The 144,179-nt window shown below is 45.2% G+C and overlaps 1 protein-coding gene across 4 annotated transcripts; it reads left to right on the top strand.

Moving 5' to 3' along the window:
• Window positions 1-33,048: 33,048 nt before the first annotated feature.
• shf (Src homology 2 domain containing F) lies at window positions 33,049-138,798 on the top strand. 4 transcript variants are annotated; one of them, XM_030414359.1, is made up of 7 exons: window positions 33,049-34,045; window positions 50,632-50,794; window positions 105,552-105,770; window positions 106,607-106,705; window positions 125,721-125,895; window positions 126,070-126,189; window positions 135,179-138,798. In XM_030414359.1, the coding sequence occupies exons 1-7, from the start codon at window positions 33,614-33,616 to the stop codon at window positions 135,363-135,365; spliced, it is 1,395 nt and encodes a 464-aa protein (XP_030270219.1). In that variant the 5' UTR covers window positions 33,049-33,613; the 3' UTR covers window positions 135,366-138,798. The 4 variants fall into 4 exon arrangements, with proteins under 4 accessions (XP_030270219.1, XP_030270218.1, XP_030270220.1 ...); XM_030414358.1 differs by lacking the exon at window positions 106,607-106,705 and adding an exon at window positions 119,292-119,435 and having other exon boundaries at window positions 33,050-34,045; XM_030414357.1 differs by lacking the exon at window positions 106,607-106,705 and adding an exon at window positions 119,289-119,435 and having other exon boundaries at window positions 33,051-34,045.
• Window positions 138,799-144,179: the final 5,381 nt, after the last annotated feature.

Below are 144,179 nucleotides of genomic sequence, written 5' to 3'. Positions count from 1 at the left end.
CCACGAACCTCATGTTCAATCAAAGCAGCTGCACTCCTTTCCTTAAAGGTACCCTTTGGAGTTTTTGACCACTAGTCGTGCTGTGGAGCAGTGTTTTCATCAGCAGGTCTCTGTTTTTCTTTATTCTCATGTACCTGCACAACGAGCCACGTTCAGCAATGACGAGCCCATTAGTGACATTCAAAGAAATTTTACCTGCAAGGAAATGTGGAAGAAAATGGATTCAACATGTCAAATAGACCTCACGAAAACACACAATGAGTTTTGGGGAGTAAAAACACTAAATTCTACCAAAATGTGTTTGTTTACAAGAGGGCACCTCTGAGGTTGCCGCTCTCAACGTGCCTGGAGAAAATGGATCATCGTTTTCCTGGAGAGATTTACAGAATCCATTGAGTTTGCAATACAACAAAAACTGGAGCGATAAAAAGGCGGTAAAAACTTCCAGTATATCCACATTAAAATGGTTTATATTTACACCACATCCATAAAGACCTAATCATGACCATCAGTCACACATGTCAGGACCGGTGTGGTCCAAGGTCTCAAAAACACTGTAGGAAAAATACTCGTTCGTTCTCCTTTTTGAGGACGGAAGCTCATGCCTCATTTATAATCGATTCTTACAATACCTCCAGCAACAAGTTTGTTTCTGAGTTGATAGAATGCCGCATTGAAGGCAGAAATGGATTTTTTTGTCAGATGGGATTAAGTAGCGCCGGACCCTCCGATTAGCTATATTTCACATGTCAGTTTACATCAGCGCGGCTCTGTGGTAACACTGAAGGAGGGAGAAACAAGGAGTGAGAGGAGAGAAAGAGCCGAAGGGAAGAAGAGGCGGAGAAAATGAGAGGATGAGAAATGGGGGAGGAGGGGAGAGACTCGAGATAATGTGGGCAAGAGCAGGGAGAGAAAGGGCGAAAGCAGGAGAAGAAATTGATGCACGTATAAAAGCTGAACTGATTACAAATCTCCTCCAAGTATTTTGTTTCTTTGATTTGTCGTAGCCGTAGCTGCGCGCGCTGAACTGTCTATTCCCAGTGAAAAACTGCTTGACAGTTTGGTAAGATGATGCCTCTACTTTGCTTGAGGGGACACGGAAAATGGTAATGTAATCACAAAGTGAGGAAGAATAACCCACTCACTGAAATTCTACTTTAGGATGCACAGAGGCAGGGATGCGTAGTTTTGAGACCGCTTGGCAGCTGATTCAGAGATACCCAGGAATCAGTGAATGATTCACATGTTTAGCATCTGATGATTACATTACGGTTTTTAAAGCTAGGGTTAGTGAGATTGTAGAAAACCAGCCAGAGCAAGCTAAAGTTTGTTAAGTATCAAACCATAAAATCCCACGTCCGCCCTTCAGGCCTCCCTCAAGACAAACTCCCCCAAAACCCATGAACATGCTCTGTTTGACAACACCGTCAAGACTGACACAACCGAAAAGGCTACCGGCGCACTGTTACTTTCATACGGTTTTCAATGTGTGCTTTGCGCTAACGTTGCCTTCTGTAGGAGGCTGTTTCTGCTTTCCAAAAAAACATTAATGTCTTACTAATATGTAAGAAAACACCAACCATTATCATTCAGTGTAAGTTTAAATCAAAACGTTTCAAAAGAACAATCATAATGAACGTAAATGCGACTATTGTTAGCACTCAAGGCTGTCAAGTTTGACCATTAGTGTTTGGACATTTTGGCTGTGACGCTAGCTCACTAACAGCTGATGTCCAGGTAGCCAAGCTACAAAAAGAAGAAGAAACTTTTTCTGTATTACATGTTTTCTGATATTTTATGATTAAACATGCAATTAAGGCTACATAATCAAATGCGTGCTTATTTGTACAAATAACAGAAATCTAAACTAAAGCACATACATGTGGACTCTGGGACAATTTCTCGCTGACAGAAGAAACGCTACGGAAGTAAGTATCCTCAATAAAATCTCAATTTCATCAATAAAAAAGACACCTGTAGAGTCTCAGGTTCGTGTCGTCACAGGTTATATGAGCAATTCATCAAAGGACAGGCTTGAATTTGTTTCGACTTGGTTTCCATAAAAAACAGTATGTATAAGAGTTATTAGTTGTTTTAGCTTCATTCTTTGTCTCCTTTCTGGCCCTGAAGCGGTTCCTTCCCAATGAAATCCAAGGGACGAAAATCCACAGTTGTCACTCTATGCTACGTGCGTTCAGTGATAAAGCAGTGCACTCAGATCAAGTGAATATCCTGCGGTAAAGGCCGATGTTGCGTCTCAGCAGAAACCAAACTGCAGCTATCAGCCGTGACTCAGCAAGAAAACACATAGAGGGAAGTTCTCAGACGATCCCAGACCACTAAAATCACATATTAACTTTGGCTAACTTTAAAAGAATCTTGTTTTTGTCTGACTTTTGATTGCAATTTTGCCCAGAATGAGGACATGGTAATGGTCCCAAATTTCTTTGTCCTTCTTCATTTAGGAAATGGTCTCATCAATGATTCCAATCACTAACAATGACGACTATGATGGAGATGGATGGACAGGCATAAATATGATTAAATATGACTGATGGGAATGACTAACCCTCTGGGCCGGAGCTGCCTTCCGAGGCTTCGGTTTGTCTCTGACAGCACAGCGGTTCACAGGAGGCCAAAGACTGTGTGGAGCTGAAAAGTTTTGACACGGAGAAATGACTGAACTCGGCTCCATCAGCACCGAGGAAACAGATGGTGTAAAAGATGACTGTCGAGCCTCATTAATAACTGTGATTGGAGCAAGGGACCATTATTACACACACACACACGCGCGCACACACACACACCCTGTCATCATTTCCAGGTTGTGGAGCATAGCCAGATAATATTGCAGAATCAAGCAGCAAGCCAACAGTTTGTACATTAGCCATGCATCCGTTTGATATGAATCACAAATTAGATGACAGGAAGAGGAGCGCAGCACTTTGAACAGGTGTGCGTGGGCCCGAGTGGTGCGGTGAGGAGTGTGGAGGCTGCTGGGTGAAAGGAAAAAGTCAGACTTTTTCTCTGGGTGCTTTTCAAGAGGTGGATTGTGGGCCGACCAGTGGATTTCAACAGGTGTGCTCCGGCTAACAGGTTTTGGATTTACATGTTTAATAACAGCTCTGAAAATGTTGAGTAGCGGTTGTCTAGGAAGCAGATCCCTCTTTGTTTGCCAGAACACACACACACACATGCACACACACACACACACACACACACCATCATATGCTGCACGTTTGTTTCCACTTTCATTTTATCTTTCAATCATAGCCAGTGTATTATTTGTAGTTTTTCATGATGATACATCAGTTGATGACAGATATATGCTTGGGGTGATCTTTAATTATAACACTTACAGTAAAGTTAGCTGTTTAAGTCAGTTGTAGATGGTCAAGTTTGTGGGCAAACTGTAAAATATCCTGGCCCGGTTACATATATTTAATGGATCTTTGCAGAAAAAAAGAAATTCAGAATAAAATTGGTATCAGTATCAGCCCCTAAAATCGAGTATCAGTCGAGCTCTGTTGTTGTCGTTGGCGTGTATCAGTCCCACTTCTTTTCTCGATTTTGCATGTTGTCAATCACCTGTAAAGCGCATTGAATAGCATTCTGTTTGTTTGCGAGGTGCGGTATACAGTAAATAAAGTTGACTGATGCACTGCCTGGAAAGACATGTCGTCGTGTGCACTGGGTGGGTCAGTGATGGCTGGTATTTGTGTCATTTGGGATCATATGTGGGGTCTTTACAAGGAATCATCCTCGATCCTACAGGGGTCTCTAAAGGTATGATTGGACCGAGGACAGCTACAAGTTGGGCCCACGAGCCTGTAGACATATTTCATGTCCGCCTTCTTGAGTCCATGATTGAACCCACCGCGGTCCCTGCAGTGATCAACATTGGCAGACGGAAATGGAGCCATCGCATCACGGGGCTGATGGACGGTTTTCTCGAGCCAATTTGGTTTCCTTGTCGGTACTCGTGGGATCGCTAAAACCTGGAGAAGTTCTGCTGCAAGAAGTTAACAAATCCACAGTGGACGATATAAAAATGACATTCTGAGGTCACAATATCTCCGGGAGAACTTCAGCCAACAAAGGCGATATTTGTCCTCTGTATCTGCACAGATGAGATACAGCTCGCCGACCATTCCCGGAAAACTGTGTCCTCATTAATCTATATAAAACACGAGAGAAGTAATTACACAGTTCTTAAAGGGGGAAAGGCGACGATGTCCCTCCGCAGTTCCTTATCGTGCCAACTGATTCATGGATTTTAATGGGCTTTTAAGCCAGATTAAAAACCTGATGCCCCCACTGTTAAAGCAGCCTACAGTTTCAGAGAATCACATTTATGGGATTGCTAATAAAACCGGAGGGCCTGAAAGGAATACAAATGACTCTGATGAATCTACATCACATTGGCATATCCTGTAAGAGCACATTACTGTATTTGGAAAGGACGGATATTCCGGAATGTGGTGCTGCGTGAGAGACAAATGTCTTTTTGTTCCCTGAATGCACCTTTAATTTCCTAACATTGTGAGCTTACCTGCAAGCCTCGTCTCTAACAGAAAAGGAATCATTTGCTCTTTGTTAATCAGTTTTATGGGAATCTCTGTGTATGACAAGGTGCTGTGAATAAACGTTCCTTGCCTTGTATTTATTCGTTCAGGGGTGAGTCGAAAAACCTGAGATTCTTTTTTATTTATTCCAATTTTTAAATCCAACACGTCATGTGGGGACGCAATTAAAGGGGATTTTCATGACAACTGAGACATGGGTTTTATAAAAAATCATCTTAGATTAGAATTAGTGAGCTGTTCATATTCATATTTTACACCAACATGAATATTAATGGAAGAGGAGAGCATTATATTGCAGTCTGGACCGTCACATGATTTGATAGCTAGCATAGCAACGTGTCCTACGGCATCAAAAAGTCAAATGGGAATCTGCGTGGGGACGGGGAGAACGCTGTGCACTCGATCTGCGAGGGAACGTGAAGAAACAGTCATTCTCTGCCTGAACTCGAGTTTTTTTATTCCGAGCAGCCAGCTCTCCAGCGGTCAGACGGCAGGAATTGATTGCCCCGCTTGCACCATTTGAGCAACAGTCACTTTGGGATTTACTTTGCAGTAAAGGAACATCAACCCACTCCACCTCCGAGTCCAAATTGATTATAAAACTGCATTCTGCTGACACTGACACATCTGTGTGTTTGAATATGTGTGAGTGTGTCGTGCGTAAGAGAGAAGCTGATGGAAGCTTTAACTGAAATTGCCATCACACCAGACGAGCATCATCCTAAATTATGTCCACAATATCATTTCCTACTTTCCCACTTCATCAAATACAGTACTGTTATCACAAGTAATGCAAGATTACTGGTGGATAAGTGCAGGTCAATACGAAAGAAAAACACTATGTTGTAAAAAGAAAAGAAAAGAAAAATACAGCAGAAGAAAAACTTGTGTATTTGTTGACAAGGCAGCCAAAAAAGTCACATTGCCAACAAGAAAAAAACCTCCACCAGTGTCCTTTTTTGTCTCCCTTAGTCAAGCCTAATCCGATATATATATCAAATAAAAATCAATATAATCCACTAGATCCAGTTTTCTATTTGGATCTGCATCAAATTGTACTCTCGCGCAGACACCAGCAACATAAATGCACCATCATGTTAACATCAAGATTCATACATTATTCCCAGAGAATTGAATGTTGCATAACTCACAGAAACTAAGAACACAAAAACTCCATGTCTTTATCCGGATCTGAACCAAAACACAATGGTTTGTTATCTTGCATTCTACATCCATATTTTATTTTGGATTTCTTCCCACTATATACATTTATATTAATCTTAGACTTTGCAGTGACTAACCACCTACAAGTTTAGGTAGATAAATAATAACGTGATACATGAATTGGACTAAAAAGGCTTACATTGAGATTGGTTGGTTTATCTTCCAAATATAGAAGAAAAATCATTATTGTCTGCTTCCATTCTTCTCTAGAATGCAGATATATTGTATATACTGAAAACTGCATTCTGTTCTCTGTAATATACAGTCCACTACACTCAAAAACTTCAAGTTGGGGTAAGTAGCTACAAGCTAACTGGTTACTGGCAGGCAAACAGTCAGCATCTAACCAGCCCACCACGTGACCACTGTGGTTGAGTAAGCCTGGACTTGCGGTATATCGACCTCCCTTTACCAATAATCAGATGTTAAATGGAGGGTGTCACTAAGAGAATTACATCATATATCTTCTCCACATCGCAGACTGGGAGGACAAAGACTCGCGTGATGCCCGCAGACCTCCAGCTGAACCGAGTAAGTGACGAGAAGCACAGTAAGCACCCGAAGAATAAACACAGTGCCTTTTATTTGTGAATGCATATGGATACCCTCATTTGTTCTCCAAACAATGTTGGTGTGCCCTTTGCAAAGAATTGCTTCAGCTCAAAGCTTGAAGAAGGAAGTTCCTTGTTAACACGCATCAATAAAGCCAGAATCCCAGGACAAGGCTAACACGCACCGATGATGCGTTCCTCAGTTTTGAGTTTGGGCAAATCAAGCTGTTAAACATTTTTTTCAGTCATCGGATCTGTTGGTATTTCATCACAAAATGAAGAAAAATCATGTTTGGTTTATTGAAAATGATAGCTTAGACTCTAAACTATCTAATCTTATCATCCTATTGCTCTAAACTTTAGAGCAATAGGATGATAAGATTGTAGGATTCAAAGAAAAAGCAAATTTTTTTTTCTGTCTGAATTAACATGAAACTCTGGTCACATGATTAACCAGTAATTTCTTGTTAAAATATTACACAAAAATCTATCTGAAGTCACGTGTGTGTGTGTGTGTGTTTCACTGTGTGGGTGTGTGGCGTCCTTGACTGTGAGGAGCGTCTGTGATAAGAGGCCTTTAATGCAACTTCAATATGAAGCTGACATTTATCAAACATGTGAAAACACTGTAGCAGCGAAACGGAACACTACCGCTCCGTATCGCCGGCTGACATTCATATCTGCTGCCTGCGTGTGAGAATGTATCTGTACCTGGTGTTTACTTGCAGGAAAGAAAGAGAAAGCAAGTAACGAAAGGAAACACGCAAAGCCGTCTCCTGCACAACCGTTACATCCCGACAGCAAACGGATTATCAACAGGTGTTTCGTTTTTGGAATCTTTCCATCCACTATGTAGATTAGAGAGTTATGTCCCTCCGAAGCCTGTCAATAAGCTCTTTCCCTGGTGCCCATTTCAGAGTAAATTATTCTGTTTCTTATTTTTACCAGCCGGTTTCATCACCTTGCCCAAGGCTGATTCGCTGTCCGTGACTCTGATAGAGATTTAGTTTGACTCTACTCTAGCCTCCACTGCTCCTAAATCAAATTCTGACAATGGTGACAAAAAAAAGACAAAAAAAAAAAATGTTGACGTTCACAATTTGCACCCTGTGGTTAATATTCACCGACGAATAGAGCGTGATGACATAAGATGAGAGGAAATCTGTTTGTCTTATTTTCTCTCTCCCAGCTTTCAGTAGCCTCTTTACTAAAAACATGCCTTTTCGTAAATGAGATCCATTACCTGGTTTTTCCTCTCTTCTTTGCGTTTCTGTATCACCCAAGAGACCCTCTTCCTCTTCAGTTGGTGAAAGCAGGGGGGCTCAAATAAATCTCATGTAAACAAAACCACCCATCGAGCCGGGCGGAGGAAGTGTTACAAACAAGGACGTATCGGGGCTGCAGAAGGAAGGGAGAGCGACGGGAGGGGCTTCTGCTGAGAAGGTCACGCCATAAAAGATGTCTCTTTGCATTTAGACCTCGTGCGGCACAAATGCCACAGACCTGAATACTCTGGGCTCAAAGATTTGGCAGAGAGCTGTGCTATCACACAGCCTCGGGTGAGCTTTCACCTCTCGGTGATGATGTCTCAGGGAAAAAGAAAATTACACGAATAGAAAAGGCCAAAGCTCTATGAGCATCGTGGTGAGACAGTCGTGTCTGTGTGTCGGTACGCCTACGAACAATACAAAGACACCCGAGTGTGACGTTCAAAGGTTTTTCCGAAATAAACTGCGATCTGCATTCCAAATTCCTTTCGTGTGTACGCGCCACCGCCGGATGTTGATAACATGTCATCCCTTGATTTGCTGCTTTCTTTGGTCAGTTAGGACAGTTAACAAAGAGTCTTTGGGTTTTTGGACTGTGCCTTTCTTGACTAAAACCAATAATGAATTGACTGTAAAGATGATCAGCAAATTAATCGATGATGAAAATAACAGCTGCAGGTGTATACTGACATACATAGTGCACAGAAAAGGCCTCGATAAAGAACAGATCTGTTTTGCCCCTGCAGTCGAGACGAGTTCGACATCCTGTAACAACTTCAGCAGTACAAAGACAAACACTTTGTCGTTTGGAGTTGAGCTGTCCCTCTGCCTCTCCGGCTGCCACCTGGCACTTTTCTTGGTAAAACTGTGTTGCCTCAACTCATACTTCAACAATATCACAGATGGTGTCAGTGCCTGTTTGTTTGCCACTGAAGAGACGGGATGCTGGTGGTGCTTTCTTTTCTTGCCCAGAACAAGTGATGATCGTGGATCCTGTACCTTTATGGAGAGGATCGATGCGGGGAGTTGCCAGTTTGGCCGGTTTTCCACAATCGCTGGACCTCAACATGTTCAACGAAGGAACACGTACAACTGCCAGTAAATGTACCCTATAATGAATGTGAAGGGGTACGCACAGCGTAGATCCAGGGTTGATCAGGATCCAGACGCGTCCTTAACCTGGAACTGCTTCAGTGAAAAGCTCAGCAGCCAAATGTGGAGGAGAGTGGGAGGACTGGGCAGCTTCCAGGTTCTGCGCTCCATTGGCAGCCCGTCACCCAGACAATATTTGTAACATTGAATCACAGATCTGGTGCCCAGAGGCTGGAGGCAGAACAGGTGTGCTTGAAACTGTGTTTACTAGGTCAGAAGACAGACTCATAGAAGTTGGCAGCGGGGAAGCAGTCAAGGCAAAAGCAATGAAACCAATGTCAGCGCTTAAGGTAATGTTTGGGTTTACTATACAGGGTTACCATTACTTGAAACAGTTCAAGTAATAATCTTAAATACTTTCATTGTAATGAACGTCTGTTAAAACACCATCTGATACCAACTGAGGTAACACAATGGTGAATAATCCTGATGAAAATAGTGCAATTACATTCCTGTAAAACATGCTGTCAACTTCTCTCACAGCGACCAGCTGCTCACAGACAAGTTTATTTCTAAAGATAGTGTATTACATATTACTAGTTTCAACCATGTAAAGTAATGTTTCTTTGCAATATTACTGCCTGTGAAGTTTAATGCCATACACTCCTTTTGCGTTACTTTCAGGAAGCTAAAATTGCTTCGCTACCAAAGCCTCGATTTAACCAGATCTCTGTTGATTATAAAACCTTTCACTATTCTTAAAAATGTTTTATTTATCCCCATTTCTCTCGTGTTTTGCCTTCAGCTATGTGTCGAGAAACAACTGAAAAAGACGCCTCTCACTGCACGAACTGTGCTCTGTCTGACCAGGCAGAGACGATTAGCTTGCAATACTCCAGGGAGCCGTCCTGAGGAGAACACAGAACAGAGAAAGGTGGGAAAATGTTCACGTTGTAGGCAGCAACGTGAAAATAACAAACATATTCAACAACACTGGGCAGGACGAATGGAAAATATGTCTCCCGTCGGAAGAAGATACGTTTTCGTTCGATAAACAAAGGTAGCAGACATTGAGCCATGGACTTCATTTACACCTTGGATTTATTTAATGAAAAAGCCTTTTTGATTTTTTTGGTCATTGGACCCTTAATATGTCCATATCAACAAAAGTTTAAATATTTCTATTAGTGTGCGCCTCTTAAGAAGCTTAAATGAGTTGCAAGCCACTCAGTGGATCATGATTTTGAGTGGTTACGCGTTACTGGACTTAGTAGCTGTAATAATATTACCCCAAATCATCAAAATATTAGAAATGCATTAATAGTATTACCCTAATAGTTACCTTAAACATTGACCAGTATAATATTATTATGGCATGAGGGCTCTGTGGAACTTCTGTGTTGTGCTAGAAGCCGGTCCTTAGTTTATGTTCGCATTTCTAAACTAGCGTTAGCTCCGTTAGCAGAGCACAGACAGGCACTGAGACGAGGCGCTGCAGAAAGTACATCAAATATTTCCGTCCTTCACAAAAGAAATCCGCAGTCCAGCAGCATTAAACCACTTGGAACACATCGCCTCTGGGCTTGTATAGGCTCATTTTATCATGTCACGTTACACTTCGCTCACACACGGCCAATAAAAAGGTGATTAATAGATGTAAATTGCTGTAAATTGTTTAATCCATCCCCTTCTAAAGACTCTTCGAACCTCCAACATGTTTCTTTTTTTAATTGTATTGTATTTGAAAGTGAATTAATCAAACCAACTGGACAGGATTACAACATTTCAAGCTTTTACATGTTTGAGAGGACACGCCGGTGATTCCAGCAACAACTTTACTGAGTCGTATAAAGCCGAGGTGGCGTGCAGTAAACTGTACCTTTCATGGCTATAAATATTGTCCCCTTGGTGTTTGTTGGAGGAGGAGGAGGAGGAGGAAGGAGGAGAGGCCGTATATAAGAGCAGGGGGGACTCGAGGAGGCTCTGTCTACTCCACTTACCTCTCATTTTCTGTCTGGGTAATTACACCTGAAATTGGGGGAGCCGAGAACACCTCGAGTCACACACTCTCCAATTTCTCTCCAGGCCTTCATATGGACACACACACACACACACACACACACACACACACACACACACACACACATACTGATACGCTCTGTCACGTGCACACACAAACACACGAGCGCCGTTAGCTTAAATAGACCTTTTTCCTTTGCATTTCGTCTCCCCTTCCCTGTCCCTTCCTCCTCCTCCTCGCTCTCCTTTCCCATTTCCCCTGACCGGCTCTGTATCTATTAGGTGTGACATTCCATTCTGCTTTTTTAATCACCTCTCCCTGCTTTGTCCTTCTGCAGCACAATAACTCCATAGATGACGGTCATAAAACCCATACGTCCGCCTGTCGAGAACAGCGTGCCCGCGCAAATACGAATGAATGGGCTCCGCGTCGTCACCGGGTGCAGCTCTAACCACGTTTCTGCCCTCTCACAGTCACAGGTGTTTTAAGAGTCACCGCACAAAATGCGGCTCCATCGATTAGTTAGGAGAAGTCGACGGGTGATTGGTTAATTTAGCCAGCTGGATGGTGAAACGCTGCGATTTATTTCTGCTGCTGGGTCCCTGAACTGTTCTGACAGGCAGGCAAAAAAAGATATTTACCAATACCCTCCGCTGCATCGAATGCATGAGTTATTGCTTTTCAGTGCGATTAAAATGAAAAGCAAAGAGACCTCCTGTGCACAGCAATCACCAAGCGATTAAGACTTAATATCGATGTGTTATGGGGTAAAAAGCAAACAAAAGAGAGCACATGCACAATATGTATTGCACGGCAGGGTCGGACTCAAGATGTTTGAGGGGCAGGGGCAGTAAAGGTAAAAAAAAGGGCACCACATGTAAGCGTGGGGGGGGGGGGGACTTTATCATGTTTTCTCCACTAGAAGGGGGACCCTAAAGGACATTTTGGAACATTTTCTCCCTTGGGAGGGCCCTTAGATGGCACTGAATCATGTTTACTCCACTAGAAGGGCACTCTAAAGAGCACATTGTCATGTTTTCTCTACTAGAAGGGCACCTTAAAGCACACTTTTGTATATTTTCCCCACAAGAAAGGCATCCCAAAGGACATTTTGGCATATTTTCTCCCCTGGAAAGGCCCCTTAGATGGCACTTTATCACATTTTCTCTACTGTAAGGACATCTCCGTTGGCACATTGTCATGTTTTGTCCACTGGAAGAAGCCACCTAGAGGGTCTACGATTTTATCTAACATAGGGGCATCTAAGAGGGCACTTACGCTATGTTTTCTGAACATGGGTGAAGCATCCAACTGTATCTTCGCAGACATTTGAGATTAGGTCCCACTCATTCATCATTCACGCTGCAGGGCTTTGGCTTCTTAACCTGGGTCATATGTACCGTATCTGTCACCTGACAAGCTCCTCAGGCTTTGGGTCGCTGTGCTCTGCAGACATTGCTGCTTCCCCCCTCCCTGTCGCTGATGAAGAAAGACAAATATGGATGGCTCTCCAGCGCCACACATCACCGCAAGTCAAACATAATGCATTCAAAGGCTCAATCTCAGCGTGGCTTCAACCAGCAACGCCGATCGAGCGCTGCCGTGTTGCGTCGGCTAAAATCACTCTTATCTCGCTCGGGAGAATGTCTTTGGCTGTCCTTGGAGGAGAGCAGTCAGGGATGGAGGGAGGCAGGCAGAGGGTGGTGTAGATGTGGGAGAGGCAGTGGAAGGAGGAGGAGGAGGAGGAGGAGGAGGAGGGGGAGGAGGGGAGGGGGGGCAGGGCTTCAGGGAGCGCAGGCATTTGTATTCCTCTCTCATCTGTGACGGGGTGGGAAAGGTGGGGAGACGCGGGAGCAAAGCACTGCGGGGGCTTTGGCAGGACTGTGGCAGAGGTGCGGGAATCAAAGATGCAATGTTACAAGATCTAACCGTCCCTCCTCGCTGCTCGGCCTCTGCGGGCAGGCACCGAGAGTCTGAAATAAACAATGAGATGTCAGACTCGCACCAGAAGGAGTATTGAAAGAGAAGGAGCAGTAAACACACGCCGGAGAGCTCGATCCCTCTCAGATTGCTTTGCCGAGCGGATATTTTTAGACCGCTGGTGAACCAAATATCCACCAAGCATTGGATTTTTATATCTCTGTCAGTTTTGGCAACGTGTTCACATCATCCCCTCTGTTCTATTTGTAACCTGTGGAAACTGTAAACTTATAAGGAATCGATACGACGTAGCATTTCAGGATCGTGCACATCGTCTATATCTGATCGCTATTCCATGATAAATTCGGGTGTCTTTCGCAATGTGCGCGTCGTTGTTTCCTGTCTTTCAAGGAAATGCGATCAGTGTAAATAAATCCACGCTGACCTCAGCTAGCCATCGGAACCGCGCTCTAAATGTGAGCACGCACTTCTCGTTCCTCCCTCCGTGGTCAATAAATTCCCAGCAGATTCAGGTCTATGTCCAGTCCGGTGTGCCACCGCACTTAGCTGATGATCTCAACCAGAATGACTCAAAAATCAATACTCTAATAGACACCCACTATACCTAATCAGGTCCATCCAAATGGCTGTTTGACCCAAACAACTGCTCCGTTCGTCTCCCCGCGACAGAAACATGCATTTATCTGTGAGTGATGAACGCGACGCAGGCCCCTAAATTGAGATGCGGACAGTGTAAATAATCCCAAAGCTGCTCTATTGATCTGGTCGCAGAGCTAAGTGGCTCAAAAAGCCTCTCTGACATCATTTTACCATTAGTAAACATAATGGATTTTCCTGAGTGTGCACTTTTCTTCATACAAACACGTGCGCTCGTGCACAGACGCACGTACGCGACGCACACTAATGTAAATATACCTACACTCAGCGGGTAGACTCTAATGATGGCACGTCACTTTAGGAGTTATTAGCGGAGGAGGACCTGGTAACATGATGGAAGGCGATGTCTGTAAACGTGTGATTTATGGATGTGATGATTAGGAAAATGGACCAATTCGTCAGTCAACGAAAAATCAATTATTTTTATATTTACTTAGTTGTTTGATATATTTATTGTGTAAGAAAGTCTCGAACATTTGCTGGAAACACTTTTCTCAAATGTGATGACTTGCTCACATTAGCATTAGTCTCCCGTTATTGTTGTGGGAATTTGGCATTATTTATTTATTCTTTTTTACATTTAATAGAGTAAATGCTGTCTTAAAGCCAAGACAGAAAGGCTTGACTGTTGAGACGCTGCAAGTCACCCGAAAAAGCGCTTGAAGACACTGTAAAGACTGCAGTCAACATCAACCACCTACATTCTGCGCCTGCAGTAGAGGAAATACTGCTTGCTCAAGCTGTGTATGATAAAACAGCATTTTCTCTTTTTTTTTGTACCAATATAGACGCTTCTTATCGAGAATATGTCTGATGATGATAAGTTGCTTGTTCTACTGACGAAGAGGCGAAGAGGAAAAATAAGGAGAAACTGCGCTAAGTGGGTGAAATCATGGATACATGTGACTTTTTGCTCAGCTTAACAGCCAATTAGAGTGATTTCTGCCACTGGTGGGATACACCGCTGATTCGACATGCTTAACCAGCCGAAAGGTCACCCACACGGGCCAACCAGTGCCAGCGGTTCTGGAAACAACACTATAACTACAGTAATGCCACAAACACTCAGGGCCGATAGACACAGCCCAGAGGAAACGAAAATTGGAAAAGAGATCTCAGTAGTGTCCCATTAATTTCTCCTAGACAACTATGAGATCTATGTGAGACCAAAGTGAGGCTGTGGTTGATTTCTCCTGTTTCTCAATTGTTTCTCCTGAGAAACAGGTGCAGAATATCTCAACTTGGGCTCCCTGTAAGTTTCAAAGGAGATCTCAATGAAGTTTCAGAATATCTCCCCAGTGCTGGAAAGGAGCAAGGTTTAAGCGGTAAAGTCTCAAGTCTCACCTATTGCTCCTAAGGAATTTTAGGAGAAACAAATGAGAAATGTTTGAGACCAAAAAAGACTACAACGAGCAGTAAAATTTTCCTCTGTGAGTGGAGCTTTAATGCAAATACCAGCATCAGCATGCACATATTGATGTTTAGTCAGTATCATAGCCATCTTTTTTTGTTGTGTTATCGTGCTAACATTTGCAGATTAGTATGATTAGGATAAATACAGTTGTGACTGATGGGAACATCAACATTTCATAGCACATTTCATCCAAAAGTTTACCAAATAGTTAAAACAGTATGATTGTGCGAGTCTTGACAAAACGGTGTTTTTTTACATTTCAGTTTTCAGTTTGAATGCTGTGCTTAAGGTCTGGTGAGCGTCAGGCACAGAAACCATTCGGTCAGGGCTGGGAAAAGATGATGTCTCATGTCGTTGACAGGTAGATGGCTGCTGAATGTCTCGGCGCCACCTTAAAAAAATGCGGCCTCGATCAGCGGCCGAGGGCTTGCAAATGTTAAAATGCCATCCTGACCATATACCCGCCTTCCTCTCAGCCTCCTGGCATGAAGGTCAGCTTATATGAATGTAGCCTGAATGCATCGTAGAAATGTTGAAATGACACCTAGTTAGCTATAAAAGGGGATTCCTATTAGTTGCAGCGTCAGTAACATGTCTGTATTTAAAGACTGCAGGGAGGAGATCACTGGCTTGCATGAGCAGGTCATATTGTAGACTACTGCACCTTTCTAAGCGTGAAGGAAGCTCCGAACGCGGACGAGCTTTCCTGTCATCCAAAGGTCACGGGTGAAAGATTGGATCCACCTGTCAGAATGGCCTTTAACACACCGCTGGCCCTTTACCTGCTCACTCTTGTATGTCATCCAGCTGCATTCCACAGCAGAATGGAATCCGGCTGTGCATTTAAATGACTCAGGTAATATTCTCTTGATGAAGCCTTTGTGAACGATTGTTTCTTGTTCCTTTACTACTGAATCTCTGCCTGCTGTCAGTCTTCATTCATACATACCTCTGGTGTCCCCAACGCTCTGTTCCTCTCATTCACAAAGTCCCTATCAAATCCACCGATACGTTTTCTGTCCACGCTCTGCTCTATGAACCAGTGACTGCATATCTCAAAATGTGATTAACTTTTCATTCTCTTTCAGGTCCAGTAATGTGCCGCGCAGCACTTTCCTCATCCCCGATGTGATCATCGCATTATCCTAAAGTCTACTGTGGACTTCAGGGAAAGGAACCTGTCCCGGTGACTCCTGCTGTATCTTCATCGGCCTGCATTCTGTGAACATGGGAACATTTCATAGTCGAGGGAACGAGGAGTGCCGGAGGGCCGTCAATTCATAATAAAGGTGTGATGCAGACTCACAGCAGAGAGAGAGAGAGAGAGAGAGAGAGAGAGAGAGAGAGAGAGAGAATGTGAACAAAAATGTAACCCGGGGGTGAAAACATTGTTAGATCAGGAAGCCTGATGGTACTCTACAATTCTGTAGTTTATCGATGAACTGTATGAACGATGGCAGACTGACAGACCTCTATGAAATGTCTTCATCCTCACACTTGTACACAAAGACAGAAAGAACTTCTGTATCATAATGCTGAATTTACAAGAGGAGCCAAATCACCGTGAATTAGTCATAGACGGTATTCCACAAAGCTTAGAAAGTTTCTCCGACCTCAACAACCCACAAAATTGAGCGGTTTTATGAGGGAGTCTGGGGAATTTCTCCCTCTCTTCATCTCCTTGCTGTTCACTGTGGTAGATGTGGCTGTTTTGACCTTTAGTATGCTGATGTTCAAGTTTGCTGTCTGTAAAGGTGCAAAACACTCTCAAATTGTTGTAAATCGTAATAGAATGTCAGATATAAGTTATCCTGGACATCCAAATTCATCTACGGTGACGTCATTCTATAATCTGACCCCCTCAGCGCCCACCAACTCTGACCCCAACTTCCTGCAACCCTGAAACATTTACACAGATATGAAGTCCACCTGCTCGAATGTTTCTCTGCATCGAATCAAATTACATAGTCTTTCATGTAACGTTGCTTCTCCTGTTGTAATAAATGTTAAACGGGCTGCGTTGAGGAGTTGAAACAAAGGCCACGGAGAGCCTTTGTGTCATAAGTTCTCACACTGTCGTCATGATTGGTGACCAAAAAAAAAACACATTTAGCTGGCGTTAAAATGCGATCTGTCCCTGGATCTCGTACCCGGAGAAGGAAAATGATTGTTAGAGCTGCGACATGTGAGCGTGATGCACCTACACGACTCTGCATGCATCAGTTTGATGCACAGTCGACCAGTACCCGCTTCTTCTTTTGAGTGCGAGTTGAATCTGCATGCGTTCGTGTGTGCGCGCCGATGAAGTGAGTGGATCAGAGACGTGGCGGGCCCGTCTTGAAAAGGCTCTGACCTCTGTGGTGATCTGTCAGACCGGGGAGGGGGGCAGAGAAGGTGAGCGCTGATCCTCAGAAGCGACTTTTTAGCATGAAGAAATGTACACAGATACTATACAAGGACGGTGCGTATCGAGCGCGTATCCTCGCACTTCCACAGACACATTATTGTTAGGAAAAGAGTCAGCAGAGCGAGATGAGTGAGCGCCCGCCCCGCGTCTGGCTTTCGCCGCCTGGAACCATTTTTATTTAATGAATTCGCCGCAGAAAATGAGTGTGCCTTGTATAATAGTTTATGGTTGAACCCTTTGGTCAAGGCAGCTCGATATAACTCACAATTTATCCTTTTATATCATTTACTTCAATTAAATATATTGTGAGTGGACAGCTCCCCCGGGGCTCGCTTTTTATCACAGAGTGTTAATTATGCCCACTCAGATGGGACATGGCTTGAAGCCATCCGAGGGACTGATAAAGCGGAGCTCTGCGTGGGAAGAATAGGCCGTTTCATGTGACGCCAGATGAGCGCTTCGGTCGTTACATCCCTCCGGGTTCTGTAGGTTATTGTCTGGTCACGTGTCTTGCGTGCGCCGGCAATTGCGGTATCAGCGCTTCTATCTCTTTTGGGAAATGTGTCACGCTGATTTACAGCTTCACTATGAAAGAACAGAAGAGGAAAGATTCAGGGATGAACCATTTCTGCCACAGTTTTTTTAATCCAAGCCATTAAATATAGTGCGGAGGTCACGATCCTGTCGCATGAAGTGGATTATTGGTGCGTGGGGATATTCTCAGTGCAGTCAACCTAGTTTCCTCCCCGTCTCTTGTCTGTCTCCCTCGCTGCTCCCAGAACTTTCTCACTGTGTAGACGAGGACTGTTCTCTCAGGGGAGGAGCTGTCACCGGGGTTGTATCCCGAGGGGAACAGAAAAAAAGGTGCGCCGCTCCATTTAGAACTCAATTTCTGCCATGCTAAAGCGAGTCAGCACACATGCAAAATAAAAAAAAACTTTTTTTCTGCACTTAGAACCCACTGAGCTGAATGATTTCTTAAATCGGCCTTCGAAAGGCTCTTCAGTGTTGAGATCACTTAGTCTCTTACTTACTGTAGCAGTGCACAGTTAATGATGCAGCAACGGACAGAGAGGAGCGTAAATGTGCAAGACGCTTTTCATTTATATTCAAAAGTCGGCAGCTCGAAAGGGGGAGTTTGTAAGAATTGGCCACCTGTTGAATTCATACTCCACGCAGACAGGGGGGCAGCGAATCACTAGAGTAACCTTCTAACTGTAGATGACGTTAGCTTGCTAGCAGTCCAGACTGGGAGGTTGGACACCGGGCGGATGTTGGAAGGTAGGTAGGTAGTAGGGCTGGGTATCACCAGGTACCTCGCCATACAATACTATCACAATATTTTGCCCACGATAATGATAATATCACGATACAGCGATTCTGCGATAATCGATATATTGCAAGAAATTTCATCCACGATACATCACGATATCTGTGTCACTGAAGAAATTCCGAATTTATTGACTCCACTGAATCCATTTCACAGGAATTACAAAACATTGTCAATCAATTTCACATGAAAGACAGCCAAGTAAACAAAAGGGTATATTGCACAGTGACTCTTCTTAACACACACACTAACTACAACTCTCATTAAATATCGATATGTGTGGGTTTCAGAGCTGCTTAAACCATTTTTTTACATTTTATTTGGTTGTATACCTAAGCTTGAATAAAGATAAAGTTGTCCTCCGAAGAGGGGTGGTGGGCCAAAAAAATAAAATAAATAAATAAACATTTTTAAATATCGATGTCTGGTGCCAGTGTATCGATAATGTACCTCAAGCTGAAATATCACGATGTATCGTAGAATCGATATTTTGGCACACCCCTAGTAGATAGATAGATAGATAGATAGATAGATAGATAGATAGATAGATAGATAGATACTTTTGGGGGTTTGCCTTCCTTATCTATCTATCTATCTATCTATCTATCTATCTATCTAGAAAGTATGTAAACCTGTTCTACTAGGACCCCCAAAATAAAAGTATGAATCTAAAAATTTGCACAATATGACCTCTTTAAAGTCTTCAAGACACTTTGAAGGTTTTTAATCAAAAACATCCCCACACTAAAGTAACGGGAGCGCTGTTAACCTTGATGTGTTTTTCTCAGTAGGCATCACTCGTTCGCTTTACCAGTCAGCCTCGGTTTGGTGATCTTCTGGTCACAAACTCAATTGTCTTGCCATCAGCCTATTACCGCCCAGTCAAATCTGATTAAAGCCCTGATCTGAGGTAGCCGTGCTGGATGAGGACAGTTGGGGATTTAAGTTATTCCGTCACAGGAAACGGCTTTTCAAATGTCATTATCTGGACACTGTGGAGAGCAGACCGACTGTACCGCTATAATTCAGGTATTCAAGAAAGCCCTTTCCCTTTCAATATTTCCAAGTATTTTCCGAGCTACGAGGTTATTAAAATGTGGCAATTTTATCAAACTCTTGCAGAGGCTTGGTTGCATCAAAAATCATTACGAGCCGTCCAGCTGTGTATTGCTTAACCTTTCCGGTCCACCGCTCAAAGCCATGTTGCGTGGCCAAGTTCTGTTCAAATGTGCAGAAACTCGTTTTAAATTCTAGTCGAGGTTCCGAGGTTTCCAAAGATAGCACACGCGTCCCGCCGAATTCCACAGAAATGTGTGTGAAAGGATCGCCTGTGAATGGACGTATAGATGGACTCTCTGGTCTGGATTTTGTGCTGTGTGAAACAAAGGAGATACAAACATGATCATGTTTAAATAACGCGAGGAATTCACTGCACACCAGGATGTACTCAGACCTGCTCGTAACAAGAGCATAGTCAGCGGTGATGCTCTCTGCCGATGACACCTGTCAGATGTTACACTGGCGACATTGTGCTCCCCTTCCACATTGCTCAGACTTACTGCGGGGTTTTCAGACAGCTGCTATCAGCCTAACAGGGCCCAGAATTACAGCTGCTCTGGGACAACAGTCGGAGAGAAAAAGGAAGGGCAGAGACAACTACCTGGAGCTCTCCCAGGTTTCACAGCACATAAAGATACATCTAATAAACCACTGCTGGTTATTGCCAAGGTGGCTGTTTCGCAGAGGGAAAAAAAAAAAAACAAGTCCGGGTCTTTCAGTCGGAAAATATATGCTTGTCTGGTGTGTGCTTTGCCGTCAGGTTAACAGACTCGCTGATTTAATCAGTGGAGAGGTGGTCACTGGGGAGGCGAGTGCGCGTATTGGATGTCATATACATTTTTTCCCATGCAGATAACAGTATCCAGGAGTCCATGTTTTGGAATGAGGCCCCCCGAGAGAGACACAAACCAGCCCGACAGTGTCTGTGTAATGTTCTCTGCCCATGTGGCACAACAGATCACAGTGCTGCTGTTCTGAGACGTCTGGATGCCTCGTATGACTGCAAATTGTACAACTTTTGTGTGTTGATATTTGCGAGTGACACGACAGTTCAGTCGTTCAGTTGGTCCAGACCGACAGCTCAACAACCGGTAGATGGATTGCCTTGGAATTTTATTTAATCACTTATGCCCCTTTAACGGAATTGATTGAAGTAACTTTGGTAATACCCTTAATTTAAATCTATCGTCATCAAATTCAAATATTCTATGACCAAATTCTTGCCAAATCGGTAACATTGCGATACGAAGATAGAGAACATGGTCAAGGTTAACATCAGCGTGCTTGGATGCTTAATTCCAGTGTTGGGGTAACGTCCCCGCGAGGCCTGGGGATGATGGGGGGTAACATAACGAAACACGAAAGATTGGTCTCCAAAAGAGAATGTGCAGCCTGCAGCTCAGTCACTCTGGCTCCTGCACACCACAGCCGCCCAGCCCACCGGCACCAGCAGCACTTTATATCGCCCGGCCTAAGTGGCAAGTAGGATCGGGAGGGAGGGAGGGAGGGAGGGAGGGGGAAGAACGAGGGCGACACCTGAGTGGAAGCACAAAACACAAAAGCACAACACAAACACGGCCCACAACACCAGGGCTGCAACGGCGCAATATTACCGTAAGCTTTAACAGAGCAATGTAACACGTTTCTAATAGGATTTGGCGCCCATTAAGGCTCATTCAAAGAGGAGATGTTAGTGTGACGATGTACTAGTTTGGACTTTTGGATATGCTATACAGGTTAGGTCGTTCAGTTCATTCAACGGAAAAGAACTGAAGGCTTACTCAGATTTCTCAGCACGGTTTGCAAAAGAGATGGTCATAACTTTAGAGGCAGTCATAAAGTCCTAATTCGTGCCTTTTCTTCAACTATTTATGTCCCTGTAGTCCGTAAATGTACACTCATCAAAAGATTTCAAAAGGGTTTTCATGAAAATGTATCCGTATTCCTTTCCTCTCTGTTCGACAGTAACATTTTACACGTTCTGACATTTTTGTGTTTTTATAGGCTTCCTCTGACTCGGTACTCAAACTGTCTCCTTCATCCCGTCACTGAACCGTGGTAGCTGAGGAAATGTGCTCGGGATTGTTTGGGTCAACAGCTTGAAACAGGTCAGTGCGTCTGGATAACAGGGTTTGACGCCGCCTGCCTGCTCCGTTCCAAAATCGTATGCAAATAAGACCTTTCGTAAGCTCACACCGGGGATGAGCTGCCGTAAAATATCCTCCAAAGTAAGATGAGTCTCACTTTTCTAAGGTGTTGAATATCATTACGCCATTTTAACATCTCCCAAGTGGGAAATTCATCGATTTCTTTTTTTTTTTTTTTGCTCGTGCACCTCAGGGCGTGAGGTAAGCTGCAGCCTCGGCAATAGATTCTAGGCACTTCTTTTCATAGCATCCTCGTTTATAGTTGGGAAGCCTTTAACAGACTCCCACCTCAAAAGACATGGGTGTGAATCCTGCTGCTTAATTGAGCAAGATTATTGAGATCGCCTGTCTACTGTTCATGCCACGGGAGAAAGAGTTTAGCTCGCGCTTTGTGTGAAATGGGGCTGTGGTTATGGCTGCCGGTGGCAAATCATCAGCCATCGAGCAGCCTGGACATCCTCCTGTCTCCCACATTACCCAGCGCACATCCATCATCTTCAGGATGTAATCATCCCTCTGAAAACAGCACTTCTATGGAGTCTCGGGGAATCGGCTCCTGTGCATTGACAAACCCGCGAGGAAATTACTTATCATTCACAGCTGCGTGATTGTCGAATACTGCCAGTCTCTCCTGTTTTTTAAAAAGGGGGGGAAAAATCTCAAACTCTTTCTTTTCTCCCCCTATCCATTTTCCCCCTCAGAACATAAAACGAAGATGAGAAGCCCATTGTCTTGCGATAATTTCCCATGGGTGAAGCCCATTGAGTGCTACTGAGCTGTGTCTAATTTGTCTGGGAAGGTGTTAAAGAGGTACTCAGGAATTTCTGGATGTTCATGTTTAGTGGCATGTGAAAATCTCACGGTGGACTCTTCCAAACACACCTGCATTTCCCCACGACTCGGGCATTGTTTCTCGCATGTAAACTGTAAACTGTCCCCCCCCCCCCCCCCCGGCGCTCGACAAACTCCAGAGGTATGCTAATGAAAGTTATTATGCAGCTGGATGGCGAATAAATGTTTTTTGTAAACGTCTGAAAAAAGCAAATGAAGATGAGGTGTGTCAGGCTGCGGGGGTTTTGGGTTTGTTTTAAATGGAATTCTCCCCAAAAATAAAAAAATAAGGTTTCGCTAACAGCCGCATTGGGTTTGCTGAATCGATATGCAATTACGAGACAAACAAGATATTGATATGCTAAAGATTCAGGAGAGCAAGCCAACCACAACATTAAAAACTAAGCCAGGGATCAATATATAATTAATACACTCATAGTGGCGGCGCAGATGTTATACCGCAGACAGTCACAGATGAAGTTAAGTCATATCAAAACTATAAGTAAAACATACGACTGTCACCACAACATCCAAAGTTTCCAAACTTAAAATGGAAAAAGAGTACATTTCCATAAAATAGCATTAAAGGGTAACTCCACCAATTTTGCACATTAAAGTATGTTAGCATATGTGAAGGGAGTAGCATAAAACCTTTTGTGACTCCATAGGTAGCTTCATGTTATCTGATGATAAATTGCCTCCAGTGATGTCAACCGGTAGCTAAATTGCATTGTGGGTAATGTAGGCGCCAGGTTTTTGAAAAGGAAGAAGAATGCATGGAATTAAAAAGGGCGATATCTCTGGTTCTGCTGTATCGATTTTGATGATGATTACAATGCTAGACCAGAAACGTGTCGCCAGATATAATCTACGAAATAAGACAATATATAACTAAACCAAAAACCCAGATAATGATAAAATAATTATACAAAAAAATGAATGCTTTTCTTGTTGTGGCTCAAAATTGTTTGTAGTTTCAGTAGTTACATACACAAAAAGCGAGGGAAAGTCATTTAACTACTTTAATCACCGTGCAAATGTTGAATGTTGTCGAACTACCACGTATTACAAGTAATTCACTGCTCCCTAACATGTAGAAAACTACGATATTAGAATATAATCGAGCTCCAGAGGATGACAGCCAGCTTCGACCTTGGTGCCACTCCAAGCTTGTTTTTCATTATAGAATCTTTCCTGGTTCAGCTCTTAACCTCCAACCCTGAAACACAGCAAAGCAATCTGTGTATCAGTTTAACAATTAATTATCAAGAAAGCCTGTCAATGTTCTTTATCTTGACTTGATTCCTGGCAGCCTGCATCCATCTCCGGGTAGAACAAAGGGGGGGGGGCACGCGCTTTGCCTTTACTGTTGAACACTCACTTTGGAGCTATGCACTTTAGCACATTGGAAAAGAAATGGAATAAGCTGCCATTAGGGTGAAAAGATGTCAGTCAAGACAGAATTGAGGGCACACTCATCTTTCCATTTTGGCTCTGACATGGCACAGAACCCCAATCATCCCGTTATTGGTTTTGACACGTGCACAGCCAGTCGCTGCCGATGCATTAGCATGACAATGGCGGTAATGCAAGAAGCCGCCGGCTAGCATATCTCATCTTTTACGGCCCCCCCAAAATTGTAGCAGAGAGTATTTCAGTGAGAAACACCCCAGAGACTCTCAGTGGCACTTTACAGCTCTCTGCTGCGCCACCATTAAGCAAAAACTCCCCCCCCTCTACCGTATATATGCCCAGAGCCCCGGAGCCTGTTTCACCATCAGCCACAAGACTGGCACTAATAGGTTGCTATGAGACCGGCTTTTAAGATTGCCATATCCACCTTATCGTACACCAGCCACAGTTTACCTGCACAGTTGGAGACTTTTCTTTGACGGAGAAATACATTTGAGATTAAAATTAAAATTAAACTAAAAAAGAAAATGAGGATGGCTGCAATGGGGAGGGATCCAATCACCGCACCCGCCAGCAAGGCAATCAATATGAGTTTAACTGTTGGCAATTCTCACTTTGGTAATTGTGCTTTGGAATAATGAAATCGTATTCAAGGTGAAGCATGACTGCCATTATAATCATTTTGTTGATGCAAGGAACCGGAGGGAACGACCGAGAAACGTAGATGATTATTCCTGGTAATTCTTGCCTTTTAGAAATATTACACTTCACTTTAAAAAAATGAGAAATGCAACTTCACTTTCAAAGGACTTAATGACCCTATAAAGCCAACGACAAGAACTAAAATTGCAGTCATACGAGGCGTTTGGCCTAACCGTGGCATTATCCAAATCCTTTCACATCACTCTATTAGCAGCGAGCTTCCGAGGACCTCTTGCACGAGGTGTCTAAATATGGCGTTGCCCACCAGCGCCGCGTCACAAAGGGACCGCGACGAGAGACGAGCGCGAGCAGTAAATTCTCATTCGTCAGAGGCCAGCGAGTGTGTCGCGCTGAGTGAAGAGGCTCGTGAACCGTGCTGCTCTGATCCATCACAGTCGCACGCGGCACACTCACACCCCTAACTACGGCACTAAACAACTGTCGCTCTCACGCCCACCGCAAGAGTCATCCCGAGGAATGCAACTTCAGCTAACGCAGAAAGAAAAAAGGCTGGAAAAATATGCCTGTGTTCAGCACAAACATGACTTACACTTATCCATCTTTAGAAATTGCACATCGGCATTCCGTTTGGGCCCTATCCCCTCATGTTCTCCGTCACGGCCGTTAATCACTGAGGATATGCGCCAAAATGCTCTGCTTCAATTTCGACGAGGGTGCACACATTCCAGCCGCGCACTCGCGTCCCAGTTAATATGCAGTAAATCTTTATTTTTTGCACAGTTCACCAGTGAGGATTCTATCAAAACAGGTGACACACTTCTCCGGGTTGAAAAGGTAACGTGTCGACTGGAGTGCCTCTCCTGCCAAACGAATTTGAGGCTTTCACTGGAGAGTGACGGAAGATTCTTTAAGCTATGATCGGCTGTAAATATTCAGAAGGATTTAAAGAAGCAGCCCATAAATAATTGACGTGGGTTCAAGATTCACTGTCACATGCGAAAGCATACAAGCGGGAGAGTCCAGCGAGCTGTGATTGCATCAGAGGACTGCCCCGGCGCAGGGACTCCCAAAAGATAGAGAAGCTGTCACCGACGAAGGGCCACATTCGTCCGACATCAAACAGCCGAGATCAGATCTGTTTCCCTCTCTGAGCCGGTCTGCACATACTCTGTTTATCCTCCAATAACAGCACTCCAGGATTTGTGCAATAGTGTGAGGGATGTTTTTTTTTTTTTTTTTTAGGAGACCAGGGGAGATGCCTTGAATAATTTCCTGAAAAGTAGGCCATCTCAGCCGGAGCCTGTGCTATAGGTCTGACAAGTAAATCAAAAAAGTAAATATCGGAGAGATTTCAGGTTGCAGTGGCTCCACTCTCACTGAGTATGAAAACCAGGGGGAGGAAGATGACACGCAGTTGCTGATTTCATAACATAGAGGACAGAATCAGCTCTCCACATAAAAGCTCAGACAAGCCCCGGAATGTGATCAATTACCACAGAGTCTCAATATATACTGTAAACTTAAACAGCAGAGGTAGATACACTAATACTCGAGAGGGAAAGCAGGGAAGAGTGTGACTGGAAGTTCATGGCATCTTCTCTGGAATAATTAATGAACGACTCTCCCTCCACACATGCTGGTGTGAAAGCACACAATTCATGAGACATCTAACCAGTGAAAGCACGGAATGTTTGCTCCTCTGTCAGGATCCACCAGCGCCAGCGGGGCCGTCTCTGCTACAGGGGTGGGCGGATCAATACCTAAAGTATCACTATCGATGCAAGTTTGGTGCGAATAGTCGTCAATACGATTGATTTTCCGGCATCCATTTCATGGTAGATCACATTCTGAACATCCGTCCTCTAAGAAATACACCCGGAAAATGGATCTGATAATTGAACCTGCAGTGTGGGACATTATACATATGGATGAACGTCCGGTACGTTCAAGTCCTTCCCAAACGAGTTCACACACTGTTGATGAGGTTGTTATTATGAGTGTCTGACAACATAACGAAGATGATTCCTATGGAGATAGAGCTTTTTGTAAAATAATAAGAACCTTTCTTTTTTAACCAGAAACACAAGTATCATTTAAGGAGAAGTCTCGCTCTGAAATCTTGCTGGAGGTTGTTGCAGGAAGACAACGGTGGAAAGAGTCGGACAGGAGTTTACCTCGAGGAAATCCAAGCAGGGATTTGTTTCCAAAGTCATGGCCGACTGTAGATGAGCAACTGCAACTTCTCCTTGAACGAGATCGAGACTTGTGTTTCCGGTCACCAAAGGGTCTCAGCATTGAATAAAAAGATCTATCTCAGCCGGAATCGTTTCTGTAATGTGTTTGAAAGGGGGAGTGACCGCAGCGATAGAGTGGGCTAAAGCAAATATTTCGCAATATATAGCAAGTATAGTTTGTGTAATTACTTCACTGCAGATTCAAGTACATTTTCCAGCTAACACTTCTATACTATGCTTAGATAAACTTTCAGTATCCTAAGTCTTTTATTCGATGTTGTTGGTACTTTTTCTTGGGTTAAATATCTCAATACTTCCCCCACTGGCTGTCAGCAAGGCACCAATAGTACAAGCAGTGTTGTTTTAATGAATTCCTTGGCCAAACAGAACTACCCATCCAGGTAGAAGACACATGCAGAGCTCCACTAGACAGAGGTCAGGCTTCAGTACACTGCAATATACTGCACCTGTTTCCACTGTCCCCATCAAAGTCTGCAATAAAACAGTGCATGAACGTTTAGCTCATATCTATGCGCACCTGCATCCGGGCAGAAGAGGGGACCACACACATAAATCAGATTTGTAATCTGTCCTTGTCCTCCTTCACAGCAGAGCCGCCCATTAATACTTCATTTCATTTCTGCAGTGGCGAGCTTTCCTGGAACAACCAGAGGTGACAGCCACACAGTTACTGGATGAGCCGCTCAGGGAGCTGGCTTTTAAGGTCCCAGCCTGCGCCGTGATTGACAGTCATGGGAAAGCAAACAAAGCTGTGCAGCCGGAATGAAGAAACGGGGAGGATTGATCCGCACGCAGGCTCAAACACAGGGGACGGAACCCCACAGGGTGACACGGCTTTAACGGGGAACGGCAGGCAAAACATTACATAGAGCTCAATCCTCCACTGTATATCAAATTCATACTGACTTCCTCTGTGTGCTTTGGCGATGCGCGCGTGTTTGAAATGTCATGCACACACTTTCGATGAGATAGAGTGATTAGAGTAAACGCTTTCAGATCCATTAATCCTTTAGATGTCCACGTAAGTCACGATGTGGAGGTGTAGATAACATGTAGAAGACAGGTTAATTAGGGGTTTTTATGTCTTCAGATGTCTTAGACCAGGGGTGGACTTTGACTCTGATAACAGAGGTGAAAGAAAAAATTAAAAGGGCACCCCAGAGCGCAAGGCGTCGTGATTTCTTCCACCATAGATTCATCCAAGAGGGCACTTTTGCTGCGTTTTTTTTTTTTTACACATAGGTGTGACCCATGTTTTAGACATCTCAGCCTTTTACCTGAACTAGCAGACATCTTTGTAACAATCAATATGTGCCATAAAAGATAGATATACTTAAAGAGAATTTGGAACGGTTTTCTACACAAACCACACACTGATTAAATTAAGATTATTTGAAGGTGCAATATGTAAGAATCTAATTTGAAAAAATTCAAAAATCTAATAAATTGTCAAAAGAAAAATAACGGTTTTGACTTTATGATCCAGTGTGTTGCAGGAGAATCTACTGAAGTCAGCATGCTAACCAGCTAGCCCCTGCTCTGACCTGGTCCAAAACTCCCGTGCCAGCAACCAGCTCCCCGTCTGGACTGCTACCAGCACAGCTAACAGAGCTAACTAGCTAACCACAGCGACAGTATGAGGCAGTTAGCAGTTACTTTTGTGGTAAGTGGCCTATTTGTTTTGAGTAAGTATATGACAGGCGGCACATTCTCCCACATTGAGCCATTCAAACGACATGACACCAAATTCATGGTCATGTAACCTTCATTAATGCAGGAAGTGCTGTCAAGTGCGCTTCCTTGTTTATCTCACCTTATGTCCGCACTATACGTTCACAGCAGGAGCCTCACCATGAGTCTCCTGCTGTCTTCCTGAGCAATTAGATATTGATTTTCTTGCTTGAGGACCTTGGCGATATAGTTGTTGACAGACAGGAGATGGTTACACCTTCACAGATGTTCCACCCAGCCGGTCCGTGGAGAACCAAATCAAAAAAAGAAAAAAACACCTGCTTGACTGACAGGGAGAAAAAGCATCTGATGCAAAGCTCACATCTTGACTGACTTCTTAGTGTCCAGCTGCTTCCTAAATCATTTAACTATGTTTCCATGGAGACCACGGAGCGTAATGTATGTATGTTTACCACGTAAGTGTCTGGATAAATAATTGATGTGTACGAATGAGCCGTTATAAAACACATTTGGATGATTCATAAGACTCGAAGACTTAGAATTGCTCTAGAAATATAACGCATCAAAACAACTCGTGGTGGTGAAGGATGTGTGTGTGTTTAAATGTGTGTGGGAATGATGGAAAGAGAAGAAAGCGGAGGGAGAGAAGATGTACTGATTGCTGCTACAACAAAATGTTATATATAAGGATTTTGGTGAGTGGCTTTAAACATTTGGGCCAACCGACTTTATTGTAAGATGCTGGGGAAAAATGTTATGCGAAGAGATCTGTTTGAGGTTGCAATGAGTAAGAATTTTAGCAAAAAATAAGATTAAATTCTCAACAAAATGTGTAGAAATAACATTTTATGAAGTCTACGTATTGTGTAGCAGAGATATCTACAGAGGTTAGCATGCTAACCAGCTCCCAGTCCTCCCCTGCTTGCGATGTAAACCACAACACTCCCCCCGTTCACGGTCCAGACTGCTAGCTGCACGGCTAACGAAGCTAAACAGATTATCCAGCCTCTTTGTTTGAGAATGAGTTCAACACTTGGTCAATTCTTACATATTACAACTTTTAAAGAGGATGCTCTGGATTCGGCGTTTTAAAGCCGCGTGTCATTTGCAAACGAATGTATTTTCTAATTCCCGTTGCGAGTTGTTTTCTCGGCAGTCAATCACTGTGTTATAATACGGGAGCTTTGTGCGTACCCTCCAGGAAATGTATTAGACGGAGCCCATCATAAAAGTCCAAATTGGTACAAAGTGCTTCAGTAGATTGCACATCATGATTTCACAGACAGTTATTTCTCTTCTGCGCTGCGTCTTCCTCTGACTCAGTTATAGCCCGAGAAAACTCAAAAGTGTGAAAGTCCATCAGTTTGTTTTAAAACACGAGAAGAGAAACTGCGACGGAGGAAAGCTGTTAAAATTCCAGTTGGCACTTCTAGCCCGGACTGGCACAGACGCGACTGCAGTTATGCAACCCATGAATACTGTTTTGCCGAAGTATTTTGACATTTAGAGGCCTTCTGCACAGAATAGTGCGCAGTTACAGCTGAGCTGCTGAGGTAAGAGAACAAGACATGATAATAATGTAGGCGGTGCGAGCTTAGAGCGCGCAACAACTGTCCACATGGTGACGTGACTGGACTTACCAATACAGCGGTGATATAAGCGAGAGGAGCAGAGATTTAGACGAGGACTGCAGAGAGGAATACAGCTCATATTCTGGCTAGGAGGCATTCAGATCACTGAAGTTATCCTTAATTATGGAGCTGACATGTTCCTATAGACTGCTCCTCTGATTTTCCTGGGCCCAATCACTGCACAACCTGGTCCTGCTGTTGAATAATTTCCAGCAGCTTGAGAAACGCCAGAACCGAGAGATTAATATGGGAAAATAAACCTGTGACATGTCTTGCGCGGCATGTCAAACGTCTGAGCTGTGCAGCAACTGCTGAAGGCATTAACATTCATGTATGGCAAACCTAAGCTGTCATCCTTGACAGAAGAAGAAATTCCTCCTATATACTGTACACGCCAACATCCCCACGACTGAAACGTAAAGAGCATGGAAAGAAAGTTTGTTCAGACTCCGCAAGCTATTAGTGATTAGTTTTAGATTATTTAGTTTGGTCAGAGAGCAAGTAACAAGTTGCGTTTGGTAGATTCTCATGGAGATGCAGTGGCGCCCCCAAGGGTGGGCCAGGGGGGGCCATGAAGAAATGCATAGCCGGTCGCTTCACCCACCGCCCTGCCTTTTGGTGGCCAACCTGTGATTTTCACTAGCCCCTCCTGACTTTCGGGCTATAACTGATGACTTTCTATGTTAAACACCGGACAGAAAAAAAGTGCACATCTATGACTTTGAGTATTCATGAGACCCTGCTGATGTACCTGACAATCATGCATCGTACCAGCCCTCACCCACCTGCCTCCGCTGAATGTTTTCCCACTTTATTTTTATCTAAACTAAAAAGTTATTGATATCTCGTGCTTATATGCCACCGCCACCTCTCGTATCGTCTAACGCACGATAACTTAAATCCCGCGCGGTTCTACACGAATTCCTCCTGGCGAGCGATCCGCCTGCGTAGGCTCCTTGAGAGACTATTTGTGTCCCTATGAGGTGCTGGATTACAGGATTTGCATGTTTTAAAAGGGTGTCGGTGTGATGGCAGCTGGAGGAAAAACTGGCGAACGCGATTGTGGCGGCGCAATAAAAGATCTGCGATGTGAGTCAAGCTCGGCAACCTGAATGACACACGTACTCCCACCCGCCGCAGATCCTGTAATACCTGCACCGTGAGACAGACTGACGCCCTGCAGCTACGGCAATATTTATATCACATCCTGTATACATGAGAGCACACCTACGGTATGTGTACATGTCACAGCTCCGTATACAACGTTAACGCGTGAGCTGGAACATTTTTCTGCTTTGTTCTGAGAGATTGTTTTTTTTCCCAGAACTGGCAACAAAAACATCCAGTGCGGCTATAAACAAAAAGGCCCTTCTGAACCCATTTTGCTGGCTTTGTTGTCTTTTAAAGCTTTTATGTATAATGCACTAGTTAAACGGATTAATGTCCTGGCTGCGGGGTGAAATTATTCCTATAAAGTGCGGAGGGGAAATTGCACCGGTCAAATTTCTCTCCGCGCGCCCCAAAGTGCAGCGATGGCAGGATTTCTTTTCAGGATGGAAATAATAGATTTTGTTTTGATCTCTGGAGCATGGAGTTGTCTCTCCCCCGCGGGCCTGCCAGGGTTAAACTCTGATCTGTACACTGTGACTTCCTCAAGGCTAAGTGCGTGCCGTTATTAAAAAGAAATATTGCTTCATAAAAAAATTGAAAAAAACACCACCACCGCGCAGAAGCAATGACTCCTGTTAATGCGGACTGTTTGCTGGAGTACGTCTCTGGGAGGGGGAGATGGGATTCTTTTTTTCCATCCGTCCTCTGATCGCAAAAAGGCAATTAGTCTTCGGCATGTGGACCTGTGACCGCCTGCGTCAAAGAGATTGAACGACACCTTGGAGTAGAGATGTTTTGTTGGTATTGGTGCTTTGAACATATCCCCTTGTCTGCTCGTGGGTTAGTGTAATGAACTTAGCCAGAACAGTGCCCGGTGTTTGTACACACAGAGTCCAGCATCCCTCTCCACTGGTCATTTGCAATGCAATTTTGCAATTAAAACAGTCTGCAGTGGCCATCTGGACATGAGAGCACTGAGAGTGAGCAAAGGGCACGTCGCCCTTGAGTCCTACTGGTGGAGAGGATGTTAACCTGAAGGGCTTTTATGCAAGCAGTGTTGTTTCTTATCAAAAGTCAACATTTCTGGAAATATAAGGCAGGGTTTACAAGAGAAATGGAAAATAAAAGCCTACTGTGACTCAGGGGTAGAGCCAGCGTCATGTTATGGGAAGGTCGCTGGTTTGAATCCCATGTTGAAGTGTCCTTGGGCGAAATAATGAACCCCAAACTGCTCCTGATGTGTTGGTTGGCACCTTGCATGGCAGCCAGCGCCATCAGTGTATGAAGGATATAATGTATGCAAAGCGTCTGCTAAATGTAAATGCTTACATTTATGTAACTTAAAGGGGCACTATGCCATTTTCAAACTCTAAAACTAAACAATTTTTTTTATTTACAATATTAATGAGTTGATAATACTCAGACATATTTATGTTTCCATTACAAGCTGTTCACAGAGGAAACACTCCTCAGAACACTGTTTGAAGCTAGAAAGGTGGCAGGGTCCGCCACATATAAACAAAGTAAAAACTGTATGAAACTGTGTTGTCCTTGAAGGTCAGTTTGTTTATCCTGTTTATTCAGTCATGGACACAGAAAGAGAAAAAAAAACACAATGAAGATCTTTCTCTTCCGATTAGAAAACGTCTTCTCCAAAACTACATACTGCTCCTTTAAACAACACACAACGACCTGAGGATTTCAAACCATCTTGTGGCACTGCCGGGGTTCCAAAGTGGAGTCAGGGACCCGCGACAAACATGTCGTCATTTTGCTCTTCATCCTCTCACATCTCGCAGCCCACACACTGAGTCTCCATCCGGGGGATCCGTGAGACGAGCCGCCCGGCAGCTGGAGGCTCAGTCGGTGCATGCTGGGTCTGTAACACTGGAGATGCAGCGGTGACTGGTCTGTACTGAAGTCAGCAGCAGTCAGTGAGAGTTTCACAAGTCCGGTAGGTGGCAGTGAATGTTCTCAGGTAGGCAGGGCAGGTTGTATGTGTGTGTGCGCGCGTGTGTGTGTGGGGGGCGTGTGTTGCTCTTCCACAAGCGCTCCCATGTTGCGTAGCGTGGGAGACCTGAAGGTGGAGAGAGCTGAAGGTGGAGGAGCAGCCTGAGCAGAGAGTTGACGGGAGCCGCGGCGGATCAACTAAAGTGCCTCCGGCCGCGCAACGAGACTGGCGACGCGCTCCGACAGCGGTCTGCTGGCCGCGGCTGACCCGAGGATCCGCGCTCGGCACCGACACACACACACTCGGGCTCCGCTGGCAGGGAAGCTGGAACTAAACTACAGTCGGTGACTTGAGAGCGATGCACTGGCAGCATGGCCAAGTGGTTCAAGGAGCACCTAGGATTCAAAACTACCAAAGCACCCCCTCCGGCGCCTCCGAAACCGGACTACAGACACTGTCACACCGGTGTGCCCGGCACGCCTGGCTACCAGCAAGCGAGCTCCGGGGCCACCTTCCCGAGCCCGGCTCAGCCGGACATCCTCGCTGCCTACAAACTACAAAAGGAGCTGGACTTCGAGGACCCGTACACTCCAGGTGGAAATATATCGTTCGGCTCGAGCTTGAACACTGTGGGGTCGCCGGATATCAAGTATGTGTCCCCGAAACACCGACTCATCAAGGTGGAAACAATCGAAAAGAGCAGCCCGGCTCCGGGCGGCGGCGTCACGGTCACACAGGCTGTTGCTGTGGGGAGCGTTAAGTCTCCGACCTCCCCTCCGTCGGACCACGACAACAAGGAGAAGGTGGGTGAAGTTCATTTAAGTATACAAAACTTTAACTTTCTCAGTTAACCTGAAGAAGTAGGTCAAAACAGGGGTTGTTGTCGTGTCACGGTGTGTTTTGTGGAGAACCTGACCTGCTCCTGTGAAGAGTGAATCGTTACAACCGGCAGAACTTGTTAATCACAGCGGCACAACGGCCGTCCACATGTTGTTGCGACATCCACCTCCTGTCTAATCACTAACCTGCAGCACAGGGAGTGCTGCGGAGGGAGTAGCCTGTGTTCTGAGCTCACACATGGCTCCACGCACACACACACGCACACACACCAGGGATCACTCTGAAAACTGTGAATTTACCCTTTTTATTTCTTCACTTTGTCACAGTGAACTTGCAGTCCAACTCTGCTGTGCATCATCCCCGAGCAACAGTGTGATGTAGACTTATTCATTACCACCGGCTGAACTTTAATCCAGTCTTTTATTTTGTTAAACTAGACTGATACATTTCGCAAATGTTCTTTTTGCTGCTTGTGATGCACCCCCACGCTCGGGGCTCGAGCCAGCGTCTTGTTTAACTGAAGGTCGCTGGTTCGATTTCCCCAGTTGAAGTGTCCCTGGGCCAGATACTCAACCCCAAACAGCTTGAATTAAACTGCTTGTCGAGCCCAAACTACTCCTGATGTGTCGGTTGACGCCGCCATCAGTGTATGAATGTATGAATTACTGTAAATCTGCTAAATGCCCTGAAAATGTAAATGTGTTTACGGACATATGGGCTCTAATTTGAGCGTCTCCTGGCACGGTTCCCTGAATGCAACATAAAGTCTTGTGCTTACACGCTCCCATCAGCACCAAGTGAATGTGGAGACAGACAAACAGGGATCGGGAGGGAGGGGAGGGGGGGGGAATGTACGCATGTCATGTCAGGCTTCTCAGGAATCCAAACACACCGGGGTTCATTTGGAGAAACGTGAGACGCTCGATGTCGGCGAGGTTAAGGACGTGCCTAGCGATGATGAGTGCGATCCCGCCGTGGAATGTTTCAGTGTCGTGTACAGAGGAGAAGGCACGGCCCGGCGAAAACCCACACTGCGTTCTCTCCTCCTGCGTCCGGACATTTTTTCTTGTGGTCTTCTTGGTTTCACGTTCACATTACTTCCTCCTCCTCTTCCTCCTCCTCCTCCTCCTCGTGTGTCGTTTGCTTTCGCACCTGTCCTCGTGACGTGTGGTGCGTTCGCAGTTTGGTTTTTGGTTCAACACTCTTATTTTTATTCCACAGTGTCTGCAGCTTGTCACCGGAGTGTTGCGTGGAGGAGGAGGCCCAGTTTTGATCACACGAAAAAACACAACCGTGACTGTCATCTATATTTTCCCACACGGCCCCTCAAACGCCAAAGATCAGAAAAGCATGTGACGCTCATAAAAAAAACAAAAAAAACTATCCTCTGTGCCCTCTTTGTTTGTTTTCCCAGCCTCTGTTTTCAGCGGCCCGTCATGAACTCGGCGTACAGGTTTAATAATCATACGGCTATGCGTTATCGGGAAAACAAGCAGGGAACCTGAATTTACCATCCTCAACCAGCCAGCAGCTGCTCAAGCTGATTAAACAGATTATTGTTGTCTCATGTTAATTGAGGCTTATTTGGATCTCCCCGCAGTCAGGATACAGTCGCCCGTGCCACCTTCTCTTCTCCCACCCCCCCTCATCGTGTGCACATATGGCTTTAACAGACAGGCAGATGATCGTATAGGATGGTTGAAATAACTCGCAACTACCGGTACGAGTGATGTTCTGGACGCGCTAAATCAGTACTGACAGCTGGCGGGCTTTACCGGCGGCGTCGAGAGAAGGGTTTAAGGGTTTCTCGTCGAGTGCTGAAGGTTAAATGAAAACGATGTAGTGATGGAGATGGTGGATTCTGTCCTCTGTATTCACTCTGCACGCTGCGGAGATGTGCCCACCGTTGAAGAGTCTGCCGCCATCTGCCTTGCCAAGAAAAGATGCCGCAGACTTGGATATCATATGTGCCATGTAATCCATCATAGTGATCAGTTGGCCTCAAATTGGCTCCAACGTGTACCGCACTGTGCCGGGTGGAGAGTGCTTTCCCTGCAGGGCGCACCTGACAGGAGGACGGGGAAGTTTGCAAGGGAATACCTTCCAAAAAACGCGCCGAATTACCGTCTTTTCTGTTTTGATTAGGGCTGCTACTAACTGCACATTTTCATAATCAGTTAACCTGTTTTCATAATGATCTGCTAAGTCTATACAATTGTGACGTCTTCAGGTTACTTCTTTTGTCCAACCAACAGTCAAAAATACAACAAGTCTTCATTAACTATCAGGAAAAACGACCAGTAGTGTACTGGAGCAGATGGAATCAGGCAACAAACTCAACGGTCTTTGTATTGTTTGACTGTGATGGCTAAGACACATTAGTCAGTTCATAAAGTTTGTTTTCTTTAAAGGTCCAATTTGAAGAGTTGGGACTCAAAAATCTAATTTTTTTTTACAAACACTGACGCTCTGACATTGTAGTTCTGGTCAGCCGCCATCCCAAAGCGTTAGTACTTCACCAGTTGGGAATGAGACTCAAAAATCAACATTCTTACAAGTGGACCTTTTTTATTTGATATGTGTGCACCAGTTTACACCGGCCTATGATTCTGATGTGTTTGTTATAGAACACTGTAATCTGAAAGCAGCGGACAGGCTGTCAACTCTCTGTGAGGCGGTCGAGGGGCGTTGAACCTCTTCCAATCGATTAATTGACTCGTCATTGCAGTCGTAGTTTTGATGTTAAGTTTCTCTCAGCTGTCAAAAAAATAAGAGCTCGGTCACGAGTAAAATACCCTTCTAATAATGTACTGAGCTCGTCACAAACTACACTGTCGCCTGTACACCGTGAGGCTTTGTGTTCGAACTTCACTGAGAATTACAGCGTGTCTGGATGCTCGGGATTTTCTCTCCAATCGTCTGTAAGTCCTTGTTAGACGGATTTTCCAGGTGTTTTAAAAAAAAAAAAAAAAACGGATGTTAATGCGAGCATTTTCCCACCGTATTGACACTTGTTTTTCGTCTGTTTCTGGGAGGGACGCTCTGTTCGCAGTGTGCGTCTCACACACTCTGTCTTCAGGCTGGTGTTGAAAGGTTGAGGGTGTATGACGTGCACAGTGTGTTTCTTGTTTGGTGAAGCTTCATGTTCAAACTGTTCTACAGCCCCCAAAAAACTGCGAGACACATTTGGACAACGTTTAAAAAAAAAAAAAAAAAGAAGTGTAAAGTGTATTTTCTTGCCTTGTAGCTCGCGCATAGACACACACACACACACACACAGACATCAGAGTGAGGGTAAATTGAGTCTTTCTAAGTGCAGAGACTAAACGCTGAGTGCTGGAGACCGAGCGAAGAGCACAAGTGTCTTAACGGCAGTGCTTGGTTACATTGATGTTTTAATTACTTGACTCATGAATGCTAATTATATCACCGCTTACCTAATGCCTGAAATGCCAATAGCGGCGTCCAGTCTGCTTCTGTTCTCCGGGCTCCCGTTTGGGGGAAAAACAAACGAGACAGAGATGTTTCGGTACGCGGCGAACAGTTCACAAACTGTGATGTATCTCCTGCGTTCACATAGGCGTCCCATTTCATCTCACGGCGTTCCAATTCCCGTTTTATTTTTAGTGCCAATCATCGTCAGAGAAGTGTGGGGTTATTGAGAGGATTTTTTCGTCTCCGGTTGACAGTCGCACTGATCCTATGGAGCTGTATGGATGCCGGCTGTTACTTGTAGTTGGGAGCTTTTCCGAGGCATTGTGATGTATTGTGTTTTTAATGACGCCAGGCCCTTCATGGTAGAGCGAGTTGAGGGAGATGATCAATTATCATCCTGCCTTGGAGCTAATTAAAGGCCTCATCTCCCGGCTCATCGCTCCACTCAGCACTAACCCAACTTCTCTCAAGGACACGCACCAAAAAAAAAAAAAAAGTGATGACGGGCAAACCTGTAAACAAAAGCAGTGGCGCGGAGCTGACAGGCTGCGGCAGTCCTTACGGAGTGCGCCTCGTCATCATCAGTATCTGTCAGTGCGCTGGGGAAACTGCTGTTCCAATCTAGCTTCGGCTCCCTGCAGGGCCTGGGGTCCCTTTGACTCGGTGATCCCACGAGCCAGATTATCCGTCTGTAGAAAGCTGCAGTTGGATCAGAAGCGCAGACACTTGTTGTGCCGCCAAAAGAGGCATCTGGGTTTTTTTTTTCCCCCCCTACATCTTCTCCCTGCACCGTTTTACAAGACCATGCTCAGCATTTCGACTGATTTATTCTGGAGGTGGAAAATCCATGTCAGATAACTGTGTTTGATCCTATATGGAGGTCTGTTTGCTTGTTTGGTCGTTAGCAGGATATCACAAAAATTAGTCTGCAGCCCTGTGGAACGTTAGACCTCGGGTCAAGCGTGAACTAATTAGTTTGCAGATCTCAACTTCTCCATGGGGCCAATTTTAGAGCAAAGTGCCTTTTTAAATATGGCATCCTTATGTGAGTCCTACAAACAAAATACCCTCTTACCCTTTACGAAACCCTGCAGGTAAAATATAGTAAAGACTGCATTTTTTAAGTTGTTTCATCTTTTTTACATGCTGTAAAAAAAAATCTAACCTACTGACGAGTTAAAGGTCCAGTGAGTAGGATTTTGTGGCATCTAGCCGATAGGTTGCAGTTCACGACCAACTGATCACCCCTCGTCTCACTGTGCCCTATTGTGGCAGCTAAAAAAGCCAGAGCCCCTCTCTCAGGCAAGTGTTTGTTTGTTACCGTAGAAACACGGCGGTGAAACTCGGCAGACTTTGTGGAAAACGACCTGCTTCATTTTGTAAAAATACAAAAATCCCATTGTAATGTTGTGAAAACACAGCTATTCTTAGTTTCAGGTCATTATGCCCAAACTAAAACATAATTATGAATATTATATTCCACTTCTACACGCTCAACCTTTTTTAAAAATATGAATATGAAGTAAAGAGGACAGTACAGGTGTGACCCATTTTAATCAGATCAACATTTCTCAGTAATTGTGGAGAGCGCGTCCAAGTTAAGCAAATGTGCCGTCATTAACTCCCAACATACGAGTTAAACTAATAATCAAGTTAACGACCTGAGCTCTAGCCATCTAGATAAATCAGGAACATGTTGCCGCCCGTCTTGGCGCCAAAGTTCAGACATGGACGCGATGCTTGAATGGAGGCTTTCGCTGAATGGATGTCAGTTTCCCTCCTTTTGTCTTGTGCATACTTCTGAGTCCGTTCACATGTGTAATGATCGGATTCGAGTCATGCATGTGAAAGGACTGAATTACGTCCTCGGCAGCCGCACCTTCCTCGCCACAGTCTGCAGCAGCGTGGGTAGATCAGGGCTTGTTCGGCTGGCCCGCGGATTTACAGCCCTCCGTAGAGCGTGGCTGAACTCGACTCGGCTTCATTCCCCAAACAACCTGAATATCTTCTTCGCTTGGCCTTTCACCCCGGCACTCCAGGCATCAACGGAGTTTTACAAAATGCATCCCGACCGGCCTTTTCACGCTCTCATCTCTGCCAGCGATAGGAGAAATGTCAAGCGCGGACGTCAATATCACCCGGGTCCGCGAGAGTGGTTTTCTTCGGGGAGCCAGAAAATTGGTGAAAAAAAACCCATCAGAGCCCATCATGTTTTGTTACAGCCGCCCCCTTTTAAGTGCAGTTCTCTACCTTTCTGAATCAGACGGAGGCTGGCGAGGTGGATAGCGGGCCCGACTGGATGTGAGAGTGGCGCAGGATGTGCCCTCCCTTGTTGCTCTGTGGCTACACAAACCTGTCAATTTGTGCTCTCCTGGCTGAGTAAATGTCACTGTGTTGGACATTTTCTTACTCATACTATTTAAGACTACTTTACACCTCCGGCATGTGTGAACAATAGCCTTAACGGTAATGAATTCAAGTAATTTTCCACTGCTGCGGCGGTGGTTAAAATAATCAACAGATTGGTTTGTGCATCACTCGGATGATGCAGCTGTTGTTTTTGTTAATCACGCTCTCGGTATAGTGACATATTTCTTACCGTCAGCGGTGGGCAGATTGTGACTCGCATCTTTTTTTTTTTTTAAGTGAGATGATTTATTTTGACAATGGTGATCAATTGTGTAAAATAAACCCAAGACAAGCGTGTTGCTATGGCTACCCCTGAGTCATGAAAGTACAGTCTAGACTGTGATGTTGTTGTCATGAAGTGCCAGGGCACGGTTTGCCAGATCTCTGACCCGCTCTTCTCTGAGGTGTCAAAGAATGCTGCGCATTTCCTGAACTATTCAAAGCATCCAAAGTGTTTTTCTCAATGTCGCCCCAAGGCTGGTTCGAGACTACAACATATTCAGTTTTAATCACCCGCTGCTCAGAACACAACACATTGCTCTTTTCATGCCAAACATCCCCCCCCCCTTTTTTTTCTTTTTCATTTTTAAGGATTTTTTTTAATGTTTCTGACAATAGAGCTCCTCGCAGACTCCTGTGACCTGAATAAGAATCCTGGAAGGGCACTTTGAAAAAGGAAGGAAGGAGCACAGAGACGAACAGCGCACATGTTTAAGCCCCGCCTCTGCAGGGCATGGATGAAGTCATCCTGTAGTGGAGGATACGCTGTAATGCTCATTCACTCACAAGCACTGTGAAAGGTTGACTTCTCTTCCAGATATTATTTTGATAAATTCACAAATCCTGTTACATTTACGTGACAGTACTTAAATCTGAAACTTAAATACAAAGTCCTCGTTAGGTTTTATATAAACCATCCGACCACATGTGCTTGAAGGATATAGGTCTTGGAAATGATGGCCTTTAGCCATTGTTTGCTTATTTTCTCCTTCCCCTCCATCTGGGAGCCTTCGTTCCAGCTTAAAGAGTCCCAACGGGGTCCGTTGTGTTTGTTGCTCAATTTGCTTTTTCTAGCTTCGCACCGGAACATCAGTCACATGATTCCACCAGGTCACAATTAGCCTGCAGACTATCGCTGCAGCGCCGGCCGCCGGGGAGTTGTAGACACATGGCTCTGTTTTGTTTAATGACAGTGTGTGTACGTGTGTGTGCGTGTGTATGCGCGCGCGCGAGTCTATAGAAATGGGAGTCCTGGTGGGCAGACGATCGTCACACTCCGATTAAAAGGAAACAAATTGAGCCCCTCGTCTGCATGCAGTCCACGACGCAGACTGGGAATCTGCATCATACATCGACTTTTCTTTTGCAAAATCAGTAGCTCTGCCCTCCCGTAGTAAAAAAACGATGCCGATTTCGGCGGTAATGAAAGGGTTGTTTCTGAATCAAAATACGGTATAGTGTAGACAACACACAACTGATTTGCCCATTTATCTCCTGCTTGTGAATGCAGGCTGCTGTTTTTGTGCCGCGCTGCAGGAGGCAGCCAGACTTCCGTCTTGAAAACAGAGCTGGCCTGTGATCTGAGTGCCCACCAGGAAGCCGAACACTTCCATTTCTTCTTTGGAGGAATCCAGTTTTTTTTTTCCCCCCCTTCCATTTCATTCTGTGAATGAGACCCGAGTCGACCAAATCTCTGTCAGATCATTGCCGCTTAGATCTCTGATTCAGCTCACATTTCACTGTCTTTTAAATGTCCACAGTTATAATTAGCCGTTCTTGTGATAGGGGACAGAAACAAAGCCGCTATCTGCAGTTGTTTGGTGGAAAAAATAAGGAATGGCTTGGTTGCTCCAGGATTAAGGAAGTGCTCCCTTCCTGACAGGAAGTGTTTACAACTTGGTGACATTCCCTTTTTAACTTGACAAGTCTGTGCTCGCCCCTCTGTGCAGGCTGGATATTGTGGCTGCCGCTCGCATGCTAAAATGTAACCAGGGTTAAGGTTTCGACATGAGCAGTCTGGATGTCGGAAATAGTTGACAAATGTTGACGGGCACATAGCTGTTGCATGCTCCACCGAGGGCGGACCGGTGATTGCCCCCCACCCCCCTCCTCCTGAGCCTCTGCAGCCTGCTTCTATCCAGCCCGGAGAGGTGGGAAGCCACGTAGCGATGGCAGCGCTGCGAGACTCCACCCCGCGCTCGCCCTTTTTGTCAGCGTAGGCGACGTGCAGGGACCTCAGTGCATCCTCGCCACAGGGAGGTTATCTGAGGCCACGGAGCTTCCAGCCTCAATCAAGACGTCCTCGCATCAAAATCTGTAGCTTTGTTTACAGCCTGACTGCGGCTTGTTTTTCTCTCCCCCCCCCCCCAACTCCGCTCCATAAATCAAAAGCCTCCGTCCCAGCGGATCTCCCCATGTTGTTTCATGAAGCCCTACTTTCATAATTGTGTCAGTTTTTTTTCTTTTTTTTCATCTTATAGGAGCTACGATAAACAATAGCATGTTTTTCAGCCTGTGCGCTCTGGTAGCAGCGTCACATGGGAGTGGACTGCGTGTCTGACAGTATGTGTCAGCACTTCTTCCCTTGTCGCACCCGAACCCCTCGCTCTCTCAAATTAAAAAAAAAACAAAAAACAAAAACAAATCAGTGTTTCCATAATAACTGTAACTCTGGTGACGAGGGGGATTGGCGTGCTCGTTCACACGGGCACGGGATTACCATATTTTTATAAAGAAATTCCTACATTCCGTTGTAGCACCTGAATTACCATCAGCGCTGCACCGCTAACTGTACGTAGCAGAAACACTGCCAATAAATCTATCGCAGGGGGACGGGGGACGGGGGGGGTGCAGAGGAAGGAAATTGGATTTTGTCGAGCGTGTCGTCAAGTACTCTATCTTGAATATCTGTCGCATATTAACAGCACCTTCACAGGGGTGAGACCCACGGCCTCCTCCCCCTTTTTACTCCACCGGCGGCCTTAAGTGGCTGTGTGGAGTGCGTTTCAGCGGGAGAGGTCCTCGGGGACAAGTTGGGGTGCGTTTTTGTGCTCCAGCGCCTTGGGTGCTGAAAGTAGCACGCAGCCATTCATCAGGAGGCGAGGGGATTTATTGAAAAGTAAGGTTACACGTTTAGCGACTGAGAACTGTGGAAGACACCAGGTCGATTTGTTCAAGTACAGATGAGCAGGGTGTCTAGTTTTCTCCAGTTGAGCCTCTTCATATCTGCTCAGACAGTGTATTGATTGCTGAAGAGATCATTAAGCAGCTCGTGTGGATTGAAGGTACGGTAGTTGTGACCTTTGACCTTTTTAGGATACAGGAAATGTTTGTCTTTCAGGTAAAATTTCAGCATTAAAAGTTCTGTGCAGTTGTTTGTTTCAGAAACCAAGAGTGATCGCTACTTATTGGAATTGAACTGTTATACAAAGTAAGCTTCGGTTTAATGCGCGCATAAGCAACGTACAGCGCATCATTTCATTTTGGTTGTCGTGTGGTATAACTACACTTCAGTATGATATTAGCGTTCTGTGTCTGAGGGATAAACGGGCATTCTTGGATGCTACAATGTACTCTTAACGGCTATTAAAGGAGGACAAATAACATCTGCCGATAGTATGTGATACCGTTCTGTTCAACCACATATTGGTGTTTAAAAGTTGTGGGAGAAGGAGGAACAAATAACTCCTCCGGGGCTTGGAGGCAAAAGATTCTCCGGAGGATGTCAACGAAAATATGATGTAAATTCTACTTACAGCCGCACGCGGTCTCCTTTCTCGCCGTGATGCTGTCATGGCGATATAAGACATCTTTAATGAATTGTAGGCGTTTATTTGCACTTATATGAAGATTGTTGATTATTGTTAGACATGGTATGTTTCCAGCTGTATGGCAAGAACGACAACTGTTATAACAGCAAATAGAAAAGGCACTCTAAGGAACTCTCAGGAAAATGTGTTGGAGTCCTTTGGGACCTTCATTTGTACAGACGGGGTACTGATAATGAACACTAGACGTGCTGCTTCAGCGTTGACTGAGACCGAGCCCCCTCCCTCATATGTGGACATATAGATACATACCTCATTTGCGAGTGCATATGTGCATGAATAACTGTATTCGTACAGTATACTGAGCTATAGGTGCCATAAAAGCCTCAAAATGCATTGATGCACATCCTCTCAGTGGTGATGCGGGGACTATCCAGGTGCGCATTATGCGTTTTTTTAAAAAATTTTTTATGCCCCTTCCCAATCAAAGGTGTTTCTGAATCCCCCATTTCATGCATTGCCGATGTTTATCCCGCTGAAGTGTGGCGCATGCTGTCACGGTGCTGCTGCTGCATCTGGAAGCATTCCCGCTGCAAACCATGATCAACAACAGGGCTAAATCAGTTGTTGCCAAAAGAACCGGCTTCACCCCGGCTGACGTGCAAAAAAAGCCGCCCCACATGGGTAAGAGTGCAGAGATCTGAAGAACCAACATTTAATGTGGTATAAATCCTAAATGGGTGTGTGTGTGTGTGTGTTGTGTGTGTGTGTGTGTGTGTGTGTGTGTGTGTGTGTGTGTGTGTGTGCGTATAATAAATAAGTCTGCAGCCAGAAGTGAGGCGTTCTTTGAACAGCGCAGATGTCGCTGAAGGAGACACATGTTTAACTGATGGCTGAGCACATTGATGTGTAAAGGGGGGGAATGGTAAATCTAATCCTCAAAACATATAGGAAAGTATACGTAACGTATGAACATATGAACCTGGCAGTGGTTTGAGGCAGAGCGGTTGGAGAGGAGGACGGACGGGATGTGTTTTCACAAGCCGTGCGTCTGTTTCCACTGATCATCAGAACACGCGTGTTTCTGAGGGGGTGTGTGCTCGTGTGTGAAGTCTCTATTTGTTGTATTAATTCACAAGAATGAGCGCGCTTACTAAAACTGAATCACGGCGCTCGACTGATTCTCCAATTAGATTAAAAGCAAAGCAAAATGAACATACCTGGGAAGAAACAGAACCTCTGTCGTTCAAAGTGGAGCGCTCCCCCGTCGGTGCGCGGACCGCATCAGCTTGTGACTGATTGTGTGAAGGCGTCTTTACGGCAAATGTAGTAATTTGATTTAGCTACCTTTGCAGACTCCTAAGTAGGCCTTTAGCGGAGGCGCATTACTCTCCCGAGCTCACAGAGAGGCAGCATTAGGAAGCATTTCAATAAAGATTCTTTAATGTCGGGCCTGTATGGTGGGAAATGTGCACCCCCCCCAACACACACACACCATCTCTTCTTTAGAGGTGAAGCCAGTTTTTCTCCGTCAGGCTAATCTGTTTGGGAGATACAGAAACCCAGCAGGGCTCAGTCCTCACAAGCATCCTTCCATGAATTGTAACCAGATTTGCGCTCGCTTCTTAGAAAACACAAAAGTATCTTATTGATAGTAACTGCATTATGTCCACCGAGGAGCTGTGATCAGTTTTGCTTAAATAAATTGCCTTGAGTTGAGTGTTTGCTCGCCTCTATGTTCTTTTCTAGAAATCTGCGGCCAAGTTATCTCAGGACGACTGCGCAGTGCACACACCGCATGTGTTTACAGGCAAAGATAAGGTGGAGGAGCTGTCGGCAGAGGCACTTCAGTGGCGCACGGTTTGCTGAGGTCGGCTTTTACATGAACATTTGAACATTTTTCCATCCATCAGGAGTAAACATACTTTATGCACGGCGGCTCTCTTCCGTCGAAAAGACATAAAAGAAAAGCGTCCCCTCGTTTGTCACTCCCCCTCCTCTTTAAATGGCCTTCAGTCCTCACAATGGCGCCGTTTTCTTTCTTTTGTTTCACCGAAGAACAAAAGAGCCGTGGCAGCAAAAACCAAAAGAAACAAAAAGCCTTTTGAAAATGCCTTAATGCAATCGAGCCGCTAAGCACTGAGTTGTATTAGGTTATCAGTGGCTGAAATCCCTCGTGGCGTGAGACATAAATCACATCCGTCAGTCCTCCCTCTTTCTCCAGCCTGCTGACTTTTCTGGCGGTCTCGGGGGGGCTTCAACCTTGACGCATTCAATCCTTACCAGATCGGCCGTGACATTAATATCATATTCCTGTCGTCACTCGTTCAGCAGGATCTCTTTTTCCTTTGTGAGTGTCTAAAGGTGTTTATCTGGTCATCACCTGGCGCAATCATTAGTCTGCTCTGACATGGCATTTGCCTCTGGTTGTTGATGGCTCTAAAATGCCAACACTTATCTCGCTCCAAATCTGAAAAAAAAAAAAAAAAAAAAAAGAGTTGCAGCAGCCTATTTTCTCACTATTATAACCAAATTTCCAGCCATGCTCAGATTTCAACTAATGCAATCTCTCTGAAATTTTGATTCCGTCGCTCCTGATTATTTGATGATCCAGCCGAACGCAATCACTCTCCATTTAGAGTGCAGGAGGAGAACGGCAGCCCATATTTTCTCACCTCTAATGGAACATCGGGACCCGATCGAAATGTAATCCCGCAACCTCCAGCATCGTCGAACATTGAGCCAAAGTGGCAGGTGCCTGTTATAGTCTCCCTCCCTCGCTAATGTTCCCCCTCTGTTCCCGCTGATTTGAAGTCAGCTTCATCGCCCGAGAGCCGCAGTGCATTTCAAGAAGTCTGCTGCGAGCTGCCAGCGCTCTGGCAGGTGTACAACACGGCCAACCTGGGATCTGAGCTGAAAAATGAAAGTAATTGAGTGAGTTCTCTCTCTATGCGGTAGACCCGTAAAGGGCCCAGCCGCCGCGGGGACATGGCCTAAGCCTGATGTGAGATTCATACAGGGCTTACGGCGCGCAGCTTAGCAAGGACCTGATATATCGAGGCAGTGCAGTCTTGTGCTGAGGGGGAATTTTGCTTTCATGACAAGTGTGGCTTGGCTGCGGTCCTGACACACCCTGGCACGCCACAAGGCAGATGGTGAGTCCCCAGGCGACGCCGCTGCTCTCTCGCACCCCTCTCCTCACAACCCCAGGCTCCTCCTGCTGTCGAGTAGTCATTAGTGCAGTGGGACAGGAAGGACACATTGGAACAATTTGTAAATATTAACCACCTCCTCCTCCTCCTCCTCCTCCCACCCCGAACATGAGCTCGGCTGCAATGGCTGCGCGATGGCGCCTTATGGACGTTGTTGATCTAAATAGTCGATGGTTCAAATCCCCAGATGCCCCAGGGAAGGATCTGCGTAGGCTGCAAATGAACAACATTGTTGTGTGCTGATGGACGACACTAGAATACTGCAGACGTACACATCACTGCTTTGCAAAGGTATGAATCTGGCTCACTGGGTGCAGCTCAAAGTGACGAATGCAGCTCAGAAATTCCCCCCCTCGACAAAAATGAAACTTCCTAAACAAACAACTGCCATTAGTCATCTGCATTACAGCAATAATGTCGAGCTGTGTCGTAATACATTTCGCCACTTCATCATGCCGTGACTAACGTCTTTTCATTTCGTTTTCACTCGAAGGTATTGTCAGGCTGGGTTTCAGCTTAGAATGAGCTTCTGATGAGAAAAGAAACGTCGACTGTCCCGGCTGACAGGAAGGAGAACACGAGCCAGGTGCTGAAAAAAGCTTTTACTGCCCGACTCGAAGCTAAATATACACATGCCTGTAAAATGTAAATGTTTTTTTTTTTTGTTTGGTAGTGTAAGCTGTTTGATGACAAGCCTTTGCAACCTTCTTTAAGTGTATCTGGGCACGGGGCTGTAATTAAGATGTTCACAGTGTTCAACAGCCCCAAACTGTGTTGCTTAAATCAAACAAACAGCATTTAAAGTGAGTCAACTCGACTGTAGACGCTCTCTAATGTGTTCAAATTGCATCTTGTATTGGCTTGTTTTTTCGAAAGTGAACATCTGTATTTAAAGTCATTAAAAAAGGGGTATTACAAAATACTGGCCCCGGCCTCTGCAGAATGTTAAAACAGCAGAACAACCGAGAGCCACTTGTGACTGATTGCTGATCCCTGTTTTGCTTTCTGAGTACCAGCAGGCTCATTAAACTTTGATTTACCCTGAATTTGATTGTTTGGGACAGCAAAAAGACAAATACATTAGAGCTCAAGTGAAGTGTTTTACCTCCTCTGCCCTGTAGTACCATGTTGCTTTGGATATTACCAAACCAAAATGTCAAAGCCATAAATATAAACAACATGTGGACAGCAAGGCTGTTGCATATCAGGCCCACACTAAAGGCCAAGCAGAGTATTTGTGTCTGAGTCTCGAATCCAAGCTATTTATTTTTAATTTTTTTGCGTCCGTGATTGAATTAATCCCCCGAGATCACTCCGTCTGACGCTATCAGAAGTTTTCATCGCGCGACCCCGCCCTTTTATTTGTCCCCGATTATGTCAACAGGAAAGGCGAAAGATGATGTCATGCATTTGGAGCGGCTCCACTCACATAACTCAATAACTGATTGCCTTTATTTCCTGAAACATGCCCAAACATCCGTTGGCTTACGAAGGTGCACGAATGCGAGTGGTGCGGTGGGTAGAACTTTAAGGTGTGAGCTCTGGTGGGGGGGGAACGTATAAGCTCCTGCTGTCATGTTAAGCTGTTGGAGGGAACGTAAGATGCAGCATTTTTGGATTGTTCCATCACAGTTGCGGTGCTTCGGCTCTCAAACCTCGAGCCACTCTGCTACAGCGCACCGCAGTCCAACGGGCACTGGCCTCCGTCCCTCCCATTTAGGTGATTCACATGTTTTTTTAGCGAGGGTGATTTATTCTTAGGTTTGGGCTGTGTTTGCAGTGACTGTATCTGAGGTGGCTTTGGCGCACGCTGTGATTACTGATGGGCTGAGTTTCCATGCAACAAGGTGCGAGATGGTAATGACACCGTGGCTGTATAATGCATCATTTGCAGAGAGTTTTTTTTTTAGGGGGGGGGGGGGGTCCTCTGGGGGCCACGAAGATGTAGCTCATCTGAATCGCTGAATTTTGATTACATTTGCGAGTGAAATATGTATATTTGTTCGGCACAGGAAAACAAACCGGGACGATGTTTGTATTGGATTTTTCCCCCGGCTTGAATTCACAGAAGCAAAACATTCGAGGAACCCGTAATTATGCCGTGGCAGAAAAAAAAAGAGAAAGCTATTTTTCCCAAAACAGATGGAGAGGGAATATTGAAGAAGTCGGATTTAACACACAGTAGCTGCCATGAAACACATCCGTGGTTCTTACTTCCCCTGCTTTCATTGCTAATCCGCGTATAGTGAAGATGATCAGGCGGAATATACCTGCAGCGTTTCTTTGTCGCTAAGCAGCTTACGAGTGATCCCTCGTAAACTTTCTCCCCTTTGACACGCAAACTTTTCTTTATTCTCGTCTTTTCGAGCGTCTCTGACGGACTTAAACGACACTTGACCTCGATCGCTACCGTAAAAATGTCGGTGCTTTCCCAGCCGAAGAGAAATCCCAGAGCTGGAAGGGTATATCTGTACATTTTACTTGCTTCCCTGAGGCTTGGCAGGTGTGTGTGTGTGTGTGTGTGTGTGTGTGTGTGTGTGTGTGTGTGTGTGTCTGTGGCACTCTCACGGGTGGCCTGCCTGTGCACTTAGCTTCTGGGAAGCGTGCTCCCTCTGTGGCAAAGAACGGACAGTGGTTGTTTCTCAAGGAAAAAAAAGCTGGCTAGGTGGAGGCGCTGCATGGCGGGCATGAGGCTCGGCCCACCTCCAGCCTGCCGCGCCCGGCCCCGTCCAGCAGATGAGTGATGAGCTTGTTTATAATGAGAACCAAATCCCTTCCTGCTACACATGACTCACAGGGGTGTAGTGCCGCTCGTGGACGTGTTTACATGCTCCCTTAGGTGTATGCCCGAGCGTCGGCTTACTTGTTTGAAACCCTTCGCCTAAAAACATTACAGAACATGCGGCGCCCACTGATTGGCAGGACTATACTCGACTGAGAGAAAAGTCAATTTTTCTAACAGCTGGCTCAAAACCCCTGCAGTCACACCCCCCCTCATTAGATCCAGTGTCCAAGAGGAGCGACGGCTCACATGGGAGTTTATTCCCTTTCAAATGGAAGATATTTACTTTTGAAGCGGCGTTCCCTGGCAGGCGAATCAGACGTTTCGAGAAAACAAATATCCCCCCAAGGCACCGTAGACGCGGACTGCTCCTCCGCTCCCTAAAGGTTTCAGCTGTATTTCTGGGTCTCGGGACGTCCACCTAATTGCCATCTACTGCGCAAAATACTCAGCAAAAGAGCAAGACTGCAATTAGCCGTGGCTCACTGCCAGCTCGGCATAAATCTGCCAAATTGTTTCTCTTAAGAAAGTTGAGCAGTTGTGGTCTTCCTTTCCTCTACTTTTTGAAATGTAGGCCTGTCACCGGGCTATCGTATAATTAGGCAGACCAGGCAGTAGCAGGGAGCGTGCTGCAAGGCTGAAAGCTGAGGCATTGTGGTGGTGTGCCCAGGCATACAGAGGTGTGTGGGGGGGTTATTTATGTGTTTCTCCCCTTTATCTCTCCGGCCGGCCTCGGCGGATATCGTCCCCGGCCCTGTCCTGGGCCGCCGCAGTATCTGTCACACAACTCTCCCGACACCTAACCCGTGTCGCAGTGTTCAGCAGAGCAGCAAAATGAATTCTCCCCTCTTTTGCTATTTCACTTCTTTCCCTCTCTTCCTCCATCTCACCTTTTTCCTTGTTTTTTTTTTTCTTGTCCCCCCCCCCCCCCCCCCCCCCCGCAGCTCATTATCCTTGAAGACTACGCGGACCCCTTTGATGCAGAGAAGGCTGGTGGCGGCAGCGGCGGCAGCAGCGGCGGCGGCGGCACTCAGACCAACACGGAGAAAGTGACGACCGAGAACGACGGCTACATGGAGCCGTACGAGGCCCAGAAGATGATGGCAGGTAAATCAAGACTTTCTCACTCGGCTACCTCTGCCCACCTTCACACTGTGATTAATTGACGGGTTAAGTGACAAATAATTGATTTGTGTCTCTGCTATGACTGCGCTCTGGCAGATTATTAATCAGTATGCAGTGTGATTTGGCCATATGTTACCAAGCTGGGGAATTAATGAAAGGAGCCTCGCGTGGCCCCCGACGCCGCTCCGCATGACAGGTGCAGCGGAGCAAAAAAAACACGACCTGCGTGTCACGAAAGATGTCAAAACATTTCTCAAAAAAGCGCTGACTTTGACCCCCCCCTCAGAAGTCGCACGAGCCCATACGTGATTAAACAAACACACACACAGCTCAGAGGTATAGGAGCGATAAACTTTTGTGCATGTGGAAACGTCCACTCGCTGGGATTTCCAGGAAGGCTGTTTTTCCTTTCCGTTTTTTTTTTTTTTTAATGTGACAACAATAGCCGTGTGCTCGCATAAGAATTCGGCCGAACCACATTCTCCGCACGGCTTTGTCACAGCGCACATTCATTCTGTGGCTAAGGGCGCACAGCGATGACAAAGAACAAAGAATGTGCGGAGAGAGAGAGAGAGAGAGAGAGAGAGAGAAGAGACATGATGAAAAATGTGGAGAAAAACAAAACATGTGGCAGCTGTTTTCCTCTCCGAACAGACCTTAGTACCTAAGGAAGGAATGTCACAGAAAAATGTTTGTGTGAGTGTCAGACCTCAAACGGATGTTTTTGAGACTCAGCGGAGATATCAGCGCCGAGGCCCTGATATGACTCTGACAGTCATATCATCTACAATACACCGACACCTCTCACCCTCCTGCACACACTGTACTCCTGCAAACACACTCTCACTCACTCCCCATTTGCTCCCACAAAGGCAGGACGTGAACGTCTCAGTCCCTCCTCAGCAATTTTCTTTTTAATGGGCCCCCAGACAATCTCTTGTTTTCATCTGTCTTACTGGTTTGACCTCTGGCCCAGTCGTTGCCTCAGCCGAGTACAAAAACTCAAGATTTATCGGCTCTCTCAGGTGGAGGAAGCTCTAAAGAAAAAAAAAAGAAGAAATACAACAACAGCAACCCGAGCACGGCTTTTTGCGGCATCACTCGAGTCTTGAACTAATTCCAAGTTTTTTTCTGCGCTCTTTAAACTCGACCCGACACAGTTCCCCGTTCGGCTGTATCGACAAACCATGTTTGTCTGATGAAGTCTTTGCCGTTTTTGGTTGCTCTCGTCTTTACAAACCTGGAGTGGTGTTGTTTTCAGGCTCCGCGCTTTTTACCCATCATATCTATTGATTGCCGGTTCTTTGTTTTCCCCTCTGCTGTTTTGACTGAGCTGGCAGGGCGTTTGTTTTTGAACAGAGCTGTTAGTGGATCTCTCTGGCTCTGCTGTCATCCTTTTAATATTCAGAGTGATCCCGTGGATTCATTCCATTGGGCGGCTGATTTCGCGCGCATTAAATAATGCACATTGCTCAAACATGCAGCACAAAAAGACATCAATTAAGGAGGAGGAATTCAACAAATATTAGATTTTCTTAAAAAATCATGCAGAATAATTCCATCTAGTCAGGAAAAAGTAACTCGGACTGGCCATGTTGGATAAGTAATCATACTTAAAGCTCCCAAAATACATAATAATGATTGTGGAAACTCTAACTGCAACAAAAACAAAAGTTTGCCTTTCACTAGTTCATTATTGGAACCACATTTCCATATAAAATGCTCCTATTCAGCAACACTTTGCTCCAAACCTGCACCGCTGCACACCTGCACCAGCTGGATGCTGCCCAGTTCAGCCCCACCGGTGCAGATGTGGGTTAAGTGTCTTGCCCGAGGGGTACCTCAGCGATGTAACGATTGGTCAGGCGGTTGCACTCTCGTTTTCTCTCGCTCTCTGCGCAAGGCCAGATGCCTGCATCACCGCATCAGCACACTGACGGTGGATATAGAGTAATTGCGGTGTCTCTCATTCCGACAGCATATCGGCCTGGCAGAACTGTGCACTCAGATTTTAGCTGGCTTCAAAAAAAGGAGAGAGAGGATCTGTTGAATGGGCCGCTGCACCGAAGCAAAGAAAGGACCATGTGAAGCTGGAGGCTTGCATCTCCCTCTCTCTCCTTCTGTCACTAGTGCTCGCTCTCATCTTCTTTGCCTTTCACTCTCCAGGCGAGGCACCGATTTCTTTTTTTCTTAGTCGACCCGCACTGTTAACAACACTTGAGTTTTTTTCTTCAGCCCCGCAGACTGTTTGTTGTAGAGGAGCTGCAGCTCGAACAGCCTCCTCCTCTTCTCAGCACTCGCGTCGTTCACAGATGGGTGCAGATGGACACAAAAGCCCCGAACATGACAACACGACAGAAAACTTTGCTATTTATGGCTGTCGGAGCGAGCTTTCTAATTTACCACCAGCCAAATGTTTGTCATCTATAAAAAAAACGGCTCTTCCTCCATAAAACGGGGCTCAACTGCCTCGACTTGTAAAAATGCAAAGGTGTGGAACGGTTTCTTATAAAAAGTGTTTCCAATTAATCTTAAGAAGCAGAGTGTTATAGATAAATCAGTCCTTTTTCTTCACAGGCGATCTTTAGGTTTCAGGTTTCGGCGCAAGATTTACTTTGAGCTGCTGTTGGCTTGAATCTCAAAGACAAACACACACACACACACACACACACACACACACACACACACACACACACTGTTACTGTGCCGATTTTTAATTCCCCGATCAATCACAGTAATTTAATACTCGGTATCTGCTGATACTGATATTCATAATTTCCTACATGCGAGGCCTTGATATCATTCTTGGCCATCATCTTGGGACGCTCCCATCTGTGACTCATATTTCCATGTTTTTCCGACACATGCAGAAACACTCGCATGTTGTAACCTCTTTCACACCGGCCACCTCAGATTAGTATCTTTTGTGTTGAGTAATCGCTTGTGGTTTTGTGCTGCACTTAACAGAGATTATGAGGGTGATCAGACAGTAGGTGCTCTGTAAGGCAATCGTGTGACTAAGCTGTTCCATGTAGGATCCCATGGATTGAAAAAGAGTCTCCGTAACAATCTCATTTGCATGAGGTGCCCATGGCGAGTACCCGGAGGAAATTGTAGGAGTGGAGCTTGTAAAAAAAAAAAATCATTTAGCAAGTTGTGTATATGTGTGTATATTCCGAGCATCTTTTAAAGCCCAGCTTACAGTGCTTTACGGTAAATCCTGGTTTTTCTGACATCATGAGACAAATCACTTCCTGTGTGATGAAGCTGAACATGTTGTGTGTAAATGTAAAGATTTTATTTCCAACCCTAAATGTTAACTTGCAGATTTTTTACAATGACTCTGTCAAACTGTATGCGTGCGCTCACATGCTGATTAGAAGAGGGTTTCCACACTTCTCCCCTCTCTCATTAGCATTTTTTGAGCCATTGCAACCTCATGAGATGAACAACCTGATTGATTTATATGCTTTACTTACTGCTGTACTCATCTGCTAGGGATCGAGTGTTTTTTCAGGGCCGATACAGATACCAGCTGTAATAAATCAAGTAGACCGATACCCGAAATTGGAACCAATAAACATCTTGGCATCCAATGAAGAGATTTAACCAAATTCAAGGTTTCATTTTCTGCTTCTCTCTACTACGTTTATTTAATAACTCTAGTTACTAGTTACTTTGCAGATTTGTGTTATTCAGTGTTGACTGGCTGCTGGCTTGTGATGTGATGTGTCAGAGAGAGCTGTAGGCGAGTCATTGATCGAGCCCACAGAGCCATCACTACAGACAGAAGACGGATGCTCCATCAGAGCAGAAATGGCTAGTTTTCAAATCAGCGTATGTTCTCAGCAATCGCACTCAGAAATCCCGATACTAATAATCAGAAAGATGCCAAATATTCTCCAGGCTGATCATCAGTCCTATCCCTATCGTCTTCAAGTCACAGGAATACTTTTTTCTATAAAGATCCAACAAAAAAAAAACAGAGCGTCTAGTCACCAACCAGCGCCTGTCCACAAGAGAGGAAATGAATTTCAATGCACACCGCTTCGCTGAAGTGCACCTGCTTTGTGTTCCAAGTAGCACTTCCTCCATTGTTTTTTCACTCCCACAACTTGAATTTAATTAGCTCGAAAAATACTCGAAGAACCAAAATGAGATTGCTGCACGAACGCATCGGACCTGAGGCCCCCTACTCCAATTAACCACGCTGCATCAGAAAGCGTCATTAAAACTGAATAATAAGTTCATTCAACTGGTTTTATATTTTTTTATTTTTTTGAGTGTAAAGTTAAACTCTGTGAAAACCGGATGTGCTGTTTAAAGACACAATTATAATCCCTTAATTACACAACATTCACACCTTGAACACAAACACGCACACTCGACCACACAGTGGGAGGTGTGGCGCGCAGCGACCCGAGGGCCAAAAGTGCCACAGCCGTTTACATAACACAGCGTGCGCTCCTGCTGTCTGCGAGCGCGTGTTTGTTGGCACGCGCGCCGTCGCGTACGTGTACGCGACTTTGTGTGTGCGCGTGAGCTGGTCTGGCTGGTGTGTGTGTGTGTGTGTGTGTGTGTGTGTGTGTGTGTGTGTGTGTGTGCTCCGTGCCTTCCTCTCCCGAGAGCCATCCTTAGCAACGTTGAGCCGGTTGATTTATGGGCCTGCTGGAGGGGCATGTCACGACTTCCTTAACCTGAAAAGCCGGCCCCACCCCCCCAGAAGCTCCTCCGAAGTGGCTGCCGGGGGCCGAGGCTCGCCGCACCGCCTGCAGTTATGTGAAGACATGTGCGCAGCCACTCCGTCTTTCCCGCGTCTCCTGCGCCTCCAGAGTGCCTCGAATGTTTGTCATGTCCGCACGCGTCAGCTATTACATGTGCTATCTTTGTATCCGTGTAAGCAAGTGGAACGCATGCGTGTGAGCCCGGGAGAGGGGAGTTTATTACCCTCCTTCGTTGTCAGCTGGTGTTCCGGCATGTAGAGCTGCTGTATCGAAAGGTGTGTATCTCGTACGTGGGTGTGCGTATTTTTTTGAATGCGTGCGAGCTCGGGACAGATTTCGCACTCAAACACAACCTTCTTTCTCTACCTTGTCGTCTCTTTCGCACATGTAAATACACACAGATATGTTCGCAGCAACCCTTACAAATACACACACACACACACACACACACCTCCTCAGCTGTCAGCGGGGGCCATTCCCTGCATACCTCAACGCAAGCAGCAGCACCTAATCACCAGAGGAGCTGTCGGAAGAGCGGCTCGTATCAACTTCTGCGACGTTACTAGATCTCCTCCACTCGTCTGTGCGCCCTCGTACATTGTTGTAGCTGTTGAGACTTGTTACACTCGGAGGTACAAAAGGCTGGGCTGATACTGCGGGGCAACCTGCGTCAAGCTATTTCTCAATGAACACACACACACACACACACTGATCGTCACACTCCCCCGTCAGACGGCCATGTGAGTTTTCCCACAGTGCAGAGGAGGCCTGTTGTGCAAACAGCCTGCATGATTGAGCTCTCCCGAACAAACACAGTCCAGTCCGATCCACTCGGCCTTCTCCTCAAGCCATAGCTGGGCCAACGGTGTGCGTGTCTGTGTGTGTGTGTGTGTGTGTGTGTGTGTTTGTTGGAAGCGTGTGTGAATGTGTCAACGGGGGAATCAGACAGAAATAACCCCTCCGGTGTGAAATATTTTAAACCAGAGGTGAATTTATTACACGGCGTGTCAAAGTTGTAACCTCAATTTGTCTCCTCATCCCATCTCTCAGGTCATGCTCAGTCATTTAGCGGCAGGAGAGTTGTGCAACAGGGCCAGAACGCCTGCGGGGGAAAAAAAACCCCTGATGTTTTCCATAATGGTTGACTCACGGTAGATGGGTGTACGCTGTTTCCCCCCCCCCCCTCTCTCTCCCCCTCCCCCTCTCTGAGAAATGTGCTGGGAAATGTCTCCCGGCACTGGCACCTCCTGCACTGCGCTCCCAATGATGTGGAGACTAGCATCCAGTGCCAAGGAGATGAGTCATTAGCAACAGAGTTGATTATTTCAATTACTCATGATAGTGTGCTGCTAAGCCCCCTGTTGGCTCTGCAGTATAAATGCCAGAGACATTACCAGTTTGGCATAGGCAGGAGTGGGTGAGAGAAACGTGTTCGGCGGTGGGGTGGGGGGGAAGGAGAAAAAGGGAAAGTGGTAACGCGAGTCCAAAAGAGAGAGTGGGAAGACGAAACACGAGAGAGAGCAACCCAGACGCAAAACGGAGAGGTAAAGAGATTGACTGGAAGGCAGAGACGGTGGGGACAAATTCATATCACAGCACCCCTGGGTCACTTTACGGAGACAATTTAAGGGAAAAAGAATGGAGACATGGTGTGCGGAACGGTTTCCATCTCCTCCCCCACTCGGCCGCAGGAGTGAACATTCACCCGAGGCGATGGCAGGTACATGTGGCGGCACATTTCTTGGCCTGTAACTCTGCTTTTATTGCCCCGAGCTGCAACACGAGGAGCATCCGGAGCGTGCACTGATGGTGGCACCTCTCAAACTGGAATTCTGGTTTTGAGCGAGTTTGGAAATCTGTGCCTCTTTTTTTTTTTTTTTTTTGTGAGAATTGTCGAATTGCGGTTCAGTGTTTTGTCGGTTTAGCACACGAGGATTCTGCAGCTATCCTCTATTTGCTGGTTCTGTTTACCGTCTCGTCTGCCTCGCTGCGTTTGAAGGATGGCTTAAGAATTACCTCAGCAAACACATTCATGCATTACCCCAGCTGATTATAGGCAGCTATAAATAAGCACGCACTGCAAGGCCACTAGCTGAGAACTGGACAGGGAAGTGAATAATTAACACCCTCCTCCTCCTCCTCCTCCTCCTTCCTCTCACACCACACAACAACTACTGTTTAAGAGGTTTTTGGGCCATACAATCAGCTCGCCGCTGCTGTTTTTTACCAGTAATTAAAAACTGTGGAAATGACTCCACCTTTGACAAGATGTTTTTTTCTTTATTGTTATGAACCGCCTACAGACGGCAACCTCGTGACATTTACGCAGCTTATTTAAGATGCTTAAATTAGAATAAATATCTTGTGAAAACGAGTAAATAAATACGATCAAAGTCACAGAGTTAGAATGAAATGGAAAAGGTAGAAGTGTTATTCTGCCGTTACAGCAAGGCGCCAACAAGTCATGACAGACTCGGTGAGGATAAAGACCTGGGAGCAGTTTCCATGTAAGAGTCACTGCGTTGAACAGGAAGTTTTCTTAGTGAGGTCATCGAGGGCACCGACACACACACAGCGTTTGAATGACTTGAGTTCCCAGCATCCACAAAACCAACAGACACGACCAAGGATTGACTGTAAAACTTGAAATCGCATCGAAAATGGATTTAAAAAACCCCCATAAACCTAAAGAAATATCATTTATCAGCTCGAGGACAAACAGTGGAGATGTTGAGCTGCAAAACGATCAGGCTATAGTCTAACTGTAAGATCCATATTTATTTCACGAGCTCGGGCTGTGTTCAAGATTCTTCGATATTTTGAGAGCGCTGATTTTTTTTAAGTTTACTGAGGAGAGTGATGATCCATGTCAAGACCCCCCCAAAAAAAGTGGTGGAAACACATTCGGGCTCTGCTGCGGCGGCTTTATGACCACATGACCCCGCAGCACAGCGGGTTGATAATGATGATGTTGAGCTAGTGGAGGTTTTGTTTTCTGAACCCAAGCCTCCTCTCAGGTCCAAAAAAACATGGCCTAGTTCTACTTAGTTTCTAAAAAGAAATGTCCTCTTCACTACAGGGTGTCCACTTATTTAACAGAAACCAGTCCACTGTTCCAGCCCGCTCCCTGACTAGTCATTACGCCCGTGCCCTGCTCAGCGGTTGCCAGATTTTGTCAGAAGCGAGCTACCCACTTGTCACATCTACATGATCCCATGAGGAATGACTGACAGTTATTACGCGCCGATCTGACAGGGCGGTACTGAGTGATGCAGAACCAGAGCTCCTCGGCGCCAGAGCCGGAGTCAGGTGGCCCTTTTTTTTTCTTTTTTTTCTTTCCTCAAAATCTTTTTTTAAGCTCGGCGCTGTTGCCGGAGCCGTGTTATTGTAACGCTTAAAATGGTGTCGTCGACAAAACGCACAGTGTAATGAGAGCAGAGCAAAAAGACGCAGTTTCGACCCTAATTTATTATTATATATGTTGAGATGTTGGGGTTCAGGTGTAGCCTGATATCTTGTTCACTGTTCGTCCTTTTCAAAATAAGAGACAGAAACAGTACGAGCTAGTAAATTAAACAATCAGGCTAAATTTCATGATACAATTAAACGTTTTTCCTTGGAGTTCCTTTCGTGGAGCTCTCAGATTCTCTCTGCTCTCCACCAAATTCAGTGTGAGAGCAAAATCTAGCACGGAGGACGTTTAACGCTGAAGTTGTGAAGCAACAGCGGTGCTAAATAATTAGCTTGAAAAAAAAAAAGAGAGAAAGAAGCTCATTCTGTAAACGAGCGCAGTTTTCCTGTTTCCCCCTGGTTATAACAAGCGACACGGCAACAAATCTCACCTCATTAACCGTTTTGTGGGACGAACTGAAAACCAGTGAAGCGGTTTCAAAGAACTGTGTGAAGGCTTTGTGCGATTGTTGTACCGTGCCGCACCAATATCCACTTCACAGAAAATAGCTGTGCGTCGAGTGTGATGCTCAGTGGCCAGAACGAGAAGATTGAGGTTGTGCTGAGCTGTGTGATTCATCTATTGTGCCGACAAACTGAACATATGCTCATTTTCCTGGACGCACAGGCGGTTCGAAAAATAGTTTGGTGCAATTCCTTGACTTTGACACCGACGCGCTGTCCAAAGGGTCGTGGCTGTGTGTGTGCTGATGTGTGTTTGGCCTGCCGGATAATGGCCAGCAGAGGGTTATTGGGCGACGCTGAGGGTTGGAAGGTGTGGGAGAGCAGGAAGACAGACGATTTATTGTTAAATGAGAAGTCTCCAGCTCCGGCGTGATGACCTCTTCCCCCCTCATTTGATGAATCCCACCCCGCGCCGAAGCGCCGGCAACTCGGTTGTCGATAAATCTGACATTTCCACTGGAGGTTGACACGTTGTGGTTAGAGCTGCTGCGCTACTTGTCATGTTATTCAGCTATTTATATTTTGCCCAATGTATTCATCTTGAATGTGCACAATCATGCAGAGCTGTTTTCGATATATTCCTGCCATAGTTCTTATGATTTCCTCTGTGAGTTCTGCGTGAAGCTCCCTACACCGAGGCTCTGCAAAGGATGACTAACATCACAGCAACAGATCTAGACAGGTCGTTTCTCTTTTCGACACAACTTGATCAAGCTGTAATTCACCAGAAATCACACAAAGTCTAAAGTTTGGAACAGCTAGTTCCCGGGGCCGAGCAGGTTGGTGTGATAGAAACTAAGTAGGCCGTGTGACGTCCGTAGATTTGATATAAGTTCCTATCATTAAACAGAGACCTTGAGTCAGTGAAATATACGCATTTGCTCATAAAAACATATCTGTCAGCAGTCTGAAACTTGACAGTCTCTATGACGCGGATACTTTCCACCAGCTGAATGCACATAGTCCCCACACACATCGACACAGAACGAGCAGCGAGAGGATGGGAAGCGGCGTCCACTGGCGAGAGCCTTCTGCCGGCCTCTGATATCCCGCTGTGGCAACACCGCGCCAAGCCGAGGATGGATAGGATGGCAGGCCCGCTATCCATCCGTTACAGCCGAGCGCGTAGGGAGGGGTGGGACCGCAGGGGGGGGGGTGGGGGGGGGGATGCTGGGCACCAGGCAGCCACTCTGGCGCAGGTTGGAGGTGCTGAAGTCATTCATTTTAAAGGTAAGATTAATGACACCATTAATCCGTGTCTGGGCCACTGCAGAGGAGGACGGGGCAGAACTCATACCCGCTGCTGGGCTACTTAGGACCTGCAGCAGCACACACACACACACACATACACACGCATGACGTGTGTTAACATGCACACACATGCACAGACGGAGGCGTACACAGCTGCCGTGCACACAGACACACTTTCCTCTGGGTCATTTGATATGTCAAGTATCCATTTGGCCTCAAGTGGAGATGAAACTCGAGGCTGTGGCTTGTATCTTGGTTGCAGGCAGACACTTGATGGAGGTTATTGGTCTGATTTTACTGGCTGCTGCGCGAGAGAGAGAGAAAGAGGATGACAGACTTAGTGAATCAGTGATATACGGAGACGTGGCTGGCAGCAATCTCATAGCAGCCCCGTGTTTTTTTGCGGCGGCTACAGTCGAGCTGGAGAGGAAATCTGGCCTGTTGACACTCTGGTGCGACAGAGAGCTTTTAGGTGCGAGTGTGTGTGTGTGTGTGTGTGTGTGTGTGTGTGTGTGTGTGTGTGTGTGTGTGTGTGTGTGTGTGTGCAAGTGGGCGGCAAGCACTCGGCAGCTGTTGAAGGACACGACAGGAACAGATGGGCAACCAAAAAGGAAAAAAAAAAAAAAAGACAGACACAGGAACACTAGACAAACACAAATGTACAATCCATCGAAACCAGTAGGAAGTATACCGGAGTGCACTGGGCTGTGTGGATGTGGGTGTGAGAAAAGGAAACGTGCTTCATTTAAAGGTGCACTACGTAGTTTTTAGAAATTTGAAGAGAAAAATGTTCACTGACTGATTTTTTTAATGCCTAAATGAACCAAATATAATTAAAGAAACTGACAACGCAATTTCACAATTGTTTTACTAGTAGCTATTTGGCGGACCCTGCCACCTTTCTAGCTTCAAACAGTGCTCTAGGGACCTTATTTCCCTCTGTGAACAGCTTGTTTATTCAGTTTTTTGAGTTTTTATTACGCCCTTATTAAAACCGCAGAGTGCTCTAAAAATAAATAGTTGAGCCCCTTCAATTAAGTTGTCAAGACGGCCTTATATGCAGAACCAGCGGCAGAATTTTTGAGGCTGTATTGTCATGAAATCAATAGAAAAGACACCAGTAACTCTGCTGTTCTCCAAAATATCCATGAAAAAAACTATTGTATCCTGCTGGGTAAATGCTGTATAAACTTAAAATAGGTTATCATAGGTCTGATAGGTTGGAGTGCAGGCTCAGAGCCGGTGTTGGAGCAGATCTCGCCAGTAACCTTAAATTTTTGGGACGTGCTCATCAGCAGTCAGAGCACGTCACAATCAATAACTCCGGATTCACCTTGTCCTTGCGGTGTTTGACAAGGCTTTTCAATCATAACTCAGGAACTGATCCTCTCTCACTGAGGGAGGCTTGTTTTAGACTCTTATTGTGTTGGGCACGTGTGAGAGAGAGATGAAGGACGGAGAGAGCTCCGGCGGGTCACACGGACTGTTTACATGTACACAAGAATCCGGGTTACCGAGTGAAACCGGGTTATTGATGTAATCGGCCCCATGTGAACTGGGAATCTTGTGTATACGTGCAGCGGCAGGTTAGTGACAAGATTTTATTTTGGAGGCGCAGCTTATTTACTGTAACTCTCAGTGACAAAAGCTGCTGCTTCCTGTCGGTGAAAAAGAAACAGAAAATCAAAAATGAACTTCTGGAAGCTATTTAGATGGTTTCAGTTGCAGTCTGACTTCTCTGTTATCTGCTGTTGGATCTCTCCTTCTATTGTAACACTGTTAGCTTTTGTCCTGTACGTGGGTACGTGACATTTAGAAATACATGACCAATAAATTTGTGTTTTTTAGAGACACCTCAGAAATCTAGCGGGGAAATCCGATTTGCTAAATGTCACTTGAGAGATCAGATTTTTTGGCAAAACCCGATTACTTAAGTGCGTGTGAACTGTGAAACAGAAAGAGAAACTAGTGTTTAGTTCTTTTGTTGGCTTGTGACTTTGTAAGAGGGACTTTTCGGAGCATATTGTTGTTGCTAAATCACGGTACGTCAGATCAGAAACTGTGAAACGATGCCGCAAATGACACCTGATTCATAATTCATATGCAGCTACAACTTTAGCTGGTGGGTAAGTGGGAACAGGTGATGTCTGTGTCAGTCTGTGTTTGTCTGTGTGAACTGGCACAGAGCAATCAGAGGAGAGTAACCGGTATCTGCCGCTGCAGTCTGAGTAATGTAGCACGGCGAGCCCGTTGACAACCGGGTTGGACGAGGAGGGTTTTGAAGAGGCAGCGCGCCGTGATGAAGCCGTCATCTCGAAAAACCGGCGCCGCGTCTCTCTCCGCAGAGCTTGTCAGGGTTTTTCTGACTCCATCTCTTGTATGTAGCCTCTTCACATCCTCTCTGTTCGAAACCCATTTCTGTTTGGTCTCCTTTATTCCTTTCTTCTATCTTAATCATATCTCCATTTTGTGTCTCCCTCTATCTGTACACTTCCCCCTGTCTCCATTTATTTGATAAACATTGAATCATTTGTTCCCTCTCCGCCTCCATCTGTCTTCCCATCACTGGGTTTCTGGTCTATCGCTCTAGCCAGGAGGCAGTAGTCTGGGACATCCCTGTTTTCACTGTGATAGACTCCGGACTAAGCTCTTTTATAGGAGCCTTGTTGTCTTGTAAAACAGCCCAGGGGTCTTTTTTTTTTCTCTCTCTGGGAACCAATTTATTGGTGGCATTTATTCAGGAGTGACCTTCTCTGGGTTTGTCTTCCCAGAGACACACAGCGTTATCTCCCCTCGCAGGGTAATCCAACCATTATTGTAGCCTGATTTAAACATTTACCCTTTTCTTTTTTTTTAAGTCTATATACATCCCCGCGCTACAATGAACGCATGTGTACTAGTCCGTCAATTAAAGCCGTATCATCCAACTGTGATTTTGACTCCGGTGCCTCCGCTCGCTCGCGAACACCCGCCGTCTGGCTTCCCTCCCTCTTCGCAGTCATAAAGTGGATGTCATGCTTAAACTTGAGGTGACTAATTAATTAAAATAGTGATCTAGCACCAGAAAGGCACATGGGAGATTATAACCTTATCAGAGCATGTCAAGTGCGCCTTCCAAGATTCAAGATCCAATTAGCCAGATGGATGGTTACGGCATTACACACTCTCCTGTGCATACATTCTCCCTACAAGCGGTGTATTTTAAGCCTGATGGTGAACCGACACAGACGAAGAATTTGCTGCCAAAAACCAAGAATTTAGAATCACAGAAATCGATAACTTTGAAGGAGGCATCTGAAGACACCAGTTGGCAGATGACCTGCGTGTCGTTAGTCGAAACACTCGAGAAAGGGCCTTGAGAGTCTTTGGCAAAAAAAAGAAAATAAATCACTCTTGCTTCGACAAATATAAATATATTCTATTATATTCCTCACTGAGGCAATCTGTGACCTTTTCCCCCCTCATTACTTATTCCATCAAGAGGATAATTACTCATCGCAAAAGGCCGATGTTTTGCCTCGCAGGGAAAATACAGATGTGTATACCTTTTTAACTGTCTCTCCTCTGTATCTATACCTCTCCTCTGTCTCCAGTCCCACTGTCCTCGCTTACATCACATCCCATCAATCACAAACGACGATCGCCGGTGCGATGAGGTGGAGCTCTGGGTCTGCATTGGGGGTGCCCATGGGCTGGTGGGTTTGGGTTGTAATAGGTCGGTGCAGCCTGTTAATTTGATACGCCGTGTGGCTGAGGAGCCTCATTAGGGACAGCAGCTCACAGAGGGAGGCCGGGGCTTTCCATCACCGCGAGGACACCACTGGCAAGAGCGAAATGGGATGGCGGCAAAGCGGAGAGGAAGGAGATGGAGGACGGGAGGAGATCATTTGGAGAGAGGATGAAAGTGAAGGAGAGGAGAATACGTGTCTGTCAGCATGGGTCAGTGGAGAAGGGAATGAGGACAGTAGGAAGGGAGCCCCAGGAAACCATTTACAATAGACATGAAACAGGCTTATAACTTTTTTTTTTTCATTATACAGACTTTAAGAAGATTTCTTCCCAGAATAGTTTACCTACCGTTTTAGATTGGCATATATCTTCTTGACGTGAAAGTCAGAAAGTATCGTCAAGGCCGTCTGTTTTTTATTTTCAGCTCTGAGAGAGTGAGTGTGGGGAGACTGAGGATGTGTGACAGCGAAGAGAAACGGCACAGGAACAGCCAGAATGGGAAAGAAGAGGTGGAGAGGAGAACAATAGAATGGAGAAACAAATAAGAGAATGAGATGGTTCAGCGAGAGAGAGGCTCATTTCCATTCCGGCATTGCATTTTTCTCACCCGCCGTACGCATCAGCGTGGCCTCCCTCCCGGTGGCACCGAGCGAGATGAGATGCAGCCGCGGACGGAGTGAATTATTAATGTTAAGATCTCCTTCCCCACCGAATCCAATAAGTTGCCTATGATTTGGCTGTCAGAGAGATTGGTGGGCCGGATAAGGGAAACCCCAGGATCACGTGGCGGCATGAGTTCTCCTCCCCGGGTAATTGACTCGTGCGCAGTATCGACTTTCTTGGTGGTGGTGATTAAGGGAGCACGGGCCAGACATGGAGACCGGAGTCTGGCTCCTTCGGGGCGGGTCACTGGACCTCACAAAAAGCCTATCCTGGGTGATCTTTGTCCGGAGCACAGAGCAGTGGTTAACCCCCCCAGCTCAGTGATCTGGAAAATACTGATCGCTTTATTGATGCGGAACAGTGGATGCTGAGAGCTACCGAAGAGCCGGCTGGACCGGTGTTTTTTTTTTTCTGTTGCTTACTTTTGCCTCTAATGCCTTCTTGCCTTGTCTTCTCACACTTCCTGTCTGTATGCAGCTTTTTACAGGGAGCTCAGGCTTCAAAGATAATTGGCTGATTTGGAAAAAAGACATCTCTTGAGTTTGGGTACAATAGATTGCTGTCCACAAACAGTTTTATTTTTTTTGCTACAGATGGATTGATTTCCTTCTGGCAAGTCATAAGACCAGCTTTTATTGGCCATTTTGCACTTTTATTCCCGTTTATTGTGTCAGCTCATTCAGCCGTCGAGGGATGATTTCATTCAATTTCCCAGTGAATCTACAACAAGCAATGGGAAGCAAACTGTGAACTTTCAATTTGAACTCATTTTCACTGCTTGGTGTTTGAGCTTACTTGCTCAAATGTTGGTATAATAATAAAGATAAGATGTGGATAATATTGACAGTAACAACCTTTTTTCAGAATGGAATTCTTTGGGCAGTAGTTGATAAAATAAATGCACTGACCCGCATTTTGTTTTGTCAACGTTTTAAAGAATACCACCTGATTTGAAGGACACACACCCTCCATCTTTGTCTTTCGCTCTCTATCCACTTCCCTACTGTCAGACCCCGTGTATGAGACATGAGGCATGACTCGAAGGACACGGTGGATGTCCGAAACTTACAGCGCAGAGGGAGATGGTGAATTGGGTGAAAAATAGATAAATAAAAGTTAGAGAAGAATCAGGAAAGGAAAGTCAGTGAGACTTGGGGGTTTTTCAGCGGAGTGTGAAGGTGGCGAAGTGAAATCTGGCAGTAAGGTGACCTCTACTCATGTGGGACTTCAGGGGATCACCGCAGGGGATGAGGCGCAGACTGCCTGACCCGGGCCTGGAGCCTCATGGTGGCTGTTTGATTGCGCCGATTCATGCTGTCTGAATACAGAACCGGTATTGATTTTTTTTCAGGGGACAGACGAGTTTGAAGGACAGTGGCCTGTTTGAGTTTTGGAGGCGTAGGCGAGTGTTTTTACCAACGAGGACTGTTTGTGTGACACGACACAACAGGGGTTGGCTGGGTCAGAGGAAATGAGAGTTGTTCTGTTGTGCTCTGATTTTCCAGACTTAAACACTTTTGCTTACATGTTTGAAATGAACAATTCTGCGACAACATTTCAGAACTTCAAGAAAGATATATTTTTTTCTATTTGAAGTGTATTAACAGTGACTACTGCCTGCAGTGCCAAGTGTATATACTAGTGAAGCGTGGAAGTTCAGCTCTCGACCTTAGAAATAGTAGACTGACAAAACAATTACATGTCACAGTCAACTAACTAGGTTTTTTTTGAGAGCTTTCACCCACAGCACTCCGCCTCAATCGGCAAATGGAGTTTTCTCAGCTGGTTTTGATTTGTTGACCTATGAGCTGAGTAGCTGCACTTTCTGGACGTCAAATAACTGGAGTTCACTCAAGGTCCACTCTGAGCTTTTAAATGACTGTCATGAAATTTAAAAGCCGTGGAAAACCTTGAGTAGGGCTAGCCAGTTAGTTGGACTTTTTGGTGAAACCAATACTGCAGAACTATTTTGAAAAGCTCAGCTGCTACATGAAAATCATCTGCCTTGCAAAAGAAGAGTATCACTAAGTGCATAACTAAGGCTACACTTGGCAACTTGGGTGACTTTAACTGGCAGAGGAACTGACAGAAGTGCCATTATCCTTCTACATACTGAAGCTCTGATCAACAGCTTCAGCAAAATTCACAAATTGTGCTCATGTCTGAGAAATCCGTGACATTCACCACTGATGGATATCAAAAAGACATGAAACCTGACTTGACATTTATACATTTACTCAAGCCCACATCGTAGGAGTTCACTACAACCACATAATCCACAGAGCCAAGCTCCGCTGGGCAGTCCGCAGTTATAAACCCAGCGGGTATTCCAGCCGCCCGCTTTTAAAGTGGGTTGCGGTTAAATTATTTTCCTAATCCAGAATTATTAATGCTAGTTCAGGTGTTTGAACTAGTGCCACGCTAATCACAAGCTTGCGTCCCACACACATGCGACTCCACAGCCAAACTGCCTTCCACTGTGAGCTTATGTAATTGGTGGTTTGGATGTAAATGACACGAGTATGACATTCAACCAGTGTGTGTCCTTGTGTAACCAGCCAGACATGTCATCTGTGGTCTGACTCATCCTCGGAAGAAACATGGCACCCCTGTCACTTTACTGTAGGCTCGGCGCTGAGCAAGCACGGCCGAGCACACACACACACACACACACACACACACACACACACACACGCGCATTCACAGTACATTCTCACGTAATTCCTAAAATGTCTTGTCACCTCCTTGGCGTCACTCGCTGTGAGTTGACACTGACTGCTCAGCTATCAGATCTAGACACGCGGCGTCACAGATGATCTCAGTCACATAATCACTGCGCTTGTTTACATTCTCAGAAACACTAGTACCCGCCTTAATCCGCCTGATTAGATTAGTTCTGGGGAGTTGCGAAGGTAAACTGTCACCGTGTGAAGACGCATCTATCCGAGGCATTGAGATCCGTGTCGTCCACCTGACAGCGTGAGAGCTCAGTGTTTATACCTGATCCAGCCCTGTAGCATCTGATCATCAGAGAGTAGCTCATGACGTTATAAGGAAGTGACAGTTATTTGAGCATTAATGTGCTGTCCACCTACGCAGATGTCAGTGTGAGCTTCCTGCTTTGTAATAAGAGCCAGACTCACGAAAGCACATACAAAAAGCTGGAAAGTTTTGAAGCTAAACGTAGCATCTGCCTGCTAATGTGGATGTTTTCATGCCCCGCAACCTACAATGTGTCTACAATTTAAGTCAAAATGAAGAGAAAAGTTTGACGCAGTACGATCTTGCGCATCACACCCGCAGACATACACAACATATCAAACATGGACCACTACATCATGTCCTGCCTCAGCATCAAAGCATATTTGTGTCGAGCGCTGTCACTTTGCATTACATTTGGACTAGTGCGTGACTCAGACCCGGGTTTGCCCTGACAAGCATCTAAAGCTTTGGGGTGAAGGAGTGCAAGTGATGAGAATGGCAGTGCATATCGTGGAATCTCGACTAGTGACATTTCCGCTCTTCAGGCCTCACTGACAGCCACAGGAGATCCTCCGTCCTGTTAAGAGCGCCTCTACGGCGGAACGGTCACTGTCACGGACCTCACCGGTCGGCTGGGACCCCAAGAGACGGCTCCAGTGTAGCAACATGTGTGGTAGAAACGACATCCTGGGCACAAGCATCTATTTGCATGTACACACATCAGAGTATTTTGGGTAATTACTGCGGACAAGATGGCTGACAACATGTCTACACGTCCACATACATATTGTCTTTTTTTCCCACATATGCGGGCACATCAGCGTCGCAGTCACGGTAATGACTACTGACAGCGCATGAACGTCTGTTTTTGGTTTGTCCCCTACGCACACGGAGGAAGTAAAGCTCTTCTCAGTGCTGTTCTCTGCAGGCAGTAATATCATTATCAGGCCTCAGAGCTCATTAAGCCCAAGCAGATGTGGCAGACAAAGAGATGTGTTGCTTACACAAGGCAGCAGGTGAATTAGAGAGGCGAGTGCTTTGTGTTATGGTGGTGGAGATGATACTACCGGTCTGTGAATGACTCTCTCTCTCTGAAGCCTTGTGCTGGTAGCGTTGCTGGTTATGAGATCGGTGGTGTTGCTTGTCTCTCTGGCTTTATGCCCCGTCTCTCTGGCTGTGTGTCTGTACATGTCTTTGTTTGCCTTTGTGGGTGCAACAGAGCTAACTCACACCCACACCAGTGTTCTCCGTGACTGACCAGGGAAATATCTCCTTAATATGAGAAATATGTTACTGCAATTGCACTCGGCGGACTGCCTACCTCTGCTAAGGCAGAGGTAGGCAGCTTGACTCAACTAAAACAGTACGTTTTAGTTGAGTCAAGCTTCATTTTCGATGTGCTGTATCTGGATTTTTATTCGGATTAGCATCAATTTACACTCACTCATAGATACCAACCACCTTAATATGCATGTTTTTTTTTTCCCCATCTGAATCAATGTATTTGCTTCTGAGAAAAGGTCGAAAAAATTCCCCATTTTTAAGAAAGTGAGAACATTTCCCGGATGTCCGTTTTTCTGGATCCACACCGGTTGTTAACGGGGTCTGTTCTGGGCTGAGACCCATCCTCCATCCAAGAGTCGTGGAAATCTGTTTTGTTGTTTTAGATAAATGCTGCTGACAAGCCAGACGAAGACGTAAGTCCTTTGCAGAGTTAATAATTGTTCCAGTCAATTTCATGTAGCAAAAGTAAAATTCTTGCAAATTAGATATAGAAGGATGAAAGTACATTTTCAGGAAAGTTGAAAATAGTTTTTTGAAAGCAAAGAATATCCACTTGACCATGCATCACACCGCTTTCAGATATTAGGCTCAGGGATTCAAATGTACCCTTTTTTGATTTGCATGCTGGGATTTCTGGCACTGATTCAACAGGGGAACCTGCGTTTGAGCCGGAGCTAATGTCCAATCCAATAAGTGTGACATTTGACTACTTTTGCATAGTCTATAGTCTTGTTTAGACACTGTGTGTATTTAAATGTACTCTGCTCGTCTTAAAGATAGATCAGAACCTAAAAAATTATAATACATCAAAAAAATCAGGGTGCTTGATCATGCTGCTAAAAATCAAATGCTAAAATCACAAGACTGTTAATGAATACAGGACACTATCTCACATGGAGTCTGGACATTGTTGGAGTATTTCTGCCTATGAAAATGTTTTGTTCAAGGGTTCAAGTGCAGTCTTTATAAAATGGCATAAGCAGCGTGCGATTTCTCTCTGATGAAAAATGGATTCTGCCATGAGATCATTTGGAAGTGAGATTAAAGAGTAATTACATCCAGTGATTATTGCCTTATGAACGTAATCAATCACTTTGTTTTCTCAGGACAATTCCCGTGCCTATTTTTTTTCTTCTCGCGCTGATTGTGTGGGGTGATTGGGACCATGTTATTATTCATGACGATAGCGGAGCATCTCAGTCATCAATATATGCTCTTTATCAAGCTATAATTTCAGCGAGAAAGGCAACCGAGGTTAATTTAAGAAACCATCGCGCTTTTCCGTCAGAGCTTCCAAAGGTGATGCTTCAGTTCGAACCTCCTGACTTTTTTGCATTCTGCCAGAGTGAATTCACTCCCGGCAGAGTGAAAACATTCAGGGTCTGCCACTCTCAGAAATTGAAGAGCCAGTTGCGGGAGTGAATGATTAACTGACTGCACTCAATTGCTCCATTATGTCCTCATGCTCTGTCCGCATGCACCTGTCTTTGCACTAGCTGACAGACCAAGTAGAGGCATCCATAACCCTCCACCCCTCCGCCTTGGGGTTGACCCTCTGCTGCCCCACAGATGTCTGGCTACATTGCTTCACCGTGCTTCCCAGCTCCCCCTCGGTGCTCCGTCAGCAAGCCCACATGTCACTGTCAGCAGGCCGCTCGCAGGGCATCCAGGCTGGGACACCAAGCCCATCAACACCTCCCCAGGGGCTTCCGAGGTTGCCTACAAGCTAGCCGTGCCGGGTCAGGACGGTCCAGTCGTGGGGTTGAATGAAGGTGGACTGTGTCCCGAGGAAAAACCCTGACGAAGGAGCAGAAGCTCGGCCCTGATTACAGCATATGGTCTCCCCAGTTATCCTGGAGCCTGTTGGTCACCTCTGAATGGGACCCCCTCGTAAAAGCAGGCTTTGTCGCTGTGTGCAAATGTAGTGAGGCTGTGTCTGTCCTTCTTTTTGGCAGAGCCTGACTGCTCAGCGGGTTCTGGGACACCAGAATGAGCAGAGAACAGCTGGCCCATTCAGAGCAGACTGCTACCCCGCGGGAAACCCTCTCTATATCCTTCAAGCCTAGCTCATCGGCACCCACAAACACACGGAGGAGACTTGGCTCGCTGTCCTCCCCTTCGCTCTTCCCTCTTTTTTCGCTGGCTTTGTGTCCCCTGGCTGGCTTCTCAGTTTGGATTTAGTAAACAGAATAAACGGGACAGATAAAGCGGCCCAAAGCGGATAACTTCAGTCAAAACGATTCTCCATAGTTCTCAACACCAAAACTGTGTAATGTATAATACTTTCCATTCATGTGCAAAAATGTGTGTGATTTTGGCCTATAGAAGTGGTCTCGGTGTAAATCAGAGAGCTTCTGATGATCACTGAAGGAGAGGGTGAGGTTGCGGACAATGCATCTTGTATGTGTTGTTGTTAATTAGTCAGGCAGTGTGTTAGCTCAGATTCTCCTCTCAACGTGTGAAGAAATGAAGCAGGCTAATGCGATTACGCTCATCAAACGAGAAGAGAGACTGACAGCAAACTCCTTCTCATGTGGTTCTTGGAAACATAATTAAAGCGTTTGGCCAAGGAAGTCTCACTTCTAGCCAACACTGCCTTCCCTCAGGTTGTGTGTGTGCTCATGCAAGTGTTCATGATACGCACACATGTACTGTGTGTGGTGTACGTGGCACTACTGCTCTTCTTTTCTTTGTCATCTTCCACCATACCTGAGTCATATGCTCTCACAGCTGTGCCGGTGCATTGATGTATAAGGCTCTGATGAATTCCTCAGAGAGGAAACATACCAAGGCTCCTCAGGAGTTATTTGAAGGGACCCTTACCCTCTTCAGCCTCTGCTTAGTGGCCATTGCTCCCTCCGTGTTAAGAGGTGGTATTCAGCACAACAAAACACTTGAGCTGTAAAGCCCCTATGGTTTGATTGCACCAGGTGGGTCATTTCCTGACCAGAGAAAGGCAGAGTGAGGAATCTGCGGGGCTATCAGAATAACAATGGGCCCTTCTCATCCTGTATTAGTGTTTCACTCAGAGCACACTGTGAGTGGTTACAATAGCAAAGCCATCTTCGAATGGCATCAAGGAAATGTGATTAAGGGCAGTAAGCAACAAGAGAGATTTGATCTCTCGAGATTTTGACTGCCTTTAAGAAAATGGTGAGAAGATAATGTTGAGACTAAGTGAAATGGATGGATCGTAGTTTATTCTAACGCAAAGGACTGAGCTGAGTTATATAAACTCAAAGATATAAACGTCTCATTTTAGTATTCCAAAATTGTCTCTATCGACCTGTGGCCTCTGGCACACTCTGGGGGCAATTTGTAGCCATCAGTGTGAAGCAGTCAGGATAAGACTCAGTATTAGCTTAGAGTATTTGTATGGAGGAGTTTTTTTTTTTTCTGGCAGGGAAGAAGTTACAAACCCAAGAGGAGTCCAGGCATCTCTGGGACTTGTTTCACGGGTGACGGTATCATAGACCGTGAGATTAAAAAGAAAATTGGTGAAGCGTCAGCAGTCATACAAGCATTGCAACTGACTGATGTGGTGAAAAAGGAGCCTTGGGGGAATCTGTTGGTTTCCCAGTGAGCCTAACCCTCACCTGGTTATTAGTCTTACAAAGTGGCTGAAGGAATAAAATTGCAGATGCAAGCCACGTTTTTCCTACACATTGATGGTAGGAAATATTTACCTCAGAAATATGGTGAGCAACACAGACTTCTAGAAGGAACCAGGGCTTCTGAAATGATGCGGCTCGGACATCTGATTGGAAAGTCCCCTGGATACTTCACTTTCTAGTTTCCCCGTGCAACTGGAAGGAGACCCCGGTGCTGATCCAGAATATGGCGAAGAGATAACGTATCCCATTTGGGGATTGAATACCATGGGATCCCTAAGAAGGAGGTGGGGAGAGAATGGAAAGGAGGATCAGTGGTTCCTTTGCTAAGCCTGCTACTGGCTAAGCCTAAAACGGTATGAGAGGCAGAAAATGGATTGATGAATAGATAAATGGATGCAAAATATTTGCAATTTAGTTTATTTTTTCCACGGAAGTTACTCAAGTACTCTGGAGACATTTGTTATGTCTTTGGTTTCACATTTCTGTGCAGCAGAGCTGCTCCGCCCCACGCGCTTGCATCCCAGGGAAACATCTAGCAGGCATTTTCCTCATTGCTTGAAAGATGCATTGAATTTTAAGAGGCCATTTCTTCTTTGAGCCTCTCCTCGTCTATAAGTGGAAGTCCGTGGGGATTGTTTGCTGTGCATATTACATTTATGCATGCAGGTAGCGATTATGCAAGCTACTGCAGGCATTGTAAAGTGAGACAGTGGATACACTTTGGTGTGTGTAAACAGAGTGATCAGCCTGCCAGAGTGCCTCATAAAAAGTGGCATGTTTATGGATGTAAAGGTTCAGCAAAGGTTAGTCATGCCTCCTTCCATCAGGCACAAGCTCCAGGATGTCAGCGTTTTCATGGTCACACCAACACTTGTGTTGTGTTCACGCAAGTCTAATCTGTGATGTCACTGTAATGCTGATCAGCATACTGGAGCCTGTTTGCAGTTTCATCTTGAGTTATTGGACTCGTTGGACTTTCAGTTCCCAGCGTGAGCAGCCCTGCAGCCTTACCCAGGCGAGTCCGGACTAGTATTTCCAGCAGCGGCTGTGCACTCTAAGGTTGCACACGGGGGCTGCTGGGGGGTTCGGAAGAAGGGGAGGGGGTTTTGTGCACAGCCACCATAGCAGTTTTACTTTTCGGAAAACTTGCGGCTTGCCTTTGTTCTCCATTTCTCATCCTAGCCTCTCGCCTGCTCCCTGTGGAGTTTTATTATCACCCCCTATATTTATCAAAGTTTCTCTGCAGCTCCAGCCACGCCGTCTTTTTTACCATCTCCGTCTGCTCCGCAGCCCCCTTTCGGTTGAAACTGCTACTTCTGTAATTGATCTGCTGGGGACCCGGTCAGAGGCAGGGGCCCGTGACGTCAGGTGGGCCGATGGTGTGTTTACCTGCTGCCTGGCACGATTAAGGGAGCTGTGTGGAGGCGTGTGGCGACAGAGTGGCCATGTCTGTGAAGTAAGCGTGTGATTGGAGACGGAAGCGCCCTGCTTCCCTCCCACCCACACTCTCCATATCCTGACAAAGGAAAGCCACTCACTGGGTCAGATGGTGCCAGACACTCGTAAGGATCGCCCCTCCTGCACTCCTTTCATTCCTCCCTGTCTCTCTTCCCTCCTTTCACTCCGTCTGACTCTCTCTTCCCTCTGCCACTTAGCCTCAGTGTTTGGAGGAGGATTGCATAAGAGCTGGGCTGCTTTTCCTCCTGGCAAGCGAGGGACTTTAATTGAAAAGGAGATCCGGAATGAAAACTCCCATTCCTTTTCAGACCTCTGTTCTGTGAAAGCACGGAAATGTACCAGGGGAAAGAAGACGAAATGTACAGGGAGTCGGCGAAAAGAAATGGGTCATGTTCTTAAAACAAAATGAAATAGAGCTAGTCTGACATCCCGCCTGTCTCTGCTCTACCCATAATGATCCTGGATTATTCTTTTTTCTTCTTTTCTTAATTGAGTCCAACAAACTGATCGGATTCAGCATACTGTTCTGTCCAGAGAAAAGTCTGACATTTTCTGCAATAAAGTGCAACAGTCTCTTGTGTAAAGACTAATATAAAGGATGCACTGAACCATTCTTTTTCTGCAATAAAACAATATTGCAGGAAACCCTCTGGGAAGCGGGCCGTGAATTATTTGGTCTATTGTTACTTTTAGGAAGTCTCACAGTGATAAACGGGTATCTGCTGGTGAATTTGACTTGAGTTTTAAAGTACAGTAAAGCCTGTTACCTAATAGCTTTTAGAGAAATCTCTTTTTGATGGTTTTGATTAGAAATAAGACCGATTTGACCCAATATTGATATCAGTTTCCTCTCCTTGACATGATTCACTCATCAGATATCGGACCGGTTTCACCTTTCCAGATTCATGTGCAGTGTTTCCCCACACAAAGACTTTACTTGGGCGGGCCGCACAGGTACATTGATGGCCGACTAAGGATATTTTTGCAACCCATTGTGTATTCACTGATTGTGATGTGACCTGCCCTGTTACATGTTGGCATACTTGTGCTGTTGTTTTCATAGAAGCCTTTAAGTGCACCTGGCTGCTGCAATGTCCTTTGTTACCATGTTGGTTGCCATAGGCTACAAAATCAACAATAAGCTGTTTTTAACAACTGAATTAGGTGAGAAAAATACCCTTTATTCTAAAGTTACTCTAAATTCACAGGTCGCTAGCTACTGACGCCCCCTCCCCCGCCGACACAGGTACGCGGCCATTCTGTGGGAAACCCTAATGCAGCAAAACGTTTCTGACTACCGTTCGTGGCCCGCGGTCCTACATGTTGAACCTCGACTTGCCTCAGCGGAGCTGCTCTTTATTCAGTGTTAAATACTGGCTGTTCCGGGGCCGGTCGCATGTGTATGTGAATGTGAAGCAAGGTCGTGCTGACAAAGGCCATGTGTGCTTTCTTGCACAAATAAACAAAGCATCTGCTTCTCCTGCTGTCTCTCCTCTGAGAATACCGACCTGTTTGTCAGGGCTTCTCGTGCCTAAATCTCCCTCCCTATTGTTGAGCCCTGATGCCCTGATCAGCGCACCTCTGTCGGCATACTGATGGTGTTTACCAGCGGGATTGGTCGTCCACTGATGGAGGTGGGACTGGATCAGCTGATGGTTATCAGTGTTTTCTTACAAGCTGAGGTATTGCCGAGGCTGCAGATCTACTAAGTCTTGCAGATGTACCCGGGAGAGCTGAATAAGTCTAAAAAAAGATAAGTGTGCACTACTATCCACACAGCAGACCCTTCAATCTACAAACGACGCCATGCAAACACAGGATCCCTTTGGATGATAATTTATTCAACAGAACTGAAGGCCGCGCAAGGTTAAGAGCCACGGAGTCAAAAGGCTGCTCTGCCTATTAATTGCCTTTGATCAGTAGTTGATGCATAATTAAAATAGCCTAAGTGAGCTAAGGCGGGACCCAGAAAGTGTTGAATCAGAGAGATACGGTGGCAGGGAGCAACATCTGAATGCTTGCCTTGCTGAAATCCTGCCAGCGCATGAAGAGAGTAGAGATGTGAGACAGGCAGGTGGCTGCAGGCGTTTATTCTTTATTTATAAAATGACCTTTGTCTTTACTTAAGAATAGTGTTCCCTCTTTGACAGACAATAGATGTTCCGTCTCGGGGCCACAATCTCACATATACTGTATTATAACACAGACTCTATTGCTGCCGGTGTGAGCATTATATATTCACTTCAATGAATATATGGGCCTTAAGACTGATTCATCCTAACTTCTGAACAGGCTTCGAGCGTGTATTGAAGTTCAGACCGGCCCCTTCAGATGCGGGGAGAGGAGTCCGTTTGGCAAAGTCACTCTGCGAACAAGAACCGTGCAAATATGCTCCCACTTCTACCGCAGTGGGCCTGATGAGATGTGTTCACAGGGAGCTGGGAATTAAAGAGTTCTTTACATCGTTTCCCTTACTCTTCATTTTTGATGTACAGTAGAGCATGGATCACAGAGTGTATGTGAGAAAAGCTTGTGTGCCGCAGAAGGTTTCTGGATTTAAAACCTTAGATTAAAAGCCATTAATTCAGTGGATGACATGAAGAAAATGGTGTCATGTCTCAGGTAGTCGGGTCTGAATCTTATGCAAGGGTTGAATTACTTGAATGATGTGAATGAGATTCACGTTTGTTTTGCAGAAAAAGGTCAATCAACAATCATTTGCAAAACTATGATGTAAACAATGTCTCTATGCAGGCTACACATTAATCATTTAACAACGTCGTCTTGTCTGATACGTCGGATGGATTTCTTTTTACTTTAGAAACATTGTCCTCGGGTTGGTTGTTGCTGTGTAGAAACTCCTTAACTCGAGTGGATTCACCTGCATCACACACATCTACATGGCGGAAAGTGAGCTGTCAAGTGTCCTCATACTGAGAGTCGCTGTCTTGCTGAGCTATTGTTTCCGCTCTTATTGTAGGTGCCAGAATTTGGAACTGAAACTGAACTGCAATAAAAACTGTTTATTGCTGAAACAATGCACCTATGACAGCAAAGAAAATGGATCAGTGTTTTTTTTTTATTTTTTATACATTTTCTTTTTGACAGTCATTTTCTACTGGGCTTCTTTTGGGCTATATAAATAAAGTTGATTTGATTTGATTTTCTGTCATTTTCTTGCACGTACTTTTCTTATTACTTACTAAGCAACACTGCGATATACATTCCACTGTCAGTTCGCTGATCCTTTGTCTTAAGTTTGTCTTAAGTTGTCAAAACCGCTTTATTGTCACTGCCCTCAGGTTCACGCTCATAAATCAGTCACCATCTGTAAGAAAAACATTTTTTTCATCAAGGTCCTTGAACCCAGAGACACTGCATATTCTGTTGATACAAGTGGATTTGCTGCAAAATATGAGGCAACTAAAGTACACACAAAAAACAGCAACATTATGAAAACAACTTTTGCATCAATTAACATACAAATGTTCATGTTGACATATGGGGGGGAAAGAAGGGTAATTTAACTTCTTCTCCGATTAACTCATCCACACATGGGTTTTTATTTTAATTTTAATGAGGATGTCTCTGTGTCCTCCTGAAGCGTCATACTCACATCATTCCAAACATCACAGGTGTATTTTTGTATTCACCGCCTGAACAATGGCCTGCAGTTGAGGCTTACGGTAATTTGTACCTGAGGTAATGGATGCACTGGTACTAGGCTGACGTGATGGAGCACTCACTCATACACTGACAAAAACACACACTTCCTGTAATTTACCCTCACGCACTGCCAAAGACATTACCGCACATCGGCGGTAATGCTGCCCTTTTGCTCTTTCCTCCTGTTTGGTGTACGTACTTGAGTGGATTACATAAGGACAGTTTTAATTAGCAATTTTAATGAGCAATATTGTCAGCAACAGGGGACGTGGAGGGGCAAATGGTGAAAACATATTGTTGATAACACTGGCCAGAACACAGCATTCTGTGAAGGATCGAGCCCAACGGGGATTAGCTATTTTCCAGTAAAACGTGGCCGTATCTTCTTTAAGAGAACGTTTGAGTGATCGTGGTTATTCTGTGTTGGTTTCTGTTCTCCTCTGATGACTTTTAACCAGAGGTCAGAAGTGCAACATTATGCTATTATTAGACACATCAGAGTTTGTGTGTCCCTCTCCCATCTGGCTTAGTGTGTAGCGGCCAAATCTCCGCTTCTGGATTGGCAGCTCTCCTTCACAGCTGATTTGTATTCATAGAGTTTGTTCTGCACGGCCCTGACCTGACCTTACATTTCAACATCCGATTGTCCCTGTTGTAGGGAGGCAGCCCGCCGATCCCTGTGCTTGATAAACGCGGTTAGGGCAGTGCTCCCTCATGGACGTTGATGTAGCAGTCATATTAATAAGGCATACGCTCTGTGTGTTTCCTCATGGTAATTAGTCCCCTAACTCTGCATGCCCCGATCTGATGTGAATTTCCATCCAGTTGAAAGTAAACTTGTCAGAATCTAATTTTCTAATTCATTTTAAAAACACAATGTAACGCGACCGCCCCAGGAAAAGGCGAATTGAGATAATGTAATTGCTGTGTTTATGCATCCACTCTCAACACTGTTATCAGGTACAGCCGAGGGTTTTGCAGACAAGACGTGATGTGAAAAAAACATCGGTTGTACGGATGACGTCCGAGGTGACGGCGAACAACAGTCGTGCTGGTTCTTAGTCACCCTTCGAAGCACTAGTAATGAAGAGAAACCTGTCATTTCCTGCGAAAAATATCCTGCGAGTCAGACCTTGCAGCTAGGAGCCTGCGTAAGCTTTTAGGATTTGACATCTCACTGCACTCTGTCAGAGGTTATGGATCTGAGAACTTGTGAAAGACTGTGTCTCAACTGACACCACAGGAGAAATCTTTATCGGCCTTCAGTGGAAAGGCAGGAACCAGAACGCCTCCCTTTGCTCACAGCGACTTTCACACTCACAGAAACTGTTCGTGGAGCAGCGCAGCCCTTCCTCGCAGAGTTTGGCAATGCTGGTTCTGGATTGCTCAAGTGCTTGTTAAAACAAACAAATAGACCACAGGATGGTACCATTCTGGCTGGCTGGGTGATACGATGAGGAAACAATCCTGAGGTCAAGTGTGGTGAAGATCAGCTTGACTTATTTCATCTGTTTACCCTGGACTGTACAAACACAAGCCAGAGTTGAAACATTCAAATGAGCAGAGAGCCGCACTGTTGAACACCAACTAAAAATATCTGTTGGCTAATTCCTGTCGCCTTTTCTTACTGTTGCTCTCCTTGTTGAGCTCTTAGCTCCTGCATAAGAAACAAGTCATTTTACATCAACGACTGGCACATTTACCAACCCGATTTATAGAATTTCTTTAAACTGACAGTTGTCGATTACAAACAACGGTTGACAAAATCATGCTTGTATTTTCTAGCTAATGACTTACAGTGATTAATGCTGTCTGGATGGACAACTGTCAATGTGAGAACTATGTCAAAGGGTCTTACTGTGCAGTTGATGACTCCATACATGATACGATGCTTATAGAATGAGGCTGAGGCCAAGTGTCCAAGGAAACAAAGTCAGCATCCTCACCACTTTGTGATTATTATTGTACAAGAAAAACATAGTTGGAGATGCTACACAAGTTAGATTCATGCTTCATTGTTTAGTTTTCACCTTCACGAAAGAAAAAGCCTCCAGTATGAGGTCTGATCAATGTGTTTGGTAAATGAAACACTATTGGGGTTAATATGGAGTTACTTCACTGTCAACTTAAATTCAACCGACACAAAGGATGAAGAGCCTGCCATGCCAGGTTATGGTACTTTACTACACTGCGATTGTGATGATGGGTGACAGTGTTCGGGGGAGGGGTTTATCAAGTGGTCAGTTGGTCGTCCCGCATGCAGCATCTCCTAATTACTGGTCCTCCACCCCAGGTGCAGCTTGAGGTTAAGTGGCACCCTCCACTCACCAGCTCACAGTGGGAACACACCCTCTTATTGCTGCTAAGAGTCCACCCAGCCACCTTTCAATTACCAGTCGTTCTCTCCGCCTCTTTTGTCCACCACCTGCCGGCACAATCTCTACCAAAGTCATACTGCAATTATGCCGACTGACAGAGCCTGGAGCTTTTGCTGTCACTCTGGATTCTAACAGCGCTCACCTTTTCAGTCAAGACACACATTAAAATGTCCTCGATTGTACAGCCGTGCAAAGATATTAAAATGTGCTGCTGTTACCACGGGCAATAGAATACTAAACAAATGGAAGAGGCTGTAATGAGATTGTTCTGCTCTCTTGAACTTGAATTCATGTGTGATGGGATGATTGGCTGTGACATCGAGTGGCATTATGAAGAATTAAGGGCATTAACATCATCTGGGCGAGGGCAGGTAGAATTGAGACGCGGCCCACAGTCAGCAGTCCGATGGTAAACTGTGTTTAAATGGCAGGAAAATGAGAGATTCGACAAGCTCGGTTACTCCTGATTGTGTTTCTTCAGTAGCTGTTCAGACCTCAGACGGATGCCGTGTGGGTTAACCCCATCTGGTTCCTTCCATTAAGAGGAATATTTAATGTTTGTTTTATTTCGCTTGCCGTGGCGAGAGAAACAGCACGTCGCAGCTGCAAAGTGGACGAATAAACTCTCGCGGAAACGGCTTACCCTGCAGGTGCTGTGCTCTCCTCTGCACCCCGAGGATATTTGCAACCATTAGTTCTGAAGCACATCGTACATTGTTCGAAAAACACAATGCTAATGAAGCGACTGCGCTTACGTGATGAGACTCATTCTCATATCGAGCGGTATGAAATGAGATGCACTCCTACTAATTACTGGAGCGTTACGTGCAGCTGCATCGAAGGTTTTAAACATTTTTTAATGCATTTTCCTTTTCCTGAGCAATTTGGGATTGTCTGAGGAACCTCCCATGATGCACCGCTCATTTAGCGACTGGTGTTCATTAATACTGCAACAGGAGAATGAGACGCGGGGCTGAGTGGCAAGCGACACGCTGCTGTTTGGCCGACTATCAAGTCGCCATCACTGTGACAAGGATGACAGCAAATCTGAGACCAGCTGCCCCGGCCCATTACTGCAATCAACGGTGCTGTGAATATGCGCTCACACACACGCGCACACACACACACACACAGTTTCAATTTCTGACACATTTCGCTGTCTGGCCTTTGTTCTAATGGAAGAACTGGCTCGGCTTTTAAAAGCGGTCAATTAAGCCCAATTGAGGGAAGGAGGGAAATCAGCATGTTGCCTAATGAATGTCAGGAGACAAGTAATTATGACATGTCTGGAGAATGTGACTGCCGCATGAAAATGAGCCGATCCGGACCGCCACATTAGCGAGAATTTTATGCGACGGGGAGGGATATGGTCGTCTTTAACATGTTACCCATCTGTGGAGCATGACCGGCGGATGGAAATTGGCTGATTTATACAGTGTCTGTTACAGCCGAGTGTGATGGTAATTAGAGAGGGGAACCTTTTAAGCAGAAGGTCGCAGGTTTGACCGCCGCAAACAGGAACCTCGTTTTGCTACGGAACAGTAAGAAGCGCCTTACTGGAATATCATACATAATTTTTATATGCATGTGGCAAAAAAAATGATGGTACGTGTTATTCAAAATCAGATGCAGTTACGTGGATTCAGCATAGTCGAACTGCATTTGCTGTGTTTTGCATTTCAAAAACCATAATCTACTTTTGTCTTCATAAGAGCGGTTCACATTTATTTCTGTTGTTCCCACACTGTGAATTATTTTGTCTAAAGTTGTAGATGTAAACTGGCCTGCTCTTGGCATGCTTTTGTATTTGTCTTTTTGTGTTGTAAGGCTTTGTGTCCTTCCCTTCAAGCACTTAGTGTGACAGCAAAAAACATTCTTACTGTGGTTGTCCAAGAGCACATGAAGTGTTCTGAATTCAAAGAATGTTCTCTCACACTGCCGTAACCGTTAATACAAATGCAATGCACATTTGTAGAATCGGTGTGAACATAACAGCATTCATAGCCAATGGATTAGAACTCTAATACTTTCCATTTTTCCTCTCTCTCTCTCTCTCTCTCTCTCTCTCTCTCATTCTGTTATTCAGTGTCTCATTCTGTTTTGTCCTGGCTGTCTGTAAAACATGCTGAAATTGCCCCTGGCCTATTTTCAGCTTCCTGTATACTCCCTGAAGTCAGCAGAAGTGGGCTCTTTTCACTGCGTTTCTTCAGCTGTACCTCGTGTCTTGTCATCTCAGACCTCTCAGTGTGAGGGGAGTGAGGAAAATATGTATATTTTTTATGTTTATTATCAAAGCAACTCGGCTTGAAAGAAGCTCCTGCCTCTGTTCTCTCTCTTTTTCTCTTTCATCTGTTATATCTGCACTTTCTCTGCACGTGTGTTGATTTAAGTCACATGGACATTGTGATGGTGGAAGGCTCATTTTGTAAATCACAAACTTTATTTCCTTAGTAAATATGATGCATTGATGTCTATACCAAAATCAATGTTGAACTTGTACTAAGGATGACACCAACAGCTCTGTAGCTGAGACTTAACAACCTATGGTATGGAGTCCCTCCCTCCAGCTTTCATCAGACTCCCCTGCTGTTCATTAGTTTTGTTTGTGGATCACTGGAAGTCGGAGATGACTGTTGTTCCACTTAGCTAAAAGTCATCTGTGTCCTCCTGCCAGCCATCAGAGTTGTAAACACAGCAGCACTCTTTGCCAAAGTACTTCCACAGATGGCTCAATGAAGCACTCTGCCTTGTTGTTCCTGTTTATTCAGCACTGCTCATCCCCATAATGAAATAGCTTCATTACAGCAATTTGCACTCATTCAGCATTCCGGGAGAGGATGCAGATGCTCAAGTTGCACCGGTAAGCATCGAGAAAATGAGCCAGCCCCACTACTCAAAAAAAAACACAACAGTCATTCAGATGACACTGAGAAATTAACCTTAATGTGTTTGTCAAATTACATATTAAAGCAACCGGCGTGGATCATCCTCTCCGAGACAAAAGCGCCGAGACAAGCAGGGTAGATTGTGGTTTGGAAAGATGACGTCCAAAAGGAGGTCGAAAATACCTGGTAGATGAATCTTTCACAGATTCTTGTCAGTCATCAGTTGTCTGTTGCGATGTAACAAGTAATTTAACCGCATCTGCTCAAAAAATTTACAGTTTTCATATTCGGACATGTTCTCACTCACTACTTGTTCAAAAGCGTCAATCTGTGACGCTTGACCCACTCCTCTAGTGTCAGTTTTGCACGTGAAGGTCTCCAAGGTCAGTTTAGCAATAATACGTAGACTTTCAAAATAAAGCTTGCTGACATACAGTTCACATATTGCGACAAGATGACCTTAAAACTGTTATTAACGTTATGGCACAGCTTGGTTAGGTTGAGGCACAAAAAATAGTTAGCCAGGTTTTGGTGCCAGAACTACTTGGTAAGGTTAAGGAAAAGATTGTACTTAGATTTAAAGTAACTACATTCAGTCTCGTAACTTACATAAGTTGGGGATGTACATCACATAGATTACATCTATATACGTTAACTCACTTATGTTACATGCTTTAACTTAAAAACAGATCACTCCTGACTCTTGGAAGGTGTTTGACCCATCCAACCAGCCTGAGCATCCCCTACTACTGCATCAGAAGGGCAGTAGAAGTGGCACCAGAGGCCGTACATACAGTGTCAAATTTAGAAGTGTACAGCCACCGAAGAGGCTGCTGTATTTGATGTGCTGGGAGTGACAATCGGCTGAATTTTCTCACAGCCACGTCGCATTGCCTCGGTGCTCAAAGCACCAATCCTTCCTTTGCAGTGGATCTCTATAAGCTATTGGGAGTCTGCCTTCAGGCAAGATTTGGTCCCTATCCTCTCACCTATAAACCCATAACCTTTGCCCCAACGTTACAGAAATACTTCAGATAGAAGGAAAAAGATTGAGAGGCAGATCTTCGAAGGCTTTTGTGCTAAACCTCTTCAGACATTTCAGACTTTTTATTCAGACATTACGTGTTAGTTTGGCTGCATTTAGCTGATGAGCAACATCCGTATGAGCACCAACACTACATCTTCACCAGCTCCATCAGACACAGTCCAGGGACTGACTATGTAATGACTGTAATGAGCTGCCTTCTGTCTTTGAAAAGTAGATGCTGAAACACATATTTCAGTTAAAAACTGCAGCACACATTTACAGAACACCATTTTCTTAGTCAGTCTTGCCCTGTGTGTTAACTCGGCCCTGTGGTCTGGGCTGCTATACAGAAAACTGTGCACTTACCTGCCTTCCTAGAAAAAGACAAATCCCTAAAGCAGTAGCCATTTCTGGCCTGATGATGAAGATCAATTATAAGCAACAGCAAGACCATGTGCAGAAAAGGTACCCTCACAGCATAATCCAAGTGTCCACTTGTTTGGTCAGTGTAACACTGTGGTTGTTGCTCATAGTATTTCTCTCAGCTTAGTCTGATGCGAAACTAAAATGGCTGCTGAATTCCCTCAACTACACTGTTCCTACGCTGGTCCTTGAACCACAGCACAGTTGTTAAGTCAGCGGGGAATAAAAGCGGTATATAAATGCTGTACATTTGCTTTTTGTTGGTTTCAGATTCAGTAAAAATACACACAATGCTTCGTTTAAAAAGTGCATTTGACCTTCTTTTACATAAATGTTGCAGAAAATCTCCAGAGAATTCCCCTCCGTTGTTTCTCTGAGACAGTTACTTTATGGCCATGTTCTCAGTGCACTTTGCAGTATTGGTTTGATTTTCTAACTAGTGGTTAGTGAGTCATCATAAATTACCAAATCGTTAAATACAAACGCAGTGATGTGTCCTCCGGGGAATAATGTTGGTGTAAGGCCAGCAGGTGCTGATGACTCGAGGGAAAACCCCATCTTTGATTATCATGATGGGCCATAAATCTCAGTCGGCGAGATTAAAATATTGGCACACCTTTGTAGCGCTCAGCCATGCAGCAAGTTCAAGACCCAAACAGCCGGACCCCTGCGTCCAAACTATTCCCCTCACGGCCTCCGAAATCATCTCCGGACCTAGTCACACTACTGGCCCGGTGGCTCAATACATCCTCTTATGAAAGTGCTCATTGTGTCATTTCACGGCACTTCAAAGCAGCGACTGTGCAGCAGCACACTGTTGTCCAAAGGGAATACAGCAGAAGAATAGTTTGAAGTGCAATCTCAGGCATACAACAAAGTGAGTCATTCTGTAAATCTCTCTGTCAAGTCTCGCCCACTGCTCCACTCCTCTCCTGTCATTTCATCTGTTCATTTCTGAGCTACACTAACTCAGCTGCGTCAGGATGAAGACGGTTGAAGCATTAAATTAGAAATCCCTTTCAACAGGTGATGTCCAGTTTCTCCTCTTTTTATTTGACACAAAGATTCTTTTAGTATGTTTTTTTCATGATATGCCTGAGAGCTTGTGGCTCAAATTAAACACCACCGAAGAAGCCCCTATAGTATTCATAGGACATATAGACTCAACGACTTAGAAAGATGGAAATCCGTATATTATTTATTTATGATATCATGTTTCATGTTTGTCACGAGTGCCGGCATCCAGCAATTGCTTGGAATATCTCCTTCCCGACTGTGCGGCGTTTGCCCTGATCCTGCTCTCACCCTGAAAGGATCTGGAAAGTAATTTTCCCATTGCTGAAAGGTCATTTGAGAACCCAGTCATGTAAAAGATAGAGTTTATCATGTGCCCGGGTTTCCTGTCCCTATAAACAACCAGGAAATGGAAAGTAATAATTCTTGACAGGATGGCGAACCTGTCTGAGATGGGTTTTCCGTGACATTTGAGCATCATTTGCTGTCCTCACGCTTCTTTTCACTCCTGCAAATATCATTTCTGCCGTGCTCATGTGGGTGGCGCAGACTTGTTTTACAATCTGAATTTTGAATATGATTCATTCACCGAGTGCGCTGCATTTCTCATCAGAGAAGGCAAAGCACCGAGCTGTTTTATTTCACAACATCAGAGAATCTGGATTAGTCTTTGATCCGGGGGGAGTGCGCTGAAGAGGCAGCCTGTTTGTTGATTGTCCACTGTTGGAGAAACTGCAATTTGGTTTGAAAATTGCACACAGGACCACACCATCGGATCTCGCAGTTAATTCTTCTGTATACGACGCTGAGAATTGATATTTTTTCGCAGAGAGCTGAATTATTCACAGTCACAGTTATCTGTCTGTTTCTGCACCGGTGGAGATTACCTATTACCCTTCGACTGAGATGTTTGGCGCAGATGGAGATGTCCAATAAACTCTGCTTAGTGGTTGGGTTATTGCACTTTACTGCACAGCTTTATTACTTTAAGTCAAGAGTAGAAAACAAGAGCACTTGTCAGGGTATAATGCTTTTTTTTATTCAGCAGGTGGATCCTTGAAGAAAAAGTTTGTTGTAGATATAAAAAGAAAGAAATCACAATCCTTAACTCGGCATCGATAACATCTCAAGTGTTACAGGAATGACAAAAATGCAAGCTCCTTTGGATAGTAAGTGCAATTTTTTGATATTCATACTCCTTCATAGCTTCCTGAGCGAGCCTTGTTTTGCAATTATTGTGCCCTCAGAGGAACTTGGACGCCATTTTTCGCTTGCCCCCATATGTTCAGCGTTTTGGGTCCAACATGAAGGCTCGTGGATGGGCCCGGGGCCTTTCGCGGTGTGGCAGATGGTGGATTATCCAAACAAGCGGACAAATTACCTCGGATTCCCCTCTGCGCCTGGCCACTGTTGAGAGCAGCGAGAGGGCCCAGCGACCAGACCTGCCAACAGTGGGTCAGCTGGCACCGAGGGCCGCTCCCACAGTAGCTCCGTCTCACTTCCTGGCGTCTTCATCTTTCCCCCGCTTTCCCTTTCGCTCCCATTTTTCACTGTCTACTCTCGCTCGATCCTCTCTCCCACTTGGCAGAGTCAGCACAAACACATTTTGGAGGGCTTTTGTTTCAACACAGTTCTCCTTCTTTGTTAAGGTGGGGATTGTTTCATGGCCTTGATTTCGAGGATGATTTTAAAGTGAAGTCTGCAGATGGCTCTTATTTCGATTGATATCATCTCCCTTTGTTGCTACCTGCGGGAAGCAGTGCAATTATGATGAGAAGGCCGACAAATGGCCCGTGTTCAACCAGAACCTATTGTAGGAAAAACAATACAAACAACCTAGTGTGTGCGATTAGTTCTGCTGTGGCCCCATTTTAAGCAGAGACGCGTACAAGGCTAATCTCGTTTACCGCGCTCGTTCCTAGGAAGCAATGTGTCACCTTCTAGAAAATGTTCGGGACAACTAATCTGCCATTGTCATACAATAGACCTTGATGGTGATAAATTATGCTTTTAGGACGCGAGTCTTAAGTCTTAATAGTGATAAAATGCCTCTTTCCTAATTGAATTGTCCTGTGGGCATTACACGGCCCATGTAAGTGTATGAGGACTGGAGCCAGGGAGGCTGAAGAATCTCGGTGGTCTGTTCAAACAGACCTCGAATGGCTAATGAATGTTATTAATGAAGCCTGCTAATGCAAGCAGACAGCCATTCAGATTTAACAGTTTCAGGGGAACCAAACCGTTATGATGGAATAATCCCCCCCCCCCGTCCGCAAAAAACTGCATTATCTATTTCACCCGTTCATGTTTTTATTCATGAGCTCTTGGAGTCGTCGATATTTTTCAGCCGCATCTGCCGCTCCACTCCTCGCGTCCTCGTGGGCCCGGGCTCCCCCGTTTCCGCAGACTGCCAGTGGAAAGGTCAGCCATCATTTAGCCAGCGGAGAATGAGTTTGCCGGTGCCACATCCTCCGCAGCGTGTCCACAAGAATTTACACAACAGCAGTAGAAAATGTCAGTACATAGAGAGCATGGCGATAAGGCGCCTCCAACATTGTTCCTGTCTACCGCGCTGCGATTCAGACGAATTAGCAGAGAGAGACCTCTCAGGAAACGTAGCGCAGCGCGTTGATGAATCGTGTTGTGCTCTTCTGGATACACAGGGACAGGATATAATGTCACTTGTGCACTTTCTTTTGCTGTTGTGAAGGAAAGACTGGCAAGTTCTGGAGAATCCGAGCCAGAAGAAATCAGCCCCTCCTGTTCCTGACAGGATTCTTGTAGCTTCCTATGTCTCAGCAGGAAGCGCGAGAAGTCAGACTTCTTAGTCTTTCATCTCCACGCCCAAAGGACTGGAAACCGCTGCCTCCATATGTTTGGTAGCTCGTGTCGTACACTGCTGGGATACGCCGCCTTCATGTTTGTCAGTTTGTCTGTCTGCTTGTGTCGGTCTCACATTTCACACACACACAGACACATGTAGCTAAACAGACACAGTATAGGATCCAAACTCCCACACAGCATAAATCAAAGGTCTCTTACACTCTACTGGAGTTGGCAGAGTTTGCTCTCACCACCACCCCCCAGCTAACGTTTCTTCATCTGCCTAATTTCCTGTCAGTCCCTTTGAGACTCTTTCTCAGCTGAAATATGTTTTATTCATTGGAGAAAACAGAGAAGCCAAGTTAGAATTACACTTGTCAGAGGTTAACAGCACAACTGCGCCCGACAGAAAGATTATGACTGCTCGACATTCAGCCACCTCACCAGTGTGGAATCCGGTGTGTGTGTGTGTGTGTGTGTGTGTGTGTGTGTGTGCTCCCTGTAGAGAGCGGATGAGCAGCAGTCGGGTGGGAGGCAGCAGGTGCAAGAATGTGTTAGCCGCTCTGGGCTCCATGGGTCTCATCAGCCCACCCTTGGAGGAGGGGAAGGGGGCGTATGATCTTGACGTCATGACGTGCGTCCACGGGCGTGCGCTCGTTTGGCACCTGTTGGTACGCGCCTTGTGTGTGCCGTGCGTGCATTCGTGCCGGTAATCTGCTCCTCTTAGGTGCGTTCATGTTACTGTATTTGTGTGCGAGCGAGCTGACCTTTTCTTCAACATAGATGTGTATGAGTGTAGTCGCCCACACAGCTGGAGGAGGAGAGAAATCCAGAAGTCTTCCGTTTGCCGAATACCAGGCTACCGGCAGATATGCAGCCTCGCGAGGCCCTGACGTGGTATTTTAGGCCTCGTAATAGATGGTTTTAGCCTACGAGGTGGAGGTTTTAGCGTGTTTTGTGTGTGCGCGTACATTCGAGCGTGCGAGTAATTATGGTAGGAAAATGGGCGGTGTGGTATTCCTTCCGGATAGCATGACGTATGGAGGGAGATGGCTTAAATCAACATTGGCATTCCTTTACGAAACATGCGCGGCAGCTGCTCATAACCCTGTGATAACACGCTCCCTGCCCTAGTGACAGAATGAGCTTCACCCTGCTCAACAGTCGGGCTCTCTGTGTTTTGCTTGCATCCACATTTTGTGAAAGGGATTTTGGCAGCGAAGAAAGGCATTCCTGCTGGGGTTGAAGGAGGCGGCCAAACCACACGCAGGATGATTACACTCCTGAGGGAAACAGCGGATGCAGTGGGAGAATGAAACCTAGTCGGGCACATCAGCACTGCATGTTTACTGCCTGCGCTCACCACCCTTACCTACTTTTAACCATAATTAAAAAAGGTTAATTGTGGTGCCTGTTTGAATACCCTGCGTTTCGATCACCGGGCTCGGTTTTTTTCCAAGTCGTCAAAGAACAGCTTTCCTAACACGTACACACATTTTGTTTCTTAACTCTGCAGCTGCGTGTCCACAAAACTTGCATTGTCACATCAACTTGGGCCTCCGCATCGGCGGTGTGATCCATAGCTCGGCACTCTTGTCAGCCTCCCGCTGTGATTTTTTTTTCCACGATGGCAGTAGCACATTATTGGATCCGGGAAAGTGGATGAGGCAAAGATTACTCACTCGGCATCATCCATTTTTTATTGCCGTGAGTGTTTTTGTGGGATTGCCATTGACTTTTAACTGCCGGGTACAAAGATACTCCGTGGGACATTGCCATGCAGCTCCCGAGCTCGATCCCTGTCAGATGTTAATAACTATTCTGCAGTAGTGACATTGCTTTTCCCAAAACACCGCTCTGGCAGAGATCCCTCTCAAAGCCGTAGTTTCATTAGTAGGGGTTTTTTTTTGGGAACTCGGGCTATAAAAGTCAGTGGCATGCTGACTGATGTTTGGCAGAGGTTCCCGAGCGACGAGTGGTGCTGCTGTTGCTGCTGGCGAGGTTGGCGGAGAGGCCCACGTGGCACGCTGCAGCCACATGTCTGGGGCCCAGCCAACAGAGAGGCATCATAAAACTCAGGTATGTGGCCTTACACAGCAGCCACTGACATAGTCCTGTTATTACTGTGTAGTCGTTGTTCAGCAGAGAGCACTAATGAAGGCAGCTGTGTTTATCTTTACGTCATCTTACGCGATAAACATCTTAATTTTGCTTTTACTGCCGTTCTTAAGTGTTTACCACATTTTTTCGGATAATTATTTGCATACTGTCTTGTGATATTATCAGTTTCTGTTATGATTAACCCACTCGGATCAGGATCTATCTGACAGACGTGATGCTGATACCATACAAGAACCTTTTTTCCTTGAATACTGTTTGTTGCAGTGGTGGTATTATTTGTAAAGTTAAATAAAGCGGTGGCAAACCACTCAGCACTAGAAAAATGCTTTTTTTCTTTTTACAGCACACAGTAGTAGGGTTTTCATAATTGCTTCATTTTAGTAGTAAACAAAAAACGACTAGATTACAATTTTCCACCAGTAAAAACAATCGATTCTCATCAAAATTGCCTCAAATACAACCAGTTAGTGGCTAAATAATAGGAGCAGGAGCAACCTGAGTGTAGGTAACAAAGCAGAGTCCTAGATTGGCTCTGAAAGGCTGCAGCAACTAAAGGTATGTCCATCTTTCATCTTTAGAAGGCCATCTCAAAACCTCCTAATAGTCCACAATGATTGGCTTTGGTAATAGTCTACAGCTATGCACAACGCTGACTAGTCAGGTAGATGAATGTTCCATTATTCTGTGAAACCCCTGGAAAGTAGCTTTCTGCACATCAGTTCAAAAGTAACAAGATGTGCAAATGGAAAACTGACAATCAGTCAGACTATGGAATCTGGATCAATGACCTCAATCTGATATCCGATAAGTAAATTACACCAGCATTGGCAGCTGATACGGATTTTGGATTGGATCGGTCCCAACTGTAATGAGTGTTGCTGGTGTTAACGTTTTCACGTGGGGACAAAGCTGAGCAACAAAAAAAAAACATCCTTATCACATCACATGAAAATCTTATCTTAAGGGAACGTCTGTGTAAATTAGCAGCTCTGACGAGAAGAGAAGAAAGAAATCCGACTTGTGCTGCAGACGTATCGTATATCCAGAGGCAATCGCAGCCATCCAGCCTTCAGATATTAAATATGCGAATGCCAATGACTCTTCCATTATGAGCTTATATTGGCATCGCTAGTGCTTTAACCTGAGGTCGCTGCGGAATAAGCCAAAAATCTTTAACACTAATTCCCAGACACCATCAATCAGCAGCATCTAAACCAGTCCCGCTCCTGCAGTGTATGAACTACAGCACGTGAAATGTTAGAATGGCAGTACAGCCGGAAGTGTTACGGGCTCTGCTCATTAGCCAGTAATGGAACTAGCTTAGTCAAGGTTTACATTGCAGCTTGTTATTTTTTTTTTTTTTTTTCATGGGTAATCAGTTTTGTTTACAAGAGCTCATTCTCCACAGTGCACCCACGGGGTTGATTTGCATCCGTTGTTCAGCCTTGTGTAGTTTTTTTGTTGCGTGTTTGACTCGTTAAGGAAAATGAGCTCGCCTTTATGGGACGGCTCTTTGCAGAGTACGAACAAAGCAAATTTGAAGAAGATTTGAATTGGGGAGTTAATTCGGGGGCGAGGCTGAACTGATGTTTGAGTTTTATTTACATGCGGTCACAGTGCACACAGAGCACCTGCTGGCATGATTTGTGTTGCGTTTCATCGTCTTTGTTTCGCGTCGCTCAAAGTACACATCCCTGTTAAATTAGTTTCAGCCTCACTCGGCCAAACAACATGAATTTGCATCAGTGTGTGTAAGTTTCCCGTCTTTTTCTTTCTGCTTGCTGTTGTGTTATGTCTCGCTGACTCCTCGGAGGAAGGTGTATTGATATGTAAGCTCCAGCCATGAATATTAAAGCCTGTTGATTAACAGTGAGCCAAGTGAAAAAGCTAATGAAATCTCGGAAGTGCATCCTCCGTAATAATTATGCATCATCCCGCGCGGCGTTGTCAAATATTGACTTAAATGTCAACAAGGGAGCTAGAATTTTGATTCTGATTGAGAGCCACGAAATGTCAGGGGTGAGACAATGTAATAAAAGAACATGAACGACAACTGAAAGGGGTTTAATAAAAACAGAAGTCAATACATGCCTGTCACATGCCTGCTGCAATATTCACGACAGGTTTATAGCCAATAAATAAAGGAGAGGTAATAACCAGAGCAAGTAGGATTTTTCTAGAGAAACAAAATGCTGAAATGTCTTTTGTGTTCACATATTTGCAACAATTTGTGTCTAATGTGAATTTTCTGACAGGAAATAATATGAGATACGCTTCTCAGAGAGGCTAAAATCATTCCCATCCAGAATTTGAAGGTTTTCCACAGCTGCCATGTCTGACAACTCCTGTTTTCTGTAGCAGAAAAAACAACTTGATTATGTACAAATACTTTTTTTTTAAGTAGATTTTTCAGATATCTCTTCTTTACCTGAGTACTTTATTTTTTTCTACTTTTTCTCCCAACATTTTGACACACATCTTATTAATTTCTATCCTTTCATTTCCAAAACAAGCTTGTTACTTTATTTTGCTTGTTACTGTATTTTGCGTCATTGCACACCGCCCAAAATCAGTGCATTCCACGCAGACATAGCAGGCATACTTAAGTGAATTGTTCATGTAAAATGCTAAAAGCCTGCAACTCCCCTCCAGTTAGAAGTAGAAATGTTCAGTTTCCTTCAGTACAGCACTTAGAATTACCAAGATCTGGATGACTGAAAACCTTCATCAACAATAACTGTTTGGAGTTTTTGCCTCAAAAACATTTCAGAGCCTGTACTTTCTACATTTTTACTTGAGTAAAGAAGTTGAATCAGTATTTCTACTTTTACCAGAGTCACACAAGTACCTTTGCTCCTACTTTAGTAAAGACTGAGTGTACTTTTAAGTTGTGCCAGAAATCCCTCCTCTGCATTATCCCCCACATCCTCAGACTCACAACGGTGCAGAAGAAAATAATGCAAATGACCATCTGCTGCTCTGTTGGTTCTTCCAGTCTGTGCCGTACGTGGACAGAACTGCACTCATCTGCACCGGCGTGGAGCTCGGTTAGCATATTTATGCCAACTGGTTGGCATATGTGTGAAGTCAATGAACAATGGGGGTTTTTTGTGTGTGTGCGTGTGTTTGTTTTGGTTGCAAGGAAAAAATTAGATGCATACATGCATGTTGGCTCGCACCTATCAGAGTGTGAAGTGGCCTTGATGTTGCGTCTGCTTACCTCAGCTGTGTTTGTAAAGTCGTGGCGTTACAACTAGATCATATTTCACGTACCTCCTCCTGCGCCGGTCCGTCCGCCCTGTCAGAGGGAATCGGGCTGGACGGAGCTGACTGGACTCCAGAAGCTTCTCTCCAGGTTCACTGATGTCTGATCTAATGAAAGCTGAAGAGGACAGACAGTAGAGGCACTAACGCACCTACAGCAGCACTGCACACTTCCTGGGTACAGTACTGAAACACAGAGACGAGGACCGGAGAGGGAGGACATTGCGAAGTGTATCATATTCATCATTCTGTACAGAGAGAGGCTTTCATGTTTTGGTTTGTTTTTTTATTGCAATGTGCACAGAAAGCTAAGCCGGAGTAAACAACAATACAGCCTCAAGCCACAGCCGGACACTTCAACAGGAGGCTTTAATTACACTCTGGGTAATTGCAGCGTCTCATATCTGATAGTTGGGCTGCATGCAGTGGATGTCAGACCTTTTGTCATGTTGTACCATCTTGGTTGCGTGCGTGTTTTCTGCGGAGGAACATTAAAAAACACGGAAAACAAATGAACATTGTCCAGCGGCACGTTAACGAGTCGGAGCCACATGTCTGGCTGCATGTTTTTCCTGCTTTTTACGCAGGGAAAAATAATCATTCAGCAGGAGAGAATGCTTTTTTCTGATTAAGCTTTAAATTGCTGCTGCCCTCAAATGATAAGTTAATGTTCCACGCTGCAAATTTCATTTTGGCAAAATACACTTCATTCATTATATCCGTATTTTCAAGAGAGTCCAGCCTGGATTTAATCATTTTGGGAGCCAAGGACACACGCTGCCTTCTGCCAAGTTGACCACCATATTTTTCGCAAAAGCAGACATGACTTTTATTGTCCATTAATGTGAACGAACCATTCCATATGTAACGCATATGTTTGTTTTATCATGCTGGACATTTGTAAGTAAACATGTTGACGTACTTAAAACGTTGAAAACTCTGCAGGAATCAGTCCGTGTTGGCTGATTCAACATCGCGTTGGGGGCTTAACCTCTCCTGCCATATGAAAGGCCGTTCGTGTTTCCCATTGTTTAATCTGTGTGCGGTCATGTTGTGTTTTTATATTCACTCAAACACCAGGGCGACGGGGATCACATCGCACACAATCATGTACACAGTGTTAGCAGCTTACCGCGGTAATCCACCCTCACTGTATTTACCTGCTCCACGTTACGGTCATGCGGCGAGCGCCTACCAAGAGGCGGGCCACTCCATCTGAAGGTCAAAACGGCACACACGTAGAGAGTTAGCGCGGTCACTGCTGTGTAACTATTTGCATTGCCAGGGCACGGCTAATGCACGCTTCCCAGATGACGTGCACGTCCTCTGGGCTGGAAGGATTGGTAAACAGGTCACGGCGCTGCTCCAGCAGACGTAGCCGTCTCAGTTAAAGGGAACAAATCAATACCGAGCGCTCCGGCAGCGTCTCCCTATCTGTTTCCATTTTAGCCCGAATATTCAACTGCTTTTTTTTTTTTTTTTTTTGGACATAATTAATAATTATTTCACTCCACTGAACTAGTAACATTATTTTTTTCTAATTTGCCGCAGTTTCATCTTCATTTTCTGCCTGATATGCCTCATTATGAGGCTTGACTTTGAAGTTCAGGAACGGTATGAGTGGCATTATGCTTTATTATTTAAGTGCTCGCGGGGTGTATATGTGAGAGCCTCTAGAGTTCAGACGCGTGGGCGCATTGTGAATAGTAAAACTGGGGTCGTGCACAGTTCAAGTTGTGTAATGTTGCCACAAGAAACGATTTTCTGCTGTTCCCTGTTTGTAACCCAGTTTTCTTGGTAAAACATGTCGGCGTTTCAGCACGCATCCGTCTCCCCGCTAATGAGAGACAGCCCAAGGAGAGTACAGTGTCTGTCAGCTCCACTCAGCGTGGAGGTGATAGAACTTAATTTCCCGCGGATTTCTCGGCTGCGGCTTCCGTCTGCATTGTTGTGCTGCGGGGAGAGATTATCGGATTATCGCACAATAAGGAAAGACGTCAAAAAAAGTGGACGGTTTTGAAAGTACGAGATTCTTCCTCCGCGCAGCGAGGCGCCGGTTTAAGTGTGCAGCTGTGTGTTTGGCTTTGTTTGAGTCTGAGCCTCGCAGATGGCGGTTGAGAAAATTCGTTTGCGATCCGAGCAGCAGGACGATGTCGTGCATGCAAGTTCGATTCCCTCCAGGCTCCCCCCCCCCCCCCCGACAGTGATCATTCCAGTTAAAAAGCATCCTTAACTGAGCCGCTTGTCTTCATCTTTGTTGCACTGACATTCAAAAAGCTGAAATGTACATCCTACAAACGTGACCTCTGTCTGACCCTTGTCTTATTATATTAAAGCTTTTACTGCAGCGTCCCTGCCACAAATAGGACTCCTCACTCCGATGTCATCTCTTTTTCAATTCTATTCTCTTTCCAACAGAGAAGGGTAGATGAGCAGCTTTGACATCCCCCAGGGGGATGTGAGCCGGTTGAAGGTTGAAGCAGTGAGGTGGTGGGGGGGGGGGGGGAGTGCAAGTGGGCCTTTGCTTGAGGCCTATCACAATAAATGGGCTATTACCCCCTGTGGGGAGGGGGCATGAAGTGACTATTCATCATACCCATGTCCACGTGTCATGAAACTCTCCTTTCCCCCCTCCTCTGCGACCACACAGGAAGATTAGGCATCATGACAAGAGGCACTCACCTGCACTGCCGACTCCTCTTTCCTTTCCTTTCCTTTCCTTTCTCCTCTGTTTGTCCCCTCGCCCATTCCCAGAACCAATCCCATTCCCATGCTGTCTTCTCCTTCCAGGCAGCCATACACAACCTGAACTCTGGGTGCACTCTCCTCTAATCCACTGGCAGTCTTATCTCAGCTCAGGAACAATAGCCACAGAACGGGCACAGCTCAGAGCCGCAGCCTGCAGAAAAATAGCTGCGCTCCCACAAGACTGTGGGACCCTCCGCATCCACCGGCGTCAGCCAAAGCAGCCTGTCACTGCTTCACATTAAATCCTCCTCGCGGCGTGTCGAGAAAAGATTCCAGCTTCTGTGTGTTTGACTGTCGTCCAAATGGAATTTCTATTACTGCAGTGTAATCGTCGGCGCAGCCGAATGACTAATCGCATCTGTACTCGGTGTCGCCTTGTCAGTGTGCTGATCTACTGCTCGTCTTTTTGTTTGTTCACTGCGGAGCTGCACAAGTTAGCTGCGAGGGCTTACTTTGTGATTCATGTAGGTAGACGGGCAGCTTTCCAAGCCGCTGTTCTCATTCATCTTCTATTAATGGGCTTTCACCTCAGTCCTAACGAGCTGTTATTGCAATAACGCCCTGCGCAGGAGCTAGCGTCCGTGCAGTAGCCCTGCAGAAAAGGACAGATGAAGAGGCATTACATAGGTTAGGCCCTGGCATCGTAACACAGCGAGGCAGCATCAAATCACCGGGAGTCCGTCAGGGGTGTTACATCATGCCATGTTACACAGCAAATCCAATTAATTGCTCGTTACCGGGCGCCAGACTTTGTTAGTCAGCATTCTTTTCGGTGATGACAGGAAGCTCAATTCCATTAAGCTCGCCTGTCTTTAGGACCTGACCTCATGCTGTTTCTGAAAGGTTGAATTCAGCTCCTGTGTCTGGCCTGTTCTGTTCTAACACGCACCCCAATGGCACCGGGGACGGTGATGTCTGTCTGTCAGCGGGGATGATCCCCCCGACTGCTCCATCAGTGAGGATGAGGATGACATCTATGAAATATCTTGACATCTTGAAGATGGATTGCTGTGACATTTCGTGGAGGATCAGCTGGAATGAGCCCCTTTTTCTTCCAGTGCCACCAGCAGGTCAAAGTCTTTCACACACCTTGCGAAATGTCTTGACATTAACTTGGCGGATTCACAGCAGTTCATCCTTTTAGACATTCACAGAAGATGTTCGCTTTTATTGAAATATTTCGACCACTGTGAGAGGATTACGGTGACATTTCATAAAGGCATTCATATGAAACTTTGATCCCCTGACCCGGGCTTGGAACGCCGTCGGGCCCGGCCCGGACGTCTTTCTCCGGGGTGGGAGGTTGTCGACGTGGCCTGTAAATGAATGGGTAGAAACCCTGCCTGACATTTAATGGTTAACATGAGATCATGCAAAACCAAGATGATAAACATTACACCTGCGAAGCATCAGCATGCAAGCGTTTTTTTTTTTTTTTATTATTCTTAGTGTGCTGACTCGAACATTTACCTCAAAGCTCCGTCGTGCTTACATTCAGCCTCAAAGACGGTTGGAGTGTGTATAATAAGTTCAGTGTGTCTTTCATCCTGCTGTGAAGACAGGCAGCCGGAAACACGAGCACCAGCGATTACGCCAGCAACCGAGGAGCCGGGTTGAAGTGTTCTCAGGTGAAAGAAATGATTACGAAAGCCCCTCCTGTTGTAATCCAGGTTTCCAGCAGTCATAAGCAGCGGCCTGTTAATAATACTGTAACTCACAAGTCACCTAACAGTTATTTTCATCGGTAGTAGCTTTGAAGTGACGCGTGTTCATTAGCTGTTGGATGTGGAGAGCCCTTCACTGATGTGCGCATTTATTATTCTTGCCACTCGCCCTCTTCTGTCTGCCTCTCCCACTCTCTCTCGCTCTCTCTCTCTCTCGCTCTCTCTCCCCATCACTCTCCTCGACTTCCTGTCGCAGTCTCTTTGTTTATTTCTCCCTCTGTGACAAACTTGCATCACCTGCCTGTCTCTAATTTTCCATTTTCCCCTCCCTGTCTCTATTCACTCGCCGTCGCTCTTTGTCTCCGTCTTTTCATTTTTTTCCCTGCGTCCCCACTGTCTCCCGCTGACACTCCCCTCTCTTCCTCCCCCCCGCCTCTGTTAGTTTGTCTGGCTTACTTCCGTCATCACCCGCCTCCCCTCTTGTTTTCTGCTCTGTGTTTGTTGTCTCTTTGGGCTTACTCTCCCGCTCCAGCGAGGGAATGAATCCATAGACATGTCAGCGTGGTGTGGAAGACGCTGCTCAGCTTCTTATTCCCTCCGGCCATCTGGGGGAACGGCAAATTTGCACATACACGGGTGCTCACACCCACACAGGCGCTACATGTGACTGGCCGCACCGGCAATTCAAAACTCCTTCCATGCTGTCCACAAACAAACGTATACGCCTCTGTGGCTTTCGTTTGAAATGCACTTTAGATAGTTTTCCTAACGTTAGATAACAAAGGCAGCGCGGCGCTGTGGGTCCCTTTCACCATGTGTCATTTGTCTGTCAAAAACTCTGGCTTCCAGCTGAAGCAGAAAGGCATCATAAGAAAGCAGAAACCAAAAATAGTGCAGAAACACCCAAAATACTCGCCTCTCAGGGCCAAGCATGAATAGACTCTGTAGGAGCCTTGGCCTCCAGGCTTCCCAAAAGCATACATGTATATATGTGTGTGTGTGTGTGTGTGTGTGTGACAGGCAGGCAGAGGCCTCACAATGTACCAACCACAAGTCTGGCACAGTGTGAGCCAGGAGAAAGAAGGAGACGGAGAGAACAAACAGCATGGCTGCTTTTGTTCTGTCTACAGGAGGCTGTGAAGATGCAGCAGCACACACACACACACACACACACACACACACACACACACACACACACACACACACACACACACACACACACACCCCCCTTGCAGATGGACAAGGCTGTCATGGTTACACCAAGACGGGAGCCTGATTATGAAAATCAAAGCTTATTGATTGCGTACACAAATTGTTTCTAAATATCAAACCGAGTCAGGAATGTTGAAATTGTGAGGGCTAAAGAAGACATGAAACAGAAGTGTAAATGCTAATTTATTCCTTTTGTCTTTGCCGCTTTTGTTCCTTGAAAACACTGCGAGACGTGAAAATTGAAATTGAAAAAGGGGGCGAGATGTGAGCACAAAGCCGACAGGGTTGTTTTGTCTCCGCTTATCGAAAACCGTTTTCCCAGAGGTTCCGCGCGACAGTCGGCGACGAGAGCCTCCTCTCAGCCCCGCTCGCTAAGCGGAATGACACTCAACAGCAGGCCGCCACGGGTCAAGGAGCAAACACCTTCACTTGTCAGCCGGCTCCCTGACTGACACACAATACCTGTGGGTGGCCCCCGATATAGCTCAAATCCCCGACTGCTGGCACGAGATCAACCCTGTTTGCTCTTCGCAGACCAGAGCAATCAAACGGAATGAAATCAAAGGTCGAGAAAAGTCTCAGTGCTGCGTGTGAGCCGTGTTGCAGGGGGTTTGTTAATCAACCCAGAAGCCTTCTGATACGTCTTTGTCATGGAACGAGCTTAGCTGCGACGGTGTCACAGATGGCAAAGTTTACTAAAATACATTTTAGCATGAGTAATCATGAGCAGCTCGGCACCAAGGCATGAGTTTAATAATTAATCAGAAAGCATCTGCTATGTCATTTATCTCTTTTAATGTACTGAACATTGCAGAGCTTCCATAGTATATATTCGGTAGTCAGTAGTAATGATAACTACTTTTTCTCAGTTCTTTGAGAACATTTTAAGCCACTGATATCATGATAATATAATTGCATATAGCATATAGATCAGTTAAAATTCAGACATAAATAAAAAAGAATTCCAAATAAAACAACCACACAACAAAAAAACGATAGATAAAATGTGAAGAATAAACAAAAATGGCGCTGCACCCAACTGGTCAAAACCTGGTCAGCTAGAATAATCAATGTAATGAACATACGTACATCACAAAGTTGATAAGATATGTACTATAAGTTGGCAACGCGAATATGGTGACAAGCTATATTCAGTAATTCCCTTCACTGATATTTTCTCAGATTGTTCAGGTAAACTCTGTGGATCCGCTGTGCTTATAACCGAGCTCTTTGAAATGATAATAGATACACAGGTTTAGGATTTCTTCAAGAGTGACTTGAGCTGGCAGAGAAACCAGAGCAAATCCTTGAAGCCCAGGTATTCTCTGTCCATTGTTTTCCTGGGGTGTAAAGTCAATTGCATTTAATCCCTCACTAGTGCACAAGAGATCCCCTGAATCAAACCCAGATATTCGCCATGCTCCTGCGAGCGCCTCGCAGCAGCGAATTCTCTCCGGCTCAATGGGAGTGGGTGGGCAGCAGTCAACCAGAGAGGCAGATAAATGTGTTTGTTCCTTTACATATTTGAAGCTGGAGCCTTGCAATGAAAGCACACTCGTGGATTTGTTTGCTGCTTTCTTGCAAATGCAATCACTTTCACTGTTCGGCAATAATGGAGAAGGAGGACGGCTCAGAGCAGAGTGGCCCTGCTGATGAGGGCTGGATGGGCCCGGTCGGTACTTGATGTGCAGCAGGATGCGGCTGCCAGGTTGGTTGCAGTTAATGTTTTCTGATTAAATCCAGAGCTCTCTTCCTGCCCATGCACTGCCATGGTAATATACCCAGCGGGCCCCTCCTGGAGTAAGTGGAACAGGAGCCTCCCCAGATTTATTGCGAGGAACATATTCCTCTCTCTCTCCCATAGGATTAATCTCCCCAGTTCATGAACCAGAGTGGAAGACGATAACAAAGACGGGATCTGTCGCATGTTTCTCTCCTTACTCGCATGCGGGAGCCTACGTTCAACTGACTGGTGAGCTTTGAGCCGGTCGGTATTCATGTCTTTCCTCATTAGAGAAAAATGGTTTGAAACAGGAATGCAGCTGTTGGGTTTCCAGCAGCATGCCCTGCTGCCCCCCCCCCCCCACACGTCTTTATTCGTGGCACTAAACAGATGGTTGTGGTCAGCGCTGCTGCTGCCGCTACAAGGCTGTTGAAACCCTGGCTGAGCACTTTCTAGAAATGTAATTGTTTCTTGTTCCCTAAAATACTTGCAGTGCTCCAAACGTTGGTGCAGCAACACATTCTTTGAAGCTGCGTGGATGATCTAGGAATTCCTTGTGTAGAAAGTGGACAATGAATCAAACGGTGCGAGCTTTTCAGGGCCTGAATGTAGGGGCTGTAAAAGCCAAGTGGTCGAGGGGCGAAAGGAAAAGAGGGGAAGTGCAGCATGTGGACAGGAACTCCGATATCCGGGGAGGGGGAGGCGAGAGGTACATCAAGGGAGGGTGTGGTGCCTGACCTCTGATCCTTGAGGGAGGGTAGAGGTCAAAGACAGAAGATCGGCTGCAGCTGTGTTGCAACATGCAGCCCCGCTGTCATGCCAATCACTGTAATTTGCCTAGACAGACGTGTCCCCACCCACTTTACCAAGCATGCCTTGACAGGAGCTGACGGAGAGAACACAAAGTAGGAAGGACAGAAGGAAACGAGGAAGGAAGGGAGCGGTTTGAGCGAAGTTAGAAAATGAAAGAAGTCAGTGGAAGGAAGGTCAACAGGGCCCCCTATCTCAACACGCGAGAACTCGTTCTTGGGAGCGAGCGCTGGGTCTCAATCCACCGCAGCAGTTTATCGAAGGCAGCGTGCCTCCAATTAAAGGGCCCTTCCCACAAGGTTTACTCACCACCCCGCCGCCCTCCTCCCCTCTCACTCTCATTTAACCCCCTCTGGAAACCTCCCTTTGCTTCTTTTGCCATCTTCCACAGCTATTTGTTCTGCTGCACGGGAGTTAGGACCCAATCATGCCGGGATCTCGTAATTCCGAGTCTTTTAACTGCCAGATCAAAGAGCGCGAGTTTGCCTGATGCAGGATTACGGCGAGATGCAGGGCCCGGCAGTCTTCACCCTCACACCACCACTCCACTTCCACCCTCACCACCGGCGGGTAGCTCCATTAGGCTCAACGCATTGCTCATTTTTTCCGCAAGAGCTCCCTTGGGCTAAGAGGCAATTATGCAGTAGTGTGGCATAATATTTCATTCTCTTCACATTGCATCACTCTACGGTGGTGCTGGCCACTTACAGCTTCATGTGGCCCAGGAGGAAGGGTGCAGGCTGCTAACAACTTCATGTGAGTGGAGATTGAAGCAGGGAGGAGGAGGAGGAGGGGGAGGAGGCGGCGGCGGAAAGGGGGGAGAAGAGGAGAGTTCTCAAGGGCACGGTGCTTCATTAGGAGTCAGGTCAGTTTCACCTGCTTTCATGCAGAATAAGAGGGCGTGCATGCTTCTTAGTTCAGGTCAGGTGATGTTTAGCAGATTTACAAAATAAAGAACCCGAGTGTAGGCAGTGATTTCATGATTCTGACCTTTACGCACAACATTTAATGTATAGAAAATCATATTCAGGTATTACTGTTCATTTTTGAATTGTAGTGTCTTACTTGAGTTGTGATTCTCAAAGCATCTTTCAAATGTTTGAGATAAGTCGAGGCCAGGCTTCCCTCAAGGCAGTCTCTGGGTTGTCCTTGATGTTATATGTCTAAAGTAGATAGTATTGACACGTCAAAACTCCAACTACAGACACGCCAGTCATCTGGAAATGTTCCAACAAGTATTTACTGGTACATGCAGGACGGACTATTCCCCAGCTCAAATGGAGTGAGTTCCCCCAGGCATTGTGCGAAGATTGAAGGTGGAATACCATGTCTTTTTCGCCCAAATACTACGAGAGATAAAATCCCCACCACATTTAGGGACTAGTAGCGTTTTGGTCCAACGACTTCTTCTTCTCTGACACTGTAAGTCCTCTCTCTAGTACATCTTTGGATGATTGGCACATGCTGCAGAAGTACCTGCTTTTGAAAGGTTGAGGGTATTTTACCATTGACGAAATCTCTAACCTCCATTCGAGGTTGTGAAGTTATGTGAAAAGTGTTCATTTGAGGGAATTCGCTGATACCGAAACTCGTCAGTGGTCTGCGTACACCACATCCCATTCAAGGCTTGAGTCCAGATCGGGCCAACTTGACGACTATTTCACAGATTGCTATGAAGTCTTTCCACAAACAGAAAGGCTGTTTTTCTAACAGGCGCCCTCAGGGCAAACACGTTCAGCCCAGCCACTGCTCCGGCTCTAAGAACAGCTTAGTCATCAGCATATTGTTTGTTTTTGTAACACTTGAGCATTACGCTTGATTCTAATGGAAATTACAGCATTCAAGGACTGCGCTTGGGTTTTTAAGACTTTGAGTTAAGTTCCAATTTTAGACTTCTTTCAAGAGTTACTTACTTTCCAAACGTTGTTTGTAAGAAAAGACCGATTTTAAAGGTCAAGTGAAAACGATTTGGGTCCATTTCGGAGGACCTATTGGCAGGAATAGAATAAAACATTCCTAATTTAGTTTTCATTAGTGTATAATTAGTGAAACTCAGTGTTTACATTACCTTACACTGAACCTTTTATTCCTACAGCTATAGCTCAGACTCTAGAGAGAGTCCTTTGGATTTATAGCAGCGAGCGACGAGGGACACGTGTCTGTAGGCAAAACATACTTAATCATACTGTAATCATCCAAATGGCGACTCATATCACCATATCTGTCACAATCTTCGCACTATTATTTGTTTTTCTGCATATCGTTCAGCCTGTTTTGAGAGAGACATTTCACAGAGGAAACAATGTGAGGCAGAAAATCGGCGCCGTCTCTCCTCTTGTGTTCTGACGGAGCAGGCGTGTGCAGCCCGGGGCAACGCTGCTTCGGCTCTGTTGTGTGATTTCGCTGTGCTCGGGGAGGTTAACACTGTGTGCTTTTGCAGGTGCTCAGCCTCCCAGGCCGCCTGTGTTCCCCCCCCCATTTCAATTCTCTCTTCTGCCTCCCACTTCTGTCATCAGTTCGGCAACAACTGTCACCATCATTCAGTGCTTGTAAAGAGCCTCTTTTTAACCACTCAGACATCCTATAAGCATGCAGAAATCTTCTTTTCTGACTATCGTCGGGTGTGTGTGGGGGGGGGGATTTACACTTGAGCTATAAAATTGAGGGTGAGCGATGGAGTGGCCAGCATGCACTGACGTTGAGACTCCTGTGAACCTGTTGGTACGGCATCTCTAGCATCTGTAGCCACCTTATGTTGTCACTGAGTCTGGCAATCCCTTGTTAAATTTTGTTAGTGTGCATTTAGGCTAATTTGACAGGGATGCATCCAAGAAACAGAACAAATTTTAAGCAAATTAGTTGTTTTTTTTTAACTCTGTTTCTCCTTTTTGTGTCCATATATTCTCCGATGCCCAGAAATTGTTTATTACGAGCCATAAAAGCTGTCAAGGTTGCTGGTCTTACAGCTGCTTTCTCATTTTAAGAACTAACAAAATAAATTCAACTCTTTAGCCTGATAGACGGCATCATTAGTGCCCTTTAGCCTGCAGACTAATGTCATTTGCAGTGAATTCAGCAATATTATAACAAGAATGCAAGAAACTGTGAATATGAGGCTTTTTTTTTCTCCCGTCTCTCAGTAGAATATGTTGCCACACATTCATCATTTGCTTTTTACGAGAAACAGCAAGTCAGGGTTTTTCAAAATTTGTTGCTATTGTGTTTTGTAAGAGGCATCTACAGTCGTAAATCCTCATCTCTCATATGCTGACGGCGTTCTGCCCCTCCGAGCCGTTTTCATCTATAAAGTTTTATTCCAGAAGCCCAGCATTAACGACCGGTCATTCTCCCCCGTTTGTAGAAATACGATCCAGCGGACGAGCACCCAAGGAGGGATCGGTGAGGCAGCTGCCCCTGTACGACACGCCGTACGAGCCGGCCGAGAACGGCGGGGACTCGGACCCTGAGCGCCTGCGCTGCCCCAGAGAGAGCCGGCTGCCTCAGGATGACGAGCGACCCCCCGAGGAGTATGACCAGCCCTGGGAGTGGAAGAAGGAGAGGATTTCCAAAGCCTTTGCAGGTACGACAGCCCGACACACCGAGACACTAGATTGAACCATGTATTACGCCATCAGCAAGGAGAGCTTGCAAGAACAAATCTGTAACAAACTGCAGAGATATAAAGAGACCTCTGTGGAAACACTCCCTGCTTTGCTCTTTCTTGCAGAATCTGAATTTGTTCTTGACACAGACACAAAAACAAGCTCCCTTCAGCTTCCTGTTACACACTGTTAGCACTGAGACAATGAATCTGACCAGGTGAACGAAGCTAGCGTAGGCATGACTGCGTTTCTGTAAGGGTTGCCTTATTTAAATTTCAAGCTCTAACACGATAGCATCTCAAACTGTTTATCTTCTGCTTAACTAACCCAGGTGACGGCTTCTCTCAGGTTTTAAAGGCTCTGCTGCTGCTGCTGCTCCTGCTCCTTTAAAACTCTCTTTTAACTATTCTTTTCTTCCTCCTCCGTTAAATCACCCGCCAAGTTTACTTGCAGGTGTCCTGTCTGCTGTTTGCTGTTTTTTGATCCAGCTGCTGCCTGTTTAAACTTAAGATGATACCTGTGCTGCTCAGGAAGGCATGATTGGTTGTTGCAGGTGCATGTAGGTGCAGGTAGTCATTGTGGTTTGAGGGCTTCGGCACGGCTAACACAGCCATAACATCAAACAGGGCTGTTCCTGGAGAGAATACGGCTATGGAATATAAATATGCAACCCAAATTTTCAAAGAAAGAAAGAAAAAGCCAAGCCTTTCAACTGATACAAAAAAAAAAGAAAACTCACCAACCCTTGACTCTATTTTTCATCGCCCTTTTTTGTCTTTATACTTTTCTTTTTTTTTTTTTTATCCTTGAACAGCTCTGCTTTGTTATGACTGCATTAGCTACGAGGGCTCTGTAAGTGACACTGGATCAGGTCCCCACGGAGGAAAGGACTGCACTTCTAAATCTCTCACAGGTACCATTGAAGATGGGGCGGGGGTTTGTCTCTTTTTCTGTATATTCATTTCAGAATTTGATGCCTGAACCTTATACCACTGAATCTTTACATTTGGGGGATTTATTTTCTCACAAAATATAGATTGAATTTGTTGTCGGCATGTTTTGCAGGTTATTAGCGGTCGACAATGCAGAAATGAACATGTCAAAAGCAAATGTACCCGTGTGTTTAGGTCACCCTTCTGCAGTAAAATGCAAATTACGTTTCTTTGAAAATGTTCTTGATTTGAAAAACATTATCGAGAAAGCTGCCGGTGTGATTGAAGTGGACTTACAGCAACTGCAGTAATACTCTTCAAATCAGCCTGATTGTAATGAGTACAATACGTCGCAGCAGCACTTGTTACTTGTGAGAAAAAGGGATGGAGTGAGTGAATCTATGTTGATTCCTCCACCTCTCAAGGTGTGGTGGAAAGAGAATGATTAACTATGACTTGAGAAAAAATCCCTTGATAGACTGTATTTCCTTCTTAAGGGGACGTTTTGCACACAAACTCTATCGTGACTCATTGTGAAGAGATTTCTGCTGTACTGCCTGGTGTGTGAGCACACACTGTGTCCCTCCCCCACTGCTTAAAAAACACAGAAATAAACAGACCAACCACCCGGTGAACACACACACTCACAGACACACCGCCTGGCTCCTGCTGAGGTGCTTTGACAAACATCTGAATAACTAATAATAGCTAGTACATCTTAAGTCGCCTTTAATATCTGACCTGTAAATATCTGTTGCAGAGCTTTGTTTGGTTTAAAACTTAGAAATTCACTAAAGTGTTGTTCCTCCCACGACAACATCAAGATGAGTGAATAATCGATGAATGAGTTGCTCTCTCTTCAAAGGGATATTCCGGTGTAAATTTAATCCATGGTCTAACACAGTGTGAAACTGTGTTAGACTCCCTCTGGAGAGATTAAGTTAGCAGACTGCTAATTTACGGAGTTTAATCAACCTCAGAAACGACCGCACGACAACAATACACTGCAGTAAATGGATCCAAATATAAACCGCCACCAAAAAGCCTCAAATAATGCTCAGAACAGCACCAAACTTCAGCAACAGTACAAATAGGGTCTCAGCACATAGTCTGGGGCATCTAACCTCCGCTAGCTTAGCTGGATTTCTATTGGGAAGCTACAAAACAGATTTCAACTCTCCTCCATCAGCTTCCTGGTCTGGGAAGTCCTGACGCGACGATTACCGAGTGCGGTTAGAAATGCTCAATTCCGTTCTTTTCCCTGTCCGCTCTCAATAATAACTGTTATAAACTGGCAGGTAAGACACATATGAACTTTGATTGCTTTTCCATGGAGTCATAATCATACATTTTCATCCTTGTGCCACGGAACTCTACTGCACTCGGTAATCGACTCATCGGGACTTCCCGTCAACAGGAAGCTGCTGCAGAAGAGTTGTAAATTTAGTCAGCTTTTCAGTAGAAATCCAGCTAAGCTAGCGGAGGTTAGATGCCCCGAACTATGTGCTGAGACCCTATTTGTACTGTTGCTGAAGTTTGGTGCTGTTCTGAGCATTATTTGTGGCTTTTTGGTGGCGGTTTATATTTGGATCCATTTACTGCAGTGTACTGTTGTCGTGCGGTCGTTTCTGAGGTTGATAAAACTCCGTAAATTAGCGGTCTGCTAACTTGATCTCTCGAGAGGGAGTCAAACACAGTTTCACGGTGTGTTAGACCATGGATTAAACTTACACCGGAATATCCCTTTAAGTACAGCTGAATGATAGAAATATGCCAAAGGCTCTTTTTGGTCCACAGCTGGAGAAACAAACTCGCAAACGAAGTTTGTCATTCGTTTTATTGGAACTGTAATTGAACTTTATACAAGTGTAAATGTAATCACGTACAGCTAAATGAAAATAACAGACGTTTTCTTCTTAATGATTGGATCATAATGTTATGCATTTATTTCCCTACGTTCCTATTTTCTAGTCGTCTTTTAATTTCCCTTCATGCTGCGGTGGGAAAACACTGCGATGCATTTACATGACATTACAGTGAGGCAGAAATTGATTAGAAACGGAGCGCGTGAGGGAAATGATCGCTGACGGCGCGCTGCTGTCGATGGCTGTTAAAGATGGACTCACGACGGACTCGGTTAGAGATTTTGGAGGCAGACCACAAGATTTCCACACAGTTCAAGAACCTTCTAACATGCAGTTCACATTTCTGTACAGCTGCAGGCTGTCAAAAAGAATGTTAATGTTGAGGCAGTTTGGAGATTTTATGATTTTTGCAACTGTTATTTTTCCGTGACAGGATGATTTCGAAATGTTTTTTGTGTTTTTGTGACGAACAAATGACTTTTTTGTGGTTCTTCTGAGGAAAAAAAAAAAAGCAATCAGCTAGTAAATGGTTGCATGTCCTGCAGCCCCCTTTTTTTTTCATCTCAAATCAGCCGCTTTTAGAAGCCATCAACATGAATTCTGCCAAATTGCGTTCTCTCTTTTCACGGTCCACATATTTTCAGCGGGGTTAATGCCAGGACTTTGGGAAGACCATTTCAAAAAATAATTTCAGTTTGAAAGTAGCCATCCCAAAATACCAACCGGGTTCATTTACATGGAAGAATAAACAAGCTGTCATCATCACATCTTGTTTTCACAAAGAGTAAAAAAAAAAAAACATTTCTTCTGTCTGCTTGTTTTTTTGTTATTTTGTTTTGGGATTGTGACAAAGAACTTTATTCAGGCATTCTCTCACAATAAAAGAAGAGTGGTAGAAATCATTAATATCCCCGAACTGCCTTGAACCGACTCTCCTTTACAAGTTTACGGAAACATTCGAGCCATTACACGGCATTTTTTACATTGTGAAGCCACCTTTGTAGACCGTGAATAATAGAACAAATCCAGGGACAGTGTGGCAGCAGTGGATTTATTTTCATGTAAGGACATTTTATGATTCTCAGCTGTTCGCCCCAATATTGAAATGACCCAAAATTTGATTTTAATGACTCAAACAAAGTCTCTTCTGATGACATCATCAATTAAATTTGTATTATCATTAAATTTTTAGCTAATATTCTAGTTGGCCTATGCTTATAAATATTCACATTACAATGATACATAATAGTTGGTCGACAGGTGTGTAGAGAGACGGAGATGCTGTAGTCAAAAATGTGTTTTCTTCTTGTGCCTGCTGTTGAATGTTCGAGCTTCACATGAAAAGAAGCAAGAAGAATATTCGACATACACAGGTGTGATGTGGAATAAGCCTCCGTTGCAGGATGGACGGGGAAGGAGGAGACATCTTGTGTCCAGCAGTTACAGATTCTTGCATAATTCATGTATTGTGGACATTTTAACGAGACTGAGCAGGCGCCATTTTAAGTATTTTAACATGATAATTATCCCTTTCTTTCTGCAAAAACCATGTCGGACACACATTTGAGATTTAGCAGATGTGCGGAGGAGATCTTTAAGTGTGTGTTAAGTCTCTTATGTGGCATTAAAAGGCAGCAAGCTCATGAATCTCATTTGTGGACAGAAATGAGACGAGGCTCGAGGGAGTGTTTAGTGCGAACCTGCAGCTGATGAGCTCACCCCTCTGTACCGACCTACTGAACATCCTGACTTACAGATATTATCCCGACTCGGGATGGATGAATGGTTTGTTTTGAGAGTTTAAAACTCAGTAATATAACCGCTGACATGCTCAGATGGGTTTATTTCACAGCGCGGTCACAGCTCTGACGGGCAGATCAGGCTCAAACTCCGTCCGTGCGTAGATACAGATCATCCTTTCTCATTTTTTATTCTTTGTATCATCTGTTTCTTGTTTACTTCTGTGTATTCCAGGCGCTGAGGTCTTCATAGGAGTCACGCTGCTCTGCCTCTGCCAGTGATTAGTTAAATATGGGATGCTGCATTCTTAATCACTTTCCGTCTCTCCCTCGTTATTCTTCTGTCAAGCGGCGCTCGGAAGAGTTTGTTCAGGACACTATTTACTAACACGGTCCCTCTTTCAACTCCCCCCTTTATAGACGGCGTCCCCCCTCCTTTTGATGATGATTAATTTAATTTCCAGTGGATGTCAAAGTGTTGGCTGGGAACGGGAGAGATAAGTCTTTAAGTTGTCTTTCAAAGAAGAAAGCTTGCAGCTCCAGACAGTTCTTTGATTTATTACACGTCTTCATTCCGTGTTATGTTTAATTCAGGCAGAAATAATTTCCCCGCTATTTGGACAACAGAAAAGGGAAGAATGATGAGAGAGACGTCGCCGGGACAAGCCCCGTCAACACGGGCTTGTTTCGTGTCGCAGTTGACGGGTACTGGCCTTGGATCCAGACATCAATGGGCTTAGAGAAAGTTTCCCACCTTTCAAGGCTTGAGCTTATGTGCCTGCACCCAAGGCTCTGATCTCTGCAACCGGCTTACCTGCAATCTCAAGAAATTATATACTGTTTAAGTATTTAAGTCCACTTGTGAGCCGGTTCTTCAGAACTGCTGTCATTCCCGCTCCTACCAGGCATCCCTGTCTCATCCCTCCTGGCAATATTTTAAGAGCCTGTTGTCAGATGTTTCCAGGTAACCATGGTCTTTTCCTGGAACTCCCGTCTTAAAGGGGCGGTTCCCACCAAAACCCCCCAAAAAACCACACATTTCTTTCCTCTTACAGTTTGTGAACGTATCCATCCAGGTTGTTTCGGTGTGAGTTGCAGCTCCCGCGCGCCGCTTCACGTGGGAACTATTTTCTTTCGGTGGCACCACGCATGAACGAGAGGCTAGCTAACGTCAAAGCTCGGGCACGGAGGACGCCAAAGATGCCTTTTAATGTTTACGTCCCATTTCGTCGTTGAAGAGATGCACGCTTCTTTCTGCGCAGTGTTGCAGAGTAGTTTGGAAGAAAATAGTTCCTACATGAAAGAGACATTGCTGATGAATTTTTTAAAATGTAAAACTTCAAATTTAAACAATTTTTGGGGGGGGGCTTTGAGCATTGAAAGACGAGTGCCATCTAGTTCCATCATTCTCAAGAGAAGGCAGACATCTCTATGGCCGATATCATGACACTCAGAACAAAACAATCAAATGACAAGTACGAGGAAAATATGTATTTTTTTATTATGGGGTGAACTGTCCCTTTAAACATGTATATAAATCGGCAAGCTGAACAGGTGTCTCACAACACCGAAGTCAATGCGTTTTTTTTTGTTTTTTGATCCAATCAATTTTCCAGTGCCATAAAAACTTTAGTATCTTTGCTATCACATTTCTCATAGTGGCAGTTTTGGGTCATGTTGCGTCCGTATTCAAAGCAGGGTTACTCGGGGTTTACGAAACTTAAGACTGGAGTCACAAGGTCGCGGGCTTACTGTAAGTCAGAGCGTGAGACGTCTGGACATGTTTGCTCAAGTAGTTGTGGAATCCAGGTCGGGATTGGATTTCATGGCTGGTTAAGGGTCTCATTTTATTATTATTTTTTTTTTCTTTCTCCAGCTGAATCTGTAACTAGATATTTTTGGTCTCTCTGACACCCGGGTCGTGTGGGTTTGGTGGTAACAGCATTATCAGAGTTTCATTCCAGGAACAGTTTTTTTTTTTGCTGTTGTTGGAGAGAAGTGAAGAAATACTCGATGTGAATTTGCTTTGGTAGGAAAAAAAAAAGGGGTAGTTTCGAGGCAACACACCGAGGTGCAAAACTGAGAACTAATCAAAACAGTGTATGAATTTGTAAATATATAAAAAGCAAACATGTATTTAAAGGAAAATTACATATTTTTTTCCAGCCTGGGTCTCATTTTCACTCTCACATGTTTGGTGATATTCAACTGCCCTTTGTAAATACCAATTAAATGTACCATTGGCCTGCTGCAGCAGATGACAGAACATTATTATAGTTTTTACATTACATGCACCCTTTTTTTCTTATAAATTGCCACGACCTTTGTGATTATGTGTCTGCTCATGTTGTTGGGGATGTTGTTGTGTTCCCAGATGTCAGCAGTTAAGTTAGCTGTTGAGCACCGCCGTGGGAGGACGGCCTGCTTTTAAAGTCAGCCGACGACGGCGTCGGGTTAGCACTCTTCGGTTTCTGGAGAGCAATTTTCCCTCGGTTATATTTCTACAGTCGCTGGAGCGCTGTGGCTGGCTGTGTAATATCACTGACTAATGACACCGTTCAGCATTTGGATTTCAGAGGCACTTTCCCCGTGCTCATCAAAACCTTCACAGTTTATATTCCGACAATTATGCGGGAAATGAAAGTGTCTGCAAACAAAATATTAACAGATAATGAAAAAAGATGCACGACCCGGCTGAAAACGCGAGTGGGTGTTAAAAAAGAGAGAAGAGGCGGTGGTATTAAATAAGTACTAGTGCTGCCTTCGCCCTCCCACCATGGTACAACATGATAATGCAATCTGCATAAAAGACTATTTGTCTTCATTAATGATGGGGGGACGGAGGGCAGAATAATGCTCCCTGCTGCAGCCCTTTCTCTCTCAGCTGTCCCTATCACTGCCTGCATGCTCGCCTCTTCACAACACTCGCTCTGTTATTATTCACTGTTGGGCTATCTCCTGACAGGTAGGCAATGGAATGTAAATTCCCTGCCTTGTTAGGGTGTTGGGAGGCTGTGTACTTGCGGTTTGGTTAATCAGTCATCCGCAATGTCCCCCCCTCCTTCCTTCCCTCTCACATTCTCCAGACTCGCCATGGCCTCCGTCCTACCTCCCTCCCTCCCTCCTGGCTGCTGAGGAGGAGATGGATGAGCCCGGGGGCGAGGAGTGAGGAAGACGCATTAGAATTTGACCATCTGAAGGAGCCGGCGTGTGAGGGCAGGAGAAAAGCGTGCTCGCATGTCCATCGGTTTAAGCTTCGACTCTGCATATGGCGCGCTCACTCACACGGCCCAGACACGGACACGCCGCCATCGGAAATCCGAGCCTCGTCGCAGCAGGAGCGGGATCGAGAGGCATTGTTACTTAATCTCCCTGCCCTCTGTTACCTGCTACTAACTCCCTTTGGCTTGGCTCCCGGCCAGCGGGGTGCCATGCATTTAACACGGGAGATAAGAGAAGGCGCTGTCGTTTGCTCCCCCGAGGTCTTGAGGGGCTTTATGGTTTTTTAATGAATCTTCACGGGCTTAACGACCCAGAAATCCGAGGCTCAAGTCTAATGTCCTAAAATAAATAATTGATTCAGTTACAGTCCTGCGCTGGTCCGTCCAGCTGTTTTGTGGGTGCCACGTTTTTTTTGTTTTTTTTTCCGTCTCTCTGCTTGGCTGATCTGGTTTTTCCCCCCGCGCCGTCTGTCACTCCTCAGCTCCGTCTCGTCCTCCTGGCCTCCGCTGCAACACCCTGCTGATAACCTTCCTGACAGCCCTCTTTCATGAGCCCCAAATGTGTCCTGCCCGTCTTTCACTGAGCGCTGCCACAGGTCTTATCTACACTCACACACATTGGCCACACACAACAGTGCTGTAAACACTTCCTCACCGAGTATAGAAGCAGTTTCTCCTCCAGCAAGCCTGCTTGGAAGCTCCCGCTGGCCGGCCGTCACCGGCGCATCTCTTCCTTCTTTCTCTCGTGATAGAAGGGCAGAGAAAAGGCATTGCTGTCATCTCATCTCCATCACCTCATCATTTTTTTTTTTTGTGTGCTTAACGCAAAAGCAAAGACTTTCAAAGACTTTGAAAGAGAGCCGGACCGTATAATGTGCTGGATACCGTACGCAGAGAATTATGAGGTGGCATTTCAGTTCCCCCCGAGCGTTACACAGTTGTTATCTGTAATGATTTGGGTGCCAGTGGAACAAACACGTCTTCAGAAGAGGCTAGCTTTTCGTGTTCCGAGCTCTTCCGCTCATAATGTGCAGCATAAACATTGCAATCTTCCAGCTTGTTTTGAATATGCATGCAATTAGCCAACCAAATTAAGCAGAACTAAATTAAATGGCGTCGGTGGAAACAAGCATAGCTGGTGATTTATGGCGCTGCACTGTTTACAGTGATGAAGTGCCTCGGGCTAATGAATAGCCCGGGTAAACAAATACCTGGCTCTAGAAATGGATCTGCTCCTGGAAGAACAAAGAGAAGGTAAACACCGATAAATATAAAGAGGGGGGGTGGCCTTCACCATTGTTCAAGACTCTCTGGTGCTTTTAATGTACCGTGCTGTCAGTGGAGCTGTGAGACGAGTAATTCAGCTGTAGCATTTACCGACTGTCCGCCCTCAGACTGGTGCTGGTTGTGTCCAGTCTGCGCGACACCCTGCCAACAACACACATTTCTAAAGAAAGCAGGACACGTGACGGACACATGATGCTCGGAACACGGCGATTTTGTGTGGTTAACCTGACTGATGGGCAACTCTGTCGATTTAAAATCGTTAAAAGCCTCTGTCCCTGTGTCAACTGCACATGTGTGTGGATTGGATCGAGGATTATGGAAATTAGAAATGGTTTATTGATCCAAATGCAGGACAAAGACGCGATAATCTTTTAATGCATTTACATACTCCTTCAGAAACAGCCCACGATCATTTGGCTGTGCACGATATTTAGCTTTTCCAGGCATTAATTACAAAATCAGAACCACCAAATTGTATTTAATAATTATGTTTTTGGACAGCAACTCTCTGTGTTGTTCTACACGAGCTTTCCCTAATGAGCAGTCTCACTAAAGGAAGTCAGTCAAGATCTGCATCAGTCAGGATGGGTGTGTGTGCCGAGGGCATTGGGATGGGGCCAGATACGAGTCATGAGCCTTCAGGGTTGATGTGTAAATCAGCTCAACTGTGTGAAGGCAACTGCTGTTGTCACCTCAGTCTTGAATTTGAAATATGCCACCAAAGAACGCTACAAGGTGTAAAGGTGCGCTCATCCATGCAGCGACATGGCATCGATGATTATTCAAGAGCTCCTCGGGAGTGGCAGCGTTTCTGAATACGCTGGAAGGTGAGGGAGACCTCAGTCACCCTGAGGAAGAAAAAAAAACAAAACACCTGCCTATTCAATCAGTTTACCTCAATTTTCACAGTGCTAAATGCCATTATTCAGCTGTGCAGCCGAGCAAATCTGAGCCACACTCGGCCCCAAATCGTCCCCCCCGTCCTCGCAGCGAGGCTGCAGGCGCGCAGGCAGCCTTCTGCTCCCCAAACAATTACACGCTAATCTGCAATGTGAAATGAGTATTAGGCTTTTTAATCTCATAGGAAGAGAGTCCCCTACTTCACCCCAAAGTAGTTGAAGTTATATTATCTCCCAGAGTTTTCTGACCTTCTCTCTCCAGTCCCCGTGCACCCTCCAGCCCAACCGTTCAGCCACCCCACACTTCTCGCCCTCCATCAGCGGAGGCAGCAAGCAGCTCCTCCTTCCAGCCACCTTTCTCTAGATTAGCCCCCTGACACCACGGGCTCAGCTATTTAATTGCTTGTCGGATTGAATGTTCTCCAGTCCCCCTCCCCACACCCTTCATCTAGCTCGCAGATATTGCTACTCATTAGTATGTCCTGTACCACCACAGCTGCGGTTGCTCGTGGGGGGAGAGAGGCAGACAAGTCCATAACATTTTGCTCATCCTCCCACTGAAAACAAGCCTGTGTATCACCGGTACAAGACAGTGACACCCTAATGTTCGATGAAAACAGCTGAATCCTCCTCTCATGCAGCTAGTGCAGCACTTTGTCAACTCTCATTAAAATGTGTCTTGGATGCTGACGTATTAGAATCTTGAGCCGTTAGCTAAAAGTTATAAACATTTTCTCAATACAGAGGTAACTGCGGTACAGTTATTCTATCTAACAGTATGTAGAAACTATAAAGTAAGATCCCGGCTGAAGAGACTAAAACGTCTTTTACTTGAAGTTTTCAACAACTTATTGACGTGTCCCAGAGTGACCCTGCGTTCGGTATCTGCTGGCTGTTTTTTTCATCTGCCAATCTACCAGCGATTCTCTTTCTCTCGCCCACGTCACTCCTGAGTCAAATAAGGCCGTCGTCCCCCTCATGTGACTGACGGTGACTGACGATGTGCAGTATAGCTGTCACACTGATGATTTCTGAGCGCTTTGATCGATAGAAGTGTAGGAAGTGTTTCACTCGAGACTTTTTATATTTTTTGCCAGCTTGTTTCATCTGCGAGCGATGTGTTTTAATGAAAAAGGTGGACTGAAATTTTAAGTTTAATATCATCTTCCTGACGTATTATTGTAAGTCTGAATACAAAACGTAATATTTTGTTCTCTCTATTTGTGTGTATTTGTGTTTCTTTTGTTTTTCGGTTCTTGGCGGGTGTTCTGCGTGAGCCATCGTCACTCGTTGCTTGTTAAACGCTGTTGTCTACCATAAGTTACAACCAAATACATATCGCACTACTTTGTACTTCATCTACTGCAGTAACATCTCCAGCACCATGGACAGTGACATTAAAAATACTCTTAATAGAATTGTTGCCTCATTGGAAGACCTGCGTCTGAAAATGTATATAAAAGCAGCCATAGATATGAAACGTAACACTCCGTACTTCCAGAGTGACAGACAGTGCCTTTCCAAAGCTGCTGCTGGTGTGTTTCTTTATTAGTCTTTATCTCCAACATGAGCTTCCTCTTAAATGATGAAAAACGTACCCACATTTATTTGACAACTTGCTCTTGCTCGGTGACAGATATGCATTAGCAGCGGTGCTCGATTTACCCTGGTGTTACCCCCGCCTGGACCCGAGGCATACTTTATTTAAAGGAGAACTTCGGTCGATTTAAACATGCAGCTTCATTGCTCAAGCTACACTTGACTTGCCAGTACCGAAGACGCGAACAAATTTGGTCCAGCCATTACAGAGCTCCGTGAACGGAGACATAGCATTGAACGCTAAAAGCATGGGGTCAGAACTTTACACTGTGTTTTAAGCGTCTTAACATGCTCCACATCTCACACCAAAAGTTATGCAACATCAGCAGACACCTTAGCACACAGCACTGTAGCGTGTATGACTCAAACTGAATAAAAAAGTAGTTTAAACAGTGTGTTTGTGCAAGGAGCTACTTACCTGTTTGTTGACATCGACGTCTTCCGGTAGCTAGACCAATCTAGTCAATCCGTCGAGCGTGCACTTACTCCCTCACTGGCGGAGACGGAAACGTAATCCAGCATTTTCGTGTTTATGTTCATAATGTACATGTCCATGTTACAGCCTGTCATGAGCCATGAGCCTTACAATAGCCTGTTAAGCCTGTTAAGTGCACACTCGATGGATATGCTAGTTTGGTCTAGCTACCGGAACACACAGATGTCAACAAACAGGTAAGTAGCTGCTTGCACAAACACACTGTTTTAACTACTTTTTTATTCATTTTGAGTCATACATGCTACAGTGCTGTGTGCTAAGGTGTCTGCTGATGTTGCATAACTTTTGGTGTGAGATGTGGAGCATGTTAAGACGCTTAAAACACAGTGTAATGTTCTGACCCCATGCTGTTAGCGTTCAATGCTACATCTCCGTTCACGGAACTCTGTAATGGCTGGACCAAATTTGTTCGCGTCTTCGGTACTGGCAAGTCAAGGGTAGCTTGAGCAATGAAGCTGCATGTTTAAATCGACCGAAGTTCTCCTTTAAGGGGCAACGCCAGGGTAGTGTCCACCAACTGGATGTATCGCTCTGAAGCACATCTATAAAGAGAAGGATACATTGTTGTTTGTCTTAATGTAGAGGCCTCAAGTCTTTTTCTCGAACTCAGCACACTCGTAACAGCAGTATGTATGCTGAAGTACTGTATGCAGCTGAGCTCGAGGCACCTGTGTGTTTTATCGACTACACTTTCAGAGCGTAGCATTGTGTAATCTGACTCTTTATGCAGCATGCAGCATGTCTTGCATTAAAGAGCTGGAACAATTAGTCAATTCATGTATTAGTTAAAGGAAGCTGCAAACTATTTTGATAATTGATTAATTGTTTTAGGTATTTGTAAGGAAAAGGGCCAAACATTTGCTGATTCATGACTTCTTGTAAATGTAGGGATTCACATCTTTGACTTGATTTAATTGGTCTTGGTTCTGTTTCTGGATTGCGAGGCCAGAGGGCCTGACTCTTCAGGTAGGGTTGGTGTTCAATAGCATTATACAATCCCAATCCGGTATGTAATTAACTTTTTGAGTCTAAATCCATCCAAATCCTTTATTGAAGTTGAACTTTTAATGTTTGTAAGTAGCTTTTTACCTGTCAATTACTTGAGAAATTCAGGATTTGCAACCAAATCCAAAATGGCACCCGCTATCAGAACCCAACCCTACTTCTTAGCGAACTAACTTCCCTTTTTTTCCAGTCCTGTTGCCTCCCTTTCCCTTTCCAGCCCACAGCTACTGCTCGTTCTTGGATCACAAAGCAAACCAGCTCTCCCCAAATGATGGCATCTCCTGCCGTTATCTATTTTTCACTTACCCCTTCTTCCTGTTCTCTTCTCTCCTCTATTGTTTCCTGTCATTACTTCCCCTTCCTCACTCCCTTTGTCGTTGTCCATTTGTGCCTCTCGCTGCCGTCCCCTCCTTCCCTCCATCTCTCCTCTGGCGACTTGGGCGACACTTGCAGTAGAGATTAAAGTGATCAAGGACCTACCGTGGCCCCCTCCTGTCGGCCAGCTCAACACCAGCCCTCCCGTGGTGGAGGAGCCTGAGTCTCCCTCCCAGACAGCTCAGCCCTCGCCAGGACAGACGAGCTGTGACCAGCACCACCATGGTGGGTGTTGGTGTTCACATTGTCCGGCGTCTTTCCCCATCAGCTGCCCCCATCCCCTTCCATTCGTCTGTCCGTCCGTCCATCCATCCATCCATCCATCCATCATCGACTTCTTTCAATGTCTTCATATATCTATCTGTCTATATGAGTTTATTAAGGAACAGTGTGAGTGTTGAGCGTGAATACAAACACCCAGTCAGTCACACACTTTCACAGTACAAGTATACAGAAAACAAACATCGTACTCTATTTCCTTTGCAACAAACTGAAAGTCTCGGCTCTCACTTAACTTGTCAGCGATGACTTACTGAACAACTCTCCCATCTTTCTAGAAGCACTGTATGATATGACTTTAGGTATTAGCGCACTAATCACTGCACTTTCCCCATCTGGATTACATGTGGCAGAAAATCACTAATTCGTGTGCAGGTTTTAGGGCTGAAGGCTCATTAGTTTTAATTGTGCCGAACTGCCTTCTGCATGCGTAATTGCCATTCGCCGTGACCCCCATTTCCTCTTGTCAACATTCTCATAACCGTCCCAGATGTCCCTCTGGCCCTCTGTTCTCTACAAGTGGCTTACACGGATTTGAAAAATCAAACTAATTTGAGGCAATTTTTGAGTTCCCGACTGGAATCTTTTCACCTCGGGTTTAGCCGTATTTACCATTCATTCATCTCTTCTCAACCAATAGAGCCTCCTGTTGATTTTTCGAAGCCCCTTCTGCAGACTCACACTCTGACTGCTGTAATTACCCGGGAAAAAGAAGGACATGTAGCAGAACTAATGCCAGGAATGGGATTTCCCCCGACAGAGTGGGAAGAGCGAGAGTGAGGCCGTGTAAGTGGACACCGCTGCACGCTGTAGGCGAGGACAGGGCAAGGAGTTGATTTATGCCCATAAATCCATGGGAAAGGTTCTGGTTCCCCTCTGTGATGTGAGCGGGTTTAAGATTGGCGTCCAGTTGTAAAGCGATCCTCTCTCTGTCTGAGCCACTCCACATCTCTGGGGGGTCAAAGGTCAGTGTGGCAGACATGGGGGGTGGGGAGGGGGTGATGGCCTCTGCGACCCCTGTGAGTACAGTTACAATGCACTCTCTTGACCCCAGCACTCAGGCGGACCCCTCGGTCACACACCAAGACATTAGTCATCTATGCGTGCACAGGATTGCTTACATTCCCCAGATTGGCTCAGTCAGGGTGAAGAGTTAAAGCCTCTGTATGTGTTTGTGAAGGCTCTTGTGGTTTTGCATGATCCATTACAGCTCAGGGAAATCTGCCATATCCGTCCGGCTTCATTATCAAAATGTAAATGCAGCTTGACAGGGTAGATATTACATCTACATATAAATGGAGGGCACTTTTGTCCGAGTATAATGACGAGCTTTCCCGCCTTTTGTTTCTTCGACATGAATTAATTATCTTCACTCTGAAGCATGTCTCTTACCTTTCTCGTTCCCTTTTAATCAAAGAGGACTTAAAGGAGAAAAAAAGCTGAGTAATTAAAAGATATCATTAAAATATTTCAATTTAAATCGATTCACTAGCTGACACTTTGGAGGGTCATTCCTTTGTCTCGGAAAAACCTAATTAGTTTCTTTTTTTAGATTTCCATAAAAGAAGAAAACCGTAATCCTAGATGATGGAAACTCTTAAAAATATATTCGGAAAAGCCATCAAACAACTCAGTCTTTTTTCCAAGTTGCACATATTTGATACCAACATAAAAATGATTGGGGCTCCCGTGGTATTGAAAACATGCCGAGCTGTATTTTCGGTGTGCCGCACGTTCTGATGAGATGCAGACCTGTTAATCATTTCACACTTCCTGGCTGGAAAAAAAAACGTAATTTTCACCACGTGGCAGTGGTCGATGGCACCACTTCGCCCCTCTGACTAGTCATCCTTTTCGAAAGGAGCACCATTACTAAATGAGAATTAATTAGCCAGCTTAATTAGAGAAATTTCATCTTGAGTGTGTGCGGAGAGGGGAGGAGAGGGCCAGGTTGCCTCGGTGACGCGCTTTACTGCAGCTTTATTTTTTATGTTTCTCTTACTTTATGTTTTAAGTGTTTAGTTATACCATATAAATATCAAGTTTACCATTTTGTTTTATAGCATTTCCTTCTTTAAAATGTTTTCGCGGCCACTGTAAATACATCTCTCCCTCCTCCTGCGGCACTATTTTGTCTTGTGTCGCAGTACAATCATGGAAATGTCATCTTAACGTCCGTGTTTATCTGTGTCCCAGCCAATCAGCTCCCTCTCTCACCCTCCCCCCCCTCCTCTGCGCTCTCTATTAAGGAAGCTATATTCATCTGAAGGGGGGCAGGCATTGGAGCCATCAGTCACCATCTGACTGACAGTTCAATCTGATACACAGATTCCATTTGCGGTGCTTTACAAGCAACAGTTACTGATAACACACACACACAGATGCCCCTGCACATCTACGTACGTGCCTTTTGTGAGTGTGCGTGTAGGCACGTGCGCATGTGTGCTCTCCCCAAGCTGCCTCTCAGAGCTTTTTTTGTTCTCCCCCGGTCCAATCTTCTCGTCAATCTCCTGTCGGCCATGTCTCAGACCGCGTGCTCCCAGGAATTAAAGGGGAATGAGTTTGGCTCCTTCCCATTGATATTCAGCCCTTAAGACATAATTCGGCAACAGTTGTGAAGCCGCTGTTGTGTGAAACGGCAGCAGTCAATCAGAGCCGACACGGGTCCATTCACTGTCAAGCAAATAAAACGTTAGCTTTTGTTTAGTTTGGAGGCTCTCTCTCTTCAGCGGGAGTACTCTCCTCGCAGAGCGATGCACTCTGCCTGTGGAAAAGTCTCAGCTCTGACAGGAAAGGTTGATGGGGTGAGCTCCACTGAGAATAGCCACTCAAGCCCTTTCTTGGAGGTGGAGGGGAAAAAAAAAAGTGGGTGGGTTTAATCAAGGTCAAATAAAGCACTGATTGTGCTGAATCCGGGGAAGAGTAGGAATTAGCGTGGGCGTACAGAGAATGGAGAAATTGTAAAGAGCTGAGGTCAGGCAGATGGCTGAGTGGGCTATAGATACACTGAGAGATGGACTGTGTGGAAAAACCGAGATAGCAACATCCATCCTTATGCCACATGAGCCGATACCTTTTTTTCCCCAGCCTCACAGGCTCAGATCACCGATGGACGGTTCAGATAATCTTGAAAGTACATTTTTATCCAGCGTGTATATGGACACACATCGTAAACGGTTGTTGCAGGAGCAGACAATATCAGCGCCCTACATAAGACCATCAGAAAACAGTAGAGATAAGAGATCATAACTTGCTACTCCTCCGTCTCTCCTCTTCTTTTTCTACCGCTAGACGAGCAGACATTCCTCCACAGTCCATTTCCCCGCTATCTTCTTGTTTTTTTTCTGTCCTTGGCTAACAAATACACAGAGAGACTGAGAGCGACAGGACCAGAGTGAGCGAGATGGAAAGATCAAAAGAAAAAGGTCAGGCCGGAGGAAAAAAAAAAGAGAAGACGGGCCAGACATATGCAAAGAGGAGGAGAGAAACTGAGAGTGAAGGAGGGAGGGAGGGGGAGAGAGCAATTGGCCGCGTCTTCATGTTGTGATCTGTCAGCGTTGACAGGGATGAGCGGAGCAAACACGCATCTCCCTTGTCCCCTCGGTCAGTTTCCATGGAAACGCTATTTCTCACCCTTACACATACTGTACACTGTATGTTCATCCTCCTTTGCACTGTATTCCCAGCAGTCAGCATGTGGTTCAAATGGACTGTATGAAAAAGTAGAGTGCTAATAATGTCTTTCATTTGGACTTACATGCAACGCGCGGGGGGGGGGATTGTTTGACTCCCTATAGCCGAGCAGAAGCATCAGACCCTGAAGAAGCGATGCTACAGCTCATAGCCTTCCTCCGGGTCTGAGGGTTGGAGCCACAATTTAGCCAGCCGTCATGCAGCGGTACAATTCTGCTTGTTCGCTTTCAGACTCAGCCGCAGCCCTATAACGAACAAAAGTGCAGAGGCCACGATAACGACCGCAGTTGTCATTTGGAATAATCATTTCCATGAGTTTATGTTTGGGGAGACGCATCAGTGAGCTTAAGGCCAGCGAGTTCAACCTGGACCTGAGTGGAGGTGAAGGGGAGCCCCTAGTGGTCAGAGAGGAAACAGCAGCACAGCATCTCACTGCCCACTGTCCACTGCTCTGTCACATGCAGAGGTGGACCAACTATTCACATCCTTTAGTTTAGTAACAGTACTACAACAATAACTCCATTACAGGCATTTTTCTTGCAACCAAATTTAAGTATCGTGAGCCAGATGTACTTAAAGCATCATGATTTGCAAAATAAATGTCACATATGACATAACAAATACTGATCCATCAGTTTGTAAGCAGACATGGATACATTTATATACAGCATAGCTCCTATAACGTGATAAATATTATTCTCAAACATTGCAGTATATTGCATATTTTTTAAATATGTGACAAGGGCGCCCGACCAGACACTGCGAGTTGCTTGGCATGTAGGGAGCAGCTGGTTTGGTCTATCACAATGTATCACATTTTATAAGATACATGTAGAAGCATGTGTTTGTTTTGTTTTTTTGTTATAGCTTAATCTGAAAAGTAACATCCAACCCAAACTGTCAGGCTCGCTGGAATTAAACGTACAATATAATAAGATTTTGAGTAAATGGTCAACCCTGATTTCAAGACCTCAGGATGCAGCACCAGTGAAGGTTTACTGTCTCAGTAGAAGTTTGCCACATAACCAGTCCAGTTAAAGCACATCGCTCACTTCTCCTGTAAACGCGTGTGGAAGACGACACGTCATCGATGACGCTGAACAGTTTCTGTACTGTCACTTACACTGTATCTACAGACAATCTCCCCTTTTTTACCATTTATCCCCACTTACTGCCGTCTACAAGCTCAGTGGAATTTGTTGACACGGTGTTGTCTCGCGTCGTTCACATTGATTGATTGATACTGTCAGCCCTTCCACTCAGGCTGGTGCAGGGAACACTCTGCGAGCTCACAAACTGTAAAGCGTAATGCGAGCCTGTGACTGGAACGCTGAGTTCAGACGGTTGTAGACGCGTCTCCATTGACATGTTGTGAAGATCACAGTGCCGGTCTGTCTCTAAGTATGCCTGCCGTGTTCACCCGAGGTAATTAAACGTCAGATGAGAGGCAGGCCATCAGTTAATCCGCCGGCTTCGTACTACATTAACTCCTTCAATCAAAGACTCAGCGTACGCGTTGATCTTGAACCTTTTGAGCAGCCAACGATCTCCGGTTAAAGCTCGTCATACGTTGCATAGTGCTGCTGTTATTACTCGGGAAGCTTGTCGGTAGCTCTAAATAGGCCTTTCCAAAGCCAAGTGCCTGTGACATCCATTATAGTGATGGATGAGGGAGCGAAAACAGCTAAAACACACACACAACGTGACCTCACCGCTACTCCAACCAGTGTTTCTTTGTTTTACCCTCCGCAGCCCTCGGACAGAAGTGAGAATTCACTTTCATTCGTCCTCGCCGACATTATCTTCTCTTCCCCTGTTAGCTTTCGCCAATGACGGCAAATGTTTTTCTGTGTGCCGATTGGCTGCGAATTCTCTCACTGACCTCCGCCAGTCATGTCATGAGTGCAGGTCACCTCCAGCCCCCCACACACACCATCAAACACTTCCCTGTGAGGCTGCCAAGACAGCTTATCATGTCCACAGTCGACCGTGAGAGTTTTTGGAAAGCCAGTTTAATTTTTAACGCGGAGTTGCTTGTGTGTCTGCGTGTGTGTGTGTGTGTGTGTGAGCGTGAGTGTGCAAATGAATTTTACAAGCGTGCTTGTTTTAGTGGTTTGGAGGAAGTTTGTATGTGTGTGTGTGTTTTTTTTCTTTCACTGGAATGTGTGCACAGTGTGGAGGGATTGATTTATGCCTCCTCAACTGTGTGTACATGTCCTTCAGTTGAATGAGTTACACAAAGTGACACAGAGTGTGTGTGTGTGTGTGTGTGTGTGTGTGTGTTCCCACACACCTCATTGCACTTCTCTAGTTTAGAGGATACATTTCATCACAATTTAACTTTAACTCAACATTTCTACTTCCTGTTAAGCACACTAGCTTTCTCAAGTGACCTTAACCTGAAGTCTAGCTGAAGTATACAAACCATACAGGACTATGTTGTGTTACTGTGAGCTGTGAATGGTCTCACTGTTATAATTATCCATCATACTCCAGGATAAGCTGTTTCAGCTGTTGCATTTTCCTTTTCTTTTACAGTCCAGTTTGATGGTGTGGAGAAGTCTCGGATGTCCCCGACCAAGGAGGGGAAAACCCGCCCGCTTCAGCGGCACTCCAGTGGATGTCTGGTCAACACCAAAATGACTTCATTGGACCACTGCAGCTCCTCTCTCGGAGAGCGCATTGACCCCGCCATGCCCCTAGAAAGCCAGTTGTGAGTCGGAGTTGTTTCATTATTATAACTGCGTTTCATTTGAGATGCACCACTTGTGTCATTCTGTTTTCACGAGTCGGTTTGACCCGCGTTGTTTCATTTCCTCTGCTCTGCTTTCCTTTATTTCTTCTCCTTTCTCATTTTTATTTCCTGTTGTGTTTTTTTTTTCCGTAGCTGGTACCACGGAGCGATCAGCCGGACAGATGCGGAGTCTCTGCTCAGGCTGTGCAAGGAGGCGAGCTACCTGGTGAGAAACAGCGAGACCAGCAAGAATGACTACTCCCTCTCCCTCAAGTAAGGACACCTCTCTTCTTTCGTAGATACAAAGCCGCGGACACTATTGTCACACACACAAGTGCACATGACAGCCGGGCGAAAAGGTCATTGCAAATTCTCAGTATGATTTAGCCTCTTAAAGCATCGGAGAATTAAGTTATCAAGTACATTTAATACATCTTTTTTATGTTTCTGTACACACACACACCAAAGACAAAGCGTAGACAAACACGGAGAGGCAGAATCTAACATCTTGCTCACAAACGTCCCTGTCTACCTGCGCCCCACTAGCCTGCTGACTCTGCCTTCCCATTATGGTAATAATTCTCACCTTTCCGACCTCTATCTCCCACCTACATCCTGCCCGTCCCTCGTCCTCCACCCTCCCCAGTAACCCCTCTGACACCGTCGTCTCGCTCGATCCGCCGATGTGCCCACAAACTCAGTTAATGGTGCCCTCCATCAACGACCCCTGATCCCTGTCGTGTCCAGCAGAGGGGTTCAGAGGGAGCCGCTCTGATTGGTTTAGTCTAGTCTGGCATTTGGCAGAGGCGGAGAGGGAGGTCACTTTATCCTGAAGGCCGGCGGTGCAGTCACTTCCCATTCTCTTGACGGGAACGTGCGTCTTTGATGGGTGTCGGATGAAGGATTTTTACCCGCTGGAGTCATGGCAACGGTGTCGATCATAACCAGATACGCGTAGCGCTCTCGGAGGCCATCGGGTTTAAGCTCTTCATCTTCCCTTTGTATACAGTCCCATTTTACATTTCAATGCCGACTCAACCGACGTGACATTTACAGAAATCTCTTCAACCGTGGCAACCTTCACGTGAGATGAAACTCTTAATATGCTCAGAGACATTGATTAGCCCAGCGTTATTACGGCAGAGCTCATCTCGCCGCAGGCTTGCACATCTCGGGCCGGGAAACACGATGCTTTCCACTGCTCCACTTCTCTTCATGCCAAACGCAGCCGACTGCCAGTCTGACTTCACCGACTGACTGATCATCTGCTTACGCTTGTGCGGCCGCATCTTTTTCTGCCCTACCGATTGACAAAATAGCCCGACTTACTAACTGTTGGACCGCCAAACCTGCTGCACTGGCATGCCGAGCGACTATGAACCAGAGGGCGTAAACGCCTGAATGACTGGCCGAGTGCTAAACACTGTGTATTTATTCTGTTCTTAAAGTAGTCGAAGGGACTGTTTGGATTGTGCGGAATGTGAAGTAGCAGAGAAAGCCAAATACATTTTCCTTGGAGCTAAGAGGGATGTAAATGCAGCCCAATAACATCGCTTTAAATAGTGTCGAGTAGGAGTACATTATTTAGCGCTCATAAAAAGAGGATACGTGATCGATATCTGTAGAACGCCAGAATGTATTAACAGATTTATAAGCGCTTAGTAAGTGAGACCTGGAGTGGAACGGACCCGTATCTCAAATGTATGTAGAAGGAAAAAAAGGTTTTTTTAGCCACAGGGAGGGAGTGATCATTCAGAGAGAGACGTTGATGAATGCACCTCCGATAAGCACTAGTTCAAATTTGGAGCGAGATCCTTTCATGATACATTTTAGTGAAGCTTGAGAGAATTAATCCATCCATCTCCCTGTTAGGAGCCAAAAAGGAGATTGCCTAATGCTGGAGGTTTTACTCCCCAAATGAAATAGCTAGATCAATTGCATGAAAAACCAAGATGTCTTTTTTTTTTTTTTACTCAACGTGGTAATAATAGCAGCAGGGCATTTCTTCTTGAATCACCGCTTTTATTTGATTTCTCTGGTGAAAAGATGGTTTTAACCTTCATTCATGTATTCGCGCTAATTCACATCCCGCAGCTGTCCAGCCACCCCTCCGTCCCTCCACCTCCTCCACCCTCAATAATAAGCAGCACTACTAAAGCTGATGATGGAGGACTGCAGTTGGTCAAGTGTTTCACTAATGGGCGGCTCGGTTGGTGAGGCAGAAGGAAGCTATACTTAAGGTAGTTTGCTGCCGTGATTATTTATGCTGATTAATTCAAACCACACTCGCCGCAAAAACCCGCTACTCCGACCTAAAGGCCTCCGTTTACAAAACCCAGAAGCAAGTCGCTGGATGACGTCCAGAGAGAGGAGGAAAAGAGAATGCTGAGGAGATTGTGTTACTATCGATGTTTAATCTCTCATGTTGTGGCCGTGACCAGCAGAGGTTAATCTCCTTAAGCTTTTTTGGGGCCTTGAGCGGAGTGAGACTCACGGATGGCCTTTTGTCCCTGAGCAGACGGGTGGCTTGCTTATGCCTCGGGGGAAAACTCACAGTTGATTGGGTCAACGTTACAGAGAAAGGAGCCACTAAGGGAGGTGTGTCGAAGCTTTTTTATGCTGGGGGGCAACACAGGGAATAAAGTATATCCTGTTTAGATTGATTTAAAGGTGCAATATGTACCAACTTTCGGTGACGACCTTCAAAAATTGCGCGGCACAGTGATCCGCGGAGATAAACCCATGATCCTTTCGGCCCGCCACATCACCCGTGGAAATGTTTCCCAAACACCTGTAGACGGCCGGCGACGGTGGGAGCTGCTGGTGGAGACTTCAGAGAGCGTAATCACATCGCATTTCAGTAAGCTCCAACCTGCAACCCCCTCCCCCTTACTCCTTCCACATAAAGAGAGAGAACAGGGTTTGAGAACAGGATCATGTCCTCCTCGGTGGTTGTAAAATCTTGAAAGCGCAGGTTAACCTCTGGGCTCAGCAATAAGACAGCGGCTTCATATGTTTCCCCCCGTTTTCATAAAAATGTTGGCGTTGGAGGTGAAGAGCTGAAGTTCACTGATTTGCCTTTCAGAAAGTGGAAGCATAACAACGAATGATTTAATCTGTTTCAGACAGGAAAGCCTAAAATTCTCAGTTGGTGAGCGCTCTTGATTGGATGAGATTATTAGTTTTAAAGGTGCGACATGTACTAATTTTTATTTTAATAGCAGTTTTGACATTAAGTCATGTCATTAACTGTAGTGTTCCCCCCTATTTGTTTTGAGTATGAATTTGACAGGTGACCTATTCTTACATATAGCACCTTTAACATGGGACTTATCACAGTAGGAACTATATGTCAGTACATTCATTGGGCCAGATATCATTTTCATTAAAACAACTCACTTGCTATAGAAAAAGATGTCAGGTAAGGAGTATCAGAGATACATGTTGGCATCAAGGATAATGGACTTAATTCCTGCACTTTAAGCTGGTTAGAGTGTCTTCCTTTCTTTTCTTGGCGTGGCAAATTGTACATTGTTGTAATAAAACATCAAACTCTTCATCATTTTCCATCTGAATAGCTGGCAGTGAAAAGCACCTGCCGAATGAAAGAGCGAGCAGAAACATCAACACGGAGCTTGTTCCTCGCAGCTTTGTGTGTTTTGCGTTTAGCGCAGACAGCCTCATGTGTGTTTGTGCCAGTCGCCTCCTGTCACAGAACATCGGATCCGGTGCCTCTGGCGTCGATCACATCAAGCCCACGAAAAACAGTCAGCCGGCCAATTGAGGGGAATGACAGGTGCCGCAGCACCGCAGGCGGGGTTAACTCGCGAGTTCAGCCCGGCTGTCCCCCCTGCTGCCACTGAAAATGAGTGGAAACCCGAGGTGAAGATCCTCCATGTCTGAGGTTGCTGAAAAATGTATAAGGCCATGAGGTGGCACGCATGTGTATTGCATTATTGATAAAGACAGCCATCGCCGAGACCTCCAGCCTCAGGAGTCCTCCGTCCTGATGGAAAAGCGTTTTCAGTCAGTTTTGCCCTCCTAACCCTTCTTTTCTCTGTTCCCCTCCCCCTCACCCCCCCACCGTTGCTTCCCCCCCTCTCTCTGCGGAGAGGTATTTGAAACATATTAAACCCTTCACAAGTCTCTCAGAGCACTGTGTCATCCTGTTTCTCACCTCGAGAGAGAGAGCTGCACAGCATGTTTCCTCTGGCTGAGCAGAGAAACTGTTGGTGAAAGGAGAAAAATCTACCCAACCAGAATCTGTTTGAAGCCAGAACACAAAGAACTAGACATATAAATGGCCACTTGATAGAACAACCAAAAATTCTTTGCGCCTGAAATTTGAGTCGGACGAAAGACACGTCACATTGTTGATGCTTCCTTTGATCATATTTAGACGGAAAAGATCAGATGTCCTTTAATTGACTCAGGCGAGACACACGACCGTGTTTTTGCAACGTTTTTAGCCAAATTGAAGCTAAACTTTCCCTTTTTTTTCCCCCATCCGCTGCTCGTTAACAGAACGGTAGAGCTCATCCCAGATGGACTCATTCAGTTAGCGCTCGCATGAAATAATGGGCATGATCAGGATATCTGATGCCCACTAATGCTGGAAAAAAAAAAGGGTCATCGCTTCTGCCAAGGATCATTATCTTTTTTGGCGGGTGACTTTGCCTTTTCTGGTGCCACAGATTCATAACGCTGAGAGAGCATCATTCACGGAGCAATCCAATATGTTGAAGGTGGAGATAAGCCGTGATTGCTGTCAGGGGCTGTTCCTGCTCTGCGGGGACGACAGGGTTCAAATCAAAGTCATAAACCTCAGTACACAGGACGGGAGACCTCCCCACGCGAGATTAATCCTGATTAGACATACAGAAGCCCCACAAACACAGGGATATGATAACACCACAAAGGCCTGTCTTCTCAAAGAAAAAAGAAAAAAAAAGGAAAGAAACCCCATTTTCATTTTTATCATCAGCCCAGCCGTATTGCTGTGTTGTCCTGGTTTCGGTCTCTGCAGGACTGTAACGTGATAAGCAGCCCTGAACAACGACTGGAAAATCAGCCTGGAATCTAAAAATGATGCTATTGATGTGTTTGGCTTTTTAAGTGTGGCTCTGTGTAACCTGACGCCTGTCTCCCGGCGCCCCGCGTGAACATTCATCAAATGCACTTTGCAGGGGAGGATTTTTCGTTTCTTTTTTTTCCTTCTTCTTCTTCTTTTTTTTTTTTTTTTTTAAATGAGCTCTCCTGGCACCACTTGCAGAATCGTAGAGACCCGTTGCAAGGGAAATTGGTCTCAAACCCCGATGAACCTGTTAATGACATGCTCAAATATCGAGGCCACAGGCAGGGCAGTGGAGGAGTCTGATAGTTGTGTTTACTTCAGTTTTATAGCTCTGCAAGCCGGCAGCTCTTCACCTCCCCTCGCTTGTAAAAGATTATGTTTGCATTTGGCTTTGAAGTATCTGTCACCTGGCATACACGGTGTTCAGGACTCCAAAAATCTCATAGATTTCCTCATCTGATCTTCTTCTAATACCGATAACAATCACGCTAATATTTAAAATAACAATAGGTTCACTGAGCGTAATCGCACGGGAAGGATCCACCAGTTATCGGTTCGAATCTATTCCCATTCTCGGCGGATGACCCTCAATTGAACCCTGTGCATTCTTAGCGTTTTTTTTTTTTCCCCACTCACTTCAGTGTTATCTCTGTGCCGGGAGGATCTCTGTGCATCATGGAGAGAACACATCCGCAGGCTTTGCACATGCAATTACCAGATAACTAAAGAATGGCCTTACGTTTAAAGGTGCCTAAAGCCCCAGTTTTGGCTCCTGTTCGTCGCAGATAATGGGCGCATCCACAAATATGTGCATGTATTTACAGTGGGGATATATTCAGCGACCTCGAAAATATACATTTCGTTCACGGTGGTTGCTGCGTTGGTCTGCGTTACTGTCGTGGACCCAGAAAATAATCAGTAATGGAAACAAGTGAGAAAGAGGAGCACCGTTGGGAATGTCAGCGGCGCTCATGACCGCCCAGTTTTCACCGCATCTAATCCAAATGTTAATGTTTTTGATTATGAATGAATGAAACAGGGTTCATGCTTGTCAAGTCAGATTAAAAAAAGGCTTATTGATATATTTTAAAGACCTCAACAAATAGCATTTAAGGTCTTTGATGGAAAAGAGACAATGTATGGAGTCAAATCAGATTCATCTATACGGCGCCAGTTCATTCTTACTGTATGTCGTAGGCTAGTTCAACCCAGAAGAATGGAGCTAGCTCACCATGTGAGGAGCCCACGGCACTTCAGCCCGTTGTGTCTCCTGCAGTGATCCGAGAAGAAATTGCGAGGATGTCAGAAGAATTTTTCTGGCGCTATGTGGAAACGATTCAAGCATCAGCATAGCCCTGTTAGCTGTGGATGCATAACACTGGTGTTTTTCAGATGTCACGTGGGATTCAATGATGGTCCCTCATGAGAACAAGTCTTTCGGCATAAATTGCACTCCGTTGCCTGCCGTTGCAGATATTCTACGAAACTCTTCTTCCTCCCACCATTTGTCCTTAAACTTGCATCTCTCCATCTTGGCTCGTGTCTTGCTTTAGCTAGCAAGCAAACATAATTCACGATAATGAAAAAAATACCAAGCAGCCAGATGCCAACGTCTGTAGCTAGCTAATGTAACAAAAACATTAAAAATTAACTTCTATTAATGGTTGAGCCACACGTTGTCTGATAATACTTACTGTGTGTTTACCGTGTGTGACAGATTTGTCATCAGCCTCAAATGCACCATCCGCTGATCTAACACCTAAAGCAAACTTGCGGTAAATTAAAGGCGATTACGCCCTTGATTTTATTTTAGGGCCTTTTAAGGCTTTTATTGGAGCCGCGGGGAACCCTGTTATATCTCTTCCACTTAACACCTCGTACGCACTTACCCTCCACGAGCATCGTCCTCACGAGAATCCTATTTTCCACACCATCTTTGACACAAACAGAATGCATAGTGCAGATAACATTAACTGGCCCTGTGAGCCGATGGGTCCGCAGCTCTTATACTTACCTGATGTCGCAGAAAGGGTTGTAGGGAAATGGTAATCCTTGAGGGTATTTCTCCTTCTTTTCTCCAAGTGTAATGGAACATGCACTATTATCCTCCTCAACGTCTCTTTTTCATTTCAGCAACAAGGGGGGGTTACATTTTTATATCAGGGACGTATAATAACATATGACACAGAATAGAATAGGTGGGAGCTCAGCGAGCCAGAAACAACTGATGCACATTATGTTGATGACGGGCCGTAATGCCCGCTTGCTGCAAAGTGAGCGGATACTGTTTGAGCCTACAGCAATCATAACTTATAACGAGCATTAGCTGCTGATTGAAGTAGCTATTATGCTAATGTCTTTTCATAAAGACGAATTATCAAAACAGTATATTTACAGCAGAATATAGGTGCCATTAGTTTAGTATCTGCTCCTTGCCAAAGCTTACTGTACGTCACTTAACTCCAAACAAAAAAAAAAGAAGTCATTTTCTATTTTAAAGCGGAAGATTACTGGCAAGCTGTAAAATGTATCGATCGGAGGGCTCCTTGGAACACACAGGGAGCTTTTAATTTGCAGCGCATTTATTGCTGTAGCTTAAGTGATTTATCCTGGGGGTTCATTAGCCTCATCCTCACGCTCCGCATGTGAAACTCAGCACCTTAAGCAACCTGCCTTTTAGTCTCCTCCCCAGGCAGCTCCAAAGTTATCAGAGGTAATCCAGCTTTCAGAGCGCTGTCACGCACTGTAGGGAGCAACTACAGCAGGAGTAAATGAGAACGGGGCTGTCAGGGCGGCTGATCTGTTGAGTTTTTTTTTTCCATGTATTCAGGCTTCTGACGTACTTTTCTCTTCAAATTAGTTCTTAGCCGTGCTGGTGACGTGGCTCCAGGCTCACCGGTGAAAGTGGTTTGGTCCCCTGCTGTTGTCTAGATTGAAATATCTTGACAATTACAGGATGGATTGTTGTGAAAGTTGGAACTCATGGTTCCCAGAGAATGGATCCTATTGACTTTCCCCAACCCCCCACTTTTCATGTAGCATCTATAGCAGGTCAAAGTTTTCATTCATCAAGGGAAATAACTCAACATCTACATAATGGATTGGCACTCAATTATTGTTGACACATTCATGGTTCCCATATGATGTCCTATCATCTCAAGCAGTGGCGGTTCTCGACCAGTTTTAATAGGCGGGCCAGGTTGGGGCCGGCTTTTTCGTTAGGGGCCACATACAACCCGGAAATAAGGATAAATCCCTCATTCAGACAAAACAGTGTTTACAATTTCAGCAATTTTGATTGGGTAGTAAACTGCTGAGACACTTTATTTCTGCCTTTCCCTTCAGAACAAAATCATTGCAAGAAATCTGTCATTGTATTATTAATGCAGACTCCCTGTGAGGGGGGCCACAGGGGGGTCCAGACTCAGAGTTACGGGGGCACTGGCCCCTGTTGGCCCCCCCTAGAACCGCCCCTGATCTCAAGTGACCCCTTGACTTTTCCTGTAGTTCCTGTAGTGTAGTGTATTATTAATGAAGACCTGCAAAATAAATGACTTCACCAGCTTCCTCTGCTCTTTTTTAAAACATTATTTTGCAGATATTAGCGTGGTAACACACTCAACCAAGGTCATGACTTGGTGAACATAATACATGCTAAACATCAGTATTTTTGCATTGTCATTGTTAGCGTGTTAGCATGCTGAATGGATGTATTGTAAGACCTCGATACCAAACTCCAAGATGGGATCCATAAAAAAAAAAAAAGTTTCCAGCTTCTCAGTTTTTCCACAAGATATATCCATCAGTATTTTCTTATTGCAGCTCTGGGAAAAGTTACACAAACATAAAACCTCCATGTTTAAAAGATTTCTTGTATAAAGAATATGAATTAATCTTCTTTGCTATTCTGTGTGTTCTGTCAAAAAATGTCATACAATTCTGTTTTCTAATATTTTCCGGGTAAAATGCTTTTTGGGAGGCTGCGCTGCATCCAGCTCTTTTAATACATCCATGATGCTGACAAAAGCATTTAGCTCAGCGACATCAGTGTGGCTGAAGCCTCTTAGTCTTTTTTTTTTTGTTGTAAACTGTCACTTCAAAAGATAGAATTTAAATTGCAAAGTCTTGTTTGTATTGAACTAACAACATGTTTTCTGTCCCTCTCTTGTTGTTGTCTTGCGTTCCCAGGAGCAGCCAGGGCTTCATGCACATGAAGCTGTCGCGGACGAAGGAGAACAAGTACATCCTGGGCCAGAACAGTTGCCCTTTTGACAGCGTGCCTGAGATCATCCATTTCTACTCCAGCCGCAAGCTGCCAATCAAGGGTGCCGAACACATGTCCCTGCTCTACCCTGTAGCCATCAGGACACTATAGTGCTCCGGGTCACCTGCAGACGTCGGCCCCCTGCAGCACTCCCCGGGGCCACCCCGAGGCCCCCGCGCTCCCTGTCCGTCTGGACAGAGCCCAGTAGACTCATGGGAAGATGAACGGTGGCGTCCCAAAAACTGCTGATCCCGTCTCACCTCACTGGCCGACAGATTCCAGACCTGTTTCGAAGGCCTACTGCATACTTAGACATACGGACTCAATGTTGCAGAAGTCTTGATTATTTTATTTTATTTTATTTTATTTTATTTATGACTCGCACCCACTTCACTACATCGCAGACTGACTATCTGATGATCATTTCATTGATTCTTGAGCAGACTCCCCTTAGCACTTAACAGTCAAAGAAAAAAAAGACAGGTACAACATTGTAACATTTGTCGCTTCTCTCTTTAAATGTTGTACCTTTTTTCCTTCACGGTGCACGTCATGAAAACTGTGCAGGAACACGCTTTCGCTCATTTGGTTAATGCTCTGCTGTTACTGTAATTGTTTGCGAGGGGGAACTTGAAGATTGTAGGAGCCGTGTGAGGGAAGAGACATTTATGAGGCATGCTGAGGGATATTGTCCACATGGGCCCCGTACAGTGGCCGGGATATTGAATAAACCGGCCTTGTATGAATGGTGCGTCCCCAGCTGCGCGGAAATAACAGGCCTGTGAACAACGCAGACTGATCTCTCTATCTTGTCATAGCGCATGCTGTCTGCTATCCATCACCGAGCGGTCGTATCAAACCAATGACAGTGTAAGTAGCGTGGTGGTGAGACAGGCAGGAGAGCATGATGGATGGGTCAACCTATCCGACACAGCACAATTGGCTGAGGCTGGAGACCAGAGCCTGTCCAAATGGACCAAATTAGCCCCCGCTGCCCCTGCTTAGAGAGGCTTTGCATCGGGAGAATGAAATATGCCTGCATTGTCTACCTCAGAAAAATCAATTTCATTCGCCCATCTGCAGATCGATAGGTACAATGGGATTGCAGACATCGATCCGCCATCCCTTTGACATTCCCGATCCCCTTAAAAATTGCATCATTGGTTTTTTTTGGGAATATGATTTTTGAATACAGTTAATCCCAGAATTCTTTTTAATGAAAACAGAAGCATTTTTTTTCCAGATCAGCAATTGTATGTATTGTGACTAATATGATACTGTGTGATGTCAGTAAGAAAATGTTTGGTTAATGCCTTATAATGCATGGGTTCAAATCTGTCCGCTAGATCAGCCGATTTCCAAATCCGCTTTTAACGATTGTTCTGTGACTGTAATTTATTCTGGGGTGATTATTACTGATGTGTTACTCCTTCGTGATGGCCCGTCGGCCCCTCCCCCTTCGCCCTCATCGTTCTGTGCCGATGTGATCGTGTTTTTTCGGGACTACTCCGGCCTCTTTTTACTGTGGTGCTTTGCTTTCTTTCTGTTTTTTTCCTTTGGCTTTCTAAATGCACGTTTGCCTCGGTGGCCTGACTTCCGGGGCGGGAGTCACGGCGTCTCCTGACCCAGCGGGGATCGCGAAGCCTCGTGTGAAAGACGGTCGCGTATTCCCCCCCCCTGCCCCGGACCAATCACGGCGCAGCCTGTTTGACCTGGTTAAACACCTACATGTACCTTCAGCCTGCTTCCACTTTGCATTCAAATCTCTCCGTCATCTACCCTTTACTACCAGATGTGCATATGTCTGTGAGTGAGTGAGTGAGTGAGTACGCATGTGTGCAGCCTGTTCATGTGTACAGTGTGTGTGTGAGAATGTGTGCACATGTGTGTTTTCTTACCCGTGCTGGTACAAACTGGTGACAGCCCTCGCTTGAACCTCTTTGGGTGTCAGCGCCTTTTTTTTTTTTTATTTAAATGTTGTTTTTTTTTATTTCTCCCTTGAAGTCAAGACACAAGAATCCAGCCTCGCGACTCACTAATTCTCATTTCTTCTTCTTGCATTCACTCGTCGAACCACATTTGATTTTAGCAGCTCATATGAATGATGCTCTCTGCGGTTTAATATAACGGACCCAATAACATTCGAGCCGACAGCATCTAATATCGCTGACCAATTACGGCGAGGAGAAGAAGAAGAAGAAGCGGTATCCACGCCGTGAGCTGGCACTAATGAGAGCGTCTAATGCTCGTATGATCAGACCGCCACTTCACAGGAAACTTTGTCAGTCTTATGAGAGGCCAAATTGTGTGGTTTAATGAGCAAATCCAAGCGAAAATAAAATGGAGATTTAAGGAGGGGGCTTTTTTTTCGTCCAAGCTGAAAGTGACTGACACTCGGAATTAAACGAGCAGGACGGCTCAATATACAAAGTCAAACATGGTTTTGGTTTTGACTGCATCTCTCCGCCGTGTGCTATGCAACTATGAACTGCAGTCATTGAAGGGGAAATGATTGTGTGCCTCCACCAAATGTTTGTGACAAATGCGATGGTACAAAAAAAAAAAAAGGAAACGTCCACCGGGAAGAGATGTGATCAGCAGAACGACCCGACTAGTTTGCAGAAAGTGGGATGTATACAGATGTTTTATTTTGCGGGGGGAGGGCGGTAAGGGAGCAGACGGACGTTGCTGTCATACGAGGGGGGGGGCCTGTTCCTCGCGATGAGGCGACCTCTGCAGCTTTATTAGGGGAACAGCATGTTGTCGAAAGTGGACCTATGTATTTCCTAGAGAGAAGGTATCCTAAGAAGAGATGCAAGTGAAAAATAAACTATAACGCGTGATGTATGTTCTGAATGTTCCCTGTCGAGGAGATCAAATGTTGACAGTAGAGGCTCTTGTATTTGGTTGCTGCTGCTGCTGCTGACGACGGGTGTTGCTCTGCCAGAGGAGAGAGCCTGCGTGTGATGGCCGCACTGCCTCGAGAGAGTGGCCTTAGCTCTGGAGAAAGGGAAAAATGAGAATAAGGAGGGGGAGACAGAGGGGGAGGGTGTTCTGACAGGGTTGGGGGGGGTTCGCTTGCAATCAGCAGACACACTCCCCGCGTTCGTATATTTCTATTACCTTTAACCGTAAAGAGCCCTTCTCCGCCCTCGGAAGTGTCTTAAAGAGCGTGCGTGTGTGTACGCAAAAATCGTGCAAGCATGAAACAGTGTTTGTGTGTTTGGGTGTGTGTGTGTGTGTGTGTGTGTGTGTGTGTGTGTGTGTGTGTGTGTGTGTGTGTGTGTGTGTGTGTGCGTGAACTGGTGTAAGCAACCATCAGCCATCGACTTGCCCCGTGTGTATCTTGTGTATCACTTTACTTGTGGTAAAGTGGCATGTATGAGTTTCCTTTTTCGTGTACATTTTCGTGCCACGTATGTATGCACTACTATAACATATCTCTGTACAGTCCCTCATGGCCAAATGTATATACTGAATGTATTGTATGGGGACATAGAGGCATCAAGGTTCAAAATAAATAAAAAAAGAATTGGGTTTATGAGTCCTGTTTCTGTGAATCTTTTCTGACACGAAAGAAAAAACGCGAACTGGTACCTTTTTTAAGCAAGAGGAAAGAGCTCCTGTCTGTATCTTCGCCATCCCCCCGGTTGCCATGGTGAAGCCCTTCGATAAACAGTGAAGAGCGGCCATTGTTTGAGTCAAGGACAGAACGCTGCAGCTATTATCGGACTAGTACTCCAGCACTTGTTGTCCTCTATTGATCCACTTTGTCGCTCAGACTTGCAATATTTTGTCTCGCTCTGTTGTTCGTCTCGGCAGGATTTGCTCCACGCGCATCTTTTCTGGAAGATCGCCGGACCGCGCTTCCTGCAGTTTGGTCCCACTGCTTCCAGTCATCACGCCTCCGGCCCTTTTATAGTTTACAGCAGCGTTTAATGCATGTAGGCCATTTTTTTGTCTGCGCTGTAAATTTAACAAGGTGTAAATCATAAATGCTTCTTGGCAGTTGAAGAGAGTCTTCGCCTCGGGCAACAGATGATTTAGAGGACACTTCTGTGCCAACCAAGAGGAGACAGATAAGTAGCAGTTGATTTCCAGTGGTGAGGGGGGGTTTATGGGCCTGTACAATCACTTCTGACTCATTTTCTGGGAAGATTCCTTGAAGATGTGAGCGCTGACTATGGGGGAAAAAATTGGAAATGCAATTTAAACCCAAGCAAATGTAAACAGTGGGATATATATACACAAACTTTACCTGAAATATACAAAAATATTGAATAAATTGTAATCTTAAAGTTTATAAGTTCACAAGACTTTATGATGTCTGTATTATGTTGCAGTGATACCCACTGAAGTTAGCATGCGAACCACAGCCCTGCCCTGTTCTGGTCCAGAGCTCCTGTCCTGCCCATAAAAATACTTCCCCGGTGTTCTGAGCTCCCTGTCTGGACTTCTAACTGCACAGCTAACTGAGCTAACTAGCTGCATTATATGGCTGTCAGAGGTTACTTTGGGGAAATGCAGCTGCCTATTTGTTCAAGGTATTATATATATATATATATATATATATATATATATATATATTTTATTTTTTTTGAAGGGCCCCAGGCTGGTACTTGAACCCGTGGCCCGCTGCAGCAAGGACAAATCCTCTGTACATGGGACGACCGCTCTACCAACTGAGCTAATGGGCGCCTCTGTAGTATGAAATTTAACTGGTCGCAAATTCTCACATATTGCACCTTTGATTTAATAATAACACATTTTATTCAAACATTTTATTATTTCACCGCACTCAAGGTCCCGTGACATTTGTTGAAATCATGCAGTCGAACACCAAAGCACTTGATATTAATGTTTTTGTGAAAAACGTAATCCTCCATATTTATGAATCGTATGCTCGCCTGTAGACAAACTTTTACATTACCATGTTCAGATAAACCTGCTGTGCACTGCGACCAATTATTCAGAATTAATTAACTGGAAGTGTACCAACTGAACTGTCTGTTTTCCCTATAATTAGTGCTGAATTCGCCTTGTCGACATAGAAAAAATAAAACCCCAGCAAATCCATGTTTCATGGATGCTTTGCCACGACAACATCAAGCGAGTTCTAGTTTCTCATCTGTATTGTTTTTCTTATGCTTCTCCAGTATTTTGTGAAGTATTATACCAGCTTTTAGTCAGTTTACGTGCAAGTTCTCTTTCTTTTCTGTTGTTGGACACCTCTCAGCCGGACACAAACCCCTTATATCTCTTTCAGAACTGTTAAATTGTGGCAGCAAAAACAGTTTTCACACAGCTCATCTCAGGCCACAAAACATGTGGCGGGCAGTCAGGAGGAGCTCGGTTGGGGGTTGATGAAAGGAGACGTTGAACATTCACAGCCTCTCGACTCGTCTGATAGAAGGCAGAATCTGAAAGCGCGCACACCTCGAGATTGGCTGGTGCGCTATCTGACAGCCAGACAGTGAGGACGCTGTCTGTGAGGCTCTGACACAGAAACAGCTTTCAGCTTTGTTTTGTCTTGGCCATTTTTCTTTGGGAATTCTACTTTGAAATAGGAAAACAATAAATATCCACAAAAATTCAGAGACAATATTTTTCCATTACAGCATTGACCACATACAAGTTTATACAGAAGCTCAGAGGGGCAAAGGAGGTTTGAAATTTCAGAAAGAAAATCACTTGGGTTTTACACATTTAAAAAAAAAAATCAGTTTTTTTTTTTTCCCCCCAAAGGTTGTAACAGATGAAATTATTGCCCTCAAGGGCAATTGAGATGTTTTTTTCTTTCCGTTGATCCATTACTTAAGTTTGAGATGAATTGTTCTCTTCTGTGTTTATGACCTGAGAACAGGTGTGAATAAAGGTTTTGCCAGAATAATCTTTCTTGCAACATTTTTTTCCCCATCTGTGAAAAAAATAAGTTTTTTCAAGAGATTTTTTGTGAAACCAAAAAAACATTTATTTTTTTTTTTCTGTTGATCTAAAGTTTGATCTAAATTGTTTTGTTAATGACTTTAAAACTGGTGTTAATAAAAGATTTGCCAGGATAATCTAAAACTCATAAATTTTTCCCCCCCGACCATGAAAACGTAAAAAGAAAATTGTTTTAATTCATTTTCTTTCATGTGTGAAACCAAGTGATTTTTTTTTCTCCTGATTTTTTCCCCCGTCAGTCAGGTTTTAAACATTCAAAAACACCTGAAAAACAAACAGTTTTTTCGCACATGATTTGTTTTTCTCCACAGGTAGTCACAGGTGAAAACAGTAAAGAAGCCCCGAGAGGCAAGGGAGAATTTTTTTCTGTTGATCCAAACAATTTGCCAGGATAATCTACTGTTCATGATTGTTTTTTCATGATTGATTTTTTTTGTTTGTTTTTTTAAAGTTCATGTGTGAAACCAAGTAATTTTTTTTTCTTCTCCCGATTTGTATTTTTCTTTTCAATCAGGTTACACATCACACATATAAAAAAACTTGAAAAAAAAAACCCACTCAGGTTCACACAAGGGAAAAAAAGAGAAAGAAATCTCATCAGATTTACTGAATGGATCATCAAAAGAAAAATTCTTCACCTGCCGCTCAGGGTTTCCATACTGAAGTCACAAACACCGGAGAGCAAACAATTAGCTCAGACTTAGAAAATGGATCACCAGATGAAACAATGTCTTCACGTGCCTCAGGGCTTCCATACGTTTATGACGAGAATTAACTCTGAAAATTTCCCTTTCAAAAGTCACTTTGCATTTAACAGAAGTTTTTCTTTCATCTCAGCCGACTGAATCAAATCCACATCCTCAGACAGCACGGAGAGTGAAGCTGCTATTTTAAGTTTCCCTCCACTGGTTTGTGCTCGATCTTTGTCTCTCCCTCTGCTGCAGCGGCTCTGTTCTCCTCCAGAGAAGCTCCATCAAGGGTTAAAGCACCTGGGATGAAATGCATCAAAGAAGCTTTTGTGGACAGAAAAGAGTGGCGGAAAAAAAAAAGAGAAGAGGGGAAGAATAAAAGCATGGCCTGAAAGCAATGAATGGGCCATGAGGGGATAAAATGGCCTTGGCGTCCATCAGAAACCCTCATTTCATATTCCGCTCAGTCACGCCGGGCAGAAAGCAATCTCAGGTAACAGACCTTATGTTAATAACACGTGGGTTGCCTCCTTTCAGCAAGACAAAAGCGGATGGAGGGCATTATACCAACTCCATCCTTCCTCTCTCCTCTGGCACGTCGGAGGATTTCATCTGGAGAGAATGGAGTTGGTATTGTTCTTCTTGTCTGTGAAGACTTGATTAGAGGGGGCTTTTACACCGTTTCAAAAGGTCTGGCGTTGGTGATTTCTATTGGCTTAACATATTGCCCATAATGAGACGGTGCAAAACCTCGCTCATTACCTGAATCCCGGGTCACTGTGGGAGTAATTGGGCAGATCTGTGCCAGCTTCAAAAGCTCCGGGGCTTGATTCCTTCGTTAGGAGGGCATCTTTTCTAGTTTGTCGCTGCCATTTCCCGTTCCTGCTCAGAGGAGGCTTTTTTTGTGTGTGTTAAAATTAAAAAAGAACAAGCAGAGAGCAGCGTGACACACCTTCACACCTGTTCGAAACCTCTTTGACCGCAGGTGGAAGCGCAGGCGCGAGACAGAAGCGGAGAGAACAGCTTGCTTCTTCAGCTTCACCTCTCCCTCGCAATTATGTGTTGGGACTCGCTGCCATGACAACATCATCTTCATTCCTATAATTTCGGTGGATTAAATACACTCTTTCGGTGTTCCTAGGATGGCTTACATCGGCGGAGAGCTGATGAAAGGGTTCAGCTCATACCCCCCCGAGTTGTAATTTGAGCACTCTTATGACATCCAGCTGGATGTCGAGGGTTTAATATCAGGCGGGGTCCTGAGAGATTACCGCGCAGCCGATGCCTCTCTCAAGGCCGACAACAAAAGGTGCCTACACATGGTGCAATAACTGGTCTTCTACGGCGTACGTGCGACGGCATTTCACGCGCCGTCGAGTGTCTCCATGACAACTCCACACGATTTCCCACCGTGGATTGTCAAAGTTGAACTCAAGGCTGCGGTTATCAGGCCCTGTGATGGCAGCTGGGAAAAAAAAAAAAAAAATGGCTGCGGATTCCACATCTGACTTCACGAGCAAAACAAAAGCACACGGCGACAAGTCTAAACGAAAATCATTGTAAAAGCCATTCAGCGTCGGCTTCAAATTAAACCATTTCATCTGGGTGAGAACAACCGTCGACTTTTTTTTTTTTTCCAAAATAATTTCGCAGGAAAGTCGATGACACTTTTAGTCACTGTTGTGTTTGGCTGAAGCTGCGACGCCGCTCCCTTCAGCGCAGCGCGAATGCTTCACTTTTAAAATACCCTTGGAGGCAGTTGGAGGTGGAAATTGCCCGCAGGTGCGCGTGCATATAAAATGGTAATGGGGACAGACGGACACAAAGCGCTGTTTGGGTGCTGCGCTCATGAAAGGGCAATCCACTGATTGAGCTGTCACATTCACAGATGCAGTAATAAAACTAAGCAGGGCAATTACTGTAGATGGAGAACAGTAGGTAGTGGAGGGAGGAGGGTGTGTGTGTGTGTGTGTGTGTGTGTGTGTGGGGGTGTTCAATATGTCCTCCCCTAAAATACCCTGATGGGAGACAACTAGACAAAGCAAATGTAGCCCTGTGTAATAAGGCCGGGAGGGGGAACGTAGAGGGGATGCTAATAAAGCCCTTCACCTTATCGCTGCAGCACCGGCGAATTACTGTGAGAAATGAAAGCTCGCAGACACAAAAGAAAAACAACCATTTCTCAAGCTCGGGCAAAACAGAGGGCAGATCAAGAACATGATTTTAAATTTAGCAGAGGATGAAAAAAAAAAAGCAAATACCAAGCTGCAAGACTGCTGGGATGACAATC

Source organism: Sparus aurata, chromosome 4 (assembly GCF_900880675.1).
Source record: "Sparus aurata chromosome 4, fSpaAur1.1, whole genome shotgun sequence".
NCBI lineage: Eukaryota > Metazoa > Chordata > Actinopteri > Spariformes > Sparidae > Sparus > Sparus aurata.
This window is presented reverse-complemented; position numbering and strand designations above follow the sequence as displayed.

Coding starts and splice junctions, on each gene's coding strand:
- shf (XM_030414357.1), top strand. CDS start 33,614: ATGGCCAAGTGGTTCAAGGAGCACCTAGGATTCAAAACTACCAAAGCA. Junction 50,795..105,551: donor GGCCCAGAAGATGATGGCAG/GTAAATCAAGAC, acceptor CCCCGTTTGTAG/AAATACGATCCAGCGGACGA. Junction 119,436..125,720: donor CTGTGACCAGCACCACCATG/GTGGGTGTTGGT, acceptor TTTCTTTTACAG/TCCAGTTTGATGGTGTGGAG.